The sequence below is a fragment of the Zootoca vivipara genome, chromosome 12, assembly GCF_965207765.1.
Source record: "Zootoca vivipara chromosome 12, rZooViv2.hap1.1, whole genome shotgun sequence".
NCBI lineage: Eukaryota > Metazoa > Chordata > Lepidosauria > Squamata > Lacertidae > Zootoca > Zootoca vivipara.
This window is the reverse complement of record NC_142595.1, coordinates 8,310,641-8,452,490: the sequence shown is the minus strand read 5'-3', so window position 1 is coordinate 8,452,490 and position 141,850 is coordinate 8,310,641. Positions and strand designations below refer to the sequence as shown.

Here is a 141,850-nt window from a genome sequence, read left to right as displayed (position 1 = left end):
CGTCTGGAACAGATTAATCCACTTTCCATTACTTTCAATGGGAAAGTTCGCTTCAGGTTAAGTACGCTTCAGGTTAAGTACAGACTTCCGGAACCAATTGTGTACTTAAACCGAGGTACCACTGTACCGGAACATGAATGAGTAAGAGGTTCAAGGTCTAGTTTATTCTTCATTTGGTCTAATGATTATATATCCTAGTCTTGGAATGTTTCCAACTTATCAACCTCCCCAAATTACCTAGTAGACCTTTCAGATGGGATCTTCCATCACGTATCAAAGAGGCAAATGACTGTTTGTATTGGTCCCATATTTACCTCACAGATCTGTCAACTTTGATAGTCAGGATCCTTCACGCCAGGTGTGGAGGGAGCATTTTTGCCTACCAATACAGACAGTGTGCACCAGCAGTGAAACAGATAGGGAACGTTTTTGAAATCTGGGTAAAATGTCATTCCATAAAGTGCAGCCTTAACTTTTTATAAGTTAGTAAGTTCATTAAAGGGAAGCTTTTAATGTTTAATAGATTATTGCATTTTAATGTTCTGTTGGAAGCCGCCCAGAGTGGCTGGGGAGGCCCAGCCAGATGGGCAGGGTATAAATAATAAAAATTATTGTTATTATTATTATTATTATTATTATTAATAATTTCTTTAAGAATCAGGAATGGGGTGTACAGATCATAGAACATATTTTTAAATTTCAGACTTTCAAGAAAAGGACCAGTTTTTCAAACGAACATTTTGCAAATTTGGACAAATCGGCAGTTAACAGAAACACTCAATGTTTGTTCCTACAGATGATCTATGTGGCCAGGAATGCCAAGGATGTAGCTGTCTCTTACTACCACTTCTACAAGATGGCAAAGATGCACCCGGAACCTGGCACCTGGGATGAGTTTCTCGGGAAATTTGTGGCGGGGGAAGGTAGAACTAGGAAAGAACATTTCATTTCTGAGCACAACCCGTGGACCTTCTCTTGGTCCTTAGTTAGACAACAGTTTTGTTCCTCTTAAGCAGTCATGGTGTCCCCCAAAGAATCCTGGGATTTGTAGTCTGGTAAGTTGTTGTGGCACTGTGGTCTAAACCACTGAGCCTAGGCTTGCCGATCAGAAGTTTGGCAGTTCGAATCCCCGCGACAGGGTGAGCTCCCGTTGTTCGGTCCCAGCTCCTGCCAACCTAGCAGTTCAAAAGCACATCAAAGTGCAAGTAGATAAACAGGTACCGCTACAGTGTGAAGGTAAATGGCATTTCCGTGTGCTTCTCTGGTTTCGCCAGAAGTGGCTTAGTCATGCTGGCCACATGACCCAGAAGCTGTCTGCGGACAAACGCCAGCTCTCTCAGCTAGTAAAGCAAGATGAGCGCCGCAACCAGGGTCGTCTCAAGCATGTCGGGCGCCCTGGCGCCATGGTGCGGAGATCGCTCCGGCGCCCCCGCCCCGCCCCGTTTCTTGCCGCGGTTGGTGGGCTTCTGCGTGGCTCTGCTGTGCGCGGCCCCCCTGCCGGCCCTGCCGCCCCGTGCCACCCAGCCTACCCCTAGAGCCGGCCCTGGCCGCAACCTCAGAGTTGTCCACAACTGGACCTAGCGGTCAGGGGTACCTTTACCTTTACCTTTAAGTTGCTGTTGAGGGCCAAATAGCAGGTTCCTGTGTTGAGGGCAGGTCTGTTCCCATCAGGTGTAAGACAGGGGTGGAGGTATAGTGATTCAGGATGAAAATCAGGAAGGCGGTGACAGACTTTGGACTCTCAGCCAAGTCTCCCGCAGAAAAATACGGGCTCAGAAGCAGCAGTGGCACCGGAAGTTCCACCGGAAGTTCTCCGGCGGCCATCTTAGGGGTGGCCATGCGGCCACCTCCAAGATGGCCACCACCATGTGGCCACCCCTAAGATGGCCGCCGGGCATGCATAGAAGCTATTTCCGGCGCCAGCGGTGGCCATTTTCTGGTGCCCATAGATGGGCAAACTGGCACCAGAAAAATGGCTGCCGGCAGGAGCGGGTTTAAGGGAGATTTACGGGAGAGGAGCTCAAACGGGAGACCGCCAGGAAATGGTAAGGAAAAACGGGGGTTTCCTGGGGAATACGGGGTACTTGGCAGCTATGGCTCTCAGAGTTCAGCCGCACCCTGTGACGATGCTCAAATTTGGTGCCTCCCCACTCCATTCTATAGCATTGCTGTGGTGCCCCCTTCAGCGCAGTGCCCAGTCGCGCTACCTGAAAGCCACCTCTGAGGAAGGGGTTTGTATCTCCTTGCCTACGGACACCTTTTCACTGTAATTTTCCTTCCTTTCACATGTGATATGAGAGAGATGCACATTTTAAAAGGAAGCATGTGCTTTGGTCCCCCCCCCCAAAATCTGTTAGGGTCTAATAGGGTCCCCCCTCCCCCTCCAACCAGGGAATAAAAATGTCAAAGGCTGCCATAAAGGAATGGGAGACTGTTGAACCCCTTAAAGTCTGAAGCATAGAGTTGCCCTTAATGTTTTTGATAAGCAGGACACAAAACAATAATGGTCTTTCAACGCAACTGCTGCTGATATGCAGGCAACGGAAGTCCAAAGATGAACTGCATATACTCTAACTACGAATGTGACTTTGCACATATTTGCCATTCAAAATACAGTGGTACCTCAGTTTTCGAACAGCTTAGTTCATGAACAGCTTGGAACCTGAACGCTGCAAAAACCAGAAGTAGGTGTTCCGGTTTTCAAACTTTTTTTTTCAGAAGCCAAGCGTGCTCCGCCCCCTGTGTTTCCTGTTGCGCTGCTAATTTGCACCCCCCCCCCATTGTAACTCAGCCTTCCGTTTCCAATTGCAGTGTTCCAAGGTGATATTTGGAGCTTATATTTGGTGCTTTTGTTTTTGCTATTTATTTTGCCGTTTTTTGTTTTGAGGCTTTTTCAATTAATTTGTTTTTGGGACCGTGTGGATCCCAGCTCAGCTACTGTTTGTTTGTTTGATTGTGTGACTGTGGAAATGGATAAAAGCCCCCCATCCAAACAATGACTATCATCAGTGCCATTAAGAAAAAAATAATTTTAATTTTTATCATCTACAATACTGTTTTATTTATTTTATAGCACAGTACATTGACTATTGCTTTGATTTTATGGCTCAATGGTCTTGTTAGATAGTAAAATTCATGTTAAATTGCTGTTTTAAGGGTTGTTTTTAAAAGTCTGGAATGGGTTAATCCATTTTGCATTACTTTCTATGGGAAAGTGCGCCTTGGTTTTGGAACGCTTTGGTTTTGGTACAGACTTCTGGAAGGGATGAGAAGTTTGAGAACCCAGGTACCACTGTATAGTACACTTGAGGTTTAGCAAACGTGATATATCTGCAATAGAAAGGTAACCTCTGTGGTATGTGCAAAGCTGGAAGTATTAAGAAAGAAAACAAATATTGTGCAGAACAACCCCCCCCCCCTGGATCTCATGTAGTCAGACCCCATGCAGAAGCAAGGTCCACTTGTTCAATTGGACTTACTTCTTAGTAGAATTATTTTTATATTTGACCATTGATATTTATTTCATATTGATATTCTGTCTGTATTCTTCTAATTTTTTTTGTAATCTGAGTTTTAAAAGAAGCATTTGCCCATCTCTCTCTCTCCCTTCCCTTGCAGTGGCTTTTGGATCCTGGTACGACCATGTAAAAGGATGGTGGGAGAAGAAGAAGACCCACCCTAATATTCTGTATCTCTTCTATGAAGACATGAAGGAGGTGTGTGAATCCTCGGGTGCTAGAGGCATGATGGTCCCAGACAGCCTGTTTATTGAGCATTCCTGCTGATTTATTTTTTGGGGGAGAGCAGACAACACATTTGGCTATTTAGTGAGCATCTTATTTGCTTCCTAGGAATTGAGATGATGTTGCATCCAAACAAGTGCTATCCCACATTCCCTAGTGCATTTTCCAGTCATTCTTGCTTATTACCAAAAGTCTGATCTTTTGGGTTTGTCGCGTAAGAACTCCCAATCAGACAATAATGTCAAAACCTGAATTTGCGGGTAAGTGAATGAATCCCACTCCAAAAGATTGACGGTCAGGGAGCACCCGCTGCCTCTCTTTTTGCAGGACCCCAAGCGTGAAGTACAGAAGGTGATTCGGTTTCTGGGAAAGGAGGTGTCGGAGGAAGTGGTGAATAAAATTCTTCACCATACGTCATTCAAGGAGATGCAGAAGAACCCCACTTCAAACTATACAACGATGCCAGGTGATCAAATGGACCACAGCGTGTCACCTTTCATGAGAAAAGGTCAGTCTCCTTTATATGCAACATGACCTTGCAACATTCAGCTTCCCACTAATCGTTAATTGGGACCAGAGGTTTTTTTAAAAAACAACAACAACAGAACAATAGTTTTAAAAATTGGTAATTTAAGATCCTTACACGTTTAAGATTATTTTAATATTATGCTGAGTTTCTTCACATCACATTTTCAAGATCTCAATAGATATGAAAGTTAAAATTCTTATTTATAAGATCTGTAAATACATTAATAAATGTAATAGTTTTTGTGCGTATTACAACACGTTTATTTTTATTTATTTTTATTAATTTCACAATTAAACATTATCATCACATAAGTATAAAAGAATAAACTGCACACAGACACACACACACACACACACACACACACACACACACACAAAATAGAAAATAGAACATTTTCACACAATATTAAATCCATATTTTAGGATTACTCAGATCCGTCAACTTCACTCCATTCCCTCCCTCTTTTATATTATTTTAATTTATACATGTCAATAATTTCCTTATCTTTAATTATCTCCAAATTTAAACATTCTCCTTAATGTTACAAGTGTTTTTTAAAAGCCTGCTACTGTATTAACTTCCTTGCAATGCTTCTGTACATATGCAATAAACATTTTCCATTCTTTTTATATTTGTTGTCTTTCTTCTTGATTTCTAAGTCTTCCAGTTAATTTTGCCATTTTGGCATATTCCATTAATTTGAGCTGCCAATCTTCTTTAGTGGGGACTCGTTCTGCTTTCCAGTGTTGGGCTAACAATATCCGTGCAGCCATTGTTGCATACATAAAGAGATTCTTGTATTCTTTCGGTATATCCATTCCTGTAATACCTATTAAAATGCATCTGGTTTTTTTTTTTTTACAAAGGTTATTTTTAACATTTTTTTCAATTCATTATAAATCATTTCCCAAAAACTTTTTATAACTTTGTATTGCCACCACATATGGTAAAACGTACCTTCTGCTTCTTTCATAGCTGCCAAGTTATCCCTTTTTTAAAGGGAAATTCCCTTATGCTGAATAGGCTTCCTCGTGAGAAAAGGGAAAACTTGGCAGCTATGGCTTCTTTACATTTCCAATGCTTATTTTGTTTTATACATTTTTGCTAATTTAACTGGTGTTAAATACCATCTATACATCATTTTCATATAATTCTCTTTAAGTGCAGTTCAGGCCATAAATTTTATATCATTTTCCCATAATCGTTCCCAATCCCCCAAAAGGGGACTCAGACACCTTTCCTTTTTGCGCTACTTTTCTAGACACAGGTCCACACTTCATGGTGTCTGAGTGCTTCCTTTCCTCCCCCCCCTCCTCCTTCGCCCCAGCGCTTTCCTAGTGAAAACCAGCTCTTTACTGCTGAATCAGAGAAAACTGCAATCCACAGAAGACCTGAATTGCCCTCAGCGTTAAAGAGCGGGTTTTCCTGGGGGAAGCGGCTGGGCAAAGAAAGAGAAGTGCTCGGACATGGAGCTTGAATGTGTGAGCCTGTGTTTGGAAAGTGGGGCCCAAGGTCAGTGTAGATTAGCCCAAAGCATTGTTAAGGCTTTTCAGGAATCCGGTGCTTTAAAATTAAACACTTCCTCTTTGCGGGTCTTACCAGTTCATTTTAAAAGCCAGCATGCCCCATGAAAGGGCTGTCTGTTGTTCCCCAATGCCAGTTTATGTTCCCTGCAGTGAGTGAAATCTTTAAGTATTGCTTTGCTCCCGGATTCCCTTCCCCCTTCAGTGAAATAACCGTGGCTCTTGAATGCTAGCTATTATTAGCTACTTCTACTGAAGAAAAGCAAATTGTCTCAAGTGCTGGGAAACGGAATTGTTTGACCCACCCTGTCAACAAATGCTTTGTGCCCATGTTATCTGGGTCAAAACCTACGCAAAACTTTGATTTCGATGGTCTGAAATGTACCTAGCTCTGGGCTAGAATGATTATAGCGCCGAAGGTTATCTGCAGAACAGAACATAGGCCTTATGATGGTCGCCTAGTGATTTGTGGTTTCCTTCTCCATAGGGATTGCAGGTGACTGGAAAAACCAATTCACCGTAGCTCAGAACGAGAAATTTGATGAGGATTATGCGGAGAAAATGAAGGGATCTGCCTTGCTTTTTCGAACGGAGATCTAAGGGACAAGCATTTTTCTCGGGGTGTGTGTGTGAAAGCCACTGGCTTCTCCTCTCTCAGCCCTGCTCTCCCACAATGATTAATTTGAGATTCGTTGCGCTTTACCACTACCCAGATAATGGCCCAGAAGGAGTCATTGCGTCTCAGCAGCTTAGCTGTTCTGAGGAGCCAATAGGTTTGCCTCATATATCTCATTTGGGCAGATTTGGGAAGAATCCTGCAGCTTGCGTCTCATCCCTCGGACTGCTCCTTTCTCAGAGCTAAACATTTGCCTAACCTTTGCAAAGTCCCTGCCTCTGTCGCTTCCTCCCCTGGACTTTGACTCTCTGGCACTTCTAACTTTTATGAAACTGCTTCAGAGAGAGTCCCGCAGGAGTGGATTTTATCTTGTTTTCAGTTCCCATGCTTAGTTTACTTTTGTTTCCAATAAAGTCCTCGCTCTTGCAGACCAGGTGCTTCTGTAATTACCATAGAAAGTATATTTGCTTATCTGAAGAAGTGTGCATGCACACGAAAGCTCATACCAATAGCAAACTTAGTTGGTCTCTAAGGGGCTACTGGAAGGATTTTGTTTTGTTTTGTTTCGACTGTTTGGCACATCACACTTGGCCAGCTATAACATTTCTTCAGCCCTGGTGGCCTTAGGCATTGTTCCGGCATCTCAAGCAGACAGACAGAATGGCTCCTTGCCTGAAGTGACTTCTCAATGTCATCGTTTAGGGCAGGGCTGTCCAACAGGTCGATTGCAATCTACTAGTCGTTCGTGGGGTATCCCGGGTCGATCCTGCTTGATCATTGGACCCTCAGCTCCCCCCCCAAAAAACAACTTTCTTTAGGGAGCTCAACAACTGTGGCTCCCTTAAAAAACTCAACAACTTTGGTCAACCCAATGGGTAGATCACTGCCAGTTTATTTACAGTATGAGTAGATCGCTGTCTCTTGGAAGTTGGACACTCCTGGTTTAGGGTATTTGGGCAGATCTGCTTTCAATAAATGGCTTTGTCCCCATCATGGTTGATGAACGTTGCTAGCTGACTAGACAAAAAGCCACCATGACTTGCTCTTTGGCCCCTAAAACAAAGGTTTTCTATAGCAGTTTGATGTCACCCCCAGAGGCACAATCCATTATCTCTCAAGACAGATGGATGCCAACAAACAATTGGGGAAGTGTGCACATCAAACTGCTGCCGGAAACCCTCATGACTGGGTGGGAGGGGAGAGGGGAAATAGAACAGAATGGCTGGAGCAGGAGAACAGAGATGAGCCACCTGCCCATAACCAACAACGGAGGAATTAAACAATTGAATGTAGCTGGGACAGGGCAGGAGGAGGAGGAGGAGGAGGAGGAGGAAGAAGAAGAAGAAGAAGAAGAAGAAGAAGAAGAAGAAGAAGAGTTTGGATTTGATATCCTGCTTTATCACTACCCAAAGGAGTCTCAAAGCGGCTAACATTCTCCTTTCCCTTCCTCTCCCACAACAAACACTCTGTGGTGAGTGAGGCCGAGAGACTTCAAAGACGTGTGACTAGCCCAAGGTCACCCAGCAGCTGCATGTGGTTAGCTGGGAAGCGAACCTGGTTCCCCAGATTACAAGTCCACCGCTTTTAACCACTACACCACACTGGCTCTCCACTGAAACTAAAATGGAGATGAAGAAACTCAGGCAGCCCAGTGAGCATGCTCAGAAGGCATGGCATACTGACCAATGGGAGGGTGAAAAACCAAAGGAAGGAGAGGTGGAATGGGGCGGCTTGAACCCTGAACAGGAGCATCCCAGCACATTTTGTCAGGTGGTCCCACTTGTCCATATGTGCTGGTACCAAGTTGTGTATTAGGCAGCCATCATGAACACCCACGCTGCACAGAATAATCCGGGGTCAGCAAACTTTTTCAGCGGGGGGCTGGCGCCCTATCCCTCAGACCTTGTGTGGGGCTGGACTATATTTTGAAGAAGAAAAAATGAACAAATTCCTATGCCCCACAAATAACCCAGAGATGCATTTTAAATAAAAGCACACATTCTACTTGTGTAAAAACACACTGATTCCCGGACTGTCTGTGGGCCGGATTGAGAAGGTGATTGGGCCGGATCTGGCCCCCGGGCCTTAGTTTGCCTACCCATGGAATAGATGTATCAGCAGACTCAGGGTAACCCTGAGATATGTGCACATTTTTTTAAAAAAAACGCCACAGAAAACCCCCCACAGAGAAACCCATAATTACCCCCATAACAGCCCGATGGCACATAAAGATGAGAGACTGAGAGGGCAAAAAATCCCTGACAACATGATGGGAGAATAGGATGTTGAGGGAGTTGAAAGGCTGAAAACCGACAAATGAGTGACTGGAACAGGAGGACAGGGAAACATAGCTATATTTAGGAAAAAATGGGTGGGTAATCTGTGGCCTTGGATTGTATGGGCCCTAAAAAGGTAAAGGGACCCCTGACCATTAGGTCCAGTCGTGACCGACTCTGGGGTTGCACGCTCATCTCGCATTATTGGCCGAGGGAGCCGGCGTATAGCTTCCAGGTCATGTGGCCAGCATGACAAAGCTGCTTCAGGCAAACCAGAGCAGCACATGGAAACGCTGTTTACCTTCCTGCTGTAGCGGTTCCTATTTATCTACTTGCACTTTGAGGTGCTTTCGAACTGCTAGGTTGGCAGGAGCTAGGACCGAGCAACGGGAGCTCACCCCGTCACAGGGATTCGAACCGCCGACCTTCTGATCAGCAAGCCCTAGGCTCAGTGGTTTAACCCACAGCGCCACCTGGGTCCTTGTTGTATGGGCCCTACACCCCCTGTAAAGAGCCAGTCTGGACTTCTGGCAAGAACAACCTGCAGGAAGAGGAGCATTGGCCAGATTTACTGCACGTATAAGCTAAAGAAGCTATAGCTTAGGGCCCCACTCTCTTGGGGGCCCCTGAAAAATTAAAGGGAAAAATACCTGGATGTACATTTCCAAAATATAAGATAAAAAACAAATAAAATAAAACCTACATGCAGCAACAGTGTTTTGTGTTGTGTAGGCTCCTATGGTGTAAGTAATGGACCCTGCCTGCTAGCCTGCTCCCTAAAATATCACTGGTTTGCTCATTTCTAGAGACTAGATTATGAGTCTTTGTAAATTGTGTTTCTAAAGGAACTTTCGTTATCACCAAATGCCACTGTTGTTTGCATTATTAAGTTTGTTAGGAATAAAAAATCATTTTAAGTTAGAGCTTCATAATTCTTTCACTCTTAATATACTTCTTCTTAATTGTATTTCACTATTAATACAGTGGTACCTCAGTTTACAAACACAATTGGTTCTGGAAGTCTGTACTTAACCTGAAGCGTACTTAACCTGAAGCGAACTTTCCCACTGAAAGTAATGGAAAGTGGATTAATCCGTTCCAGATGGTCCATGGAGTACTTAAACTGAAGTGTACTTAACCTGAAGCGAACTTTCCCACTGAAAGTAATGGAAAGTGGATTAATCTGTTCCAGATGGGTCCGCGGAGTACTCAACCTGAAGTGTACTTAACCTGAAGTATGAGTGTAATTGGTTCTGGAAGTCCGTACTCAACTTGAAGCGTACTTAACCTGAAGCGAACTTTCCCATTGAAAGTAATGGAAAGTGGATTAATACATTCCAGACAGGTCCGCGGAGTACTTAAACTGAAAATACTCAAACCGAGGCGTACTTAAACCGAGGTATGACTGTATGCTTCTTCTTAACTGTATTTCTGTTCAACAATTACTTTGATAAATTACATATTTTGTTTTGTGCAAATGGCTTTAGATACCTATTAGGTCCATAAATTACAAAATAGCATATATTCAACACAAAAAAACCAGTGGCAATTTGTTGTTGACAAAGGACAGCTGGACGTATAAAGGGTCCGATTACCTTCAGTAGCTCAGGGCCTCATCGAACCTAAATTCAGCCCTGAGGAGGAGGAACCTGCAATACCTCAATGGCATGGATTGTTAAGAGGCTGAAGCTCTCTTTGAGTGCTCATTTGAACATGTGAGGGTCAAACCTACGCACAGGGGCAAGGGGTGTCTACATAAGGCCTGTTCTCAAAATCCCAATGCGCTTGGGCTCTTCTCTTGGCCTTTCATGGGGCAGGGATCCCAATTGCCATAGCTGCCAAGTCTCCTGTTTTCCCCGGGAAACCCCCGTTTTTCCAGCTGTTCCTAGCTGAAAAAACGGATTTTTTTTTTGTTTTCCCCCGGTTTATTCTGGCGTGACGGCCATTTTGGAACTGGGCGGAGCATGCTCAGAAGCAACTTTTGATGCTGCTCTGTCTAGTTCCAAAATGGCTGCAGTGCGACTTCTGGTGCGACGGCCATTTTGGAACTGGGCAAAGCAGCATCAAGTCACTTCTGAGCATGCTCCACCCAGTTCCAAAATGGCGGCAGCGCTACTTTTGGTCTGCTATTTTCGGCCCGGTCCCTTATTTCTCTGACAGCAACTGGGCAGGTATGCCCAATTGCACAGACACTTCGAAGCGTGCAGCTGACCGAGCGTAGAAACCTCCTGCAGACCTTTGCTCTGAACCTATGATGGCCTGAGAGGAGCCCAAGCGTGCAGGGAACATTGAGGGGCAGAGCCTGCATCTGCACGCACCTGACCCACAAAACAATTGGAACCCTCACATGTTCACCTGAATGCCTGGTAAGCTTCATTTCACCCAGGTCAAAGACCCGGTTTGGCTCACTCATACACCCCATGCATTTGTGTGTCCACACATGAACATGCTGGGAGCCTCATTGGCACCCCTCTGGAGACTTCATCTGGGGCAAAAAACCCAGCTAGCCTCCCACCCCGTAGCTACGGCTCTAAGGGAAGGACAGAATGGTGTAACCAGAACATGCCGGCAGAGAAACGAAGTGTAGAAACCACTGTTGTCTGGGTTGGTTCCTCGTTCACAAGGAAAACCTATTTCTAAACATCCTCAGGAACAGAAGTGAGTGCTTCCCACAGAAATGAATGGATGAATTCAAATTGCTAATCTGGCAAGGATCGGGCCCTTGTATGTATGCCCTTACTCACCTGAAAAACAAACAAATCCGAAAGGTAGCAGCAGAGGGGAAAGTCCTTGGCCTCTCTAACTCTCTTATTATTTTAGCACGAGACATTAAAACATCAACAGAACAGAGCCGGTACAGTCATTGCCCACGTATTTCACATTGGAAGGGGCTGTGGCTGGAACCGAATTACTTACGACCGCCCTGCAATGTTGCACATAGTGAATTTTGCAGGCCAGGCTCCGGGTTGTTTATAACAGGGTGAGGGACCATGGCCTTGCCAGACATTATGGGATTCCCAGCTCCTATCATCCCTGAACACTGACTATGCTGGCTAGGACTGGTGAGTCCCACAGGCTCCCAGTCCCTGGTTTGCAACAAGCCTACGGTGTGGTACGATGGCTAGCAAAGCTGACTCTGGCTTCCTGTTGAGAATCGCCAGCAGGGACAGTTGGCAACCTTGCCCACACATCGTATTTTGTTCAGAAAATATAGGTCAGGGGGGAAAACATTGACTAGTGTCATAAGAGAAACCAATGATCGGAGAGGGGAATTGTTTCTCTTATGACACTAGGAAGAAGGAAGGATAGATCTCTTGAAAACCAAGAGCAAGCAATGGGAGGCTTTTGGGATTTCTTCTCCCTTCGGATGCGGCTTAACTTGGCTGTTTTCAGACTTCTCCTTCAAACTTTTTTTAATTTCAAACCCATTCAGCTGAGGACATTCTTTCTCCGCTGGCATCGAGCCCAGCTTCCATCCCCCAACCCCTCCCACATGTCACACACTCTGTTCAGGCAACTGAGACCTTTGGTTTCCTTGGCCCTGTTCCCGAGGGTTTATTTTCTTTTGTTTGTGAAGAAAGCTTCCCTGAACCCTTCCCTGTTTATATCCCCTGTGAAAAATCACACACCGCCTCCTGGATGACTCTCACCTCTCAAGCAGTACCATCTGTCTATGAGGAAAGGTAAGCCTCCGTTTCCCCCTTTTGTCCGTCTAAATAACGCCGCCGCTTTTTAGAATACAAGTGTCTGTTTTTCCTGCAAAAGTTGACCAGAGCTCCAGGTTTGGGAACTTGTTGAAACAAGGCGGAGTGGAGCAGAGCAGGAAGGGGGAAAGGCAACGCTTCAATTTGGAACTGTTGTTAAATGTTAAAAGTTCTGGAGTAAAGCTTGCCTTTGAAAGCTGCAAAAACAAAGAGGGACGAGGTGCCTGAACTTCTAATGTGAGGTGGAGATCTGTCGGCTACTCTTTAACAAGGAGTGACTTGAAATATTCAGGGGTGCAGTTTTTGCCGGCTGGTTCCTGCAGGATGGGGCTATGGCCTAGATATCCTCAACAGTTGTTCAGATCCTCCCGGCAGGGCCAGTCCCCGCCACGAGGCAAGGTGAGGTGACCGCCTCGGGCGGCAAGACCCACGGGGTAGCAGAACCAGCCTCCAAGGAATGTATCACCTGTTAGTGCCGCCAATCCATGTGCTCCTTGGAGGCTGGATCTGCTGCCTCTTTGGCACCCCGCTCTGGATGCTGCCTCTACAGCAGCCTCTTGGCAAATAGACTCTGACATGATTCGAAGCAGGCCCCTTTCTGCCTTGCGACAGCCTTTGAGTCCCATTTCAGCCACCTGCTATGGTTGATATGATTCCCCTCCTGCCAGGGAGGGACCCTGTTTTGTGGCTTGCCTCAGGTGTCAAAATGTCTTGGGCCAGCCCTGCCTTTTGGCGTGGTTGTGCAGAAGCTTTGGCAATGATCTACTGCTGCTCAAAGATAACGCCTGTGTGTGGAGGGGGAGGTGGGGCTGCTCTTGAGTCGGTTCTGATGAGATGGCTGCTATTTTTGTCGCTAAATCTTTGAAAAACTCACTTCTTCTTTTTGCCCGCTTCTCTCTCGAGTTGTCTCTTGCTTGAAGTTTATGCTCTCTGCCATGTGCATTCCAGCAAGGCTGACTTTTAGCTGGAACAGCGGTTGCTGTTCTGTGAAAATCTTATGATATCTGACTGATTTATAATGCTGTATGTGTTTAAATTAATATATAGTTTAACACGTGCCCTTAAAATATTTTAAATTTATTTATTTCATAAGGTTTATACACCTCTTGCTTGTAAAAAAAAAACCCCACACACCCTCAAAGCGGTTAACAAAAAGAGAAAACAGTAATGTTGAGGAAAATTTACAGCCCTACTTTAAAACATACAAAACATTAACCAAAACAGATTAAAATTACCTCAACTTTCTAAGCATCTGGGCAGGCTTGTCTAAACAAGGATGTTTTTTTAGTAGGTGCAAGAAGACTACAGTGAAGGCACCTGCTCGATCTCAATAGGCAGGGAGTTCCAAAGTTTATGTGCTGCCAAACTAAATGATCGGGTTCTTAAAAATGCAGAATGGATATTATCAGCGGCGTAGCGAGGCGCCGTGACACCCAGGGCAGCAAATTGCCATGCACCCGGGGGGGGGGGCGACGTCGCTATGTAACGACACATGCGTCGTTACGTGGTGGGGTCTTGCCGCCCCCTGCGCCTCCAAAGCCGCGCACCTCCAGCTACAAACTCCAGGTAAAAAGCCCGGTAAAAGCTCTTTTTTACCAGGAGGCTAGAGGCTCGGTTTGGGAGTCTCGAGGGTGGGGGCGCCAAGTGACACCCCCCTCAGAGTGGAACCCGGGGGCAGAGCATGGCCACAATTGGCCTAAGTGCTGGCAATGGGTCTGTTTGCCACTGGCCCCATCATCTGTCCCTCTCTGGCTGATCATTTGGGGACTTTGACCCCCCAAGATTCAGCCGTAGCTCCACTTCTCCCCCTCCTGTATTTTATTCGGCAAAGTGTCTTGCAGGTGGTCCTCTCGTCTTCTCTTATTTTGACTGCACTGCCTGGCGCCTCCCCAAAGATGGGCAGCCCAGATGCTTACCTGCGGCAGGACTGGCAGATAGTCCGTGGTATCCCCATGGTCTGCGCATTCTCCTTTGACTGGGACAGGATCAACCGTTTCCAGAGCAGGCCTGATGATATCGTGATATCCACCTACCCAAAATCTGGTGAGTGTTGTGTGGGGAAGAGGACCACATTGACAATCTGCTGCCTTTTGATGACCGCCCAAAATTCGCTGTCTGATGTGGCCCATCTTGGTGTGTCTAGCGGTGGCAGTCAGTTCCCAGAAGCCTGTTGGAACAAGGAAGTCTTCCCCTGCTGCCAGAAGGACAGCAATGAGGGAGCCAGTCTAGTCTCTTCAGGGAGGGAGTTCCAGAGTCTGGGAGCAGCCACCAGAAAGGCCCTGCCCTGCACCCCTCTTTCCTACACACTTACCCCACCTATTAACTTGCCCTGATTACTCTAATTTTATTACACGGACACACTATTATTTATAAACACCAGAACATCACAAAGCCCATGAGAGGAAGCCAAAACCTAGGGGCCAAGGGGTTTCAGCCCCTCCCCAATAAAATATCTGAGGGGGTCAACCTCTACCAAAGTCGATGGGCACTGCCATTCAAATGGTGTGTGTGCACTGCGTCATGTGACTGATTATGCAGGGTGGGGCTTACCTGGGTCCAACCCCAATATTTTATTCAACTTGGCACCCCTGCACCCATTCACTGCCATCATTGCCATTTTGACTTAGGAGGGCAGCTGTCTGAAGACCTTCTGAAATGTGTAGGGAGTACAGAAGGCTCGCCTGTAAGGGGGCTTCCATCTTGTACAAGAATGCACAAGAAGACGCCAAGCTGCCATTTTGTCCCCATGGCCCCGCCCCCATGTGTTTACACATTTAGGGAATGCCTGAAGAAGAGTGTGCCCTATAGAGCAGGCATAGGCGAACTCCGGCCCTCCAGATGTTAGGACTACAATTCCCATCTTCCCTGACCACTGGTCCTGTTAGCTAGGGATGATGGGAATTGTAGTCCCAAACATCTGGAGGGCTGGAGTTTGCCTATGCCTGCTAATAGAGAGTCTGTGGCTCAAGTCATGTATGGCTGAGTAAGCCCTACAAGAAAACAGCGAGACTTGCACCCTAGTAAGCACAATAGGGGTTGAGCTGCATGGCTGTAACCTATGTGTGTCAATAGATTTCAAGTATTAGGAGCTTTTCGAGGGTTCCTCAAAACACATCCTACAACCCACTGGCTGCATAGGACACCCCTATTGATCTTAAGGCATTGGCTGGAGGTGTATCAGCCCATTTGGACTTCTGAGAAAATTCCCTGCCTTAGTTTTCGTTTCTGTTTGTTTGTTTGTTTCCAGGCACTACATGGATGAGTGAAATTGTGGACATGATTAGGAACGACGGCGACCCCGACAAAAGCAAACGGGATGCAATTTTCAATAAAGTGCCTATGCTGGAATTTGCTGCCCCAGGAGAGATGCCTGCAGGTACACTTGCGTGCTAGTTCCCAAGAGAACTTGCATTTCAGAGATCCGAGGTGAACAGGTAAAAATTAAAGTGGGTGGAGGAATAAGCACTTTCCTCCGGATTTCTGCTTTCCTATCTTTTCTTGATCTCTGGCCAAGGATCAAAGCTCCTCTTCCCTGCCTCGAGGAAAGGGAACATAACAGAAGCCTGCATTTCTGGCAGGTGAGCAAGACTATTTTATATGTTTAGATAGCACGTAATTTTCAGAGGCTGGTTTTCCCTCTTCATAACATCCAGCGCCCAAACAGGGAGAAAAAAAAGAAGTGGGAGCAGGTGGAGGGAGGAAATTAGGATGGTTAGGCCACCATTGTCATGCATTTAAAGCAGTATTACACCACTTTAAGCAGTCATGGCTCCCCCCAAGAATTGTGGGAACTATAGTTTGTTATGGGTGCTGATAGCTCTTAGAAGGCCCGTTTTCTGCTCACAGAGCTACAATTCACAGAGTGGCTTAACAGCCTACACCTCTTCTTTGGGAATTGTAGCACTGTGAAGGTGAACGGGGGCTCCTAACAACTCTCAGCAGCACCCTTAACAAACTACATTTCCCAGGATTCCTTGGGGGAAGCCATGACTGTTTAGTGATATGATACTGGTTTAAATGCATAGTGCAAATGGAGCCTCGACTACTTCTGCCTGAAAATGAGCGAGATGACAGCTCACCTCACTTCAAGCAACAGCCTAGCACTGTGATCACTAGCAGTGGAGATCAGGAGAGAGGCATGGGCTGGATTGGACCCAAGTCAAAGAAGTCTTATCCTGGCTCTTGGACTATCCTTAAGTGGACCTGTAGGAAAAGCCTGTAGACCAGGCATAGGCAAACCTGGCCCTCCAGATGTTTTGGGACTACAACTCCCATCATCCCTAGCTAACAGGGCCAGTGGTCAGGGATGATGGGAATTGTAGTCTCAAAACATCTGGAGGGCCAAGTTTGCCTATGCCTGCTGTAGACCAGGGGTCAGGAAACTTTTCCAGCAGGGGGCCGGTCCACTGTCCCTTAGACCAGTGTTTCCCAACCAGTGTGCCTCCAGATGTTTTGGGACTACAACTCCCATCATCCCTAGCTAGCAAGACCAGTGGTCAGGAATGATGGGAGTTGTAGCCCCAAAACATCTGGAGGCACACTGGTTGGGAAACACTGCCTTAGACCTTCTGGGGGGGCAGACAGTGTAGACAGTGAAAGAAGAGATGGGGGAGACTCATATACCAGAAGCAGAGGAAAACGACCTCTGGGTATATCACGCAGTGATGAGGGCAGGCATGCACAATGACAAATTGTTGAGTAGCATCCCAGCCAAAAATAAATGACTCAGCAGTCTTAAATGCATACACTGAACCACCCCCAAAGGACCTGCCAACCCAAATCCAAAGCAGGTCTCAAAATCATGCTGTATGCCAGCATCTCTCTCGCTGAGGATGACTAGAAGCAGGAACCCTACCACAGTGAAAACTCAAAAGCCCAGTCTTCTAATATGGCTATTGGGAATATTTCCCATAGTGGGGAAGAATACTGTTATAAATTTGTGGGGTGCCTGGACCACTTCCTTTTAATTCTGGGGCGCCAGACATTGAATTTAGCATAGGTAAAGGTAAAGGGCCCCCTGACCATCAGGTCCAGTCGTGTCCGACTCTGGGGTTGCGGCGCTCATCTCGCTCTATAGGCCGAGGGAGCCGGCATTTGTCCGCAGACAGCTTCCGGGTCATGTGGCCAGCATGACAAAGCTGCTTCGGGCGAACCAGAGCAGCGCACGGAAACGGTGTTTACCTTCCCGCCGGAGCGGTCCCTTGCACTTTCAATCATGTGCTTTCAAACTGCTAGGTGGGTAGGAACTGGGACCGAGCAACGGGAGCTCACCCCGTTGCAGGGATTCGAACCGCCGACCTTCTGATCAGCAAGCCCTAGACTCTGTGGTTTAACCCACAGCGCCACCTGGGTCCCTTTAAATTTAGCATAAGCCTTGTTAAAAAACAAACAAACCCTGGCAGGCTTCCTGATGAAGTAATTGCCTATAAGAGATGGACCATTAAGAGAGCGCAAAGGAGAGGGTGATGGGCCATTAAGGAACGCAGAGGGTGTGCGTCGCACCCTGGGCTCTGGGTTTTTTGCAAGAGACAATGCAAAGTTGGGAGAGGGAGTTTCAGAATTGCAGTAGGCTGGAGTAAGCAAGAGGGAAAATAGTTGTGTTTGGGGAAGCAGTTTGCAAGCTGGAGAAAAGTGGGTCACAGTGCAATGGGGACCAACAGTTTGAATCCAACGTGGCAGCCATGGGAGAGACAGGATCTTCCCAGAGTCTAAAGCTGGAACCCCCCCCCCCCAAAATCCTAGGCTCAGGTTGTATATATCTTTAAAAAAACAATATATCATAAAGACACCACAGTCTCCGCTGTGCCTCATTCCAAGGAAACTGAACCCTGGTTAAGTGCCTGGAACCTCTGGAGTCTTGCACCGCTCAGAGATTGGGGCGGTGTCTCTCAGATCATTGAACAGGGGTGGGGAATCTGTGCCCCTCCAGATGAGATATTGCTGGACCACATCATGCCAGGCCGTTGTCCATGCTTTCTCAGGCTGATAAGCGTCGTAGTTCAGCAGCTGGATAGCTCCGTTGGTTATAGCGTGGTGCTGATAATGTAAAGGTTGCAGGTTCGATCCCTGTATGGGGCAGCTGAATATTCCTGCATCGGAAGGGGTTGGAGCAGATGATCCTGGGGGTCACCCACCCCACAATCCTATGGTTCTGTAATATCTGGGAGCATGGGGTGAAGGTTTCCTGCAACTACCATACTGAAAGCTTTTTCTAGGGATTCATCCATGGCCTGAGATGCTTTAGCCTACTGGTGCAATGAAGTTCCCTTGGCTGGCAGGTCACAGATCTCACCACAGTTCCCTCTTCTGCCCACAGCTAGGTAATGATGGCCGACAGGAACATAATAATAATAATAATAATAATAATAATAATAATAATAATAATATATTATTTATACCCCGCCCATCTGGCTGGGTTCCCCCAGCCACTCTGGGCGGCTTCCAACAAAACATTAAAATACAGAAATCCACCAAACATTAAAAGCTTCCCTAAACAGGGCTGCCTTAAGATGCCTTCTAAAGGTTGTTCTCTTTGACCTCTGGTGGGAGGGCATTCCACAGGGTGGGTGCCACTACCGAGAAGGCCCTCTGCCTGGTTCCCTGTAACTTGGCTTCTTGTAGCGAGGGAACCGCCAGAAGGCCCTTGGCGCTGGATCTCAGTGTCCGGGCTGAATGATGGGGGTGGGGATGCTCCTTCAGGTATACTGGACTGAGGCTGTTTAGGGCTTTAAAGGTCAGCACCAACACTTTGAATTGTGCTCGGAAACGTACTGGGAGCCAATGTAGACTGTCCTTCATGCCCCAGGTCAACTATTCAACCATATTACCTAGTAACACTCTTTTGTTCTCCAGGCACAGAACAATTAACTCAGATGCCATCTCCTCGCCTGGTGAAGACCCACCTCCCAATTGACCTCCTTCCCAAGTCCTTCTGGGAAAATGGCTGCAAGGTAATCCTATTGGGCACCAAGCCCACAAGGCAGCTCGTTTCAGAGTTTTGCAAAAAAAATCCACCGGTCTAGACGTACCTAGTGTGAAAAACTACCAGTACAATTTGGATTGTGTGTGTTTCCCCCCCTGCTTTCCTTCTCTGAAGATGATCTACGTGGCTCGCAACGCAAAGGATGTTGCTGTCTCCTATTACCACTTTGACTTGATGAACAAGCTGCACCCGGAGCCAGGTCCCTGGGACAACTACCTGGAGAAATTCATGGCTGGAAGAGGCAAGTCTGCCCATCCATTCGCGACTGTATGTAGCTAAACTTTTCGCTTTCCCAGGAAACATAAAGTATTGTTATGGGTTTGGGGTGGAGGGTCAGTTCAGCCTGTGATCCTGCATCCAGTGATATTTATAATCTAGTACAGGGGTGTCAAACTCAAATTCATCGGGGGCCGCATCAGCAGTTTGGTCACCCTCAAAGGGCCGGTTGCATCTGTAGGACTATGTGTCCACTCTTTATTATCATAAATTATTGTCACTGCATTCAATTATTACTGTTTTTTGTAATAATGTAAGTAATAACTAGCTCTGAAAGCAGAAACATAGTCAGAATAATGGCAAGTAGATATTCAAATGTACAATTATTGTACAATTTATTGAAAAATGATTTTTGGTAACAGACAGTATATTTTTTTTAACATACAAATATTGCCAAACGCTTGGAGCTGCTGTTCAGGAAGATGGATTTACAAGGGTCCCCCATCACCCCCCTGCGCCTCACAGGGTTCTCTGGGGAGAGGGGCTTGGGTGTGGGGCTGAGTGAGGAAGCCTTCAGCCCTTCCTCATTCCTGCTGGTTGGGGGGGGCAGAAGGGGGCTGGGTGGGGCTCCTGCTCTGGCGCTTCATGGAGCAGAGGGCAAATGTAAGAATTCTCTGCACTGCAAGCCTATGTATCTTTAATACCCAATGGAGCTTAGGTTTGTATAAATGGGTGTGGAAGTGCAGCCTTGGGTTGAGCCTCATAAGTCATACGATATGCAAACATTAATGTGAACACAAGGGACCATGGATCCAGTAATCAGCAAAGCACACAGGTATCTAGGACAAGTAAAAATGTTTTATATTCAACAAATTCTCAAACCGCTCTAATTTAGAATATTCTGTTGCAGCTAGCTGCAGCCTGCAAGTTAGTCTATTGGTCGATCCCTGCGAGGCTCTGCCCTTCTGGCCCCGCCCCCTCTCCCTGTGCGGAAGTAAAGCCGGAGTTTAACCCTTTCCGTAACGTTAGTGGCTGCTTCTGTTCGTTCCTCAGAAAACGGACCATATATCTCCCTAAAAAAAGCTCAACAACTCAAGCAGTCTCTCTGGAGTTGGCCACCCCTGATCTATATAAACTATCCAGGGAGGAATGGAGGGCTGCCCCCCTCCTGCAACCCCTCCCCTGCCAGATAATATGCCATTCTTCTCCGCTCCTTTGCTAGCCGCCCATCCCTTCCCCCTCCCCTTTTTCGCCAATCAATCGTTCTCCATTTAGGAAATTTACAGGAAACCCAAATTCGCTGTCCTTGTTGGGTGAAGCAGATTTTTAAAAGCATAACACACACACACACACACACACACACGAGAGTGACACCCTGTGTGTGATTAAATGTCTTGAAATCTGCTTCTGATTTCCTCGGGAATCAGGAGGAGTTGATTTTTTCCTTCTCCCCCCCCCACTTGGATTGAAACCTTTTTTAAAAAACTCCAATTTAAAGGCAGCCCGACCTCAGTTTCTCCACTGTTGCATTTCTCCCACCCCCTCCCTCCCCACACCCCTCGCTGCTCTTTTGATCCCTCCCAGTGAAGCAACCCTTCATTGGGTAGTTCAGAGCGAGCGAGCGAGAGGGAGAAGCAGCAGCAGCAGCCAGCCCTGCCTCTGTCGCTCATTCCGGCGCCTCTGGAAGCCGCGGCTGCAGCTCCAGCGCGCTTGTCTCCTCTAGCCAGAAAGGGAGAGGGGCTTTGGAGGACTTACGGAGCTTCCGGAGGAACGGCGACAAGGACAGCTTCGTCGGAGGACACGACGCGGCAGCGGAGCCCGTTGCCATCGCCGCCACCGCCCCGCCCCACATTCAACCACCGCGCCGAAAGCGAGCCCGAAGTTGCGAGAGGTGGGGTTGGGGAAGGGAGCGGCGGCGGGCCATCTCGCGAGAGTAAGAGGCGAGAACAGTTTCCCGAAAGGAGCCCCTGGGAGCTGTAGTCTCCAAGCGGAGCGCTCCCCGCGCGCCTCCAGATAGCGGCCTGTTTGTCGGCGCGGCGCTTCAGCAGCAAGGTCCCGCTGCTGGGTCCTGCTGGCTGGGGCGCTCGGCGGGCCACATGAGGAGGTCTGGCGGGCCGCATTTGGCCCGCGGGCCTTGGGTTTGACACCTGTGATCTAGTACTTTGGATGCCCAAAGTCCATTTTGGGGGCCTAATCCGACCCCTTGGCTGGTTTTATCTGGCCCCCGTGGCAGTTTATTTCTTGGGGTCAAAAAAACTCAAGAACTTTGGTCGGCCCTCACGCATGTTCACTTCATCAAATCTGGCCCTCTTTGAAAAAAGTTTGGGCACCCCTGATCTACTAGAAAGAGGGGAGGCAAACTAAGGCCCATGGGCCACAAGCAGCCCACGGGGGTCGTTTAACCGGCCCACGAGCTGCCCCTAAACTGAGCCGCCCACTCGTTGAGTCCCCGCACACTGTGCTAAACCGGTGCAGTGCAGTGCAGTGCAGTGCAGTGCAGGGACTTATAATAATAATTTATTATTTATACCCCGCCCATCTGGCCGGGTTTCCCCAGCCACTCTGGGCAGCTTCCAACAGAATATTAAAATACAACAATCTATTAAACATTAAAAGCTTCCCTAAACAGGGCTGCCTTCAGATGTCTTCTAAAAGTCTGGTAGTTGTTTTTCTCTTTGACATCTGGTGGGAGGGTGTTGCACAGGGCGGGTGCCACTACTTGTTTCCGTGGCGCCGAAAATTGCGTCCGCTTACATGCACATGCGATCCGGCCCACGGAGGGATCTCCGCTGGAGTGAACCTTGCCGATCCCTGTACTAGAAGATGCTGCTCAAACCAGTTTCTTTGTTAATAGCTAGCCAGTTAAGTGCTCTCATCAGCATCTCAAAGAATGACCTAAGTGGTGGTGCGCTCCAGGCATTTAAGCTATAAAGCCAGGAGAAAACTCTGTGTTGTCAGTGTTTTGAAAAAATATGGCAAAGCTTCTGACTTGCTTTGCCTGGCACAAAAGACTCCACGAAAAGAGTGTCCTTGCAGAGTATATTCTGCTTTTATTCTTAGAAGCCTTTAACTGCAGAACGACTAACTATACAGACATCAACACCACCAGCTTTCTCCAAGCAAGCAAGCAAGCAAGCAACCAACCAACCAACCAACCAACCAACTAACCAATCCCCAGCAAACACCACTAACATATATACAGGTACAATACAATTAGGTGAAAGGTTGCATGAGTCACCGTAGGCCCAGGCCGCTGACTCATGCTGACTCAGCTCCCCCAGCATTAAAGAAACAGCGGCCAATTTTTAGCCATGACATGGGTGTGCCAAAGCGCAAAAATATGTGGTTTATATTATACTTATCATCATACAGCTGTTAAGACTACAGGAATTAGATCCAGCACCAACAGATCTATGTTGATCCACCATCTTCATGCAGAAATGCACAGTGAACGTCAATGGAATTAGGTTCTGATCTCATAGCCATTTTAGCATTGGGCAGCCACAGTTTTCTTTAAGATTTCAGTAATGCTGCCATAAATGGAACTGGCCACACACATGATGATGGACTGAAATTAACCAGTCATACTTCACAGGCCCCTTTGAGAATCTGATGAAAACTATAGACCCCATCTCTTCAGAAAAAAATGCAATTATAAATACATACACACGAAGTTTTGCATGCACTTAATTTTATTGCACACATGGTCTTTCCTTTTGTGTCTGGTGCCCAGACCCACCCCCTGAAGCTCACAGGGTCCATGGGCCACATGTTAAGAACCCCTGGCCTAACTCACCCCTGGCCAATCTATTCTCATGCTGCTGTGCCAATAGCTGATCTGGAGTAATATCAGAGCCTGCACATTGCAAATAGCCAGTGCAAATAGAAGCAAGCAGTGTGCAAGTTTTATGAAACAAACGAATGAATGAATGAATAAGGCAGCAGTGGCTAGTCGAAAACTACTGCTACCGCAAGCTGAGATCATTGTGAGAATAAAAACAACATTTGGCATTTGTGCACCCCCTTTTGAGTGTTCAAAATGCCTTGTGTACGTTTTTTCCAGTGATCTTTACAACAACCCTGGGAGGTAGGCAAGCATCATTCCCTCTATTTTGCAGATGGGGAGTTGAGGCTGAGAAAAGTGTGGCTTGCTTAAAGCCCCCTAGCAAATATGTAACTGAGACAGGATTAGATCTGGGGACTTCTCAGTTTACAATTTAGCCAATGGGCCCTTGTATTCTATTACAAGATTCAACTTGTTAGGGTTTTTTTTTTAAAAAAAAATATATATATATATAAACCATCTATTATTTCCCCACTTCTCTGCTCTTTCTAAAAATTTAGTGGCTTTTGGATCCTGGTATGACCATGTGAAAAGCTGGTGGGATAAGAGGAACGGCCACCCCATCCTATACCTGTTTTATGAAGACATGAAAGAGGTAGGACCCAACAGGACACATCCCTGAGGTTATTTTATGTGACATATTAGAATAACCAAATCTTGCAGGGGATTATATGCAGTATAATTTAAGTTTTTCAAAATGTGGAAAATCTTAAGAATTGCCTTCCTGACTCGGGCCAAGGGTCCAGGAATAAGATAATGGGTGTCCTTCATTTTATCCTGTGTGGGGTTTTATATAGTTGCAGGTAGGTAGCCATGTTGGTCTGACGCAGTCAAAACAAAATAAAAAAATCCTTCCAGTAGCACCTTAGAGACCAACTAAGTTTGTCATAGGTATGAGCTTTGGTGTGCATGCACACTTCTTCAGATTTTATATATTCAGGTTTTTATATATTCGGGTTTTATATATTCAGCAAAGCTTGCTGAATTGGAAGCACAATTGCTTCATCAAATGCCCGAGAACCATCAAAATGCTGATCTATTTCAACACCGTTTTCCATAGGATCCAAAGCGTGAGATAAAGAAAGTGGCAAATTTCTTGGGGAAGAACCTGGCAGATTCTGTTGTGGATAAGATTGCCTACAACACATCCTTTGAACTGATGAAGAACAATCCTGCCACAAACTATAGGATGGCTCCAGCTGCCGTGATGGACCACAGCATCTCCCCATTTATGCGCAAAGGTAAAAGACTTGCCCCGTCCTCTCTGACCACCATTCCTGAATGATTTAGGATACTTAACAGATCAATAACGGACTAAGGTTTTTATTACTGTTATTGATTAATTAACCACCCCAATTCAACTGAACAATACATCTCAATAATACCAAAACCTCAATATTGGTACTTTTGCTAGAAGGAAAAGCCATAAATACATAAAAAGAGTTCTGCTGCATTAGGCCATTGGCCCAGCATCCTGTTCTTGCAGTGGCCAGCCAGGTGCCTGCAAGAAACCTGCAAGAAGGGCCTGAGGACAACAGCACTCCCCCCTTCTGAGATTTCCAGCAACATTGAGGTTGAATCCTGACAAGACAGAAGTACTGTTTGTGGGGGACATGAGGCGGGCAGGTGTGGAGGACTCCCTGGTCCTGAATGGGGTAACTGTGCCCCTGAAGGACCAGGTGCGCAGCCTGGGAGTCATTTTGGACTCACAGCTGTCCATGGAGGTGCAGGTCAATTCTGTGTCCAGGGCAGCTGTCTTATCAGCTCCATCTGGTACGCAGGCTGAGACCCTACCTGCCTGCAGACTGTCTCGCCAGAGTGGTGCATGCTCTAGTTATCTCTCGCCTGGACTACTGCAATGCGCTCTACGTGGGGCTACCTTTGAAGGTGACCCAGAAACTACAACTAATCCAGAATGTGGCAGCTAGAGTGGTGACTGGGAGTGGCTGCCGAGACCACATAACACCGGTCTTGAAAGATATACATTGGCTCCCAGTACGTTTCCAAGCACAGTTCAAAGTGTTGGTGCTGACCTTTAAAGCCCTAAACGGCCTTGGTCCAGTATACCTAAAGGAGCGTCTCCACCCCCATCGTTCTGCCCGGACACTGAGGTCCAGCTCCGAGGGCCTTCTGGTGGTTCCCTCATTGCGAGAAGCCAAGTTGCAGGGAACCAGGCAGAGGGCCTTCTCGGTGGTGGCGCCTGCCCTGTGGAACGCCCTCCCATCAGATGTCAAAAAGGAAAACAGCTACCAGATTTTTAGAAGACATCTGAAGGCAGCCCTGTTTAGGGAGGCTTTTAATGTTTAAGAAATTAGTGTATTTTAATGTTTCTGTTGTAAGCCGCCGAGAGTGGCTGGGGAAACCCAGCCAGATGGGCGGGGTATAAATAATAAATTATTATTATTACTATTATTATTATTATTATTATTATTATTATTATTATTATTATTATTATTATTGCTGCCTCTAACTGTGGAAGAAGGGCATAGCTACCGTAATATCCAATTTTAGCCCTCTGCTATATAGTTAGAAGAGACCATGTGGGGTAGTCCATGGGTAGGCAAACTAAGGCTTGGGGGCCAGATCCTGCCCAATCGCCTTCTAAATCAGGCCCGCGGACGGTCCGGGAATCAGCGTGTTTTTACATGAGTAGAATGTGTCCTTTTATTTAAAACGCATCTCTGGGTTATTTGTGGGGCATAGGAATTCATTCATTCCCCCCCCCAAATAGCCTGGCCCCCCACAAGGTCTGAGGGACAGTGGTCCGGCCCCCTGCTGAAAAAGTTTGCTGACCCCTGATTCTAGTCTAACCTCCTGCAATTCAGGAATCCTTTGGCCAACGTGGCGCTTGAACCCACAACCCTAAGATTAACAATCTCATGTTCTACCTGTTGAGCTATCCCAGCTAAAGTAAACAGGTGACCCATTACCTCCCAGCCGGACTAAAACTGGCGTTTACCAAATAAAACATACAGTATCTTTGCTGATTAAAACATTGGTTGATTAATCTACCACCGAGAGCGCTCAACTGTGCACCTTTTTAAAACGGCTCAATTTTCCAGAGATCTCGTGAGCATCTGATTCGTACAGTCATACCTCGGGTTAAGTATGCTTCAGGTTGACTACTCCACGGACCGTCTGGAATGGATTAATCCACTTTCCATTGCTTTCAATGGGAAGGTTCGCTTCAGGTTAAGTACGCTTCAGGTTAAGTACAGACTTCCGGAACCACTTGTGTTTGTAAACCGAGGTACCACTGTATTCTTCTTTCTTCTAGGGATCGCTGGAGACTGGAAGAATCACTTTACAGTGGCTCAGAATGAGGTATTTGATGAAGATTATAAGAAGAAAATGGCGGACACAACGCTGCGATTCCGAACGGAGATCTGAAGCGCCGTGTTCTGTGTTTCCATACAGAAATCACCTGTCATTCAGTAGACAAAGAGAAGAAGCAAGTCGCTGACCTGGATGGTTGTGGGATACATGTTTGAAAAATGTGTATGTAGTCTCTGGGGAAAGTATTCAGTGCTGAGGAGCCAGATCTCATGACTTGCACAAGCAATCTCTCTCTCTCTGTCTCATTCTCTCTCTCTCTCCCCCCCCTCTCTCACACACAGAGAGACTTTGATCATGTATCAATCAATAAACCTCTCCTATGCCTCATTTCTTTCTCTCCTCCACAATTCTGCTTCTAAGAGCAGCTTGGGACAACAATATTGAAGAGACAATTGGCAAGAAGGTAAATGGTGAAGCAGGCCCTTCCTCTCTCCCTGCTTTCAGCGACATGCTGCTTTTCATTTTTAAAATAGGGAAAGAATCATAGAATCATTGAATCGCAGAGTTGGAAGGGACCCTGAGAATCAACCCCCTGCAATGCAGGAATATGCAGTTGCCCCATAGGGCAGTGTTTCTCAACCTTTTTTGGGCCAAGGCACACTTGTTCCATGAAAAAAATCACAAGGCACACCACCATTAAAAAAGTTAAAAAATTTAACTCTGTGCCGCCCTATATTGACTATATAATTATGACTGTAAGAAACACTTGCCAATTGCTGTGTTGGTTGCAATCTCCTGTAATAAGGCTTCACAAGCCGCTGATTTCTCTGCCAGCACAATCCTTTGCTCAGCAAGTTTCAGGTTGAGCTCATCCAGCCAGCTTCTTAAAGTTTGTCTAAAACCACCCTCCCGTGGTGGTGGCTGTTGAGAGCTGCGCTCGCCCCGCGTCGTGACCCGGCTGGCTTCCTTTCCGGCGGGTCAGTGTCGTGTATTGGTGGCCGCCAGGCACGTGACAATGCAAATCGCCCTTCTCGTCGCCGCACGTCACGGCACACCAGCCAGCGTCTCGCGGCACACTAGTGTGCCGCGGAACAGTGGTTGAGAAATGCTGCCATAGGGGGATCGAACACCCAACCTTGGCATTATCAGCACCACGATCTAACCAACTGAGCTATGCCAGTACCTTCCAAACACCACCCCATCATGTATTATTCACAAAATGTGATTATTAAAAAGTTAAGGATAAAACAGATGTATCTGGCAGCTTTTAGGCATATTTGAGTATATTGTGCTGATCTGTGTGAATGTATTTTGTGTGAGTTTGAATTTTCTTGCTGCAGAATCTAGTATGTTTCCCTTCACAGAGTACAAGCATTTCTCAGTTATGAGTTAATTCTCTGGATTTCTACTAATTTATGCTGTAGTATAGTATTGTAACTCATCAATATTCAATGCCACACAAAGACACAGCCGTCGCCCTGCAAAACACTTAGAAAAGCAAGATACTTCTACGGAGAAAAATATGTTTTTTCCATAGTGAAGAGGAAATTATTTTCAAGATCTTACAGTTTAAAAGTCATTTCACAAGTCGGACTTTAGTTTCCTACAGTTTGGTGGTGTAAAGGTTGTATGATTCTGACTACGGGTGAAGACTGTATGATGTGAGCAGGCGCTTATGGGGGTGCAAAGAGGGTTAGAATCATAGAAGTATAGAGTTGGAAGGGACCCCTGAGGGCCATCCAGTCCAAACCCCTGCAATGCAGGTTGGGGTAGGACAAGGCACAATGATCACAAACCTTGACGGTGCATTCTGAGTATATGCAAATGACTACAGAACACACTATTTTAGCACTTTTGTAAACCATAGAATTGTAGAATTGGAAGGGACCCCGAGAGTCATCTAGTGTCAGGTGTCAAAGGATCCAACCCCCCACAGTAGGTTGCCAGGAATGGATAAGACAAGGAAAGCTCTTACCAATGCTGTTTATTCAATATTCACAGAGAGAGGCTTAGAAATGCAACCTCTTGGAGTAATGATGTTGCTCCAAGTGAAACCCCGCCCCCGCCATCTCTCCTTCTTCCTCTTGAGGCATCACTATGCATGCTGAAAAGGGCCGTTTGCCTTTGAGATCTCTGCTCTCCTACTTTCAATGCCTGCCAGGTTCAGGGAGAAGCAGGGTCTGAGAACGTCAGCTGTCTCTCCCCTGGTGCTTCTTCTTCCTCCTCCTCCTCCTCCCATTATTTTCCATTATTTCCCAGCTTTCCCCCTCATCTGCACCTGAACTGTAACCTCCCTCAAACCCAGCGGCGTTGCTAGCCTTCTGGCTGCCCGGTGCGGCAAACCGGGGGTGGGGTGTCCGTTGTGCGCATGCATCACACGTCATGTCGCACGGGTCATGACGTACGATGCACGTGTCACGACGCACGCATCACACTACGGAACAGGTTGCCGGGGGCGGTGCTCCAGCGCCTGGATCCGAGGATCCTGATGCTAGAGCGGTGCTGCTGACAACCCGCTCTGTAGCTCATTGACACCCCTCACCGCTCCGCCTGAGCAGGAAGAAGCACAAAGCGAGCTACGGAGCGGGTTGCTGGCGCAGGCGCTCTAGCATCGGGATCCTCGGATCCAGGCACTGGAGCACCGCCCGCCGGCAACCCGATCTTCACTGACGCCCCTCGCTGCTCTGCCTGAGTAGGAAGAAGCACAAAGTGCGCGGCAAGCCGATCCATAGCGCACTTTGTGCTTCTTCCTACTCAGGCGGAGGCGGAGTGGCAAGGGGCATCAGTGGCCGCCGCTGGTGCTGCTCTCTGGCCTGCCCCTTGCCTCCGCCCCACCAGGAAGAAGCGAGGGGCAAGGCCAGCAACATCGGGGCCTCTGCGATGGCGGTCGTGCCGCCATCACGGTAGCAGCAGCCATTGGTGGACGTGGCGAGGGGGCGCCGCGCTGCCCCCCACAGAGTGGCACCCGGGGTGCCCCGCCCCCCACCCCCTATTGCAATGCCCCTGCTCAAACCCCAGTTGTAATTCTGAACTCTCCTTCTTCTCTGGAAGGTTCAAGCTGGGGAGGCAGTCTCCACCATTCCTCCTCTGCCCAGTTCCAACACCCTGTAATGCAGGAATCTCAACTAGATCATACATGACTGATGGCCACCCAACCTCTGCTTCAAAACTTTCAAGACAGGAGAGGGAATCTGTTCCCCTGTCAAATGGCTCTTACCATCATAAAGTTCTTCCTGATGTTCCTTGTAACTTTCTTGTAACTCGACTCCATTGGTTTATGTCCTGTCTTCCAGGGCAGGGTCAAACAAGGTTGCTCCATCCACCATGTGATAGCCCTTTAGATATTTAAAGATGGCTATCATATCTCCTCTCAGTAGCCTCTTATCCAGGCTAAACATACCCAACTCCCTCAACCGTTCCTCATAAGGCTTGGTTTCCAGACCCTTGATTATTTGGGCTACCCTCCAGCTTGTCCATATCCTTAAACTGTGGCATCCAGAACTGGGCCCAGTATTCCAGGTGTGGTCTGACCAAGGTGGAATAGGGTGGGACTATTACTTCCCTTGATCTGGACACTATGCTGCTGTTGATGCAGCCTAGAACAGGCACATGCAATACATTTCCCCTCTCCACCTTGCTTAGGGAAATCTGTTCTCTGGCTCCTTTTCAAAAAAGTTGGCTATGTTATAAAAAAACCATACACACACAACCGTCTAGGTGCATACATTTGGTTCACACTGGCTCCTCCTGCAGAAACTGCTGGCAGTAATCAGAGCTCAATTGTGACAGAAAGAAAAGGCGCCAGGGTTCAAGACTGTTTGGAAACCGCTCTCTCAGGACCCAAACCATCTATTTATTCTCTCTCCCCCCCCCATTGGTGCAATGGCAGAGGCAGCAGGTGGGGGAACCAATGAGCACTGCATCTGCTACAGGGGCTATGCTCACCTGTCATTACCGTGTTTCTCCTAAAATAAGACACCGTCTTATATTTATTTTACTCAAGAAAACAAGCCTATGGCTTATTTTCGGGGTGTGTGTGTGTGTCTTTTTATATTATTATTACCGGTAAGTACCGTATGGTTCTGGGCGCCTGCCTCCTCCTGCCACGGCCAGCGTTGCTGCTGTTGTGTCCCGCTGGCTCGGAGCGCGTGGCACTGCCGGGCACTGACTCAGCAGGCCTCCTCCTCCTCCTGCCAGCTCCCGGAGGCTCGGGGTGCTCCACTGCTGGGCACTGACCCAGCAGGCGTCCTTCTCCTGCCGCGTAGAGCCCCAAGTTAGCGGGACCCATCTGAAGCACCGACAAAGCGCCCAGCAGCGCCATGCAGAGCGCCCCAAGCCGCAGCAACAGGAGGATTCAAAGTGCTACAGAGCACTGCTGGGTCCTGCTGGCTCGGGGCGCTCCGCACGGCGCTGCTGGGCACTTTGTCGGCGCTTCAGTGGGTTGCACTGCTGGGTCCCACTGGCTCGGGGCTCCACGCGGCGCACGCTGCGGCTCTTGCTGGGTCCCGCCGGGTCGGGGCGCGGTGCGCACTGCTGGCCGTTTTGGAGGGGCAGCAGCAGCCGGTTCCGGGCGCTGACAGGCATCTTCCTCTTCCATGGCACCAACCAGACCTGCTCCCACCACTACGGCTTATTTTTGGGGCATGTCTTATATTTTGTCAACGCATGAAAATCCTGCCATGGCTTATTTTATAGGTACGTCTTATTTTATGAGAAACACGGTAGTTCACATTATTATTGTATCATCCAGAATTCCAGACCTCCGCCTTGAAAACAGATGCTGGGGCTTGGAAATGGAGCATTACATATATATATATTTAAAAATTGAGCAAGAAACACTGCAGCTTGATGGGGAAGTCTGTCTGGTCCATAGGGCTGCTGCATTTTGCCCTCTCTGTTATTATATTTATATTTATACCCCACATTTTTCTCTGATGGAACTCAAGGAAACATACATTTAAAAAAATGAGAACTGCCAAAAAACATGGCAAAAGACCCAATAATGAAAAAACAACAAAACATGGTCAGGAGTAAAACTGTATGTTACAATCAGCCCACAACTTAACTGCATTTAACTTGTATGGATTCATCTTTATGCATTAGATGAGTGGATGAATAAAAGAGGTGGGCACCCGGGGGGGGGCACTTTGATAATCCCACCTGCCATTGCACCCCCATGTGTTTGACTAGACACGGTTTGGGGTCTAAGCACGTTCCCAAGAACCTAACCCCTGCATAAATTCCTCAACTTGTATGGTTTTAATAGATTTTACATAAAATTTAAAAAATCCTTCAGTAGCACCTTAAAGACCAACTAAGTTTTCATTTAAAGTTGGTCTTTAAGGTGCTACTGAGGGAATTTTTAAAATTTTGTTTCGACTCAGACCAACACGGCTACCTACCTGCAACTAGATTTTATATAAAAGGTAAAGGGACCCCTGACCATTAGGTCCAGTCGTGACCGACTCTGGGGTTGCACGCTCATCTCGCATTATTGGCCGAGGGAGCCGGCGTATAGCTTCCAGGTCATGTGGCCAGCATGACAAAGCTGCTTCTGGAGAACCAGAGCAGCACATGGAAACGCCGTTTACCTTCCCGCTGTAGCGGTTCCTATTTATCTACTTGCACTTTGACATGCTTTCGAACTGCTAGGTTGGCAGGAGCTGGGACCAAGCAACGGGAGCTCACCCCGTCACAGGGATTCGAACCGCCGACCTTCTGATCAGCAAGCCCTAGGCTCAGTGGTTTAACCATAGCGCCACCTGGGTCCTTAGATTTTATATAGTAAACCCTAATTTACTGTAGAAAATCTATTAAGGCAAAGGGACCACTGACCATTAGGTCCAGTCGTGACCGACTTTGGGGTTGCGGCGCTCATCTCGCATTATTGGCCGAGGGAGCCGGCGTATAGCTTCCAGGTCATGTGGCCAGCATGACAAAGCCACTTCTGGCAAACCAGAGCAGCACATGGAAACACCGTTTACCTTCCCGCTATAGCGGTTCCTATTTATCTACTTGCATTTTGACGTGCTTTCGAACTGCTAGGTTGGCAGGAGCTGGGACCGAGCAACGGGAGCTGAACCCTTATGCTCACAACGACCCTGTGAGGTGGGTTAGGAGGAGAGGCAGCCACTGGCCCACAAGTGAGCTTCATGGCCAAGTGGGAATTTGAACCTTGGTTTCTCCCAGGTTCTAGCAGGCTGACGCTCTAACCATGGTGCCAAGCCCAAGAATATAAGAAAAGCTTTGCTGGATGAGGCCAATGGCCCCATCTAGCCCAGCATCCTGTTCTCACAGTGGCCAACAACCAGATGACCCAAGGGGAAAACCCACCAACAGCATCTGAGCGCAAGATTTCCACTCTCTCCACGCCATGAATTTTCCTAGTCCTCCCTGGTGTGTTTGTGTGTCCGTAAGGCTGCCTTGCCAAAGCAACCGAAAGCGCAACCGTAGGTTAAATCCCATTAAAGTGAAACCTCGCTGGAGGTTTTTAAGCAGAGGTTGGATGGTCACCTGTCAGGGACGCTTAAGTGCAGATTTATTCCAGCCTGACTCGCGGGTCCCTCCCAACTCTGCAAATCTAGGATTCTAAAATTCAGGGACAGGGAGGCATATTTATTTGTTTGTTTCAACTTTTATACAGTACTGCCTTTTATCCGAAGGTGCCAGGATCTAGCCCTTCCCAGGTAAGGGGGCGTGGGTGGGGGAGGACTGCGGCCAGACACACGAACTTGAATCCAAGCCTGGGCTTGGCAGTTGAAATCCTTGCCAAACCGAATTTTGAAACACCAAATTTTGAACCACAATTGCTGGACGCGAGCGCTACTAAAGCGCACTTTCTTCGACGGAGCTGGATCCGCCAAGGGAAGCAGCAGCAGCCCCTTTTGCGGCGCTTAGTTGCGAGGAGGAGGACGGGGCGCAACAGCGGCGGCAGGGACGGAATCCTGCCCGCGTGACGTCAAAAAGCCTCCCGGTGACGTCACGCTCGCCGTCGCTCAGAGCCCGTCTCCTAGCTGGACCGGCGGGATGCTGGGCGCGCTCAGTGTCGGGCCCAAGGGGGAGCCGGCAGCAAGCATCGCCCGGCTGCTGCCGCGTTAACAACTACAGGCGGGGCTACTCTGGGTGTGCAAAACATGGGGAAGAAAAGAGGTGAGAGTCTTTCAATAGGGGTGTGTGTGTGTGTGTGTGTTAGGGTTAAAGCTGTCGGGGGTTATTGCCCTGTGAAGGATACCCGTGTAGAGCCTCTATATTCAGAGGAAGTCTACCTTCGCAGAAACCGAGCGAAATCCTGAGTATCTCTTCAGCAGCCTTTCTGAACTTTGGGTGGCCCCAGGTGGCTGGACTACAACTCCCATCATCCCTAGCCGGCTGAAGTAGGTTTTAAGGCGGCCAAGTGCACCATCTGTCCAATTTTAATTTTAATTTATTTGAATTAATTTGGGAGTCCATTTGAATCGATTGATTGCTCGTTTTTATGCATACGGTATTATTTATATGATGTTAGCCGTGCTGAGCCTGGCTCCGGCCGGGGAGGGCGGGGTACAAATAAAAATTTATTATTATTATTAAATTTATTTATTATTAAAATATTATTATTAAAATGCCTTGAGTGCTCCTGCTGCTCTTCTGCTCTCTCTTGTTATCTCCCATTCTTTGGTTTTTTTCTCCCTTCCAACAGTCAAATCAGCATCTCATGATCCCCGAGCACACATACTTCTCTTTGGGGTTTGGGATGGATCCCCCAAAAGGGATTCTTCCCCCCCCCTACTTCTGCAAAACTTGGGCTTCAACCCAGCCTGTTGCTGCTTGATTGTGTATGGTTGATGCTGTTTTACCTTCTGCAGTGGTACCTCGGTTTAAGAACAGCCCTGTTTACGAACAATTCGGTTTACGAGCTCCGCAAAACCAGAAATAGTGTCCTGGTTTGAGAACTTTACCTTGGTCTAAGAACAGAAGCCAAACGGTCGAAGGGCACTGGCAGTGGGAGGCCTCATTAGGGAAAGCACCAGGGCCGGCCCTACGGCCAGGCTGGGTGGTGCAGGGCACCATGGCGCCGGCCCGCCAGGGGGGCGCATCGCAGCTGTGCCCGCCTGGCCGTCGGCCGTTCTTCCGTGTAGCAGCGCTCTCGGCAGTAGCGCTGCGCCCGCCCGCCCGTTGCACAGCAGCACCCTCGGCAGCTGTGCCTGCCCGCCCTCCCGTCACGCTGGGAAACGGGGCGGGGGGGCCGCCGGAGGGATCCGTCGCACCACAGCGCCAGGGCACCAGAGGTGCTTAAGAGGGCCCTGGAAAGCACGCCTCGGTTTAAGAACAGTTTTGGTTTAAGAACGGACTTCCGGAACGGATTAAGTTTGTAAACCGAGGTACCCCTGTATATAGATTGGCACTCGGAGACCTGATCACTATAAAGGGAGTTTAGTGTGGTCCTGGATATGAAGACTCTAATAGGCATGATTGAGTCTTGCTCAATCCAGACCCTTACTACAGGGAAATTCAGGTTGTGAAACAAACTTGTTTGCCCACCTCTTACCCGCTCCAAAAAAACCCAAACACCACCCAGACTTTCCACAACAAGGAAAGTAAAGAATGATGATTGCTTGACATTATATTCTTCAACTGAGAAAAAATCTGATTGAACGCTCAATAATAATGACTGTCACATAATCTCATTGGAAATGTCTATAAGAATGATTGAATGCTTAGTAAACACGTCATCTCGAAGTGACCTGGAAGAAGAATTTCCTGGAAAATAAATGCTGAGCTTACAGTATGTTGGTACCCTGAATTATTTCCCCTTGGGCTACAATTAAGTAAAATCTGTTGTATTCTAGTAGGTAAAAAATATTGATTATTAGATCTCTATAACATTTCCCAAGAAGATTTGTTCTATGTTACACTTGAGGATTGCTTATAGACCCACAAGGAAAGGTCTATTTGAGGTTGTTATTTCTTCCCAAACATAGGAAAGCATTCACACTAATTCACTTTAATGTTCTCTTTTTTTTGTTAAAACAGATTTGATGACATTCTCTATCATTATTGTCTATATCCACGTGTTAGCGAAGAGTTAGTTTTATGTTTCATTTAATGAAAGGAACAACCAAAGGACAAATAAATCTGTTTCTTTTGACTCTATAAAAATTGTATTATGGCCACAGATACATAATTTTCAGAATCAGCTGCGAAGCTTGTGTTCCAAACTTTAAAAGATTCATAAGCAACTCTAAAACCCGTCACAAAACTTTTTTAACAATGAAAAGAAGGTATATTTACAGGGCTGTCTTATATTCTTGAGTCTCTTTTGTTGCACAGAATCTAAACACTTGTTTTTGGAATTTGAAGGTCTCTGTGTGGATTTTTAATACACCTGAACCAAAAACCATTCTGATACCATTTTATCCCCCTGCCCCAACCACTATTAGCCATTGAAAACATTCTGTGTACATGGGATACTTCTCATGTGTGTGTGTGTGTGCTTGCTCCCTGTCCCCGCACAACCTCTTGTTCATTGGTATTCACCTACCCTGTGTTCCTGAGCTAGGGTTGGGTTACAATCGGACTGAAGCACAACCAGCATTGCCATATACCCTTCCTTTTAAAACCTCTCTCTGCCTTCTGGACATCTTTATGCAGCGCACAGTTAAACTATGGAACTCACTTCCACAGGAGACAGTAGTGGGCACCAACTTGGACGGCTTTAAACATTAGGATTAGACAAATACGTGGAGGATAAGGCTATCAGTAGCTGCTAAAACTGATGACGATGATTAATAATAATAATAATAATTTATTATTTATTCCCTGCCCCTCAGGCTGGGCTTCCCCAGCCACTCTGGGTGGCTTCCAACAGAAAAATGAAATAAAACAATCTATTAAACATTAAAAGCCTCCCTAAACAGGGTTGCCTTCAGATGTCTTCTAAAAATCTGGTAGCTGTTTTTCTCTTTGACATCTGATGGGAGGGCGTTCCACAGGGTGGGCGTCACCACCGATAAGGCCCTCTGCCTGGTTCCCTGCAACTTGGCTTCTCGCAATGAGGGAACCGCCAGAAGGCCCTCGGTACTGGACCTGTGTCTGGGCAGAACGATGGGGGTGGAGATGCTCCTTCAGGTATACTGGACCGAGGCCGATCTACCTTCACTTTCAGAGGCTGAATACCAGTTTGGGGGAATGGTAGGAGGGGAGGGGACTTGTGCTCAGGGTCATGCTTGCATGCTTCTCTTAGGCATCTGACAACAGGATACAGGAGTAGATAGGCCACTGGCCTGATCCAGTAGGTTCTTTGTATGTTCTTATCTGGTTTTGAGATGGATTCCTGTGAGAAACACAGGCTAAAGCTTATTTTTACTTCTGTCTCTTTTTATAGGAGGTTGGAGAAAATTTTTCTGTTGTACTGGCCCACCGGAAACACAATCTTCAACATGGTGAGCTACACCTCCCTTTTCTTAGTGAACGCAAGGGAACCATGTACGCCCTTTGGACGTTTGGCCCAGGCATAAGATGTCCCATTGATACAGAACAGGAATTAAGTGAATGTACCAACCCAGTGGTTAAACCACTGAGCCTAGGGCTTGCTGATCAGAAGGTCGGCGGTTCGAATCCCTGTGACGGGGTGAGCTCCCGTTGCTTGGTCCCAGCTCCTGCCAACCTAGCAGTTTGAAAGCACGTCAAAATGCAATTAGATAAATAGGAACCGCTACAGCGGGAAGGTAAACAGCGTTTCCATGTGCTGCTCTGGTTTGCCAGAAGCGGCCTTGTCATGCTGGCCACATGACCTGGAAGCTATACGCCGGCTCCCTCGGCCAATAATGCGAGATGAGCGCGCAACCCCAGAGTCGGTCATGACTGGACCTAATGGTCAGGGGTCCCTTTACCAACCCATTATATGGGTTTCATCAAACTGCTTGCGGGTTAAAACTCATACCCACTGTAGGGTATGGAGAGCTTGTTGAAGAGCAAGCCACCCAGTTGCATATATTTTGCATAAACTCTTCACCCAAGGTGAGAACAATGGAGCTGAGCGATGCCTGCTTGAAGGAGGTGACTTCGTTGAGGCAAGCAAGTGTTGCTCTGCATTGTGACATCTGCTTGTGCAACCTAAAATGCAAATACTGCCCGGCAAAACTGAGCCCCCCTCCCCCCGGTGTGGTGCGTTGTGTGTCTGCAATATCAGACAAGAACACTAGCAATCAGATTGGGTTCCCTAGCACAAGTTGAAGTTACATTTGTAAGAGAGGGACATAGTGGGCTGGGAGTTATCAGGGCCATAGGGCAAGTTGGAGGAATTCTGGGTGGCCTGAATTTATGGATGAAATTGTCCTGACTTGGACATCATATAAAATACATATATAGGTCTGGCTATGGCTACGGTCCCCTCTTACCCGCCCCCCCCTTTAAGAAAATATTTTCACATCCATCAATACATATTAAGGATTTGGTTACTATCGCTGTCTGTCCGACAAGCCCTGAAATCATTTGTTGCCTTATGTCTTTCAGCCTTAATATCGCTTCGTCTGAGCAATTTAAGCCTCCCTCAGAGCTAGACCCCTCGGAAGCAGACCCCTCAGAGGTAGAGCCAGACCAGGACCCGGTAATTCATTCTATGGCTATATCTTCATTATATTGCCATCCCTAATTTAGATGGACTGATTGAGAAGATAAGGGAGCATCCAATTACATTTCACATCCAATTACATTTTACATCCAATTACATTTTGTAATTGGATGTAAAATGGATAAATTGTTTGGTTTTGGTCTTTGTTTCTTTCAATAATTTTTTTTTAATAAAAAAGAGAGAAGATCAGGGAGCAGGCAGTTCCACTGCCCAGGGGGCAGAGCCGAGGGGGCACAAAACTGTGACATAGCACCCTTGAAAGCATGTGCAGAATGAAAGGTGATGGGTGGGTCGCCTAATTTTGTCTTCACTCAGGGTGCTGTACTACCAAAGGCCACCACTGGAGTGAACAATGTAAGGGCTCTGCAATGTTATGAATATGTAGGCTTTTTTTTGCCCTCAGCAAAAATTGTTCACTGCTTAGGGAACATTTGTTTCAGGTGGTATACAGATATAGTCTTTCATACCAACGCAATTGAGGGAGGTGTGTTGATTTGTGGTGGCCAAACAGCAAGGCATCTTCTTGCACCTTTGAGATTTAAAAGATTTGTTGCACCCCGGTCACAAACCTTTTGGGCCCATTTTGAGAAGTTACAAAATGGCCGCCATGGCAGGGTGGGGTGGGGTTGCAACGTGGCTGGGGGAGGCATGGCATAACACAGAAGTAGACACTGCAGTCCTTAATGTCCACACCCCCCCCAGGCCAAATCGCAGAATAACATCCTTCTTATTGTGGCAAGTCAGGTATGTGCTGATGGTCTCAGTTGTGAAGGTCACACAGTATTGATTCCCCACCTACCCACAATGACACTGTAATTGCCTAATAACAACAGGGAGCTTTCCCCAGTACCTAGGAAAATTTCCAAGGTGGTCCCTTCCAGTACTACAATTCTATGATCCTATGCAGTCTGTGATTCTCTCCCTCTCCCTCTCTCCCTCCCCCCCCCATACACACCACATACCTCTCTCCCTCTTTCACAGACCACACACAAATGAGTACAGTGGTACCTCTACTTACGAATTTAATGCGTTCCGAACGCACATTCGTAAGTCGAAAAAATTTGTAAGTTGAATCCCATAGGAATGCATTGGGAGAAAAAAATCGTAAGTCGAAGCAACCCTAGCTAAAAATTCGTAAGTAGAAAAATCATATCTAAATGGCATCCAAGATGGCGGACGGAGCTACATTCGTAAGTAGAGTTATTCATAAGTAGAGGTACCACTGTATATGCAAACCTCATCCCCTGCTCTCTCAAATGCCCACTCCATCTCGTCCCTTACAAAACCACACAGATCACACATTAATATGTAGAGCCCCACCTCTCTCCGAGCCACCTCCTGCTTCAGTAGTGCAGAGCCCATGTCTTGGATTCTAGACCACAAAGGTTTATGCTGCAATAAATCCAGTAGGTTGACATTCAGTGCTAGTCCTACTCAGAGTAGACCCACTGAAGTTAATGAACATGTCTATCACAGGTTCATTACTTGTAATAGGTCTATCAGCCACTTTTTAAGATGCCCCAAGACTCTGTGTTGCAACTCACTGTCTATCTCTAATGCAGACTGAGGGCAGGTCTAGAATCACCAATGCATCAGTTTTATTTATTATTTTATTTATGATTTTCAGTTTTAGACATTTCAATAATTTTACAATCATTTTAACATTTCAAAACTTGACTTCCTTCCCCATCTTTCTGCGGTTCCTTAAAATCTTCTACATATCCAAATTAACTTAATCTGCTCATTTATTCATCTACTTTAAATATATACTGTATTATAAAATTGCAGGTTATTACAATAATCCTGCCAATGTTCTTATCTGTTTACAGTTTATTTGTAAATATCCAATAAATAATTTCCATTCTTTTATAAAAAGTTTGTTATCTTGATTTCTTATTTTTCCACTAAGTTTTGCCATTTCTGCATATCCCATAAGTTTTTGTATCCATTCTTCTTTCGTTGGGACTTTGTCTTCTTTCCATTTTGGGGCAAGGAACATTCTTGTAGTGGCATACATGAATAAATTTCTATATGGCTTGGATAGTTCTGTCCCTATAATTCCCAAAAGGAAGGCTTCTGGGTGGTGTTTTTTTTACAAACATTATTTTAAACATCTTTTTCAATTCATTGTATATCATTTACCAGTAAGCTTTAAACCTTACTACAAGACTACCACATATGATAAAAAGAACCTTCTTTCTCTTTACAATTCCAACACTTATTTGATTTAGATTTATACATTTTTGCCACTTTACTCTGTGTTAGGTACCATTGATATATCATATTCATAAAATTTTCTACCACTGCATCAGTTTTAGGCCAGGTTAATTGCCATGGCTTTCCGCAAGGCATACAGTGGGTTGTAGAGGATGAAGGCTGAAGCTAGAGAGGATCTCTCAGGGAGAGGGAATATCTCTAGTGTGTAAATGTTCAGAACTGACACGACTGCTTAGCTCTTTTTGGTTGCTAAATCACCAGTTCAGTTCAGTGTAAAAAGAATAGTAGCATTTATGTGTGGTATGGACAGGAGTGTTAGGATTCTTGCTCCGTGCTTGCTGTCATGGGATTGTTGTCTATCACATGACGGTGTATGTTTTCATTCCACAGTGTGGGAAGTGACGGAGACAGGATGTTTGGTATTACTGTGTTCCGTGATGTAGAACTATTGTCCCTTTTTTCTTTCTCTTTGCTGTCTGATGAGAAAGAGGAAGGAGCTAAGTCAGAATGCTCTGGGTGTATTATATGTAAATAAAAGTAGATTAGCCAAAATGCTGAGCTATGGAGTCTGGTACGCGAACTGCAAATACTCTGCAGGATCCCTAAGCGTGCTAATGCCTCTTGGCATCAGTCGCTGTGATGTTTGGGCTGGAGAATGCTTTTGAAGCTCCCGAATGATTGACCAGGAGGGAGAGAACATGCCTGTCTCTGCCAGGGTCCTACACATGAGTAGGACAATCCTAACAAGGAGAGGATATATTAATTGCAATTTATCCCTCCAGGCTCCCACATGTGTGGGTTCAACAGAGTTTCCAAGTCCTATCCTTGGCAGTAAACCTAAAAGCATAGGAATTAGGCTGTAAACCTTGTTCTGAGCAAGTCCAGCTATGAAATAAGCTGGCTTCCCTCCTCTTACTCTGCTTAATAAAGAATCAGGCAACAACTTTCCAGAGATGGGAAGAAGATAAAGTTCCTACCAGAGAAGAATGGCAGATGAAGTTGATGGACTATACTGAAATGGCTAAAATGACTGGAAGAATCAGAAATCAGGAAGACCAAAATTTTAATATGGAATGGGGAAAATTTATATTTTATCTTAAAGACCACTGTAAACAGTTAAAATTGTTAGTAGGATTGGAATATCACTTGTAGTTTAAGGGTGAATTCTGGACACAGTGGAGATGTAAAAGATTTGGATCTTCACAAAAGATGGAGGAGGAAATGATTAATAATAGGACCTACAAAGGGGAGGATGGAAGTCCAGGAGATTCCTTGGAATCTTGTTTTTATGATTCATGTTTGATATATCTGTAAAATTTTAACTTGGAAAACCAAATAAATTATTTTTTAAAAAAAATCAGGCAACAACTTGTAAAATAAGTGTGGAAGTAAGATTTACTTTATAAACATAGCAATGGCATCAGTAAAAACTATGCAGGCAAAATATTGCGGTATAACCAGCTTCAGGCATGTGCCTAAAACTGGAGCAAGCAAGCATCCAACACTGGTCAAAGGAAGAGTGAGAGGAACAGGAAGTACTATATGCTCCTTCCTCTCCAGGAGAGGAAGGGGAAATGGCATCACACAGAGCCCTCTCTACCAATTGTATTTCTATGGTCAATCTACCTATCAGCAATACAGCTCTGTGGACTTAGCCCCTTCTGACGCTAACTAGCAAGAATATGCATCTGTCAGGCTTGTCTGCCAATTTCTCAAATTATGTTCTCCCCCTCTCTCACCCATCCTAAGGGCTTTCAAGTAATGCATCTGGTTAAGAACCCAGACCTCTGCCTGCCTATCAGCAAAAAGGGTGTCTCTAACTTCATAAGTCAACTCTTATTTTGAATGTAAGGTGTCGGTGGTCATACACGCATGCTATTTCTTTCCCCAAACAGGAAGATGGCTTGTATGTTGAGAATGAGATACAAACTTCTAAATCGGATGTCCCAGAAGGAAACAGGTGGAGGTGGTCTCGATTACACAAAGAAGTAGAACAGCAAACCTCAATGACGGCTGTACTCATTCCAGAGATAGAGACGTCATCCGAGGCAGATGTTCAGGTCCAAACCTCATTTTCGAGCTTACCAAGAGGAAGGGAGGTCCAGGCGCAAACTTCGTTTCTCTCCCTGCGGTCTCCAACCCCAGTAGAAAATGATGCTCAAGTACAAACTTCATTTATGGAATTGCCAAGAGAGGCAGAAGCGCAGGTGCAAACATCATTGCTTTCGTTACCTGGAGAAAAGGAGATGCATGCCCAAACTTCATTTACCTCTTTGCCAGAAAGGAGATCTGTGGCATCTTTTGCAGGTTCTGTTATGTCCTCTTCCTCCTATCTAGAGTTATTAGAGAAGTTTCCCTCTCTGCCCATGTTATCTGAGGCTCAGGTGCAGACCTCGCATCTTGACATAAGAGTTCCTTCGGAGATAGACATCCAGCTGCAGACTTCGTTTTCGGACTACATGTCAGAGAGAGATTATGGCTCCTCCTCCGAGGCCCAGAGTAAGCTATCGCCCCAGTCGTCAGTGATAGACCAAAGCACGATGTATCCCATATATATTGATTCTGGGGTACAAACTTTACCTGTGGAAATACCGCCTGGCAACGACTGGCGTTCTGCACGATTAAAGGCTGCGGCCCAGGTGCAAACGTCATTTGCTTCGATGACCAAAAAACCACCAATGCTCGAGTTCGAAAAAGAAGAGGTGGAATCCCTTTTTTCCATAGAAGAGGCACCTCTGCCTTCTAGACTGACTGAAAGATCTATGCAAACATCTGACACATTGCTTCAGCAGTGGAAGAGATTGCATTCAGCACGGTCACAAACTGATGCACAGGTGCAAACACCCAGCATTGAACTGCTAAAGAAGCTTTCTTTGCTATCCCGGATTCAGAGCATGGAAGCAGCTTCCCGTGCCGAGTTAGTAAAGAAAGCTTCCTCCCTGTCGGTGGGTGATGCAAACCTAATGCAAACCTCAAGTCCTGAATTACTGAGGAAGGCTTCTTCTTGGTCAAACTCTGGGGTCCAAGATGAGCTGCTGAAGAAGCGTCCGGCTTCGGCACAAGTGCTTAGAACCTCAGATTATGAACTGGCAAGGTTGCTTTCTCCCAAGTCAACCAAGGAGGCCCAGATACAAACATCTGAGCTAGAACTCATTAATAAACTTTTGTCAGAATCCCATGAGAGGTCAACAGACACTCTCTTCCGGAAGTCCTCTTCTGCATCAGATATCAAACCCCAGGAGAGGACCTCAGACGCTGATTTTCCAAAGGCCCTTTCTGCATCATTTGCAAAAACCCCAGAGAAGATAGTGGACAGTGATTTCCAAAGCTACACTTCCATGTCACATGCTGAACCCCAGAAGAAGATATCAGACACTGACATTCAAAAGTACTCTTCTTTGTCATTGATTGAGGGTGGGCATGATAATCAGGAAGCTTTAACAGAAGGGAAGGAGTACCTTATTACCCCACAGGTGATGGAAGCTCAGATCCGCAAATGGTATCATGAACTCCCAGAAGTCCAGACATCAGCCTCTCAAAAGGAGCCTATTTGGATGCCAACAGTTGAGAGTGAGGTACAAACATCGCATGTTGAAATACCATACGGAAACAAGTGGCGCGAATCACGCTTGCAAACCGAAGCTCAGGTGCAGACTTCAGGGCTTAAAGTGCCCGTGCAAAAAGCAGAATCTTGTCCCCAACTGCAGAAGGCCGACCAGACACAAACATCCTTGCTTGAAATATGGCGAGCAAGAGAGTTAGCTGAAGCCCAGAACCAGACTTGCAGCTTCGATGAAGCCGAAACAGAGGAGTTCCCTCCTGGATTACTAGTTGATAGCCAAGCACAAACGTCAGATTTTGACTTTTGGAAAGCAAAGGAACGAATGGAAATGCAAACGCAGACCTCAGTAGACAAATTTCAACAGCAAGGAGTCAAGTCTTCTCCCAATGAGCAGGTTGACAGGTTGGTGCAGACATCTTTTATTGATCTGGGGAAGGCAAAAGACTACATGCAGCAGAAGGCAACTGAGACGGACTTCACAGAGCCTGAAGGAACGTATTTTTCCCCATTACAAAGTGTCTTTGAAGTGGAGACTGATACTCGGGCAAAACGCTCCTTCTCTGATTTCCTAGAGGCACAAAAAGAGCCTCCTCTGGCGCAACAATCCAATGCTGAGGCGCAAACCTCAAATGTTGAAATACCTGCGGGGAGCTCATGGAGCTCATCACACTTGCATTCCGATGTTCAACAGCAAACTTCACTGGAATTTGATGAGGAAGAATTAGACACTCTTCCCCAATCACAAAAGGACATCCAGTCACAAACCTCCCTTCTTGACATATGGAAGGCAAAACAGCTCCATGATGCCCAGATCCAAACTTCTTGGATGGATTACCCAACAGATGTGGAAGATCCTTTTCTCTCACCTGAGTCTGAAAGCCCATCTGAGTTCTTCATGCCTGAGGAAGAACAGTCTCCTCCACCAGCCCTAATGGAGGCTCAGATGCAAACCTCCCTACTTGACATATGGAAGGCAAAAGAACTCCATAATGCCCAGAAGCAAACTTCTTGGATAGATGTGACAGAACCCATGGAAGAACCTTTTCTCCCACCACAGTCTGAAAGCCCAGTTGAGCCACCTATGCTTGAGATGAAAGAGGCTTCTCCACCAGACAGAATGGACACCCAACTGCAAACCTCCTTCTCTGACATATGGCGGAAAACAGAAAGAGCTGATGCTGAGATGCAAAGTTCCCTGCCAGATTTGTCACAAGTCACAAAAGTGGTGCCCCTCCTACCACAGTCTGAAAGCTCAATTGATCCACCTGGGGTTGAGATAAAAGAGGCTTCTCCTCTAGGCAGAATGGACAACCAGGTGCAAACCTCCTTCTCTGACATATGGCGGAAAAAAGAACGAGCGGATGCTAAGATGCAAAGTTCCCTGCCAGATTTGTCACAAGACACCAAGGTGGTGCCCCTCCTACCAGAGTTTGAAAGCCCAATTGATCCACCTGGGGTTGAGATAATAGAAGCTCCTCCTCCAGGCAGAAGTGATAACCAGGTGCAAACTTCCTTCTCTGACATATGGCGGAAAAAAGAACGAGCGGATGCTAAGATGCAAAGTTCCCTGCCAGATTTGTCACAAGTCACCAAGGTGGTGCCCCTCCTTCCACAGCCTGAAAGCCCTATTGAGCCACCTGGGGTTGAGATAATAGAAGCTCCTCCTCCAGGCAGAATGGACAACCAGGTGCAAACCTCCTTCTCTGACATATGGCGGAAAAAAGAACGAGCGGATGTTAAGATGCAAAGTTCCCTGCCAGATTTGTCACAAGTCACCAAGGTGGTGCCCCTCCTACCACAGCCTGAAAGCCCAATTGAGCCATCTGGGGTTGAGATAATAGAAGCTCCTCCTCCAGGCAGAATGGACAACCAGGTGCAAACCTCCTTCTCTGACATATGGCGGAAAAAAGAACGAGCGGATGTTAAGATGCAAAGTTCCCTGCCAGATTTGTCACAAGTCACCAAGGTGGTGCCCCTCCTACCACAGCCTGAAAGCCCAGTTGAGCCATCTGGGGTTGAGATAAAAGAGGCTTCACCAGGCAGAATTGACAACCAGGTGCAAACCTCCTTCTCTGACATATGGCAGAAAAAAGAACGAGCGGATGCTAAGATGCAAAGTTCCCTGCCAGATTTGCCAGAAATCACCAAGGTGGTGCCCCTCCTACCACAGCCTGAAAGCCCAATTGAGCCACTTGTGGATGAGATAAAAGAGGCTTCGCCAGGCAGAATTGATAACCAGGTGCAAACCTCCTTCTCTGACATATGGCAGAGAAAAGAACGAGCGGATGCTGAGATGCAAAGTTCCTTGGGAGATTTGCCACAGGTCACCAAGGTAGTGCCTCTGCTACCACAGTCTGAAAGCCCAATTGAGCCACCTGGTGTTGAGATAAAAGAGGCTCCTTTGGCAGCCAGAATGGACAACCAGGTGCAAACCTCCTTCTCCGACATATGGCGGAAAAAAGAGCGCGCTGACGCTGAGATGCAAAGTTCCCTGGCAGATTTGCCACAAGCTGAAAGCCCAAGACAATCACCCATGCCTGACTCAGTAGATGCAGCTCCTGAATTTCCTCCCCCAATTGAACCTAAGGAGGCAACTTACTTACCTGAAATTCCAGAGACAATGAAGCCAGTGGATGTTCCAAAGTCACTTCCCCCATCACCAAGTGACAGCAAGGACCAGATCTCCCAGCGTGATATGCAGACGCCAGAAGAATTACCCGTAGCACAGGAGCAGTCTTCCAGGACCAGTTTGGCAAGTGCCAAAGTTGTAACTCCTGTCTCATCGCACACGTCTTTGGGCCCTGATCAATCACTCACTGCTGTCTCTCCCGCCCTCTCTCGCACTGCTGTGTCTCCCACCATCTCTCGCACTGCTGTCTCTCCCGCCCTCTCTCGCACTGCTGTCTCTCCCGCCCTCTCTCGCACTGCTGTCTCTCCCTCCCTCTCTCGCACTGCTGTCTCTCCCTCCCTCTCTCGCACTGCTGTCTCTCCTGCCCTCTCTCGCACTGCTGTCTCTCCTGCCCTCTCTCGCACTGCTGTCTCTCCTGCCCTCTCTCGCCCTGTCTCTCCCGCCCTCTCTCACACTGTCTCTCCTGCCCTCTCCCGCACTGGTGTCTCTCCTGCCCCCTCTCGCACTGCTGCCTCTGCAGCTTCCTCCCACCCTGTTGTTTCTCCTATCCTGCCATACTCTCCTGCCTCTTCTGCTGCATCAGAAATTACCAGCCCAGTCCGACCACCCTCACCTGTATCGCTGTATGCAGAGGAGCACGCTGACCTCGCAGAGCAGAAAAGAGCTTCGATGGAAAAAACATTGCTGGAATTATGGACCACACGAGAGGAAGCAGAGGTTCAAAAGCAAACTGACCAACTTCAGCTTCACCTCGAGGATTTGCCTTTATTCCCAAAGCTGGAAGACAGCCAGGTGGAGATTGCAGGTGCGATGAAACCTGAAGGGAAAAAACAAAAAGTTTCTAAGGCGCCCAAAAAGTCGAAAGCTCCTGCATTTGCTGAAGCCCAGGTCCAGACCTCGTTTGTCGAAATACCCCAGGGGAAGAAATGGCGTGCATCTCGCATATTTGCGGAGGCCCAAGTTCAGACTTCTTTTCAAGACCTCCATGTGAAAGAAAAGGCCCCGATTTTGCGTGAACATGTGGCAGCCAAAAGGTAGGAAACGAATACTGCTCTGCTGTAGCTTTACTGTGCTGTGATGGTTTTCATTCCCGTTCTGCGTTCTACCTCTGCTTCGGAGGTTGACAGCTAAAGCACATGAGTAGAAACCCTAGCAGAAGCACCTGCTCCTGGGCTGCACGATTCGAAGCAGAAGGTGGGCGTGTTAATTGCTCCCTGTACATACAAAGCCTGGAGCATTGGGGAGAGGTTTTAAAGCAAGCCTCAGTGGCGTAGCCAGAGGGGCCGTGGCCCCGGGCACAAAATTATGAGGGGGTGAGGGGGTGCAACCAGGCGTCCCCCCGTAGGCTCCAGCTTCCGTGGGGATCCCTGTCCCAGCAAAAGTGGCATAGCAACCTAGCTCCACAGTGGGCAAGTACAGAGAGAGGGGGGTGGACAAGGCATAGCTCCTCTCCGTGGGCATTGGAGGGATTTGCCCGCCAGCGCATGGTTGCCTTCTTGCCTTATTAATTGCTGAGTGGGACTTGTGCACACAGGCAGGTCTGTCCCATATCACCGCCTAACGCAAAACAGGAACCTGCTGTAATGTGCACATGCTGTGTGCCACTGCCCCCTCCTCCTCCCCCCCTTTCCACTTTTTGGGGTCTCACACCAGCGGCTTCCAGGATCCGGCGAGATCTTGCAAGATACCTGCAAGATTGTGCAAGGCCTCTGTGTAATTTTTTCACGGCTCTCGGGATCCCGCTGGAAGCATCGCCTTGCTCCTCTGGCCGTGGGGGCAATAGAGCACACCGCCAAGAAATGTCACGTAACAAGTCAAAGCTGTCTTCAAAAACTTAAGAGTTCTGCTTTGAAATAGCAAAGTTTTTGCATCTCTGCTGGCCCTAGCAGGTCTGACCTGAATTTTTTTTTAATAATATAAAAAATGAATTAATGGTGGATGAAAACTGGGAGTTGTATAAGTCAAGCAGAAAGTTGTACAGATGCCCCACCAAAAATATGTGCCTAGGATACTGCAAATATGCTTATAGCTGGTGTGGAAGTGCCCCCCTAGATAGGTTGTCCTGTGAATAAACAGAAAGCAATGAAATCTAAACAGGAAATTTAAAGGCAAGGAGACATGGGAAAGCCCAGGAGGACTTAGTAGGAATACAGTGAGTTGACAATGACACTGTCTGGATTCCCCATAAAAACTGAGTGTTTTATTATGTTCATTCCAGACTAAACTGCTAGTGTGGAAGCTTCCCTTGTAAGGCAATTGGATGGATCCAGATTAAGTGAGTTGCATTTAGTTCCCACTGAAATCAACAGGTTCTTCACTTCAGTTGGTGCAAAATTCAGCAGCTAGGTTGCTCACCAGGACAAGATGGTTTGATCATATTACACAGAGCCTGGTCTGACCGCTCTGGCTGCCAATTAGTTTCCAGGCCCAATTCAAAGTGCTGGTTCTGACCTATAAACCCTTAAATGGTTTGGGACCGCAGTATCTCAAGGACCGCCTTTCCCTGTAGGAACCAACCTGAACCCTGCAATAATAATCCAAGGCCTTTCTTTGTGAGCCTCCTACATGAGAGGTCCGGAGAGTGGCAACATGAGAACGGGCCTTTTCTGCAGTGGCTCCCCATTTGTGGAATGCTTTCCCCAGGGAAGCTTGCCTGTTGCCTTCATTACATATCTTTAGGTCCCAAGCAAAAGCCATCCCCCTTCTCCCAGGCCCTTTGGCTTATTAAACAATCTTACAGCCTTTTAAACTGTGTGCAGGTGGAGTAGGGGGTTGTTACTGTTTTGTTTGTTAGTATGTAATGCAGTTTTGTGTCTTTATATTGTAAACTGCCCTGTGGTCCTCGGATGACGGTATAGAAATGTAATAAATAAATAAATAAAATTATTTCATTGGGACCAAAGTGTAGCTTCATGTGGATCCATCCCATTAGGTCCCCGCCCCCACAGCCACCAGAGAATTGAAGGTGAGAATTGAAAGAGAGATCACCCTTTATGCTGTGCTCATGTATTCCATTCTTGTCTCTGAGAAATGAGCCTGGATCGCTCAGTTGGTTAGAACATGGTGCTGATAATGCCAAGGTTGCAGGTTCAGTCCCCGTATGGGACAGCTGCATCTTCCAGATGAGTCTCTTTCAACTCTACAGTTCTATTATTCTTCCCCTGACTATTTTAATACTCCATCATGACATGCTAGTGCTAAACAGGTTTGGAGGGTCTTCATATTATTCCAAAAACAAGCAAAACCTGTTTTGACCAGAAAGCAACAGTGGGCTGAACGAATCGTGACTGTTCCCCATGCAAAGGGGTGGTCCTCAAAATGGTTACCTGCATCTGAAAACCCTTCCTAATGTTCCCTTTCCTTGTGTTTCAGGGTACCAAAGGGGCCGAAGCGGGCAGCGCCAGTGTCCGTGCACTTACACGTAAAGATGTCTCCAAAGCGTCAAACTAGCAATGAAAAGAAATAGTGAATTCTTGAATTTAAAGAAATAAAAGATTGCAAAATACCAGAAACATAACCATCGACTATTTCTGTAGGTGGGTGAGCAAATGCAGAAGCAGGCAAAGGGGCTGGAGGGGAATGAACAAGGACCGGTGTAGCGAAGCCGTCATTAGGGGAAAATGCAGGAACAACTGGTGCACATTTTGGTTGCAGACAGGCTGTGGGGTGACACACAATCCGTGTGTGTGTGTGTGTGTGTGTGTGTGTGTGTGTGTGTGTGTTTGTTTTGGCTGTAATACAACTGCACACAGTCAACACCACTGTAATCCCACTTCAAATATTTTAGTCATGGATTCAACGGCATGGGGACGGCCCAGTTAGTGACAGCAGATGTGGACTCTCAGATGTGGTTTGGACCAGTGTTTCCCAACCTTGGGTCTCCAGCTGTTTTCAGACTACAATTCCCATCATCTCTGACCACTAGCCTTGCTAGCTAGGGATGATGGGAGTTGTAGTCCAAAAACAGCTCGAGGCCCAAGGTTGGGAAACACTGGTTTAGACCACAACACCACCCATGTCCCTACACATAGTAAGGGACTATAGTAAGGTGGGACCTATCCAGAATTTGTAAATAAATGTTGTTGTTGTTGTTTAGTCGTTTAGTCGTGTCCGACTCTTCGTGACCCCATGGACCATAGCACACCAGGCACTCCTGTCTTGCACTGCCTCCCGCAGTTTGGTCAAACTCATATTCGTAGCTTCGAGAACACTGTCCAACCATCTCGTCCTTCTCCTAGTGCCCTCAATCTTTCCCAACACCAGGGTCTTTTCCACTACTGGGAAAACCATAGCTTTAACTATACGGACCTTTGTAGGCAAGGTGATGTCTCTGCTTTTTAAGATGTTGTCTAGGTTTGTCATTGCTTTTCTCCCAAGAAGCAGGCGTCTTTTAATTTCGTGACTGCTGTCACCATCTGCAGTGATCAAGGAGCCCAAGAAAGTAAAATCTCTCACTGCCTCCATTTCTTCCCCTTCTATTTGCCAGGAGGTGATGGGACCAGTGGCCATGATTTTGGTAAATAAATAGTACTGAGCCAATGCATACAGACAATGCCTGTTTGAGAAAATATGTGCAGGAAAGTGAGGATTTGTTTGACCGAAGGAGGCGATGTTGGGCCTCTCTGAACAGCATATAATGCCACAATGGGAAACACATTTTACAATCCCACAACAGGAAAGACCACATAGGGAACACAGGGTAAAAGGTAAAGGTAAAGGACCCCTGGATGGTTAAGTGCAGTCAAAGAAGACTATGGGGTTGTGGCGCTCATCTCGCTTTCAGGCTGAGGGAGCCGGCGTTTGTCCGCAGACAGCTTTCCAGGTCATGTGGCCAGCAGGACTAAACCGCTTCCGGCACAACGGGACACTGTGACAGAAGCACGGAAACTGCCATCCCACCATAGTGGTACTTATTTATCTACTTGCCCTGGTGTGCTTTCAAACTGCTAGGTTGGCAGAAGCTGGGGCAGAGCAACGGGAGCTCACCCTGTCACGGGGATTCAAACCGCCGACCTTTCAATTGGCAAGCCCAAGAGGCTCAGTGTTTTAGACCACAATGCCAGCCGCTGTATGACCTACTAACTCTAGTGTATTATTTGGCATGAGATGTACTGGGGTGAATTGGGTCATGGTATCTCTCACAGTATGTCATAATTGTACGGTAAGCACTTGGGTCAAAATCATATCTGAACATCCAACATACCTGATAGATCCCCTGGGAGAACTGGACTATGAAATAAGACGATCTAAAGCTGCAATCCTAAGCCCACTCGCCTGGGAGTAAGACCCATTGAATTCTGAGTAGGCATGGTTTGGATTACAGAAAAAGTATCACAGTGGAGAGATGCATGGATGGCTACATGAATGCTCTGAACATAGTAGGGCAAGACATCTAGAGTGGAAAGCAGTAAAGAAGGCTCTGCGAGAATAGCTGTCCAAAATCTACAACTACTGGTATCAGAGAGCTGGTCAAAATGGTTGCTAATGACAGCCAGAGGGATGCTATTGGTAATAATAGAAGGGACCAGGCAGATGTTGCCGTCTAAATCAGCCATTAAATTGATGAACAAGAACAAAACTAGGAAGTCTGTCAACTGCAGAGCGCTAGGGGTACTGCTCTGATCTTTTCCTTTTGAAATTTGTTATTTTCAGAAAGAATTAACTCAGTATAATAAAACAACGGAGGAAAACAATGAAGAGGTAAAAGCTGATTGTGGAGAATTCTTTGATGGTGCTAATGGATTTTATGCGGTGGCTCCCCGCTTGTGGAAGACTCACTTAGCACCTTTGTTACATTATCTTCAGGTGCCAGGAGAAAATATTCCTCTTCTCCCAAGCCTTTGGCTGATTAAACAATATATGGGCTTTTAAACTGTGTGGGTGGGCGGCTGTGACGAAAGTCCTATACTTTCCGTCTTTATATTGTACAACCTACTTCTCAGATTGTGCAAGGCTTTAATGGGGATGTCCTGAGGTAAAGTTCACCTCCCACTATCCTAGTTATTCTCCTTATAAACCCCCTCACAACGCCTGGAGTTTAAAGGTAAAATGAAAGTGCTTTTCCAGCCCAAAACGTGGCACGGTTTCTTTTAAGCTCTGAGGGGAAATATGAGACTATTCTTAATGTACACAACAGTAAGGGGTTCTCCTCAGTCGAGCTTTCCCCCCACTCGAAGCTTTCCTCCCACCTGAGGAAACTTTGTGTCACCCTCGAACCAGTCTCCCTCTTCCTCCTCAACTCGGTGCACTCAAGGGACAACAACCTATCCTTTCTGCCTTAGATAAGGGGTTTTGTCCTTTTAATGAGTATCCCCACCAGATGAGCAATAGATACCTCTGCTGGAAAGATCACACAGACGATGGTACGGATGGAACTTTAATTTAACATTTAATGTCTTATGAACTTAACGGTTGCATTCAAGGTTCATTTGTACAAGCATGTGGTTTCAATGGAACTGTTCTTGTTAAACATATAACTTCAAACCTCACCAGGTGTCTAAAATCTTGGCCTAATCTGGCAGCTGCCTATCCAATATTATCTATGAATCTTATAGATGGGCCTTTTCCAGAGCCCGATTTGATGCGATGCCTTCAGCTGTCTTACACGGCAAATTCTTGCGTATACCGATCAAAGAGCGCCTCTGTCCATGCATGTCCAACAAGGTGGAATCTATTATTCACATTCTTCTATTCTGTGAATTCTATAATGAAGGACGATCACGACTCATTTTACCCCTATTATCAAAATTCACACCCTTGCAATATTATCTGGAAATTTTCCCCCGAAACGTTACGCAAATTCCTTCTGGAAGACTCTTTGAGCTCAGTATCCTACGCTGTGGCCAAATTCTGCACCTTAGCTATTAAAAAACGTGAATCTCTTTTATTGAATAACATATTATAACAATTTGTCCTGCCCTCCGATGATGATATTGCGGCTACAGTTCTTAGTTAAATTTCTTATTCTTTTATGGTGTTTTATTCCGCTGGACCTGTATTTTAAGTATTGTATATTGACTGTTAAAACCCCATATCAGTTGCTTTTATTGTTCATGTAGAGAATTATGCAGAATTTCTGGTTTAATATACTGGCTGTTTGCCGTAATAAACATTGACTTGACTTGACTTGACTTGAAACCTCACCAATTCCTCACCTAACCCTACTCTATAAACCTATTCTACCATCACCCAAGCTCACACTCTCCTGCTTCATCTCCCTCTCTCTCCCAACTGTCAACTGTCACTAACTGCCGTTTTCTCCTCATAGAATGTTCGTAACCCCGCCCCCACAAGCATATGATGTAACTCAGGGTAGGAGATGCATTAACCCTTATACATCCAGGCTGTGACCAAATATATCATCCGGGGGTTATTTCGTTACAGCGGCCTTTTGTTTTTGTTTGTTATTATTGTTTGTATTATTGTGTTTTTATATTGTAAACCACCCTGTGATCTTCAGATGAAGGGTAGTATAGAAATTTATTATTAGTAGTAGTAATAGTAATAGTAATAATAATCATGTACCTAGGAAAAGCTTTGAAAGGTGCAAATAAATCCACAGAGAAGCTAAAAGGTAGTTCTGCTTCCTAATTTGTAGTGGAAAATAAAATAAAAATATAGCTACCTGTCCAGTAACAAAAATATTTTTACAATATTCTTTGAAAGAATATTGTAAAAATATTAAAACACCAGTAGAGTAAACTTAAAAAATACAACATGGGAAATATATAGCCGTGGTCAATTGTGTATTTTATGATTAGGATTATGAGTATGACAGGCAAGAAACGGTAAAACGAAAGAAGAAAAAATGATGGAAAATAATAAAACCAAGTGAGAAGAAAGTGGAAGTCAAGTTCGGAAGAACAGGAGCAGATGTTAAGTTATATAAGTAGACAAGAAAAGTAACTAAGAGAAACACACATTGTATAATTTGTTAAATAATTTTTATTTTGGAAGTAATTTTATTCATGATACACATTGAATAATTTGTAAAACGTCATATTTGTAGATACAATTTTGTTTAGGATTTATTCTTTGTATATATTACATTCTATATGTATGATATTGGAAAATAAATAAAAATGATTTTTTTAAAAAAGCACCATTCCCAAAACAGAAATCTATCAGAGATCACTTCCAGATGACTTATTTTGCAAGAGCTCCAGATCAGCTTGAATTGTGCAACTTGAATTTGCTGGGATGTGAATGAATTCCACCCAAAAACAGTGACCGTTTGGAAGTGCCCAGTTTCAGAGATTAGTACATCTCGCTTGTTTGCAGTATCCACACAAATACATTGGCATCAAAATGCCAACCCCCTCCCCACCTTATTTAACCCAAATTTACTCTTTCTGGGGGAAATGTAAGTCCACTCACCTTCCACGGTGGGCGGTGTTGCGGCCAGGCCTTGGACCATGTCAAGTGATCCGGCAAATGGAAGGCTGGATTGCATGGCTGCCAGCGAATTGGCCAATGCCAGCAAAGTTTGGGTGGGAGTTCCCCTGGCGGCAGGCCCAACCGAGAAAACACCTCTTGCCAATGTCCAATTAAGCCCCCGTCTGGAAGTGTCCTCAATCACGGTATAAAAAGACACAGCCAGCATACAGCTGATTCCGCAGGGGCAAAGTTGTTCATTAAGCAGAAACCTGCCAATCTTATCAGGTCTTCAATTTAACAGAGCAAAGGTCCAAACATTAACAAGTATAGCTGCTTTCCTGTAAAAGGTAAAGGTACCCTTGACCATTAGGTCCAGTCACGGACGACTCTGGGGTTGCGCACTCATCTCGCTCTATAGGCCGAGGGAGCCGGCGTTTGTCCACAGACAGCTTCCGGGTCATGTGGCCAGCATGACTAAGCCGCTTCTGGCAAACCAGAGCAGCGCACGGAAACACCATTTACCCTCCCGCCAGAGCAGTACCTATTTATCTACTTGCACTTTGACGTGCTTTCGAACTGCAAGGTGGGCAGGAACTGGGACCGAACAACGGGGGCTCACCCCGTCACGGGGATTCGAAGCGCCGACCTTCTGATCGGCAAGCCCTAGGCTCTGTGGCTTACACCACAGCGCCACCTGCGTCCCTTTCCTGCATTTGCCCATAAAAAAATTTCTCCAAGTATGATTTGCTTTTTATTTATTGTTTAGAGATAGTGGGCACTAATGCAGGGCTGGAGGTGAACAGGAAAAGGTGTGTGCCCCTCCCCCAATCTGGTTAAATATTTGTTTCATCAACAGGCAGTCATCACATAGTGGGGAAAAGTTTAAGCAGTCATTGTACGAGCTGCTGTTTCAAAGACAAGCATAGGTTTCTTCCTTCGTTTCTCAGCAGACATTTTATTTAAACAAGCTGGCCCTGACCAGTGCATTTCCATTGGCCGGGGGGGGGACCCATCCCATTTTGCCACCTGAGGCAAAAAAGGAATTGCTTCCTCCTGCCCCTGCTTCTGCACTCCTTCAAGTGCTGCTGCACAGCTGCTCTCTCAGAGGGGGTCAAGCTGATTGGCAATGTGGCTCTCACCAAACTCAGTTGGAGCTGAGGGCTTCTGCCCTGAGGGTTGGGTAAGCGGCAATGCCATGTGCTGGAACACGTCCCTCTCACTGGTGGCGGAAGTGGTGGGGGAGTCGAGTGATGCCTGACACAATTTAATCCTTCTCTTCTTTTTGTTTGCCTGTGATGCTTCCGTAGTGTGAATAGAGGAGCCTATTCCTAAAGGATGCAGGTGAGAATGGCCAATTGCTTCCATGTCTCTTCAAGGCAAAACCAGCATATGCAGGGATAGAAAAGGAGGCGTTAGCTTTGATAGGTGACAAACATTCTTGTGTTTATCAGTAAAGATTGACATGTCTGCTTTCAAGTAGAGTTCACACATTTGCAGAGACAGCAACCTTTTTCAATTGCTGAACCACAGCACAAAACAAAACAGGTGATATACTGGCAATGTATTTCGGTAGACAGCTACATGCACTATTTTCTGTTCTAGCATGGTAAGGTCTATCAGAAGGCAGAAGGACTTGGTGGGGACTAGGGCTCCCTTTGTTTAGGTGAATGGATTCCATCCAAAGTACTCCAGAAATTAGGGTCAGTTTCATATTTTGTGGAAGGCAAGAATGGATTGGGTTCTACCCTTAAGGCACTCAGAGATTACTCTGAACTATATTGCCAGCACAGCCACCTCATGGCAAAGTTGGAATTCGCTTTGAGTGAAGTGGACCAGAATCTGAAATTGCACGAACATTGGTCTATCACAGGGGTGTCCAAACTTTTTCCAAAGAGGGCCAGATTTGATGAAGTGAACATGCATGAGGGCTGACCGAGGGGCCGACCAAAGTTGTTGACCCTTTTTTAGGATTGAAGTTGTTGAACTTTTTTTTACGATTTTATCCCAGAGTTGTTGAGCTTATTTTAGGATTAAACTTGTTGGCCTTGTTTTTTAGGATTGAAGTTGTTCAGCTTTTTTTGGGGGGGGGGATTTTACCCCAGGAAATAAACTGCCACAGGGGCTGGATTAAACCGACCAGCAGGCCGGATTAGACCCCCGAAACGGACTTTGGACATGCCTGGTTTATTAGAAGCAGAGAGGGGCCTCTGGACTTGAATTGTTCGTGATGAGTTAATAAATTGTTGGGAAGGAATGTGGTAGAGTGTATGTAATAGTAGCGAGAGAATGAAAAGTTATTAATTGTAGGAGGGACCTTGTAGATGCAGCATGGTGATAAGAACCCCTGGTTCTTTCTTGCGTTATTGGTAGGCTGGCTGGATATAGTTAAAGGCTCTGGGCCTCACTTGTACTGTACCTTGGTCAAAATTAAACAGCCGAGTTCCCTTAGTGAGTAGCAGTGTTTGTTCTCAGTAATAACCAAGGACACGGCTGTTTCTCTACTACCAGTGACAGGAAGTGGAGGTCTCCGCGAATCCAGGTAAGTCAGGAGACTATGAATATATTTTGTCTGGGAAAACAACGTGAATTTTTGTCCAGGATGACAGTGAAGAGAACAATATGGCCCAAGGCTTGGTCAGAAGGTACGTGATGTCACAGCCTTCTGGTTGCTAAGGAGGTCTTGATCTGGTCAGTTCCGGGATGGAATTTGGCTGTGAACTCTGTGTACCCTGTCCTGAGTTCCATGAAAAAAAGAAAGTTGAGATATAAATGAAATGAATACCAAATTTAGCAAAAGAGGAACCACAAATATACCCCCAAATACAGACAACACACCTCCCCTTATGACTCCATATTGAAGAAGAACAAACACTGTGTGCAAATGTCAGATATATTTTCCCATTTCTGATTTTCTCATTGAGGAACTGCTGATAAGCTTCCATAAAAATTGGGTTTCCCACTTGGAAGCCCAGCTGCGTATGTGAACCATTTCATCCAGTATTTTGATATTGCATAAATGAAAATAGCCCCCCCCCCTCAAACTTTGGTGCTTAATCATTTAGACCAAGGGTACCTCTTCTTAAGTAGCCAACACTTGCCCTCTCAGTGCCACTGAATTACAGTTTCCATCATTCTTGATCACTGCCCCTGCTGGCTGGAGTGGACGGGAGTTTGAGTGCAGCAACATCCCAAGGGCTACTTCTGATTTAGAGGACAGGGGGAATATCCTGCAGCCCAAGGCACCATGTTACGAAACATTACCAAAGTCCACCCCTGCTCCTAACATAGCTGCCAAGTTTTCCCTTTTCTCGCGAGGAAGCCTATTCAGCATAAGGGAATTTCCCTTAAAAAAAGGGAGAACTTGGCAGCTATGGCTCCTAACCTTTTCTAGCAGAGAAGAAATTGGTTGTTTTTAAATAAGAAGGTGTCCTAGTCCAGAATTTACGAATGGATAAGCAACCTTGTACGTACCAAGAAATGAATGCTAAGCATATGCACTCATATAGTAACCTTAGGTCACTAATGTGATTGACAGATTACTCACAGATAACGAAAGCAATGTTGCCATGCGCCTAACTTCTTCAATAATAAATATACCAGTTCACCACATATTAACATAATGAGAAGGTTTGGGTGGGGTTGTAAGAAGAGCTAATCTTGATTGGATCCGAAATGGTATGGGCAGGTTATGATTTTTGTCGTAAATAGTGATGGAGGAATTGCTGTGCCATTTGTCTTTTCATTTCAGAAATATTCAGTGACAGCATTCTGCTTGCTTGGAGAGTTAAACAAAAAACCTGACTCAACACACTTGGTAAAAAGTCTTCTGTGAAAGGAAAAGGACGGGAGGTTTCTCACAGAAACGAAACGCTGAATAATTTTCCTCTGTTGTGGAGTGAGAGAAGAAGAAATATGGCTGCCTCAGAAAAGCGCCTTGCATCCTCTGCCTCAGCAACAGTGGTTGCGATTCAGCTGCTAATACTTCAGGTTGCCTTAATAGGAAACATTTCCTGCGGGAATGTGCTTATTTGGCCAGCGGAAGCCAGTCATTGGCTAAATGTTAAGGTCATCATTCGAGAACTTCTACGCAGAGGTCACAACGTCAGCATCCTAGTTTCAACGGCACCACTCTTAATCAAACCCAGTGATGATATATCAGCAGCTAAGTTTGAGGTATTTCCAGTGCCCCATGGAAGGGATGAGGCCCAATACATTTTCGCGAACGTCATAGGGGCATGGCTGAACAACAAGCCAACCACCCTGACCTTCCACAGGTTTTACAAAGAGATGGGGGGAAAGGTGAAGAAATTGCTTGACCTTCAGAAGGACACATGCGAAGGGGTTCTGGCCAATAAGGAACTCATGGCCCGCCTGGCAAAGAGCAAATATGATGTCCTTCTTTCAGACCCTGTGGTGTTCTGTGGCGACCTGATTGCCTTGAAATTGGACATCCCATTTATGTACACCTTGAGGTACATGCCAGCTTCAACCATAGAAAGACACTGTGGGAAGATACCTGCCCCTCCTTCGTATGTTCCAGCTGTTTTGTCTGAGCTCACAGACAGAATGTCATTTGGAGAAAGGGTGAAAAATGAAATATCTTACCATCTGCAAGATCATGTTTTCCAGACTTGGTTTGGAGAGTGGGACTCTTATTACAGTCAGGTTTTAGGTAAGCCTGTTTTTGTTTCTTCTTCCCAAAGCATTGTTATTATTTTGTAGAGTAGATGCTCTAAAGAGGCCAGGGATTCCAGCTTTAGTCCTTGGCATCGCCAGTTAGAAAGGACCTCCTAGAAGCAGGATTGGAAAGGCCACATCCTGAGGCTGTGTAGAGCAGTGTTTCTCAACCAGTGTGCCTCCAGATGTTTTGGGACTACAACTCCCATCATTCCTGACCACTGGTCTTGCTAGCTAGGGATGATGGGAGTTGTAGTCCCAAAACATCTGGAGGCACACTGGTTGAGAAACACTGGTGTAGAGCCACGGTCAGCTGGAAATAGATACTACCAAGCCTGACCACCTGTAAGGGAAGGGTCAGATCTCACCTGCCTTGCTCCCTTCTTGCTCCACCAAATTGCTCTCCCTTCTGGGCAATTCTCCTAAACCTAAACATTAGGAAGAACTTCCTGACAGTAAGAGCTGTTCGGCAGTGGAATTTGCTACCAAGGAGTGGAGTGGAGTCTCCTTCTTTGGAGGTCTTTAAGCAGAGGCTGGACAGGCATATGTCAGGAATGTTTTGATGGTGTTTCCTGCTTGGCAGGGGGTTGGACTGGATGGCCCTTGTGGTCTCTTCCAACTCTATGATTCTATGATCTTGAAGAATTGCTCTCTTTTTTAACCCCTTTTATTAAGGATTTTCTATAAGCAATTAACTGGAAAATAACCAATACAAAAGAAATTACAAGACATTAAGTGAAGCAGGCATGAGAATGCATACATCACTGAGGAGATGTAAAAATGTATTATAATAGAGGAAATTGCTTGCAAAAGAACCAACAACACGCAATAGGGCAGCTGCCACACAAAAATATGTGTGTTAGAATAAAATATGCACTGAAATGCTGATAATTTCTTTGCAATAACTTTTTAAAATAAATCGCAAATTGAGAAATTCAGTCTAATGGAGCGTTTCTGCCTAAAAACTTCCATACACCCCAGCCAGCTCCTGAAGGACATCAGATTGGGGAGACCGTGGCTGGTACTGATACACCTTCAGCTGCCAATTCTGACTTCAGAGCAAAGGGTTATTCTAAATACTATAGAAGAGAAAATATGGATTTGGCACTGGAAGAATATCTATGAAGGAGCCATAGCCAGTTCTGGCTTCCTAACAAATGTGTAGCATAACATGTATTTCTGCAGACTCAGTCCCCAGTTGCTGTTCATTTTTCTTTGCTTCTTTTCTCAGGTGTACAGTATATGGTTAAAGCGTAATGTGGAATCCAGCTTCCTGTATTTCGGCAAACAAGGTTGTTAAAGTCCTCATATCTGTAAAGAAAATACAAGCTGCATTTAACCTCATTCCCTTTCCCTCGTTCAACAGGGAGACCCACAACATTATGTGAAGTGATGGGGAAAGCAGAGATCTGGTTGGTCCGCACCTACTGGGACTTTGAATTCCCGCGGCCTTTCCTACCCAATTTTGAATTTGTGGGGGGTCTGCACTGCCAGCCAGCCAAGCCTTTGCCAGAGGTAATTCCCTCCTTTGCCCTTCACCTGTGCATGATAACTACCTGTATGCCTGGTTCTTCTTCAAAGCACCTCTGGGAAAGGGGAGGGCATGTGGTGGCGCGATAAAGAAGTCGCAAGGACAACTTGGGAACATTTAATTATACGTGGAGGAGGTATGAATTGATTTCCTAATCTTGCTCTAAATAAAGAGCGACCCTGACTCTAAGATGATTGACAGCTTTGTTGCATTCAAATCTGAAGACGCAGGCAGTTTTATCAAGTGGTGAAGTCTGGTACGACATACTGACAGGGCCGTCTTAACCATATCTGGTGCCAAGATCCCTCCGGCGCCCCCCATGAGTGAGACGGGCAGGAGTGGCGCGCAGAGAGCTGAGAGGCACGGAGGAGGCAGCCCCAGGCTCGCGCTCCCTGCACGCCTCTGGAGAGCGGCCTGAAGCCACTCAAAAACTGAGAGGTGCGGAGGAGGCAGCCCCAGGCTCCTGCTCCCCGCGCAAAGCTCCGGAGGTGCGTGGGGAGCCCGAGCCTGGGGCTGCCGCACTGCTCCTCTCAGCTGTTCAGGCGGCCCCAGGCCATCACTCCCCACACGCCTCCGGAGAGCTGCCTGAAGCCGCTCAACAGCAGAGGCGTGCGGAGGCAGACACCAGCATTCGGCGCCCCTCCCGCGCCGCTGATGGCCAGGCGCCCTGGCGCCTTGTGCCACCCAGCCCGGGCCTAGGGACAGCCCTGGATATTGAGTGGCAGAATGGGGGAGGGCTAAACCGAGGGAGGTTTGCCTGGCACGTTCATTATACACGTTTAGGTGCCAGGCAAAAAATTTCCTCTTCAATCAGGCCTTGGATTGATTTGTTGGTATATTAAATCGCGCTGGGCTTCTTGAACTAACTTGGAAAATGCCAGGCAGCTGCGTTCTCCCCCACAAGCGACCCTTGGGATGATTCATCACTCTTCTGAATTCATTGCTGAATTGCAACTCATTAGCAAGCTTAAAACCATGGAGCCACCTGGAATGAACAAAGACATAGGATTCTTATCTCATTATACATGATCAAGCTTTCCTTAGCACCTCAGCCCTTGCTCCCCCCCCCCGCAAGACCAATTGCAGTCATTAAGTCGTTAACAGTCATCAACAGGTTTACCACCTATCAGCGCATCACCCATTCCCATCACCCCACACCCCACCCTCTGAATATACATAAGGGTCTGGTTATCTGATAAAGTGTGCATGCACACGAAAGCTCATACCAAAATAAAAACTTAGTTGGTCTTTAAGGTGCTACTGAAGGAATTTTTTTATTTTATAATGGAACAGTATAACTGAACTTCCGTTCTCATGACTCCAACAGTATGGAATGCCAACACAGACATGTGATGAAAACAATCACACATCCAACAAAGGAGGAATGAAATCCCGACATGATTAACATCCAATACCCTTTAAAATGTGCTTGTGGGAGCAGGATGGTTATTGGTTTGTGGAGCTTTTTTGTTCTTGTTTCTATTATGTATTTTGTGTTTCTTTTTATGATGCGAGCCAACCTGAGATCTACGGATGAAGGGCGGCAATCAAATTTAATTAATGGGGGTGGGGAGTATTCTTGTCTGGGTTTCAATTCAGAAACACCATTTCAGATTTCTCTAGAAGGGACATACATTCCTGAGACATTTCCCGGGGCACAGCTTTACTTTTTCTGTTAGCACAGAGAAACCAGACTGGTTGAGCCCACATCCTGCGTCCCTGTAACTCCTCGGTCCTATAGGGCAGTGGTTGCCACTGGAACCTCCTTCTAAGATGCCTGAAACACAGTTTGGAAACTGGACCTTAAAGACCACCTTCTCACTCAAGAGTCCAGCACAACTTTAATCTTAACATTTCTAACTCATGCATCAGGATCAAATGGCAAAGACATGGAGGAAAGGCAGTTTGTTGGTTTATAAAGAATGCTTTTAATCTTTTGACAGGAAATGGAAGAATTTGTCCAAAGTTCAGGGGACCATGGCATTGTGGTGTTTTCTCTGGGGTCTCTTGTTCCAAACTTAACAGACGAAAAGAGTAACATGGTTGCCTCGGCACTCAGCCAACTTCCACAGAAGGTCAGTGTTCATGTCATTTGGTTAAAAAATAATAATTCACTTGTATAGTGGACTTGTGAAGATGCTCCCCTGATTTCCTTACACTGGCTGTGAAATTGCATGCTTTTACAACAGACATTTTAAAGACTTGCTTTTCTTGAAATCTACTCCTACTTAAATAAATTAGAGCAGGCTTAGACGATGAGGCTAAAGGTAAAGGTAAAGGGACCCCTGACCATTAGGTCCAGTCGTGACCGACTCTGGGGTTGCACGCTCATCTCGCATTATAGGCCGAGGGAGCCGGCGTATAGCTTCCAGGTCATGTGGCCAGCATGACAAAGCCGCTTCTGGCAAACCAGAGCAGCACATGGAAACGCCGTTTACCTTCCCTCTGTAGCGGTTCCTATTTATCTACTTGCATTTTGACGTGCTTTCGAACTGCTAGGTTGGCAGGAGCTGGGACCAAGCAACGGGAGCTCACCCCGTCACAGGGATTCGAACCGCCGACCTTCTGATCAGCAAGCCCTAGGCTCAGTGGTTTAGCCCACAGCGCCACCTGGGTCCCTACTTAAATAAATTAGAGCAGGCTTAGACGATGAGGCTACCCCTAGCCTAATGCTTGTTATGAGATGTATAATAATGCAAAATAATTCAGAGAGGAGAAGATAGGCGCCCTAAGGTCTGCTTTGATGAGCAGATGGAATTAGCTCTGGATAACTTTTAGTTTGAATCTTTTTTCAGATTTACTCCTACATTATGCATTCTCAGTGCTGGGGGAATATGGAGTCAGAACAGTCCAACATAGCCTGAAGTCAACATACTTGATTGTTTAAATGTAGCTTATATATTTTCTTAATATATAAATAACGTATTGTTCGGTTGTCTACTAGGCTACTATATATCAGGGACATAGATGTGGTACAGAAATATGGTGCATTATTACTGTACTGTCACTAAAGATGATGATCCATATTAGAAAGCAGAAGGACAGCTCAAGTTATTGGAGAAGCCTACAGATCCAGACCCAGGTGGCGCTGTGGGTTAAACCACAGAGTCTAGGGCTTGCTGATCAGAAGGTCGGCGGTTCGAATCCCTGCAACAGGGTGAGCTCCCGTTGCTCAGTCCCAGCTCCTGCCCACCTAGCAGTTCGAAAGCACATCAAAGTGCAAGTAGATATATAGGGACCGCTCCGGCGGGAAGGAAAACGGTGTTTCCGTGCGCTGCTCTGGTTCGCCAGAAGCAGCTTTGTCATGCTGGCCACATGACCCGGAAGCTGTCTGCGGACAAACGCCGGCTCCCTCGGCCTATAGCGCGAGATGAGCGCCGCAACCCCAGAGTCGGACACGACTGGACCTGATGGTCAGGGGGCCCTTTACCTTTACAGATCAACATGGTGCTGATTGAAAGCCAAGCAAGATGAGTAGAAAGCCTGGAGGGTCACCCCAGTTTTCCTTGCAACTTGAGCTACAGAGAACAGCCTTTCCATTTCCCCTCCAAATCCAGGTTCTTTGGCGCCACAAAGGGAAAAGGCCAGAAACCTTAGGAGGAAACACCAGGATTTATGACTGGATACCACAAAATGATCTTCTTGGTGAGAGAGACCTCATGCTTGTTGCAGTTGTGGCTTCATTGCAGTGTCCTGCCAATCCCAAGGAAATATGTCAAAGCTCTTGGGAAACACTTGGATGGGGAGAATCCCAACTGAAGACTTGGGTTAAAAAAGGGGGGGCAAGGATGCAATTTCTAGGCTTTTGCACATTCCCTTCCCACTTACTGCTTGCTGGTGTGACCCCCACTCCTTGTCTGGTGCAAGCAATGGGCACAAGCTCATTGACTGAGCTTCCCTCATCCAAGAGTAGAATCAGACCATTGTCCACAAAGGGGCGTGCATCCTACCCTCGGCCTCCACACAAGGTGAGATGCAGGCTGTCTCTGCTATTTGCCTCTGGTTGTCCTATTTCTTCTGCCATTCCCAGTTGGATCAAGTTATTACCCCTCATCCAGCAGCTGTTTCTCACACCTGTTTCTCACAGGTGTAACTTCTTGGGATCCTTGGGGAAAGGGGGGAAAGAGGCAGGGGAAATACCTGGGTCCATCTCAAGGAAAACCAAGCCCTCAGACAGTGCTATTTTTCAAATCTTGGCCCAAACCTGAGCAAACTAGCTGAGCTCAAATATTTGGTACTTTGTGTTTTCAACTATTCAGGAGATCTGGAACTACAAATTCTCTCGGTTTTACGAAGCTGTTATGTGCTTGGACAGAGTCAGTTTTGAGTTCTAGCAACTTTAATAACCTGCCTTTATCATCCCATAGTCAGCAGATTCTCATCTTCCTCCTCCAGGGCACCCCAAGACCAAAGCCTTCATAGCACACGGTGGGATCAATGGGATGTATGAAGCCATTTACCATGGCATTCCCATAGTGGGGATTCCTTTGTTTTCTGACCAGTCCGACAATATTGTACACATGAAGGCAAAGGGGATGGCTGTGGAGCTGGACCTTCAAACAATGAGAAGTGAAGATTTGTTGGACGCCGTGAAGGCTGTGATTCACAACGCCACGTGAGTGGGCAACCCTCCCCCTTAAAATGCCAAGCAATTTTTAAAAGAAAACCCCTCTCCCAAATCTCAAAGCCCCTTTGCCCTAAGCCCCTTTGGATTTTGAGTGGAAAACAGGTAACCTTTAACACTGCAGCACCATTTTGAGAGAGGTAACCATGTGACTCTGTTGCAGCAAATGGCTAACAAATGATGTCATACTAGATTTGTTCATTGTTACCCCGCCCATCTGACAGAGTTACCCCAGCCCTCTAGGCGGTTTCCAACATATATAAAAACATAACAAAACATTAAACATTGAAAAAACTTCCTTAAACAGGGCTGCCTTCAGATGTCTTAAAGGTTACCGTAGTTACCGTACATATCTCCTTGGCTCGGGGGTCACATAACTCCATACCCTCCAACATTTCACCAATGAAAATAGGGATGTCCTAAGGAAAAGTGGGACATTCCAGGATCAAATCAGAAACCGGGATGGCTTCTGTAAATCTGGCGCTGTCTCAGGAAAATAGGGACACTTGGAGGGCCTGCCTTCACTGTCGGATGAAGAACTCAAATGTGCAAAGGCTTTAATGCTCAAATCAGATTTGTACATTAGGTCAGTGTTTCCCAACCTTGTACCTCCAGATGTTTTGAGACTACAATTCCCATCATCCCTAGCTAGCAAGACCAGTGGTCAGGAATGATGGGAATTGTAGTCCGAAAACAGCTGGAGGCACAAGGTTGGGAAACACTGCATTAGGTAATCTACAGATTACAAGGTACATCAGAGGACGGATACATGGATAAACACAAGTTAAGACATTGGCCCAAGAAGCAACATACCTCCTGCACCTTCCTTTTGAAGAGGGGGAGGCAAGTGGCTGGAGTCTCAAGACTTGGAAAGCAAAAAGGCACTCTGTTGAATGGGCTGTTTTTGTACTGGTGCCAGCATCTCTGTGTCCATAAAAATGGAGGCAAAGTCAGAGCTGGCTCAGCATCATCTTTGCTTTCAGCTGCCTCTCCAGGTGAGGGAGGCCGTTCACCGATAGGAAGAGATGCTGGAGGCTGCTCCACAGTGGGAGGTGTTGGGCTAGGGGTGTCCAATACCATAGAGGTGGGGGCTCCTCTGCAAACCCACTCAGCCTCTCTTTGCAAACCAGATCTAACCACAGACCACTGAACCCAGGATCAGACATTTCCCCCCCCCCTTTGTTGTTCATTTCTATTTTTTATAATTAATCTTCATTGCATTTTTAATATTTACAAAAAAAGAAAATAAATTAATCCTTACACCCACATATACCGAAAAAGATACATAAAAGAAAATATGAAAATAAAAAATAAAAATATATTTGTCAAATACACAAAATTACTTAAGGAGTACAAACCATAGTTTGAATATTTTATATCCAAAATTCCTAGAAAGACATTACCTTCATATTCCATCTTTTATTTTATTTTATTTTATTTTATTTTATTTTATTTACTGTCACATTCTTTCTTTTCCACTAAACTGGTTTGAGTCCCTTATATGTTAATTGACTTCCCTCTATCTCTTTCCGGTTTCCATATTTCTCTTACATTTAAGTAATCCGTATTCCATTATTAAAAAAGAAAATCCCCCTATATCTGTGAAGTTAGTCTAGGCACAGCCAAGTGTTGTTATTGGAACCATATTTTGTCAGATAATTTTTTAAGCAATCCCATTCAGGATCAGGGGTGTCAATTCCACCTTTCCTGTCTCATGAGGACTCTACTGGGGTTCTTCAATTCTCTTAAGTTTCTTTCCTTCTTTCTTGGGCTCCGAGCTCCACACCCATGGCACCACAAACGGGACTTGTAACACCTGCTAAACTGCAAAGGAAACGTGAGTTTGGGCCCTATTCCAATTTGTTCTTCCTTTTCTCTCTTTCCCCCTCCCCTTCTTTATCCAATCCTCCAGATATAAGGAAAATGCAATGAGACTGTCGCAGATCTACCACGACCAACCGATAAAGCCACTGGACCGGGCTGTCTTTTGGATTGAGTTTGTCATGCGCCACAAAGGTGCCAAGCACTTGAGAGTAGCTGCGCATCACTTGACCTGGTACCAATATCACTCCCTGGATGTCTTCGTCTTCTTGATCAGTTGCATGGCAGTCTTCACATTTATTGCTGTTAAATGCTGTTTATTTTGTTGTCGGAAATGTGGCGGGATCCTTAGGAAAACAAAAACAGAGTAGCTTCTCCTGGCACTCAGCCATCATTGTTTCACTTGCATTATTTGGTACGCTCAGACTTGGTGTGCTTAAGCCCCTTCATGAAATCAACTTCCAAAACCTGTAATCATTTGCAACAACTTTAAATTGAATTAAATGTACAATGAACCAACCTTAACCACACTCCAGTCAGCAGCTAAGAGAGAGGTGTAGATTTCAATGATACTTCATTGTAGGGTTGCTTTCCCTTCTTTAAATGAGATTATTCTGTAGTCTCCAAGGTTGGCTTTGTAGGTCAGTACCTGCTTATTTGGAAATGGTGCCCCCTCTCTATACATCTCTTTAAATTGTGTATCATTGCCAGTGCTTGGTAGCCGCCGTTGGCAGAGGCGCGGCGCAGCTGTGCAAGAGGCAGTGGCAGGACAAGCGGCAAGAACGGAGCCCTTTCGGGCCACTGCTACCGCCCCCGCTCGCAACAGCAGGCTTGGTAGCCGCCGTTGGCAGAGGTGCAGCGCAGTGCCTCTGCCCATCGCGGCTACCAAGCCTGCCCTGCTTACTTTACAGCAAGCTGGGAGGAGGGACGGACACGAGTCCCTTCCGCCCCTTCTCCCAGCTTCCTTCCTTCCTTCCTTCCTTCCTTCCTTCCTTCCTTCCTTCCTTCCTTCCTTCCTTCCTTCCTTCCTTCCTCTCTCTCTCTCTCTCCCCTTCCCTCCCTCCCTCTTCCTCTCTCTCTCTCTCTTCCTCTCTCTCTCTCTCTCCCTCCCCTTCCTTCCTTCTCTCTCTCCCTTTCCTTCCGTCCCTCCTTCCTTCCCTCTCTCTTCCTCTCTCTTCCTCTCTCTTCCTCTCTCTCTCTCTCCCCCCTTCCTGCCTTCTCTCTCTCCCTTTCCTTCCCTCCTTCCTTCCTTCCCTCTCTCTTCCTCTCTCTTCCTCTCTCTCACACACCCCTTCCTGCCTTCTCTCTCTCTCTCTTTCCCTCTCTCACCCCTTCCTTCCTTCCTTCCTTCCTTCCTTCCTTCCTTCCTTCCTTCCTTCCTTCCTTCCTTCCTTCCTTCCTTCCTTCTCTCTCTCTTCCCTCCCTCCCCCTTCCTTTCCTCTCTCTTCCTCTCTCTCACCCCTCCCTCCCTCCCTCCCTCCCTCTCTCTCTCTCACCTCTTCCTGCCTTCTCTCTCTCTCTCCCTCCCTCCCTCCCTCCCTCCCTCCCTCCCTCCCTCCTTCCCTCCTTCCTTCCTTCCTTCCTTCCTTCCTTCCTTCCTTCCTTCCTTCCTTCCTTCCTTCCTTCCTTCCTTCCTTCCCTCCCTCCCTCCTTCCTTCCTTCCTTCCTTCCTTCCTTCCTTCCTTCCTTCCTTCCTTCCTTCCTTCCTTCTCTCTCTCTTCCCTCCCTCCCCCTTCCTTTCCTCTCTCTTCCTCTCTCTCACCCCTCTCTCCCTCCCTCCCTCCCTCTCTCTCTCTCACCTCTTCCTGCCTTCTCTCTCTCTCTCTCTCTCTCTCTCTCTCTCTCCCTCCCTCCCTCCCTCCCTCCCTCCCTCCTTCCTTCCTCCCTCCCTCCCTCCCTCCCTCCCTTCCTTCTTCTGAGTCATTGAAGGCTCGCTAGAAAAGAATTTTTTTCTTGTTTTCCTCCTCTAAAAACTAGGTGCGTCTTATGGTCAGGTGCTTCTTATGGAGAGAAAAATACGGTGCTCCTCCCTTCCACTACTGCAGCAAAGACAATACAGTCATACCTCGGTTTAAGTACGCTTCGGTTTGAGTACTTTCAGTTTAAGTACTCTGCGGACCCATCTGGAACAGATTAATCCACTTTCCATTACTTTCAATGGGAAAGTTTGCTTCAGGTTAAGTATGCTTCAGGTTAAGTACAGACTTCCGGAACCAATTGTGTACTTAAACCGAGGTACCACTGTACAAGGATCGTGAACTTAGGACTGCATCTCTGTGGTAGAGCAATCTCCCAGGTTAAATCTGGTAGACCTGTGAGAGAACCCGGTCTCAAAGCCAGACCAGAACCCCACACAGGCAATACCGAGCTAAATGGGCCAGCTGTCTTCTTCCATATAAGACAGAATTTGACATTCTTTTAATGGTCCTTTTGTGACTATCCCCATGAGATACAGTGTCAAAATACTGCTCTGCATTCCATGTTTGGTACAAGCCAATAAGGAATCAGGGCAGGGGATTTTCAGTGGTGGCCCCATGCTTTGGAATTCTTTGTCTCAGGAGAACTTCACAGGTCTATCTTCCTTGCTTGCAGAAGCACAGAGATTCAGGCATGCAGTAAAACAGCAATATCCATCTCATTCAGTCTCTCCTCCACTCCCCACCCCCATGAATACACTAGCCAGTGCTGGTTTTACATATAAGCTAAACAAGCTATAGCTTAGAGCCCCACTCCCCCCCCATTTCACTATTAATATACTTCTTCTTAATTGTATTTCAGTTCAACAATTACTTTGATAAAATATATATTTTGTTATGTGCAAATGGACCTATTAGGTCCATAAATTACCATATAGCATATATTCAACACAAAAAATGGTGACAATTTCTTGTTGACAAAGGACAGCTGGACATATAAAGGGCCCCATTACCTTCAGGAGCTTAGGGCCTCACATAGCTACCAAGTACCCCGTTTTCCCCGGGAAACCCCCCGTTTTTACTTACCTTTTCCCGGTGGTTCCCCGTATCACTTCGTCTCCCGTTTTTTTCCGTTATTTTCTCCTGCCAGCGGCCATTTTTTCCCTTTCTGATTTGCCCTTCTATGGGCACAAAAAAGGCCGCCGCCAGCTTCAAAAGTCGCATCTACGCATGACCGGAAGTCACGTCGACGCAACTTCCGGTGTCACACGGCTGCCAGTCCCGGATTCTGCAGTCCGGGACTTGGAAGGTAAGGGGCCTCATCAAACCTAAATCTGGCACTGGCAGTAGCCTTAAAAGGCACACTGGGATTATTCTCTCTTTTGGATAAGATTAGGTGGATGTTGGACACATAAAAGGGAAAATTGTTTGTTGTGCTACATGAGCTGAGGCACTCGGTAGTGGGCAAACATGGAACATTCACACAGCAACACACACACCAAGCCGATACACACCCCTCATGGTATCTTTCCTCTGAAATCAAATTTGACTGGTCTGGTATTTGTTGAACCCAGGGCCAACTCAAGACCTTTCGGCACCTGAGGCAAACCACAAAATGGTGAAGCCCCAAATAAGAGATAACTCATATGTACCATATTCTGTAATGTTTGTTGTTCAGTTTGTGTGTGCGCACACATGTTAGGAAGCCTGATTTGTCTGAGGGTCAAACAATTGTCTTGTTTGTTGCTACCACTTGGTAATTCAATGTACACTGTGCAAGTGTGTTAATAGTCCACACACATACCTTCAAGTTCCAAAAACAAATATTTTATTCTCACGGCAAGGCGAGTGAAATCAAAAGATACAAGACAGCACATGAACAAATATAGATAGGGCTGCTGTATTTCAAAAAGTTGTTGAGTTTTTCAGCTATTTTGGAGAAGATTCAACACTTCTGACATGGGTTTTCCTTAATAAAGTTGCTTTTAATGCCTTATAGCTTAGAAAACAGACTTTGCAACAGATTCTGCTGCATAAGATGTCGGTGCACGAAGCCACATTTTGGGGTTCCTTTTTCATTAGCAGATTCACCCAGAAAGTGTTCCAGAATCTTCTTTCTCAGTTCAGCTCTTCTCTTGGTGAACTACCATGTGGGAATAAAACCCTTTACCTACTTTGGCTCTTCTCAAAGTATTTGTTGTCAAGTTAACACTACAGCTTATATAACTACTGGTCTAATAAAGTAAAACAAAACTATACAAATAGGACCAGTCTATCTCACTCTGCTCTTCAACCATGTGGACTGCATGCCACACGCCTCTCCTCCAGAGCCTGCCTTATAAAGAAGCTAAGGGCAAACTTTTTGCTATGGGCAAAACTTTTTCAAGGATCATTTCAAGTCTATGTTTAGACCAGGGGTCGGCAACCTAAGGCCCATGGACCGGAAGCGGCCCACAGAGGTTGTTTGACCAGCCCATGAGCTGCCCCTGAACTGAGCTGCCTGCTCCCGCACTGTGCTAAACCGGCGCAGCCAGCGCGGGGACTTGCTTCCGCGGTGCCGAAAATCGCACCTGCGCAAGCGCAGACGCCAAAAATCGTGTCTACACACGTGCGACGCCAAAAATCGTGGGTGCGCGCACAAGATCCAACCCACAGAGGGATCTCCGCAGGACCGATCCGGCCCAGGCAAGATAAACCTTACTGACCCCTGGTTTAGACTATACTAACATAGGATAGTTACAGTATGTGTCTGAACCCACATGTGTGCCATGCACACACCAATGAGAGGTTTGGGATCTTTTGCTAGAATGATAATGTGTTCTTCGTTCATGAATATGTGTTTACTTCTATTCCTGCCTAAATAAAACTCCTGACATTTTATTCGGGGCTGGCGATCCTGAAGACCTCTTAAATGCTGGACCCAGTAATTTGAGAGGCAAACAAATTGCATTAAGATTCATGAGAGATACATCGACCCAAAAAGTTTAGTTTATTGCATGAAATGAAAAGGAGAGAGACAGAATGCATACATGCTGTTTCAGATAGTAAAAGGTAAAAGTAAAGGGCCCCCTGACCATCAGGTCCAGTCGTGTCCGACTCTGGGGTTGCGGCGCTCATCTCGCTCTATAGGCCGAGGGAGCCGTCGTTTGTCCGCAGACAGCTTCTGGGTCATGTGGCCAGTATGACAAATCTGCTTCTGGCGAACCAGAGCAGCGCACAGAAACGCCGTTTACCTTCCTGCCGGAGCGGTCCCTATTTATCTACTTGCACTTTGATGTGCTTTCGAACTGCTAGGTGGGCAGGAGCTGGGACTGAGCAACGGGAGCTCACCCCGTCGCAGGGATTCGAACCGCCGACCTTCTGATTAGCAAGCCCTAGACTCTGTGGTTTATCCCACAGCGCCACCTGGGTCCCTTTCATGAGAGATACATCGACCCAAAAAGTTTAGTTTATTGCATGAAATGAAAAGGAGAGACAGAATACATACATGCTGTTTCAGATAGTAGAATTACAATTTAAGCAGAAAGCAAATCCTGCAGTGCCCACACATACCTTGATCCAAGGAGAGAAAGATTCCCTCATTATCTTCAAATACCTCTAGAATATGACAATTTCACCAGTGGGACCCACACTAAGGTAATAAATGGATGAAGAAGGTGGGGGGAGGGAGAAAGAATATATCTATCCTTAAGCAAAGTGGCTGTGTGCTGATTCCTTGGAAGCGCAGATCTCTTCTCAGTTGGAGTACGAAGAACACAACAGACTTTTTAAAATCTAGGGTTGTTGTTTTTTTTACATCTTTTTGGTCAAAGCATGCCAATGGAGAAGGGACAGAGACCTTGAGATGAGCAGTTAGATGATGATGATGATGATGATGATGATGATGATGATTATTATATTAAAGATTTTCTTGATTTGCAAAAATATGTGCAATGTCTCTCGTAACATTTTTACAAATCAGTTTCATTTGTTGAGACATTGGGGGGGAAGGGGAAAAGAGGTAGATGGGGAAAGATGGGTGGGGGTGGGGTCGGGTGACGATGTTCCTATTTTACTTACGGTAATATATGTGGGGTTTTTTTTTTATCATGAGCAGTTAGTTTTATTGTGCTTTGGAATTTATCTCAGAATTTCCTTCCTGCTTCTCACCTCACCCATCTTGCTAATTAAGTGTTTGAATGAAAGCCACCCTGGTGGCCTCTGGCTGAACTGGCTATCCTTTGCCAGCTCTCTGCAGACAATAGACTGAACTTGACAGTTAAATTTCCTTGTATTGGCTGATGAGGCTGGTTTCAGGCTTGTACCAAGGTCAAGCAAGGTTCACGATGGAGAATCTCATGTCATATTGAAGTTATGTCAATCTTTTTACAGGGCGGCATGTTGGAGGCGGCGCTGCCGGCGAGGCTCTGGAGGGCGGCACTCCGGCAGGGAAGAGGCTCCAGCCGTGGCGCGGCATGGCGGGTGGATGAGAGCGCCGCGTCCAACCTCCGCCTCTTCTTTGGCGCCCTCCAGAACGTGACGCCTCTGACGACCGCTTCGCCGGCCCTGCTTCTAGGGGGGGCAGCTGCCCCCTCCTGCCCCCCTGTCTACGCCCATGGTGCAGACCCCTCACAAATTCAAAATTTGGTAGGAAAGGCAGCGGGAATTCAAAGTCCCAGTAGGTGCGGATCAACCAGATCTCTGCTTTCCCCCATCACTTCACAATGAGTTGTGGGTCTCCCTGTTGAACGAGGAAGAAGAAATGGAGTTAATTCACAGATATAAGGGATTTGGCAAATTTGTTTCTAGAAATATTGAAAGCTAGTTTGCACATTGCATTTCAAATGAACACCTAGAAGGGGGAGGGGGGCAAGATTTGAACAATAGTTGGGGACAAAGCTGTGCTTGGAAAAAAAATACATTTATCATGCACACTTATTGATTAGGAAGCCAAGATGGGCGGTGGCTCCTTGATGGATATTCTTTCAGAGGAAAACCCAGGTTTGATATTTTTTTGAAAGAACCCTTCACTCTGAAGTCAGCATTGGCAGCTGAATGTGAATCAGAACTAGTAAGACCAGCCTTCCCCAGCCTGATGCTTCCAGTTGCTAGATGTAGCTAATGGACGTTGTAGCCCAAAAGATCTGGAGCACAAAAGTGGGCAGGGCAGCAACTTAGGGTGGAGACCTTGTATTCATGCTCCTTCTTCGTCCCCACCTTCAGCACACACACACATTCAGACAAATGTCTGAAAAAGGCTATTAAGATCCCAGGGACGGTGGAGTGAAAGCTTCTGACAGGATATATAGGTCTCAGGACCTTCCAGCATAAGTATACTTTGTATGCAACACGAAGGCAAACACCATTTGCAGAAGCTTTGTCCATCTTCCTGGTGTCTCTTTCTCTTTCTACGTTACTGATCCGCAAGTGTGAGATGCACATACATGTATTCTGTACAAATTATTTGGTTGGTTGAACTGCATCACAAAATTCAGGAAGCTGCAAGCTTGTGTCTCTGTGTGTGCGTTATTTAAGGAAATAACTTAATGAAATAATGATTTAAGGAAATAATAAGGGCTTTTTCAGTGACTCCAATCTGGTGGAATGCTCTGTCCCACGAGACTAAGGCCCTGCAGGACTTGATCTCCTTCTGCAGGGCCTGTACAACAGAGCTATTCTGCCTGGCCTTCAATTTGAATTAGCTTGATCTTCTATTCCCTTTTCCCTTTTCTCTTCTATGAAGAAACCCTTTCTGGGACCCCACATTTAAATTCTTCCCAGGTCACCTTGCTGGCCCTAGTAGGACCAACTTGGCCAGTTAGCCCTGGTGATCATTTTGATGTCTACTGACTGGTTTCCCCGCCCCCAATGACCCATGATTTTTTGAATTTTATTGATATTGATGCTGCATTTTATGTTGTATTTTATGCTGTTTTTAAGTCACATTTTAATGAGTGTTTATTAGCCGCCCTGAGACCAGTTTTTAAACCGGGAAGGGCGGGTATATATTTATTATTATTAAATGCAATTTAGGAAGGTTCACATAATATTGCAAACCAAACAAAGTTTCTTCCCAAACCCCCAGAAGTAGAAAACATCAGTAAATAAAGCCACACAAAAGAATGCTGGTGGAACAATAGCTACAATATCAAATTTGCTTTCTCCATGCTTGAACAATGGTGGGAAAGAACAACAAATTCCCGAAGAATGGCCATGCTTCAATTCCAAATTCATTTGAGAAATTATTCTACTTCAAGTTGAATACAGCGGGCAAAGCAGGTGAGATCTTCACCTCCCTTTATTACAGGTAGTCAAGCTTGGTAGTATCTATTTCCAGCTGACCGTGGCTCTACACAGCCTGAGGATGAGGCCTTTCCAATCCTGCTACCTGGAGGTCCTTTCTAACTGGCCATGCCAAGGACTAAAGCTGGAATCTTTGGCCTCTTTAGAGCACCTACTCTACCAAATAATAACAATACTTTGGGAAGAAGAAACAAAAACAGGCTTACCTAAAACCTGACTGTAATAAGAGTCCCACTCTTCCCACCAGGTCTGGTAAATATAATCTTGCACGAGGTAAGATATTATATTCTTCACCCTTTCTCCAAAAGACATTCTGTCCGTGAGCCCAGACATGATAGCGGGAACATACGAAGGGGGAGCAGGTATTTTGCCACAGTGTCTCTCCACCGTTGAGGCTGGCGTGATCCTCACGGTGAACAGAAATGGGATGTTCAACTTCAGAGCAATCAGGTCGCCACAGGGCGCGACCAGGTCCGCAAACAGAACATCATGCTGCTTGGTAGAAGCTGTGGAAGGTCAGGATGGTTGGCTTGTTGTTCAACCCCAACATTGTGAGCTCCTGCATAGAGGAGTCCATGGCACTCTTTCCATAGGACACTTGGTACACCTCAGACCTGGCAGCCGCTATATCATCACTGGGTTTTATTAAAAAGGTTGTTGACGGAGTTAGGATGTTGACGTTGTGACCTCTACACAGCAGTTCCTGAATAACGACCTTGATATTTAGCCAGTGGCTGGCATCTTCTGGACAGATAAGCACATTCCCACAGAAAATGTTTCCCACTAAGACAAGCTGAAGTGTTAACAAATGAATTGCAACCCCTCTTGCTGAGGTGGGGGCCATGATGTGCTTTTCTGGGACAACCGATTTCTTCTGTCCCTCCTCAAGAGAGTTGATAATCAGTATATCATTTTGTGTGGAGACCTCACGTCATTAGCTTTCCTTTCCCAGAAGACTCTTTAACCAAATGTGTTGAGTCAAGTTTTTTTAAAACTCTGTCGTTGGAGATTTCTGGAATGAAAAAAAGAATGGCACAACATGACTTGCCCCCAAGTAAGAGACTTCTGGGAAAAGATTTATAATGAATTGAAAAAGTGTTGAAAAACACTTTTGTTAAGAAACCAGAAGCCTTCTTACTTGGGATAGTTAGAGAGGAAATACCCAAGGAAGATGTTACATTTTTTCTGTATGCCACAGCAGCCGCAAGAATATTATTAGCTAAGAATTGGAAGAATGAAGAATTACCAACGATAGATGAATGGCAGAAGAAGATGATAGAATTTATGGAACTGGCAGAGCTAACCGGGAGACTCCGAGACCAGAGGGAAGAAGCGGTGGAAGAAGATTGGAAAAAATTTAAAGTGTATTTAAGAAATAAGCATATTATTGGAAAGAATGAACAGAAGTTTAGGAGGTACAGGGAGGTTGTAGAAATAAAAAAATGTTTAGATAAATATTGATATTGAGGTGTAGTTATAAATAAGCAGTAAGTGTGAGATTTTGTGTTATGATATAAGATAAGATTAGAAAAATAATAGTTATATGGTAAACAAGGTATAAGAATAAGATTTAGAACTTACTAAAGAGGATTTAGATGTAACGCAGTTATAAGGGACATGAGGAAGTCACCGATATTAGAAAAGATATAAGTTGAAGTTTTGGAATTTTTGTCTTTTTGTTTGTTTGTTTTTGGTATTTTTTGTATTTTGTATTTTTTGTATTTTTTATGTTTTTGCTTTTGTGTCTTTGTTTGTTACAAAATAATAAATATATTTGAGGGGAAAAACAAAAAACAAAAACAAATGGCACAACATTCCTCCATCGCTATTTCAACTAAATGATCTTTTTACACAACCATCATCAATGCAAATGTACCTCCCACCCCAAAACAACAACTTATTAGCCTATAGTTTTATACAGCTATAGGATATATACATCTTCTTCTGGATTATACCCTCCAGGCCAAGGGGGTATAGGATATCGTAGCTGTTCCAGTGGTGTAGCTGCCCTGCCATGAAGTATTGGATTACTCCGCTACTTTCACAGGTACAATTTAACCATATTCTTGCCCACCTTGGAGAATCCTGCCCCTGATTTCATTCATGCCGTTCAAACATGCAAACATCATGTGAAGCAATCTTCCTGGGATTGTGCGGCTGTAGGATGCAGGTGGGAGATTGGATGCCAATGCTCTCCTTGTGAACAAAAAACTAGCATATCAGGGCAGAGGTCTAGGTGCAAGCACCTTCTCTAACAAGCAGATTTCCATCTGCAGTGAGTACATGAACATGCTATCTTCTGTTTTTCAGTCTGAAATGGAACGGTCTCAGGGGTGTGGGTACGCAGTATACCGTGACCATTCAGGAAGGGAGGAAAGAATATTGGGAAGTTGGATGCAACAGAAGCGCAAACTTAAAAAGTTTTAGGGATGTTATGTAATATAACCCTTAACTTCACAACACTCTGTGACAGTGGCTAACTCCAAAGTAAGTGTCCCAGGACTGCAGCCTTAGCTGCCTTTGGGGCCAGTTCCTTTGCAGGGCTGGGCAGTTGTAATTACTGGTTCTCGTTCATTAGTTTATTTTGCGGTAAAATAGAGCATTAAAAGGAACAAGAATAAAGCAGAAAGAGGAAACCAGAAATGTAAAGATTCAACATCCAGCCCTCAGCCCCTAAAAGCTCCCAAATTTTGGCCCCATGGAAGGTGTTGTAATCACGAAGGAACTGGCCAGGCGCAGGCTAGCTTAGGCTTCTGTGACAGACAGCAGAGTCAGACCAGAATCTGGTGATGCAGTCCCTCAGAATTCCACCAGAGGGCTGGAGCCTCTCTCTGATTGGCTACCAAGGCAGCTAGTCAGAGGGGGGTGGAGCCAGCACTTTGGGCGGGAGAATAAAAGGAGCTGTTTCTGAGGGAGAAAGTTAGATAGAGGTAGTGAAGGGAAAGACCTGGAGCGAGGTAGTTTGAGAGACAGGGCTTGAGTTGAGATGGTAGATAGGGATTAGCATAGGGTTCGCCTGAGGGAGAATTGGTTCTGATTTGAGTTGAACATCTGCTCTGAGGAGAATATCTGTAGCTGGAAGAAGGAGCCTCACAGCTTAGATAGGGAGACTGAGTTGAGGGTCTGGGGAATGTATACAGACTGGAGTCAACTGTGTGGGAATGTTCAGGGAGGCAGGAGAGGATATATTGTTTAATTATATCCTTCCCAACTTGTGTTAACAAGTTCTATAATTTAGCAGAGTAACATTCCCCTTTTTAAACTTGCACAGCGGATGCGTTTGCTCAGGCTCGCTAAAGCCTCTAAAATAAGTTTCCTTGGTAAATAATAATAATGATGATGATGATGATGATAATAATAATTTAGAAAACACCTAAAGGCAGCCCTGTTTAGGGAAGTTTTTAATCTGTGATATTTTAATGTAATTTGGTATTTGTTGGAAGCCGCCCAGAGTGGCGGGGGAAACCCAGCCAGATGGGTGGGGTATAAATAAAATAATAATAATAATAATAATAATAATAATAATAATAATTATTATTATTATTATTTCCCATTTATTCCCTCCTAAAAAGAATAGACACGACAGTTGTATAAAAAGTATAAAATAGTTTACTCACACATTCCGTTCACAGATGGATCTCAGAAGGCAGACTTAAGTTACAAAATATATACACCTGGAATCTATCCCAAAAGGAGATAGTTCCTTTGTCCTCCCTTGGCGGGAAGCCAAGAGAACATCTCAGGCTAAGGAGATGTTGCTTCTTCGAGGAATGGAGTCAGAGAGAGATGTGGTGGCCAGTCCTGTGCTTTTGTTTACCTGCACAGGTGAGGTCACGCCCACCTCTGGTCACATGTAGAGGAAGTTTGTTCCAGTCCAGGGGAAAACAGGAAGTTTACCTACTGGCTGGACAAACATCCCTCATCATGTCTAAACATGTCCGCTCTAGGAATGTTGTATTTGACTGCTCTGTGTTTCACACCCCAAAAACTGGAGGGCTGAGTCTGTGCCAGGAGAGGGAGAAGCTGTGAGGATACAGCTCACTTGAGACTCGTTCCAGATCTTCTAGATCTTCTAGATCAGGCATAGGCAAACTCCGGCCTTCCAGATGTTTGGGACTACAATTCCCATCACCCCTGACCACTGGTCCTGTTAGCTAGGGATGATGGGAATTGTAGTCCCAAACATCTGGAGGGCCGGAGTTTGCCTATGCCTGTTCCAGATAAAGAAGACTCCCAAACCAGTAACAAGGAATGAGGCGACCCCCTGGGTCTGTTAACAATCCCACACCTGAGGTAATCACTAGTACTGTATGTTGGAATACCTCAGGAGTGTGATTGTTAACTGATAAAAAATGCCCCTCACTCATGAACCAAAGTATTAAGCTGTGAAGGAAGCTGTGCTGTGTCAAAAGTATTTAACTGTAACCCAGGCATCCCCAAACTGCGGCCCTCCAGATTTTTTGGCCTACAACTCCCATGATCCCTAGCTAACAGGACCAGTGATCAGGCATGATGGGAATTGTAGTCCAAAACATCTGGAGGACCGAAGTTTGGGGATGCCTGCTGTAACACCTGTCATAACTAAGTAAAGGAATGAGAGTGAAGTAGCAGAAACTGAATTATAGTCATTTTACCGCCTATTCTAGAAACCCGAACATCTGCCTGAAGTGTAACAACAGATTTTTAGCAACTGAAAACTGTTTAATCCTGCAACAGCTTTACATTGTATTTTTTATATTCTGTTGGGAGCTGCCCAGACTTTGTTTCACCAACCTCTTTTTGCAAATAAAACTTTCCTTGTTTGATCGACTCCTGCCGGAGACCCCCTGAATCGAAGTTTCCCTCACACAAGACCCCCCCCCCCACAAGATAGCTTGTGGTAAATGGTAGAAATTCGCTTGATTGGCCTGCCGTGCGGTGGGTTCGCTATATTTAATTGGGGGCAGTTAGCTGGGTGAATCTGCTATGGCTTCATCACGGTGGCTGCTTCGTGTACCTTGGGCGGCATGATTCCCCTTATCTTGGCCAACACTTCGCTTTCCCTTCCCAGACAAAATCTATTCAGGGTCTCCTGACTTACCTGGATATGCTGAGACGCTCACTCCCTGCTGTGGTAGGAAAAGAACAAAGGTGTCCTTCGGCTCAGACCCAGATAACAGAGCTTGACTATCTTAGTATAAAACGCAATGGGCTTGAACTACAGTTCACCACATGCAGTTCCAGAAGGGTGGGTATTGATCCCTCCTCCAATTATTAATTTTTCAGTCTCCCATTACTGTTGCATGCATTTTGACCACATTCATTCACTTCTCTGCTGAGCAAGCACCAAGCACTTTGCTGGTATGACCTAGTTTGGGGACGAGAACCAGGCAGTGCACTTTAGACAACAGCTTTGTTGTGCATGCCAAATCGATCAGATTTGCAACATGCAACTTGGATTTCCCCTTTGCATGGGGAAATGCAGGGGCGCCAGGATAAGCAACCAGAGTCCAAATTGCTCGAGTCCAAAGATCCAGCTTGATGGCTATATCTCAGACCTCACCCAGCTCCTGTAAATACAATAACTCTCACACAAGCACACATGCACACAAAAATTTAACTGTTCTGTTCTGGATGAGTTTTTGGCTTGGCATCAAGGTGACTGATACTGAATTTTCAAGGAAATTTAACTAAATAAATGGGAGGATAGAACAGTAGAGGTATGATACAAGTATTTTAAAGGGTTATATATAAAAAGATTATAAGCATAAAATGTCTCTAATAATCATTAACTTACTAGGGCGCCAAATACACAAGTTGTTTCTAGAGCTTCTGCCAACACACTAAAAAACCATGTTTAAAGATACAAGATGCATTTTAGCAGTGACAGAGTCCCCACCCAAACTGCGAAAAAAGACAAACGATTTTTTTGTAACGGAAAGAAAGAACATGAAAAAGGGAAGAGAAAATAATAATTAACAGAGAAAGAGATGGAAGGACAGACGGACGGACGGACAGAAGGAATGCAGACCCTCCAAGTGTCTTGGTTTTACCATCTAATTCAAGCCTACATTTTTGCTACTGTTCCAGATGTGGAATATATTTTTGACTATCCACTTGTTGTTGTTTAGTCGTTTAGTCGTGTCCGACTCTTCGTGACCCCATGGACCAGAGCACGCCAGACACTCCTGTCTTCCACTGCCTCCCGCAGTTTGGTCAAACTCATGTTCGTAGCTTCGAGAACACTGTCCAACCATCTCGTCCTCTGTCATCCCCTTCTCCTAGTGCCCTCAATCTTTCCCAACATCAGAGTCCTTTCCAGGGAGTCTTCTCTTCTCATGAGGTGGCCAAAGTATTGGAGCCTCAGCTTCAGGATCTGTCCTTCCAGTGAGCACTCAGGGCTGATTTCTTTAAGAATTAATAGGTTCGGTCTTCTTGCAGTCCATGGGACTGATATAACCCACTATGTGGTGTTATATCTTTGTGTTCCTCGATAAAGTAAAAAATATACCCTTCCCCTTGCTTGGCAACCTACCAGCCAATAGAAAAGAGACGAAAAGGAAAGAAAAAACAATTTATTAGGTGTTATGCTTTCTGTAGATATGTGTGGACAAGTTCTGCCTTGCCTAATTCACTCAAAGGAAGGAAAACAGGTGAGCTACTACTCCTGGTTGCCGGCTTCTACTCCTGCTCCAGTTACTGAAAACCTCTATTTTTCCTCAAACTGAAAACCTCTGGATTGTGCACTTGGACTCCACATCAATCAATCAATTTACCGTATTTTTGCTCCATAAGACTCACCTAGTTTTTAGAACAGGAAAACAAGAAAAAAAATATTCTGAGCCCGGGGCAAGCGGCTCTCGGGACTCCCACCTGTCCCTCCTCCCGGCTTGCTGAAAAGCAAGTGGAGCGAGATGCACTTACATGCTCTGCACGGCTCCCGCTTTGCTTGTAAGCAGCTCTCGCGCTCTCTTTTTGCTTTACAGCGAGTCGGGAGAAGGGACCCCTCCTCCCGGCTCGCTGTGAAGGAAGCAGAGTGAGAGCTGGGAGCCAAGGCTCCGGCGGCAGAGGCATCCCTCCGCTTGTGACTGCAGCGGCAGCCAAGGGATCCCGCTGCCGTCTAGTGCCTTTGCTCCATATAAGATGCACAGGCATTTGCCCTTCCTTTTTAGGAGGGAAACGGTGCGTCTTATGGAGCGAAAAATACGGTAATTCAATCTACAGTCCTAAATTGCTCATGGTAGCATAACTCATTCTGCACGAGTTTAACCCTTTCTCCTCAAGCCTGTCAGGCAGCACATGTGCCTTCATTCTCACCCACTTCCCAAGGATACTGCCCCAAATGTTGCCTCCTCCAACATAAGACTATTCTCTCTCTTTATCCAGTTTATTCCTTCTAGCAATGAGCAGCTTTCCCCACCCCTTTCCCTTTGCTGTGCTCTTTTCTCTCTTTTTAAAAATAATAATTTTTATTTGATTTTTTAACATATAACAGCAAAACATACATCACCCACACACCAACCCCAATACCTAAAATAAAAAAAACAAGAAACACAAATAAAAACATTAAACATAATAATAATAAAAACAGAAACATACATATATATTTCAAAAACCATTCATCTTTTCTGACATTGTAAGTTGACCTCCTCAGCCCCCCTTACTGTGGTTATACCCTCTTTGGCAATTTCATACTCTTCATCTTAACATTATTTCTTTCTATCCTAAACATGTTTATACCTTTTAAATTTTACACCAAAATTCTATAATTATCCTTTTCATTATAGATTACATATTTATCACCTATGACAACATCATACTCCTCTTTCCTTACATATTATATTTCTGCCTTAAACATACTTCTTCATTTAATTCATATTATAAAATTCTTAATCTACTTTTACACTATACTAAACTAAAAATTCTCTTCCTTATACCGACACCTCTCTTCTAAGAATTCCCCATCTCAATCACAACCATATTTCTATTGTTAACCCTACTAATCACAAGTCCCCTTTTACGGCCGACAAGTCTATATAAACAGTCCTATTTCGATCCGGATTACCCTATTACATAGCATAGCCAATTATATACTATTTACCCCACCCCCTTCCTCACCTTTCTCTCTACCCTCATTCCTTTAACCTTCCCCTGCTGCCCTGCGTCTTTCTTCAATCCTGTAATTCTAAGCACCCCTTTTCTGTTTTCTGTGGTCATCTTGACTCCTTGGTCCGATGTCTTCATCTGTCGAGAGGAGATATTTTTCAATTCATACTGGTTTTTCTCCACTAGTTTTTCGTGCACAGATGGACTCTCACTCCTTCTGTACATCTCAATTTCTTCTAAATGGTCTGGGGTGCTTGCTGTGCTCTTTTCTCAAGAAGCTCTCTCTGGCATATCCAAAATCTCACGTTGCTTCAACACAGCGACTCAGTAAACTCTCCCCCCCCTCCAAGTCCCGTCCATCCACCAGGCTCCCCATTCAACCCATTAACTCTACTGAGGTGCCAGTTCCCGAATGTGCTGAGGGGGTCTCAGCATTAAAGGAGCTGAAACATTGGTGCCAGGGTACATGTGAGAACTTTAGGCTGGGCACTTGGTAAATCTGGGTTGGATTTAAACAGACCGAGAGGAATCAAGTGGGATCTGGGGGTTTTCCAGTTTGAACTTGGGCAATTAAATCAGTAATTTCATCAGCAGTTACTGGTTACCACTCTGGGGCGTTAATAGATCAGTTGAGTGTTAATAAGGGGAAAACATAGAATCATAGAGTTGGAAGAGACCACAAGGGCCATCCAGTCCAACCCCCTGCCAAGCAGGAAACACCATCAAAGCATTCTTGACATATGCCTGTCAAGCCTCTGCTTAAAGACCTCCAAAGAAGGAGACTCCACCACACTCCTTGGTAGCAAATTCCACTGCCAAACAGCTCTTACTGTCAGGAAGTTTTTCCTAATGTTTAGGTGGAATCTTCTTTCTTGTAGTTTGAATCCATTGCTCCGTGTCCGCTTCTCTGGAGCAGCAGAAAACAACCTTTCACAATCCTCTATATGACATCCTTTTATATATTTGAACATGGCTATCATATCACCCCTTAACCTTCTCTTCTCCAGGCTAAACATACCCAGCTCCCTAAGCCGTTCCTCATAAGGCATCGTTTCCAGGCCTTCGACCATTTTGGTTGCCCTCCTCTGGAGACGTTTCAGCTTGTCCGTATCCTTCTTGAACTGTGGTGCCCAGAACTGGACACAGTACTCCAGGTGAGGTCCGACCAGAGCAGAATACAGTGGTACTGTTACTTCCCTTGATCTTGATGCTATTCTCCTATTGATGCAGCCCAGAATTGCATTGGCTTTTTTAGCTGCTGCATCACACTGCTGACTCATGTCATGGCTGGCACCACTCAGGGAATTTACCCCTAAGATTCCTATTCATAGCAGGGGGTGGTGATCTCAGTTCTGGTTGGGGTGAAAAGACGTAAGGCTCGCATTCCCAAGCACTGCTTTCACAGAAACAAAGAAAAACAAACCCAAGTTACCACCAGCCAGTAATTTTTTATAAGAAATTTCACTAATGGCTAGTTTGGCTCCCCTTAATTGTAGATTTGTTTTTGAAACATGGTGCATCACATTGTCAAATCTCATTGGGCTTTTTACCAACTGCAGGCCGCTGGATCCATCCCCAAGAAAATCTACAGACAGAGAATCTCACCTAAGAGATCTACAGCAAACCTTTTTAGAACTAAAATATCCACCTGATGAAGTTAAACAACAGATCAAGAGCCAGACTGATACCTAGAGAGAACCTGCTGCAAGACAGACCCCAAAAAGAAAATAACAGAACATCACTAGTTATCACATACAGCTCCCAAGTTAAAACAGTACAACGCATCATCAGAGATCTACAACCTCTCCTGGACAATGACAGCTCTCTTTCTCAAGCTCTGGGAGGAAGACCTTTCATTGCCTACAGACAGCCACCCAATCTTAAACAACTCCTCACCCACAATAATACAACCACCAGACTTAACATGGACACTGGCACCAGAGCCTGCAATAAACCCAGATGCCAACTTTGCTGCCACATCCACCCGGACAACACCATTACTGGCCCCAACAACATCCAACATACCATCTCAGGACTATTTAATTGCTCATCTTCTAACATTGTGTATGCCATCAAATGACAACAGTGCCCTTCAGCTCTCTATATTGGACAAACAGGCCAAACCCTATGCCAAAGGATAAATGGACATAAATCTGACATCAGGAATCACAAGACAGAGAAACCAGTAGGAGAACACTTTAATCTCCCAGGACATTCTATACAAGATCTCAAAACAGCTGTTTTATTACAGAAAAATTTCAGAAACAGACTGGAAAGAGAAGTTGCTGAATTGCAACTCATTAGCAAGCTTAGAACCATGGAGCCACCTGGAATGAACAGAGACATAGGATTCTTATCTCATTATACATGATCAAGCTTTCCTTAGCACCTCGGCCATTGCTTTTCCCCCACAAGACCAATTGCAGCCATTAACAGTCATTAACATTCATCTGCAGGTTTACCACTCCTATCAGCCCATCACCCATTCCCATCACCCCACCCCCCACCCTCTGAATATACATAAGGGTCTGGTTACTTCTGTTTCAGTGTATCTGATGAAGTGTGCATGCACATGAAAGCTCATACCAAAATAAAAACTTAGTTGGTCTTTAAGGTGCTACTGAAGGAATTTTTTATCAAGAAAATCCTGTTGCAAGAAAGTTGGAACAGGTGGTATGGGTAGTTGTTCAGGTTTTTGCCATCCATGCACTTCAGATTGCCAAGAAGATGCTTTCGGTCATTACAGCTGCCACACAATTCCCCAAATGAACCCATCCAAATGCTCTGCTCAAGAGCATCTCACACACTGTGTTGTGGTGAAGATATGTTTGATCAGGACTTATTAACTGAGACAGCTCCTGACTATTAAACCAGTTTGTATTCGGTGCAGATACATCTTTTTATCATTCAGGGCACTGCAGGAGTTAACTTTGGACCTTCCTATGTGAAAAGTTTTGACTACATCTGCTTTCAGTTCTGAGCATCAAAGACCTGTCGGATTAACCTTTGTTTATCTGGTAAGGTTTATTTGAAATCAAATAGCGTTGCTACCACCCTCTCCAGGGTGAAGCAGGTAATCTTGGCCATTGTATCAGTTCCTACATTATTCCCCTGAACATGCCAGGCGAATGCCCTGTCTGATTCTCACATTTCTCTCTTTCCATTTAATACCTCTATTCAAAACAAATCTTATTTAAGCTTCTTTTCCTTTACTCCATGCAGAAGACTGCTGAATCTGGAAAGGAGAAGACCCGGTAGGTGTCAAAGGGGCAACATTGATCTGGTTTATCATTATTATCATCATGGTGATAATTTATTACTTAGGCACTCATAATATTTTTAAAATAATAATAATAATAATAATAATAATAATAATAATAATAATGAAACACCAGGCATTTAAATCTTCCCATGAGGTCCTAACAGATGCTGTAAGACATGCTTGCTTTATTTCCTGTCATATTGATAAAAGGTAAAGGGACCCCTGACCATTAGGTCCAGTCGTGACCGACTCTGGGGTTGCGCGCTCATCTCGCATTATTGGCCGAGGGAGCCGGCGTATAGCTTCCAGGTCATGTGGCCAGCATGACAAAGCCGCTTCTGGCAAACCAGAGCAGCACACGGAAACGCCGTTTACCTTCCCGCTGTAGCGGTTCCTATTTATCTACTTGCATTTTGACGTGCTTTCGAACTGCTAGGTTGGCAGGAGCTGGGACCAAGCAACAGGAGCTCACTCCGTCACAGGGATTCAAACCGCTGACCTTCTGATCAGCAAGCCCTAGGCTCAGTGGTTTAACCCACAGGGTTATCGTCTTCTTAGCAGAATAATGCCTACAAACTCAATCCAGCATTTCTCATGCACATGCTTACGTTCACCTGGCAACATACATTGGTATCCTGGCTACATAAAAACAGCTCCTGAAACTGGAACAGTCGCGACAGCCCACACTCCTCCGCATCTGTGAGTTTGGGAGGGGAAGAGATAACTATGGATGGCCCAGCCGATCGAGGCAAACCGCTGACGGTGATCTGAGAGTTGCTACCAGGGCAGAAGGTTGTGACTCACTTCTTGACGGGGCACATGGCTAGAAGGATTTCCAGCTCAGCTGCAATGGTTTCCGATTAGCATCAGAGTCCATTTCAAAGTGCTGGGAATGAACATCAAAACCATACATGAAAGCCTGAAGCCTTGGGGAGCCTCTCTTCCCATCTGTGCTTCCCCCTTCCCTGAGATCCACAGGGGAAAGCTTTCTTGTATGTCCCATGATGCTGAAGATGTGAGGATGCTGTTACTGTGGTAACACCTGTGTGGTTGCATTAGTTTGTTCATATTATAAAGCAAAATCGCCACTGCTCTTCATCTCCTTCCTTAGATTTTTATCTGGTTACATTTTTGTTTCAACTGCCAATTTGTGTTTGTTTTATGGTTTTTAGGTTGTTTAGTGGTGGATTTAACAGCTGTTTGCTGGGGGTCCGAAATCACTCTCCTCCTTCACTAAAAATTGCCAAAAATTAAATGTTGGTGGTTTTTGGGCCACCTCTCTCTCTCTCTCTCTCTCTCTCTCTCTCTCTCTCTCTCTCTCTCTCTCTCTCTCTCTGGGAGAAATATGCATTGGATTAATAATTTGAGTGAATATCTTTTGATGGCAAGATTGATAGCAGCAGTAAGAAACCAGTCCAAGCAAAAATTAAGAAGTGAGTGGAAAAGCTATGATGACTACATGAAAAAGCATTGTTCGAAAGAGGACATGCTAACATGCGTTGAATAGGAGATATGAAGAGAAATATAAAATAAACAGAGTTTGAGTTAGTTTTATTAGTATTACTGTAGAGTCTTGTAGAAAATAAATGCACGAGTGAATACCAGAGTGGAAATGGAAGTCGGGAAAGTGGGGGGGGGGAAGCAGAGGGGGGGGAAAGGGGGGGAAGAGGGGGAGGAAATGATGTTCTGTTTTTGAATATTTATTTATATGTTTTGTTTTGTTTTTGGATATTCTCATAATCTCTATTAAGTTCTGTAATTTTCCTTTATTGGTGTGTTTTTTTGTTATAATTTTGTAATGTTTTTAAAGATTTGAAATAAAGATCTTTTTAATTTAAAAAAAGAAGAGAAGGAGCAGCTTCTACAGGTAATTTTTTATTTAAAAAAATGCATTGGTTTTAGTTGTGTAGAACAGTTGAAAATGTGACATGCCTTTTTTCATTTTAGCTTCTTCTTCGACAACAGCAGCATTCCTGTTAGAGACTTTCTAAACATTAAACACCTTTGGTCAAAAGTGAAGGAGAGTAGGAGACAGAAGTTTTTCCCAGAGAAGTGAAATGCTGAATAATGCTCCTCTGTTGGGGAATTATTGAAGAAGAAAAAAACATGGCTATGCAAAAAAACCACATCATGACCTCCATCTCAGCAAGAGCAGTTGTAATCCATCTGGTAATACTTCAGGTCACCCTAGTAGGAAACATCTTCTGTGGGAATGTGCTTATTTGGCCAACAGAAGCCAGCCATTGGCTCAACGTTAAGGTCATCATTCAAGAACTGCTGCACAGGGGTCACAATGTCAGCATCCTAGTTTCAACAGGTTCCATCTCCATCAAACCCAGTGATGATGTATCGGCTGCCACATTTGAGGTGTACCCTGTGCCATTCGTGAAGAGCGACTTCGAAGCCTTTATCAGGGACATCATAACGCTGTGGTTCAACCATATGCCCACCACTCTGACCTTCCACAGGTTCTACCAAGAGCTGGGGAAACTGATGGAGAAAGCAGTCATGCTCAACAGGCAAATGTGCGAAGGGGTGCTGGCCAATCAGGAACTCATGGCCCGGCTGGCAAAGAACCAATACGATGTACTCCTTGTGGACCCTGTGACAATCTGCGGTGACCTGATTGCTGTGAAATTGGATGTCCCATTTGTGTACACCCTGCGCTTCACTCCAGCCTCGACGGTGGAGAGACACTGTGGGAAAATACCCTCCCCTCCTTCGTATGCTCCTGCTACTCTGTCTGAGCTCACAGACAGAATGTCATTTGGGGAAAGGGTGAAGAATATAATATCTTACCACCTGCAGGATTATGTTTTCCAGACCTACTGGGGAGAATGGGACTCCTATTACAGTCAGGTTTTAGGTAAGTCTGTTTTTCTTTCTTCTCCTCCTCGAAGTACTATTATTTGGTAGAGTAGCCGCTCCAAAAATGCAGAGGGTTCTTGGACCAGTCCTTGGCATAGCCAATAAAAAGGGGGACCCAGGTTGCAGGACTGGAAAGGCCTCATCCTGAGGCTTCGTGGAGCCACTATCAGTTGGGGGTAGACACAACCAAGCCAACTGTAATGGAAGGAGTAGCAGATCTCGCCTAAACACCTAACACTTTGCTCTTTGATTGCTTCACTGAGTTGCTCTGCCTTCTGTTCTACTTCTGTTCCTCCTTAATACCTTAGGAGGGATTCCAGATGTTGCAGCATTGTAGTCAAAGGGATCTCTCCCAGCCAGCCTTCAGAGAGTCTACCCAAGCCTTCGATCTTTCTCTTTCCTCTTCTTCCCAGCACACCTCACTAAAGCCACTCTTTTCCTGTCAGCTCACACCCTGGCAACCTTCCAAATCCCTAATCTCTATACAGTATAGATATTTTCAAATTCTGCAGCAAACTGCAGTCTTTACTCCACCTAGGTAAAGGTAAAGGGACCCCTGACCATTAGGTCCAGTCGTGACCGACTCTGGGGTTGTGCGCTCATTTCGCATTATTGGCCGAGGGAGCCGGTGTATAGCTTCCAGGTCATGTGGCCAGCATGACAAAGCCGCTTCTGGCAAACCAGAGCAGCACATGGAAACGCCGTTTACCTTCCCGCTATAGCGGTTCCTATTTATCTACTTGCATTTTGATGTGCTTTTGAACTGCTAGGTTGGTAGGAGCTGGGACCAAGCAACGGGAGCTCACCCCGTCACAGGGATTCGAACCGCCGACCTTCTGATCAGCAAGCCCACCTACCTGATCATAAACCCCCTTGAGTCCAGTAGAGTTTACTTCTGAGCAGACATGTTTAAGATTGTGCTGTTGCTGTGCTTTCAAGGGGTTCAAAGAGCCCAAGGTGTGAGGAGTAGCTCTAGCGTGCAGAGCGGGGTGGATCTCTGGAGTCCAAAGCTTGCTGGATTGCAAGTCGCACCAGCCCTTACCTAGCCAGCATGCCCAATGGTCAGTGATAATAGGAGTTGCAAGTCAGCAACTTCTGGAGGACAACACTTCCCTCACCCCAACCCTAGAAGCTGCAGATTCCTCATAGCTCTGCAGGAGTTTCCCTACTTCCCAAGTCCTGCCTGATATCTTATGTGGTGCCAGGAGTTGTTGCTAGCAGCTGATCAAGAAGATGTGCAGATTATTAAAACTAGAAATCACACACACATGTTTCAGGGCCTTTTCTCCTTTGTCATAAAGGTTAGGAAAGTTAGGACACTAAACATAGTCATGACGGCATACTCACATGATGATTCCTCAGAGTCACTTTTTGGCCTTTTGAGGGACACCCCATAGGCCAGTTTAAGAGAATATAACCTTAACTCAGCCCCCTTTTTTGTATTTTGTGGGGTGGGGGTTTGTGGATTTTTATTTCCACCTCCCCAGCAATGCACATGTTCTGGTTCTCATGCAAAACCAGCAGACTCGAGTGGCATTTCTTTCCTTGCCAAGGCTACTCCGTTTGCTTCATGTGTGAATGAGGTCAACACTTTATCCATTCAGCATCTGTCGGGGAAATTCTTTTCTTAGATATCAACACTTTGGCTTCATTTCTTCTTTGCAAATCTGCAACAAAAGAGGGAGGACTCAATGAAAATGTCCCAAACTGTATGTTCTACTATGTTCTGAACACGCTTCATATGGCAGACTTACCTAACAGCTTTTTAAAAAAGGGAATAAAAGACAATATGAGCCATCTCAATATCTCAGCAGGTGCAAATATTTCTTTGTGCCTGGAGATTTGCTTGCAGCACAACCTCCTTGACCCCCATGCTTTCTTGTAATTAGATTATTCTTACATATATCCAAAGCTCAGGTTCCGTAAGCAAAATACACACACAGGAATCTGACACTGCAGTTCACACGCAGGTTCTTTGTTTCGAATGGTTTGGTGTTTACTTGATCTGCTTTGCATTGGGGACAACAGTTTATATAACCCTTCCTGATGGCTTGTGAGCAGGCCTCCAAAAAGTTGGATGTGTGTATCTTGGGTTCCATCCTGCACTTTGCAGGGTTTCTTCAACACCCATTGGATCCTGTGCAAATCTGAGGATTGTTATCTTATTAGCAGAATTAATTCCTGCTGCAGTTGGCATAATGTGTTGTATGGCCCCTTGACCCCACCTCCCTGAGCTTCTTATCACTACTCTGCTGCAGTCAGCTATTTATTTTCCAGTTCCAACCACACAGTGATGGAATGAAAAAAGCATAGATGCCAAGTCTCCCGTATTCCCCGGGAAACCCCCCCCCCCGTTTTTCCAGCTGTCCCCAGCCGAGAAAACGGATTTTTATTTGCTTTTTCCCGGTTTATTCTGGCGCGACGGCCATTTTGGAACTGGGCGGAGCATGCTCAGAAGCGACTTTTGATGCTGCTTTGCCCAGTTCCAAAATGGCCGCAGTGCGACTTCTGGTGCGGCAGCCATTTTGGAACAGGGCAGAGCAGCATCAAAAGTAGCTTCTGAGCATGCTCCGCCCAGTTCCAAAATGGCGGCAGCGCTACTTCCGGTCTGCTACTTCCGGTCCAGTCCCTTATTTCTCAGGCCGGAATTTGGCAGCTATGGAAAAAAGAGATGATACAATTAGCCCGCTGCCGTTATCCGTGGTGCAGCGGGGGCCTGACCCAAGTCACAGAGCTGTCTCCCATGAGCAGCGGATGTTGAAGGAGCATGGACATGCCAGGGCCCCTCCTAGGCTGACCCTGGTTGCTCAGAGGTGGATTTGGGGCTTGGTGCGGAGCCTCAGGAGCGCTGCAGGGGGCGCTGCAACTATGATGTAAAATGGAAGTTGAGAGGCAGGAGTGCTGAATGTTGGCATCGCACAGGGAACCAGGGTCGGAGGAAGGGGGGCGGTGGGGGAGGACTACCCCGGTTATCTTCGCTGAGGGGGGTGATATTTGGCGCGCCGCCCACCCGCGACTCCCAAGCCTACCCTGAACTGTCGGGGGGAGCTTTGCCGCTTTGCCAGTGGCATTCCCCCCCTTTCCCCTTCATTTTGACAGCTAGGGGGGAGGCTCGGGAGTTGCGGGCAGGGGGCGTGCCGAATGTCTGCCATTGGCGTCTCAGTCCGCCCCCATGGGTGGCTCGTTCCGCCCCTGGCTGCAGGGCGCACACGCTCCTCCGTACACCCGAGTGGCTTTCCCACGCCTGGGAGGGCACCCTCCACGCCCCGCCCCCCTCAGGAGCATGCCCGCCCTTGGCAGCATGGGCATGTGCTCTGCCACTGGGTTGCTGAACCATCCTTCCTTCCTCCTTATTTCTTTGTTTGAGAAAATTCAAATCCGGCAGATTCTCATTCAAATTCTAACTTGTGGCATGAAAAGTTTTGGGATTCCAGCAGGTTACAGGGTATGTACTGATTGGGAACGAAGCAGCGTGGCCATCCCAAAACCTTTGCAGGCACAAGCACTATTGGAGGCGGAATTGTGTATGGCCACTCGGATAGCATCACCAGCACAAACAATCATGAATAAAATAAATAGGATGATAATAAAATGGATGTCGGGGGGGAGGGGGCTACAGCCTCACTTCCTTCTCCTCAGGCTGCTGCTGATTTCTAATTCCCATGTTCTTATTCAAAACAGAAGCCCGAAGAAGGACTTACACACCTCTGTCCTGTGCTGGATTTACATATAAGCTAAACACGCTATAGCTTAGGGCCCCACTCTCTTGGGGGCCCCCAATAAAATTTAAAGGGAAAACCCTGGATGTACATTTCCAAAATATAAGATAAAAAACAAATGAAATAAAATAAATCCTACATACAGCAGCAGTGTTTGTGTTGTGTAGGCTCCTATGATGTAAGTCATGGGCCCTGCCTGCTAGCCTGCTCCCTAAAATATCACTGGTTTGCTCATTTCTGTATATAGGGTACCTACATTCTGCATGGACTGGTTGCAGGGCAATATGTGCAAATGGCTTTCGATACCTATTAGGTTCATAATTTGCCATGTAGCATACATTCAACACAAAAAAACAGAGGCAATTTGTTGTTGACAAACGACAGCTGGACACATAACGGGCCCCATCACCTTCAGTAGCTTAGGGGCTCATCAAACCTAAATCCGGTCCTGCGTCTCTCCCCCCAGAATAAACTTTGAGCCACCTCAGATCTTACGTCCCTGCTGCCAGGATCCTGCTCTTACAAAATGCTCAAGATTTGTATCTGGTCCAGATTTCCTATCTGCATGGGTTGTTCCCAATAGTTCCACCCTGCAGGAAATAATTGTGATTCAGAAGTGTGGCGCTTTGCATCCCATATGAGCCAAGGTGGGTGAAATGACTTTTGGGGTAGAGGGATGTGGAAACCTTAATTTCTTACCCAGGATACATTCGGCACACCTGTGTTGAATAAGGGGGTGGGATTCAGGAACCACCATCAACCTCCCCCTACCTCCTCCAGGTCTCACTGAAAAGCTACCAACTTATCAGAAGGTTCAGCAGCAGTCAAAGTGATTCTGAACGGAGGGAGGAAGCTTCCCTTTCTCCCCTTGTATCCAACTACTTCCATGGGACTGAAAACTGCAAAGGGAAGGGGGTCTCCTCGTGTCTGGTATTACCTGGAAGTGGTCTCTCCCTTTGGTCAATCAGGGGCCATTGCACAGAGGTGACTTGTGGGTGTGAACCACACTCCAAAAGCAACTGTTACAACAGGAATGGGGAACATCAGGCCAGAGATCCAATATGGCAGGCATGTCCAACAGGTAGATTGTGATCTACCAGTAGATCACTGGATGTCTGTGGTAGATCACTGCTAGATCACTGGCACCCCTAAAAAAAGCTCACCCAAAATTTTCCTCCTCCCTAAAAAAAAGCTGAACTATGACCTGAAGCACTAAACAAAAATGGGCCTCCCTCCCTCCTAAAAGAAGCTCAACAATTTGACCTAAACCCCCCAAAACAGGGCTTCCCTTAAAAAAAACTCAACAGCTTTGACCTGAATCCCCCAAAAGGGGGTAGATCACTCCCAGTTTTTAACTCTATGAGTAGATCAGAGTCTCTTGGGAGGTGCCCACCCCTGCAATATGGCATACCATATTTTATTGAAGTTTATTTATTTATGGCACACTACAGGCAACACCTCTTCCTGAGTTACACTCCTCACCTGCCCTGCCTTGCACTCTTCTTGCTTGCTTTTGCCTGGATGGAATGTGCCCTTGAACTGATCCTCCTTGCTACTTGTCAGGGAGGAGGCCAGCAGGGATGTGGAACTGAGTATGGAAATTAGCCTAGTGTACAAAGCTTAAATTCACATCTGCTGCTCTACACATGAATGGCATGTGTCTCCCCCCCCCCCCCCGGCTCCCCAAGGTTGTGCAGAAGGGAATGTTGCCCTCAGAATGCAAAGGTTCCCCCAGTTACTGGCAAACAATTTCATTTCTTTCTACGTCAAAATGTTATTTGTTTCTGTGTCAACATGTTTTCTGTCCTATGGGGAGGGGAGGGGAGCGGAATGCTGTTGTTGACTCAACGAGAGTTGCTCCTACTAAGACAAATAAAGCTGGACATTGCACAGAGCAACTGTTTTGTATGTGGACAGAATTATGCAGCACTGACCATATAGCTGTATTTCTTTTGTAGTCTCGGCAAAACTTAGGCAGTGTGGAGAACAGTATTTATACAAGAGCATGAGCCAGTCACAGTTTCTCCACTCCCCTTTTGTCATTTTTAAAATTGTGATTTTCATACAATTTAACAAGTTCAATTCGGTTTCCATGCAATATTCCCTTAGCATTTTGACTTCCCATCCTTACTTCCATGATGTTTCCATTCAAATCCTTTTATCTACTGCCTTAAATATAATACTTACAGTATTTATATAACATAAACCCAACATTACATTCCTTTATAATTCTCAGCCCTGGCTGCACTTTCATTTGACTATAATATTTTCCTCAGATAATCTGAAAAGGGTCTCCACTCTTTCACAAACATTTCGTCTTTTGGGTCTCTTATTTTTGCCATCAAATTTGTCATCTCCATATATATAATCCAATAGTTTTAAAGCCCACTCCTTCTTTTTCTTTCCATTTCTGCGCATACAATATTCTGGCTGCAGAGGTAGTATACATAAACAATCTAACCAACTTTTTGGAGACCTTTGCCCCTATCATTTCCCAAAGAAGTGACTCTGGCTTTTGGATGGTGACTCTTTTAAATATCTTTTTCAATTCATTGTGTATCATTTCCCAAAAGCCTGTTGCTTTTTTACAAGTCCACCACGTGTGGAAAAAACAACACCCTTTGGACTGTTTGCATTTCCAACATTAATTTGATACAGTCTTGTACATCTCAGCCAATTTATTAGGTGTTAAATACCATCTGGGACCCAGGTGGCGCTGTGGGTTAAACCACAGAGTCTAGAGCTTGCTGATCAGAAGGTCGGCAGTTCGAATCCCTGCAACGGGGTGAGCTCCCGTTGCTCGGTCCCAGCTCCTGCCAACCTAGCAGTTCGAAAGCACATCAAAGTGCAAGTAGATAAATAGGGACCACTCCGGCAGGAAGGTAAACGGCGTTTCCGTGTGCTGCTCTGGTTCGCCAGAAGCAGCTTTGTCATGCTGGCCACATGACCCGGAAGCTGTCTGCGGACAAACGCCGGCTCCCTCGGCCTATAGAGCGAGATGAGCGCCGCAACTGGACCTGATGGTCAGGGGACCCTTTACATTTACCTTTACCATCTGTATAAAGGTAAAGGGACCCTTGACCATTAGGTCCAGTCATGACCGACTCTGGGGTTGCGCGCTCATCTCGCATTATTGGCCGAGGGAGCCGGCATATAGCTTCCAGGTCATGTGGCCAGCATGACAAAGCCGCTTCTGGCAAACCAGAGCAGCACATTGAAAGGCGGTTTACCTTCCCGCTATAGCGGTTCCTATTTATTTATTTATTTATTTATTTATTTATTTATTTATTTGCATTTTGATGTGCTTTCGAACTGCTAGGTTGGCAGTTCGTATATCATCTGTATATCATTTCCCATCTGTATATCATTTCCAAATAGTTTTCCTTTAATGTGTAACAGGCAGTAGATTTCAAATCTGCTTTCCACAACTTTTCCCTTGTCCTAAATATTGGCAGTTTCTCCGCTCCTGAGTTACAGGCAAACAATTTCATATGCTTCGAGCTCTAGGTGTGAATATTATGGGCCATATGGAGAGTTTAGCTGAAGGCATTGGGTGACTCATTCAGAGTTATTCCTGGAGAAATAAACAAACTAGTCCACTGAGCAGAGAACCTGTTTTGTTACTTGCTGTAGGAGGAGTTTGGATTTGAAAAGAACTATGCTATGTTATCCACAGCAGGATTTTCCTGCGGCAGAGAACCTTCTTTTCCTGGATAGTCTCTGTGCCAAAGAGCGGCAAAGTTTAAGCAGGGGGGGAGAGCTGTGAAAATCAGGAGTGCTCTGAACAAGTTTAGCCTGTCACAGTAACCTTTGATCGCCCTGAATCAAGTGGAAGAAAGCCAGGACGCAATGGCTGCAAAATGGCTGCCGGTGTTTTCCATGATTTGGGTGTTCTTTTGGGGCTCAGCCTCCAGTGGGAATGTCCTCATCTGGCCAGCCGACGACAGCCACTGGATCAATTTGAAGTTCATCATGAATGAGCTCACAGCCAGAGGCCACCGAGTGACTGTGGTCCTGCCTTCGTTCTTCCGGATAATTGACCCCAGTGAACCTTCCCCTTTCCAGATAGAAGTGATATCTGCTCCGTTCTCAAAGGCAGAGATGGAAGATCTGCTGCAGGACTACATACATCTGTGCACTTATGGGATTCGAGAACTTTCCTCCTGGGAGTTTTTCAGCAAGCTGGATGCCTTAGTAACAAATGTGATGGATCGATACAAAACGGTCTGTCATATAGCTGTGACAAATGAGAAACTGCTGGAGAAGATGGAGTCAGCTGGTTTCGATGTTCTGCTTTCAGATCCACTCATTCCTTGTGCGGAGCTGTTGGCTCAGAAGCTCCAGATTCCATTTATATACACCTATCGATTCTCTTTTGGATACACAGTGGAGCGTCTGTGTGGATGTATGCCAGCTCCTCCATCCTATGTGCCTGCTAGCACAGGGGAACTAACAGACAGGATGTCCTTCGTGGAGCGGGTCCGAAACCTGCTCTTTTACCTCTTCCAAGATTTCTTATTCCAGCACATTCAATATAAAGGCTGGGATAAGTTCTATAGTGATGTTCTAGGTAAGAGCTCACTCCTAGTTCTGGTCATTGTATTTTTGACATCAACATCAAAACGTTTTGTTTCACATACACATTTCTGTGCTGTGATTTTCCTCTTTTTTGCCTGGTCCATCACCCAGTCCAGCTCCAGTATTGAGGTGGGAGATGGCATGGGCAGCAGAATTTAGGCAACTGAGCATGGGCTATGAAGCTAGTGCAAGGGAAACACCTGTTTCAGCTCCCCTTACCTGTACGTCTCTTTCTGATGCTAAGATTGAACTCTGCATCCCCACTTTGTAGAAGAACAGTGCAGAAATGTGAGTAAGGTTTTGCTTTTGTTTTTAATTTGTGGATATATCACACTAAAATGCAAGCAAAGATGCACATTGTTACCATTTCACATGACGTCTGCTTGTATTTCATGTATCCGTCGCCCACATTTTAGGTTACAATTTAAAAACAAGTATTTTATGCCTTGTTTGAGCCAAAAGCTACATGACGGAATTCTGAGAGGTGTGATACAATATCTGACTCTAGCTGTTCTGTTCCATTCTGTGCTGCGGTTTGTGAAAGCGTGAATTGGTTTCGTCCACATGGACCAATTGAGACTGTCAGGCATCCCTACCTTCTCCTGTCACCCTCCTACAGCGATCCTCCCTAGCTGCTAGCTGAAGCCGCAAAGCGCTCTGACGGGGCGAGGAGGCATTGTAGACTGGTGAAGTCAGGACCATTTTCAGTGGTCTGATGAGGCACAGGAGGTGGAGCGTAAAAGAATGCAGGAGGTGCTGGTGTGGACAGGAGGGGGAAAGACACTCCACCTGAGTTGGAAGGTGCTAGGCTCAGGACAAGGTAGAGAGAGGGGTGCCCTTATGTGCCAGCCAGGATTTTCCTATACTTGGCAGCCCAGCAATGAGCGACCTCCCATCGCCTGAGGACCTGCTCATCTTTACAGGCTCAAGGGGGCAGCCTGCCACCGCTGCATCCTTCTCTGGCAGAGGCATCACCCCAAGTGAGGGAGGGAGAGCAGGAGCGAATCCTTACCCTTGACATTTCTTCACCCAAGGCTACCCCTTACCCTATTGATGTAACTAACTGGAGACAATACAAAACCTGCCTTGTGAAACCCACACAATCTTGTTCCTTGCACAGTATCCCTTAGCAGTTGACACTGTTTCATTTAACTACTAGCACCCCACATGCATCCTCACCTGCTGCATGAAACTGCAGGAGAATGCCATCTTGGTCAAGAGCCATCTCTGTCTTGGCATGCATCTCCCCACCTGGGTATGCGAGAAACACTCTCCATGTGTCTAATTGTAGGCTTTAGAGCAGAGGTCGACAACCTAAGGCCCATGGGCCGGAAGCGGTCCATGAGGGTCGTTTAACCGGCTCATGAGCGGCCCACTCAGCGAGTCCCCACGCCACGCTGCACTAAACTGGCACAGCACGACGTGGGGACTCTCTTCTGTGGCTCCGGAAATTGCTTCTGCGCATGCCCAGATGCTGGAAATTGCATCTCCGCATGTCCACAGCACCAGAAATCGCTTCTGCACATGCCCAGAGGCCGACAATTGCTTCCACGCAGGAACAATCTTCGGCATCTGGCGGTCTGGGCATGCGCAGAAGTGATTTCCAAAGTGGCGCTGCGCCGGCCCGGCCCATGGAGGATCTCCGTGGGAGTGATCTGGCCCATGCCCGGTAAGCCTTGCCAAATCCCTGTTTTAGAGGTCATCAGAGCCACTGGGAATGGCCCTAGCACCTCAGCAACAAAGGATATTGGGTTGCCAGAGATTTTTAGAACTAGCCCTACTCAGAGTAGACCTATTGAGCTTAATGGACATGATAGACTACCTTAGATTCTTTAATATCAGTGAGTCTACTCTGGGCAGGACTTTGTTAAATATCAACCATTTTCTTTTAAAATGGCAGGTGCCTTTGCACTCGAGGCTGATGTTTACGGTAGGAGAGAACTTTGGTCTTTCCAATTTCAGTGGCGCCCTCTGAGAGGCCAAAATCCATCACAACCCCCCCCACCTCCAGCCTTCCATTCTGCATGTGCATTACGCCATAGCTGCAAAGCCCTGCGATGCCCCCCTTGGCATGGGGCCCAGGGTGGGGAAACTGGCCATGCTGCCCTCAATCTGCCACTGTTCACAGTTGACCAGAAGAAACTATGTTCCCACAAGCAAAAAACGTTTCTCCAATCCTGTGCTCATAAGGAAACCCATTTCACTTGCTTCAAGTTTTGTGTGAGAATATTATGAACCACATGGGGAGGTTAAAGGTAAAGGTAAAGGGACCCCTGACCATTAGGTCCAGTCATGACCGACTCTGGGGTTGCGCGCTCATCTCGCATTATTGGCCGAGGGAGCCGGCGTACAGCTTCCAGGTCATGTGGCCAGCATGACAAAGCCACTTCTGGCGAACCAGAGCAGCACACGGAAATGCCGTTTACCTTCCCGCTGTAGTGGTTCCTATTTATCTACTTGCATTTTGATGTGCTTTCGAACTGCTAGGTTGGCAGGAGCTGGGACCGAGCAACAGGAACAGGAGCTCACCCCGTCACAGGGATTCAAACCGCTGACCTTCTGAGCAGCAAGCCCTAGTCTCAGTGGTTTAACCCACAGCGCCACCTGGGTCCGCACACATGGGGAGGTTACCTGAGAGTAATTCCTAGTAAGACAGACAAAAGTGTACATTGAGCAGAGAGGCTGTTTCGCAACTTGCTGTAGGCGGAGTAACAATCATGAACCCACCTTTCGACAGAATCATGCTATGTCATCCGTAACAGGGTTTTGCTGTAGCAGAAAACCATCTTTGCTTTGACGAACTCTGTGCCAAAGTATGCCAAAGGTGAAACAGGGTGGAGCGCTTGTAGCACAGGTTACAGGAGTGCCCTGCATTAGCCCAGCCTGTCAAAACCACCTTGGATCTCTCTGAATCAAGCCAGGACGCAATGGCTGCAAAATGGCTGCCGGTGTTTTCCATGGTCTGGGTGTTCTTTTGGGGCTCAGCCTCCAGTGGGAACGTCCTCGTCTGGCCAGCAGATGACAGCCACTGGATCAATATGAAATCCATCACGAATGAGCTCACCGCCAGAGGCCACCGAGTGACTGTGCTCCTGCCTTCGTTCTTCCGGACAATTGACCCCAGTGAACCTTCCCCTTTCCAGATAGAAGTGATCTCTACTCCGTTCTCAAAGGCAGAAATGGAAGACCTGCTGCAGAACATGCTATATCTGATGACGTATGATATTCATGAACTGTCTTACTGGGAGTTTTTCAACAAGTTGTCAGACATCATAACTACGACGATGTATCGGCAGAAAACGTTCTGTCAGATGGCTGTGACGAATGAGAAGCTGCTGGAGAAGATGGAATCAGCCGGTTTCGATGTTCTCCTTTCAGACCCACTATTTCCTTGTGCGGAGCTGTTGGCTCAGAAGCTCCAGATTCCATTTATATACACCTATCGATTCTCAGCGGGAAACACAGTGGAGCGTCTTTGTGGGGGAATGCCAGCTCCCCCATCCTATGTTCCTGCAAGCATGAATGCACTAACAGACAGGATGTGCTTCAAGGAGCGGCTCCAAAACATGCTCTTCTACCTCTCACAAGATGTCTTTTTCCATCATGTTGTCTATAAAGACTGGCATAAGTTCTATAGCGATGTTCTAGGTAAGGTCCTGCTCTGAGTTTCGGTTGCTGTACTTTTGACATCTGCACCAGTAAGTTCTGATGCATGGATACATGTCTGTTATATTGCTTCGCTCTCTGTTTTGCCTGGTCCTTCCACCCAGTCTAGCTCCAGTACATACCTGCCAAGTTCCTGCCGGAAAAATAAGGGATCGGACCGGAAGTAGCAGACCGGAAGTAGCGCTGCCACCATTTTGGAACTGGGCGGAACATGCTCAGAAGCGACTTTTGATGCTGCTCTGCCCAGTTCGAAAATGGCCGCCGCACCAGAAGTCACGCTGCAGCCATTTTGGAACTGGGCACAGCAGCATCAAAAGTCGCTTCTGAGCATGCTCCGTCCAGTTCCAAAATGGCCATCACGCCAGAATAAACCGGGGGAAAACAAAAAAAATCAGTTTTTTCGGCTGGGAACAGCTGGAAAAACGGGGGTTTCCCGGGGAATACGGGAGACTTGGCAGCTATGCTCCAGTACTAGAGTGGAAGGGGGAGATGGAATGGGGATTCAGGCAACCAAGCAGGGATAGTGATGGTGTTAGGCTTGCCTTCCTGGGCAGAGTATTCCACAAACAGAGCATTCCACCACCGAGAAGGCTTGTTCTCATGTCCCACTCTCTGCATCTCCCTTTACAGGTCAAAACCAACACATTGAATTGGGCCCAGAAACGAATTGGTACCCAGTCCAGCCCTGGTGTTATGTGTTCAGATAATCTTGCCCCTGACCACAGAATTTTGCACTGGCTGCAGTTTTCAAACCATCTTCAAAGGAGCCCCACATATCATGCATTGCAGCCATCTAACCTAAAATTAGACTCCTGGTGGTATAACCAGTGCTAGTCCTACTCAGACTGAAATTAACAGACCTAAGCTAGCCATGTCCATTCATTACATTCTGAGAAGGACCAGCATCAGATACAACCCCACCTCTCCACTGAACAAAACAACAGTGCAGAAAGGCAACTAGAGAAAATGGTAAAGCGCATCAATATTTAACATTAAAGTGCAATTTTAATGGTATAGCCATTTTTTTAACGTAATTTCTGGTCAAATGCTGCCCAAATTTTACAAATTCTTGCCCACATTTTACACATCTTAAATGCATATTTTATGTATGGTTTGAGCCAATAAGTGCATGGCAAAATTCAGAGAAGGGTGGTACCAGACTGCTCTGTTCCATTCTGTACAGTGGCTTGTGGGACTGGAAGTTGGTTTGGGGTGGAATGGAAGTGTAGGGTGAGGAGGCATTATCAAGCGGTGAAGTCAGGACCTTTTTAGTGGTCTGATGTGGCAGAGAAGGTGGAGAGAGGCTCAGTGTGGAAGAACCAGATGGGATGCAGCCCCATAGTGTTCAAATTTTGACACAACGCCACATGCAAATGTGAGAGTGACCCCATACCATTTGCAAAGACAGATGTCACACCTGTGCCAGTTAAAAAAACAAACACAAACCCCGTATTTCAAAACACACCACTCAGACGAAAATGCATGCTGGGAAAAAGAACCAGGTTGCAAACCAGCACCCTCTAGCGGTGGTTACACTGGTACTGCAACTATAAAACCTTCCCTCTCAACAGCACCTCAGCTCCTATTTACATACTAGGCTGAAGCCTTTAAAGACTAGGCCAAATGGAGGTACTGAGTTGCCTGGGTGGGGGTGGGGGGGAGGAGGGGACAGGATAGGTCAGGACACGGTGGAACCAATCACAGGGATGAGCCGGGGTGGGGGGAGGAGGGGGCGGGATACGTCATGGATCGGCACAGGGTTGGGGGAATCACATGGATAAGCCACAGCAATGCGTGGCCGAGCCAGCTATTGGAATGATATATTTAGCTGTGTCTTATTGTATTGGTTCTGTTTTAAGTATTGTTCCCCACTATGAGACTGCCTGCAGCAGTGCAGCAATGAAAAGCGGGTGAGAAATATTTTAAACGGATGAACAAATCCCACAATGCCATGCAGGGATCTTTTGCCCAACAAAGAGCTCAAACCCACGGCCCTGAGATGAAGAATCTCATGCTCTACCAGCTGAGCTATCACAATTAACTCAATCAATTATGAGGTTTCCATTCTATTTCCTGCCTTTTGTGAATGGGAGCCTAGTTTCAGAAATGAGTTGTATATTACATGAAGAATCTAGTAGAGGGAGTGACTTGACGTTATCTTTTTGAATAGCCTTTACAGTCGAACCTCGGAAGCTGAATGCCTTTAAGCTCTAACGTTTTGGCTCCTGAAAGATCGCAAATCAGAAGTGATTGTTCCAATTTTCGGACATTTTTTGGAAGCCGAATGTCCAGCCTGGCTTCCATGGCTTCTGATTGGCTGCAGGAAGCCACGCCTTGGTTCTGGAACCATTTCAGGAGTCAAACGGACTCCCGGAATGGATTAAATTCGAGAACCAAGGTACAACTGCATTGAAGCAGTCCATTCCGGGATTTGTTACATGCCATTGATACACACCGCATAAAGGATCTTTGCTCTGCTTAGGGCTGGGCAAATAAACTCATGATTTAATTGTGCAATCGTCAGCTGGGGTCATTGTCACTCTGCTGGGGAAATGTTTCTGTTTGCGGCTATGCAGGGACAGAAGCTTCTCATCCTCTTCTGGCTACAAGTGTGCTGTTGGGGCGCCAGTTCTGGTGGGAAAGTGCTTGTCTGGCCCACAGATGGCAGCCACTGGATTAACATAAAGATAATGCTCAATGAGCTGACCTCGAGGGGCCACTCAGTGACCGTGTTGATACCCTCAGCCACTTTCTTGATCGATCTGAAAGAGGCCTTGTCTTCCTCTTACCGCATTGAGGTCCTGCCTGTGACCTTCACCAAAGAGGAGGTGTTGGCTGAAATGGAGAAATTCCTGAATGTAGCGACGTACGAGTTGCCCACACTCTCCTTTTGGAAAGCTATGCAGAAGATGAGCGAATTAGTTGCTTCCTTCGAAGAAATGTCTAAACAGGTCTGCGACAGCATTTTCCACAATGAGACGCTGGTAGCGAGGCTGAGGAAGGAGGACTTTAACGTCCTCATCTCAGACCCGCTGACACCTTGCGGTGACCTGGTGGCCGAGTTGCTGGGAATCCCCTTTCTGTACACTTTCCGGTTCTCAGAGGGCAACAGCATGGAGAGGCTCTGTGGACAACTACCAGCTCCTCCTTCCTATGTTGCTGCCAGCACTGGAGGGATGAGTGACAGGATGTGCTTTGTGGAGAGGATGAAAAATTTCCTCTTCTATGCTTACAATGATGGATTTTTCCTGTATTGCTTGGCAAGTGGGTGGGATCGATATTACAGCGAGATTTTAGGTAAGTGTAGGCCAGTGATGGTGAACCTATGACACACATGTCAGACGTGACACACTGCTGGCATGCGCCCCATCGGCCCATTCGCGCTGTTGTTGTCATCCCCCCCCATTTGTTCTCCCGCTCCTCCTACTACAGCTTGTCTCCGCTGTTGCTGGTAGCCAGAGATTGGTTTTTTAACCCTTTCTGTGCTGTTTTTTCTGGCGCTTTGGCAGACTATGATTGGGTGTAACAGCATTCATTTTTTAACCCGTTCTGTGCTGGGTTTTTTGACGCTTTGGCAGACTATGTCAGTCCTGCGTGTTAGTTCCAGCGAAGGTATTATTCGTCATTTATTTCTGTTCTCTCCCCCCCCAAAAGCAAAGCAACTTTTGATCACACACCCCAAAAAACCTCCAAAACTTTGGTTAGCAGCTCCCCCCCCCAAAGCTCAACAACTCTGGGCACTTTGTGATAAATAAGGGGTTTTTTTTGGTTTATTAAAACACAGTTTGGTTTGGTTTGGTTAAATAATGAGTTTTTGGTTTATTAAACACAGTTATATATTAAAATTATACATTTTTGTTATTTAAACTATAAATGTCGTGAAATTATGGTGTTTTTTTCTCGAAGTGACACACCACCCGAGTTATGCTCGGTTTTTTGGCAAATATTGACACACCAAGCTCAAAAGGTTGCCCATCACTGGTGTAGGCAAACTTTAGGGCTTTTGTTCTTCAGAGGTGCCAGAGTTTTATTTATCCAAAGTTACGGGCAGATGCTCTGGGGCAGGCTGTGGCTCAGTGGTAGAACATGGGGTTTGCATACAGAAAGTCCTCAGCATCTCCAGGTAGGTGTGTGAGAGACCCCTGGACAGCCCTTGCCAGTCAGTGCAGACAGAATTCAGCTAGATGGACCCTATCTTCTGATGCTTCCACCCCCAAAAGTTGAAAATGGTATCATATTTGGCCAGCAGGGTGCTGCTGTTGTTTACTGTTGATTTGTGGGGCTTTGAAGCACAAGGAAAAAAGATTGCAAAACCTGTTTGACCACAGATGATAGCTGGACAGAGAAATATGCATGGCATCAGCAACAATGGCTCATACCATTTTACTTGATTTGTTTTGCCCAACAAGCCAAGAGTCATAAAACCAGTAACAAGCAGCAGTTCGAGGCTGACTTGTGATCCCAGTAACACTGAGCCACTATCCCCTTCTGGGTTTGTTTACCTGCTGGCAGCAGCAGGGGAGCAGCCAAGTGGCAGCAAGGTCTCCTGGTTCTGGTTTCCTGTTCATGTGATAATGTGGATGCTGTGGCTGGTGTCATGGACTGGCTGGAAGCAGAGGAGGGGTGGGAGGCACCAGCTGGGGAACCCCCAAAGGAAGAAGGTTCAGAGCCCAGGGATTGATGGTGGGAAGACAGTGAGCGGTTAGAGGGAGAAGAGGGAGCAGACTGGGAGGAGGAGGTGTTGGAAGCTGAAGAGGCAACAGGGTTTAGTGAGCAGGAAGAGGCTGTGGCAGAGTGCAGTTCAGACTCTGAGGCAGAAGTGGAGGCTAGAGAAGGGGAAGACCATGAAGCAGAGGTGAGGCCGGCTGCTGAAGAAACTAAAGGGTCTCCCCTTCCTGCTGTGACCAGCTTCCCCCACCCCCGCACCCCGGTCTCCCTGAACAAGAAGTATGAAGAGGGCGGGGCAAAGATAGGCATGCCGGTGGATTCTCAGATTGGTTGGAAAGTACCCAGGGGAGGAGACGACTTTGGGAGCTGTTGGGGAAGGTGGGGACACACAGAAGAGAACTGCTTCATAGGGGCAAGATCTACCGGGAAGAGTTGCTGTGCTCAGTTGGCCTGGCCTCCTAAGCCGACCACGTTTCCTTGAATAGAGAGTTAACTTTATGGACGCCGTGTGATTTATTGCCGACCGGCTCCTGAAACCTGCCAACCAAGATGCTGGACTCTTGAGGGATGCATTTTAAAAAGGGTAACCAAAGAGATGTGAAGGCTAACTCAGCCCTCCTCAATGAACAACCAATTGTTTGGAGGCAGTATATATATCCCTGAGCACCAGGTGCTGGGAAAGAAGAGAGGGAAGCAGAGAGACATTGCCTTCATGTCCAGCTTGGAAACTTGCTAGAAGCAGATCTGCCTAGCCACTGCTGCAAACACCAGGCTGGGTTAAATGGACTTGGGTCTGATCCTGCATTGCTCCTCTTTTGCTTTCATCGTAAGCACAGGAGGGCACTGGGAATGTATTTGGTAGTGGAAGAATGGGAGAAATATGACAGAATTGGGGCAGTGGAAGACAACAACTATACAGGTGAAACTCGGAAAATTGGAGTATCGTCGAAAAGTGCATTTATTTCAGTAATGCAACTTATTATTATTTATTTTTCTTTTAATTTTTACAAATGCTTTCTTTTGGAAATTCCACAGTAATAAAACAAATAGTTACAATAATACAAAAATAAACATTGCTCTTACATTTCATTAATTACATTCCATTTATAATTGACCCGCCTAATGACAAATAATTACAATTACAACGTATAAAGGCTTGACATATCTTGCTTTGCATGTCATACATCTATCTCATATATTGGTTTCACCTTTTAAGTTGTGTAATAAATGCACTTTTCAATGATATTCTAATTTTCTGAGTTTTACCTGTATGGGAATGGCCTGTGAGCAGGAAGTGGTTCTTCCTCAAAAATAAACGGAGTGTTTCCTTTTCAATATTAAGTGTTTCTTTTTCCTCTTTTCTTAAAATAAATAAATATTCAAGGTGGTTCATTTCAAACTCTTTCCTACTGGGTCATTGAGAATTTGCCCATAAGGTCTCAAAAGCCCTGAGAAATGAAGCTTCAGCCAGCCTCCCTCAGCCTGCTTCCCTCCAGAGGTTTTGGACTACAATTCCCATCAGCCCCAGTCAGTGCAGACACTGTAGTCCAAAATTTCAGGAAGGAGCCAGATTGGGGGAAGCTGATCTAAGCAGATTGGAAGCAACAGGGATGTTCCTTCAGCTACCAACCCTGACTTTGGAGCAGTGGGTTCTTTCAGCTATTATGCAACAGTAAGCTTGGGTGTGCACGTTTATTTTCTTCTTTTCTTCAGGTGCACCATGCACAGCTGAACCACAGTATTTCTGGAAGCAAGTTTGCCAAAGCAGTTGAATCTGGGAAGAAAAGTGGAGCTGAATTTAACCCCATTCCTTTTCCTCGTTCAACAGGGAGACCCACAACATTATGTGAAGTGATGGGGAAAGCGGAGATCTGGTTGATTCGCACCTACTGGGACTTTGAATTCCCGCGGCCTTTCCTACCCAATTTTGAGTTTGTGGGGGGTCTGCACTGCCAGCCAGCCAAGCCTTTGCCAGAGGTAATTCCCTCCTTTGTCCGACAACTGGTCATGGTAATTGTGCCCGGTTCTCCTTCAAAACACCACCAGGAAAGGGGAGGACGTGTGGTGGCGAGGACAAGTTTCTTCTGTTGTTGTTTAGTCGTGTCCGACTCTTCGTGACCCCATGGACCAGAGCACGCCAGGCACTCCTGTCTTCCACTACCTCCCGCAGTCTGGTCAGACTCATGTTGGTAGCTTCGAGAACACTGTCCAACCATCTCGTCCTCTGTCGTCCCCTTCTCCTTGTGCCCTCAATCTTTCCCAACATCAGGGTATTTTCCAGGGAGTCTTCTCTTCTCATGAGGTGGCCAAAGTATTGGAGCCTCAGCTTCAGGATCTGTCCTTCCAGTGAGCGCTCAGGGCTGATTTCTTTAAGAATTAATAGGTTTGATCTTCTTGCAGTCCATGGGACTCTCAAGAATCTCTTCCAGCACCATAAGTTACAAGTTAGGGGTGCTTAATTACATATATGTGGAGGAGGCATGGCTTTCTTTCATGGGCTTGCTCTGAATATCAACTCCAAATCTGAGGTAGTGGTTTCATAGCATCCCTATCTGAAGGTTTAAAGGTAAAGGTAAAGGAACCCCTGACCATTAGGTCCAGTCGTGACCGACTCTGAGGTTGAGCGCTCATCTCGCATTATTGGCCGAGGGAGCCGGCGTATAGCTTCCAGGTCATGTGGCCAGCATGACAAAGCCGCTTCTGGCAAACCAGAGCAGCACATGGAAACGCCGTTTACCTTCCCGCTGTAGCGGTTCCTATTTATCTACTTGCATTTTGACGTGCTTTCGAACTGCTAGGTTGGCAGGAGCTGGGACCAAGCAACGGGAGCTCACCCCGTCACAGGGATTCGAACCGCCGACCTTCTGATCAGCAAGCCCTAGGCTCAGTGGTTTAACCACAGCGCCACCTGGGTCCCTCAAGTTACAAGTTAGGGATGCTTAATTACGTATATGTGGAGGAGGCATGGCTTTCTTTCATGGGCTTGCTCTGAATATCAACTCCAAATCTCAGGCAGGTGGTGGTTTCATAGCATCCCTATCTGAAGGTTTATCAAGGGGCAAATTCAGGGGTGACATTCAGAGTGGAAGCCTGGAAGGTGGACAGATCTGACACAGAGGACACACTCTTGTGTTCATCCCAGTGGAGCTTGTGCAGAGACATGTTTATGTGGGGTGTGTGATTATGGTCTGGGTTGCAATCCATTTCAGATTTCTCTAGAAGCGGCAAAGAGATTGCAGTTGGGGGCTGCAGGTGATTAACCCGCCAGCATCACGTTCGCTTCTGAAAGTGGAGCGGGCAAATAGGTCAGTCCCACTCAAGCCCCGGACAAGCGCAAGGTGGGGTGCAGCAAAAGGCTGGGAATAGGGCTCAGGAGCCACTAGAGTGCTAGGAGGGCCCTCAAGTCAGCAGCTAAAGGGCCACTCTTACCACACAGGCCCAAGAAAGAGGCTTGAGACCAGGAGACAGGAATGGCCATTGTAGCAGCTCCAGGAAAGACCTTAGTTACCCTTTAGGACTTTAGAACTGATAAAAGTTAGACTAGGCCAGGTATTATATTGATCTTGTTGTCATTATTATATTCATGGTCCTTAGCAGCCAACCAGTTTACTGGGATTTAATTCCCTCCCCAATCTCTCTCTCTCTCTCTCTCTCTCTCTCTCTCTCTCTCTCTCTCTCTCTCTCTCTTTTATACACACACACACACACACACACACACACACACACGATGTGGATTAGATTCAGCTTGCCAAATAAGGCAAGTTGACAAAGGCAAAGTAAAACTATATATGAACTGCAATTCATAAAGCTATAAAATATGCTCCCAAGATTTAATACTTCGATTGACAACCGTAACAGGAAGGAGAAGCCGTTTTTGTCCTTATTATCATAAATGCCATAGGCTTAGCTTAATGAACGCCCTGTAAGACGAAATTTTCGCTTAAAGAAAGGATTTTTCTAGCGGAGGTTGCCTCGCTAGACAAATTCGTTTTACGAAAAATTCGTCTAGGGAATCGCAGTTTCCCATAGGAATGCATTGAAATTCAATTAATGCGTTCCTATGGGCAATTTTTTTAAAAAAAAATAATTCAATGCATTCCTATGGGATTCGCTAGACAAATTTTCCATTATAAGAATAGACCCGTGGAACGAATTAAATTCGTCTAGCGAGGCACCACTGTAGTACAAAAACACTTCATTAACTGATATTTAGTAGTAGTAGTAGTAGTAGTAGTACAGTGGAACCTTGGTTTATGAATTTTCGGTTTACGAACGCCGCGGACCCATCTGGAACAGATTAATCCACTTTCCATTACTTTCAATGGGAAAGTTCGCTTCAGTTTATGAACAGACTTCCGGAGCCAATTGTGTGTTCATAAACCGAGGTACCACTGTAGTAGTATATCTCTCAAGGTAATTCTCAAAAACTGGAAGATGAATTTCATGTATTGCTGGGGGACACTGCCACCTTATGATAAAGGATGGAATTCCACTGAAGTTAAACAAAAATTGCTTCACATTGTTTTGTAGCTTAAACTCATAATCTTCTTTGGCTTTGGTCAAACACAGAACTTATCAAACAGTTAAAACAGGGGTGGGAGGTCCGAGCAGGAACTGCAGATTGTGTTGGGCGACAACTCTTCTTATTCCTGCCCATTGACCACAGTGTTGAGACTGAGGGGAGCTAGAGAATCCAGCAATCCCTGGAGGACCACACATTAAATTCCTCACAACTGTTGTCTTCTGCGTTTTAGTTATGCTTTTCTCTCTCTTTCTCTCAGAAGTTGGGAGCCTGTGGCCTTCCAGACATTGGTGTGCTCCAAAGGTGAGACACTCTGCTTTACTTACAGCAGAAGAGGTCTCCCATTTCCCAGGCGGCATGGCCAATGTTAAGGATGCTACTACAGCATAAAACAAGAAAAATGGATCACCACAGCTAGTCATGTCTGCATTTCAAGCAGCAGAGGAATGTTACTTTTAATTGCTTTTGCCTTTTAACAGGAAATGGAAAAATTTGTCCAGAGTTCAGGAGAACATGGCATTGTGGTCTTTTCCCTGGGCTCAATGATTAAAAACTTAACAGAGGAAAAGGGGAACATGATCGCATTGGCCCTCAGCCAGCTTCCACAGAAGGTATGTTTTCTTGGATGCCTGCTTCGTGCTGTTTGGTTTTTTGTTTGTTTGTTTTTGTTTAAGTTGTATGCTGGGCTTTGGAAAAGTGAACACAATGCTTCAGTTGGGAAGAAAGCGGGAGAGGCTAGGGTGTTCCTAATACTGATAAAAACAGGGGTCAGCAAACTTTTCCAGCAAGGGGCCGGTCCACCGTCCCTCAGACCATGTGGTGGGCTGGACTATATTTTGAAAAAAATAATGAACGAATTCCTATGCCCCACAAATAACGCAGAGATGCATTTTAAATAAAAGCACACATTCTACTCATGTAAAAACACCAGGCAGACCCCACAAATAACCCAGAGATGCATTTTAAATAAAAGGACACATTCTACTCATGTAAAAACACACTGATTCCCAGAGGGTCTGCGGGCCGGATTTAGAAGGCGACTGCGCCGGATTCAGCCCCCAGGCCTTAGGTTGCCTTCCCATGGATAAAAACATGCTTGCATATTGGGTGTGTGGGAAATGGCTGTCTCTGTAGAATTCAGCGGCCAGGTTGTTCACCATGGCAAGATGGCTTGAGCATAGAACACCAGTCCTGGTCCAACTGCATGGGCTGCCAGTTAGCTTCCAGGCCCAATTAAAAGTGTTGGGTTTTGACCTATAAAGCCTTAAACACATCAAGACCACAATACTGAAAGAAGCACCTCTCTCCATATGAACCAACCAATGAGATCATCATCTGAGGCCATTCTCCATGTGCTCCCTCCAGGAGAAGTTTGGAAAGTGGCAACGTGAGGTCTCTTCTGTGGCGGCAGCTCCCCTTTAACCATCTCTGGACTTTTAGAAATGGGTGGGGTGATTTTAATGCTCTAGTTTTCTATGTTGGGCTTTGCTTCGTTTGTAGGTTGCTCTGAGTTGCCTTGGGCAAGATAAAATGACTAACCAATTTAATAAATAGTAATAAGTTGTCGTTATGGTCCCCTTATGTGATTTCAGTTTATGGTGATGTCTGAGAGGATATTGAATGCAATTGCTATCTATGCTGCTATCAAATGTGGAATTTAAACCTTATTTTTTGCATTTGACTTTGGTTTGTGATATTTTGAGGATGCTATACTTCTCTGAAATATGAAGCGCTCTCTCTCTCTCTCTCTCTCTCTCTCTCTCTCTCTCTCTCTCTCTCTCTCTCTCTCTCTGTGTGTGTGTGTGTGTGTGTGTGTGTGTGAAGTTATTTGTACACACACACATACACTTCCCTTTAACATAGTGGGCGAGAGACAAAAGTTACTTTGCAAATGATGTACTAATTCTTCTGGGAAATGATACAAGGGAGTAAATGTCCATTGAATACCAATATGTATGGGACATAAAATAACATAGGAGAAAGTTTAGCTACATAATATATAAGACATAATATAAATAAGTATACTACAATACTCACATTTTAATTAAACATCATTATGTCTAGGACGGGGTACAATCTCCACTAGGGCTCCACATATTAAGAGATCAATTAAGAGATCAACAGAATAGAACTTAAGTCTTGTTGGCCATCTAAAATAGGCACATATTTGAGATTTTAAAAAGAGAAAACTGGTTCTGTTTTTTTGTGTAAAGACAAAAACACCCACAACTGCTGAAGCGCTGGTATTTATAGAGAGCATTTAAGCATATACTTAACCAATGTGCTTAAAAAATGTTTGGCTTTAGCTGTATTCATGCTCAGTGTTTTAACTTTTATTCTTTTTCCTTTCCTTTGTGTTGATAAAAGGCCAATATAACCTGTGGGCCAGCATCAAGCTCAATTATCTTTGCAATTATTCTTTCATTTCTCTCCCCCACCCCCCACCCCAAATCCCAGGTTCTCTGGCGCTACAAAGGAAAAAGGCCGGACACATTAGGAGCCAACACCAGACTTTATGACTGGATCCCACAAAACGACCTTCTTGGTGAGAGAACTTATGCTGGCTTCATTGCTCCATTCTGACAAGGGCTAAGAAACACATCCTCTGCATTTCCATGTTGGAAACGACATATGCAAAGCACTGTGGAACCCACAAAATGTATTTGAAAACCTGAGTTTCCAACTATTCATAATTTGGGTGAAAATAGCTTTAGAAAAAGCTATTTTGTGCTTGAGCGTTGAAAATCCTTGGTTCTAGAAACACATTTTGTGTGTGTGTGAATGGCAATATTAAAGGATTGCAGGTCAACTGGACTAAGCTTGAATGCTGTAACCAATAATCAACTGCAATAATCTGCTTTTATCAGATGGAGTCCAGATCTTACAGCGTTGTCATCTTTGGATAGCTCTGATGGTTAGAACGTGGAGCTGGTTAACAGCAAAGTTGCAGGATTGATCCCTGTATGGGACAGCTGCACAGGTCAAGACACTCATAACTTACATTAACTATATTGCTCTGCTTTCCTTTGAACCACATCAGTAAGGCTGAGAAGGGGGTCTAAGCAGCCCAGGACCTCCATACACACTGCTCAGGCTTGCACCCCAGAGAAGTCACTTCAGTGCTGTTAACACAGACATTGGGAGGCAGCAGTTACAAGTTACTGGTCTCTACTGCCACAGTAGGCACTGTGATTTTCCAGCGCTTTGACTTCACTCCCAGATACACTCCATTGTTTCTTGAGACAGACAGATGCCAACAAGTTAATATAATTATTCTGGTCTCATGTTATCAGCAGCTGGAGTTGTGATAGTTTGGAGGTCTCAGCAGGTATCAACTGACTGCTAAAAAGGTAAAGGTACCCCTGACCGTAAGGTCCAGTCACGGACGACTCTGAGGTTGCGAGCTCATCTCGCTCTATAGGCCGAGGGAGCTGGTGTTTGTCCAGGTCATGTGGCCAGCATGACTAAGCCACTTCTGGTGAACCAGAGCAGCGCACGGAAACACCGTTTACCTTCCAGCCAGAAGGTATTTATCTACTTGCACTTGACATGCTTTTGAACTGCTAGGTTGACAGGAGCTGAGACTGAGCAACGGGAGCTCACCCCGTCGCAGGGATTTGAACCGCCGACCTTCTGATCGGCAAGCCCTAGGCTCTGTGGTTTAACCCACAGCGCCACCCGCATCCCCAACTGACTACTAGTGGTTTATATCTTTTTATTACCATGATCGCCCATATTTTTCTCAACAACTGACTACTAGTTGAGAAAAATATGGGCGATCATGGTGATCCAAAGATATAAACCAGTATAGTCATACCTTGGAAGTCGAACAGAATCCGTTCTGGAAGTCTGTTCGACTTCCAAAACGTTCTCAAACCAAAGCACGGCTTGGGGGAAAGCCGCGCTTTGGTTTGAGCACACAGTGGGGAAGGTCCTGCAGCCACGGGAAACCCCATCAGACGTTCGGCTTCCAGAAATAGTTCGCAAACCAGACTAGAACAGTCACTCCAGGGTTTGCGGCGTTCGGGAGCCAAAACATTTGAGAACTAAGCTGTTCGAAAACCAAGGTACGACTTTATAGGATAGGGAAATTTAATCAAGATATTTCAGTGATATTGGGCATTTTGGGGTCTTGGAACTAGTGGAAAAATAGCATGTCACACACAAAGTATGCAGTGCCATAAAAAAATTTTTTTTAGTAAGTAGATGGGAAAATTTATGAATGATTCCTTATCACATTTTACCCATCTTCCCATTCCAGGACACCCGAAGACGAAAGCCTTTATAACACACGGTGGAACCAATGGGATTTATGAAGCTATATACCATGGTGTTCCCATGGTTGGGATCCCCATGTTTGCTGACCAACCCGATAACGTTGTGCACATGAAGGCAAAGGGGATGGCTGTACAGCTGGACATTCATACAATGAAGACGGAAGACTTAGTGGATGCCGTGAACACTGTCATTCACAACGCCACGTGAGTGAGACATAGATCGCCTTCTCTATACCATGCCTAGAACAAGATAGGTACTTCAGCAATAGGTTTCAGAAGAGAAAAATGTAGCCGAGACATCATTAGTGCATATTATTAATATTCTATAGCCAAACCTATTCCCACCTGACCCCATTTCTGCTGTGGTCTTCTTCTTGCCACAATTCCAAGTGTTTGCTTCTACCACCTTGGACACATTTTCTCTTGCCAAAACCACATTTGAATCTAGCACCTTCTGACTTTTGTCCTACTACAGAACTCAAAGGCTTTTGCCCCCCAAACACCTCTTGCCCTTAATCTGAGGTGCAGACGACCCCGAAAGGCAAGTAGTGTATCTTGTTTTCTTCTATTCAGCCCCCGTATATGGTTATGGAGCCAAAAGTAACACTGCGGCAGTAGTTAATCTCTTCAGTCTGTGTTTAGGGAAGCTTTTAATGTTTGATTTCTCTATTTTAATGTTTTGTTGGAAGCCGCCCAGAGTGGCTGGGGGAACCCGGCCAGATGGGCGGGGTATAAATAATAAATTATTATTATTATTTTTCACGTGCCAGTCAACCACTCATTCAGATTTTTGCAACAAATGACACTACCAGTCTACAAAATGCACATGGCATGTTTCTGGAACATTCACAAGGCCACTTGCCTAAGAAAACCAGAAGATGTTATAGGCAAATCAGAACGTTTTCCCTTAATTTCCTTGTGCTACTTGCCATAATACATTAGTTAGACTTGTTTTTAAATCCTGGGAGCAATTAAAGACTGCAGTCCTTTTGAGTTCTGGCTCTATACTAATTTGTTCTTATTTCTCTATCTTCTCTCTACCCAATCCTCTAGATATAAGGAAAATGCAATGAGACTGTCACGGATACACCACGACCAACCGATAAAGCCACTGGACCGGGCTGTCTTTTGGATTGAGTTTGTCATGCGCCACAAAGGTGCCAAGCACTTGAGAGCAGCTGCCCATCACTTGACCTGGTACCAATATCACTCCCTGGATGTCATTGCCTTCTTGATCAGTTGCATGGCAGTTTTCATATTCATTGCTGTTAAATGCTGCTCATATTTTTGTCGGAAATGTGGCAGGATTATTAGGAAAACAAAAACAGAGTAGCTTTCTCCTGGGACTCGGTCATCATTCTGTGGCTTGCATTATTCAGTATACACATGCTTATACCCCCCCCCCCTTTATGAAAACTGCATTTAAAACTTCTAAATTTTTTGCCACACCTTTCAACTCAAATGGATGTACAAGCAAGCCGATCTTAACTGTGCTCCATTCAGCACCTGAGTGAGTATTGTATGTATCAATGATGGTTCGCACTTCGAGATCGCTCGTTTTTGTTTTGAACTGAGATTATTCTGTAAACTCCACAACTGGCAATGTAGCACAGAACCTTTTTTATTTGGAGGCAGTGACACTCTCTAGGAATCTCTCAAAATATACATATTAAGTGTTGCTAAAGTGGGAAATTACATAAACAACGTGGTCCTTTTCAAGACTGAGAACGATGTTTATTTCTGAAAGCCAGCAGTTAAGGCTTCCTGTGGACATCTGTCACTTGCTGCTGGAGTACAGCACATGCACAATCGATACGATCTGACACTAGCCATGCCTGAATCTGCTTGGAATCAATGGAATTAAAATGCAAAATTTAAAGTCCCACATGCTGGATAATCCACACCAAAGCCATTCCAATGACGACACAGTGATCCAGGGAAAAAATGTGTAATTCCACATCTGCTGAAATTATTAATATTGCAATTCTTAAGAATTATGATTCCCCCCCCCCATTGTGACAGAGCTGCATGCATACCTCAATTCAGGAATGGAATAAATGATATTGGTGTAGAATTCAGTTTCCTCAGTATCACAGGGATTGTGTGTGTGTGTGTGAACTTTAAAGCAACTTTCGCTTTTATGTCAGCAACAGTATGCTTGGGAATGTCTAGTACAACCTCAGAAGATTTGCAATGCTTGCAGTTCAGGTTTGGGTGCCCGACTACCCCGCCTGACCCTCACCATGACTAGCAAAATAGGAACGAGGCTGCCAAAGGGGGGATGTACATATAATTCAGCTTTTCATGGCACAGAATTCCATCACACCACCTTTGTCACTACCACTATATCATCCTAGCTTTTGTTTTGCATAAACAGGAGAGCTCTCTGTCCCAGCCACCATCTCACTGTGATGCTGCCACTCTGCCCAAACTTAAACCCAAACCCTGCTCTGATCACAGTGGACTTCTTATTCCTCAGGAGGTTGTTTACCTCTGAAACCATGCCCCTGTCCAGCTTTTGCATTATGAACACACTAGTCTCATTCAGCCCGTTAAGAAAACGGGCGCTAGAGGTGCGACGGGGACACGGCCTTCCCTCCCTTTCTGCGCTCGGTGGCGGGGCGCGCCAGAAACGCAATTAAACAAAGTGCTCTCCCATCGTGTCCCGCGGCCGAGCGCAGAGAGGGAGGGAAGGCCGCAGCCCCGCCGCTCCTCCCACAGGCCAGGTAGGGTTGTCAGGAGGAGGCGGTGGCAGACCAAGATGGCGGCATCTTGGTCTGCCGCCGCAGGGGAACAGGAGGCAGAGGGTTGAGGGGGGCAGAGAGCGCGCACGGTTGTACGTCCCGCCTCTTCGTCCAGTCCCTGTGTCCGTGGGGCACATGCGCATTAGCGCAGACACAGGGACTGGACGCAGAGACACAGGGACTTTATTATATAGGATTTCTTAGTGACGCATAACACCTCGCTCACCCCCCCCCCAAAAAATCTCTTCTTCCACAATGAATTTTATCCATTTTCCTAGTCAATGGGTCTCAAGCTTTCTACTTTCCAGGAACTCTTCTGTCACCGATTTGTCCATCACAGAAACATAGTATATTGAAGATGCTCAGGGAGTGCAAATTCAGTCCATGTGAGGCACTGTGTCAGGTCAGGGGAGGGAGAGATGGGGCTTTTTGCCACACCAGTAATAGGTAAGGGATCTATTGAGCCAGAAGTGACCTTTTTAGATTGAGGCTTTTTTGCTCCCCCGCCCTTCAAAAACAAAACAAAACAACAACTCATCAGAAGCACGCACATCCATGAAAGTTGACTGTTACCAATTTATTATATAAAAAAATGGTAGCAATGTAGAATACAGCAAGATTTTGTGCTCTCTCTCTCACACACACACACATGGTGGACATTCCAAACAATATGGACATTTTTGGGGGGGAGGGGGTGTAATATGGAGGTGGGAGAGGCGAACAAACAATAGCATTAACCAAAATGCCAGCAGAACACAGGAAAGCTGTTTAAAAGGTTAAAAATTAGATATCAATATTGTCATCTTAATATTGCTTTCATTATTGAACAAGCTTGACTCTTACAGAGGTGGTTTTTTTATTTTAAAAAAGGAACAACCAGAAAAACCAAGACGTGGCTGTTTCAACACGGACATACAGCCAAACCATCACACCCAGTATTTGCATACTTGATAGCAGCATTTCCCCCCCACAGAATCATGTAAAAAAACTACATGGAAGGAAACAAAAGCAAAAATATTATGGCAGTTGTCAACTGGTATTCAAACAAACAGATGATTAAATTACAGTTAAGATAAACACATAGGGATCGTTAATCTACCTTCTTTAAACTTTTTCAAAACCGCTCAAATGAAAGTCACCAACTCAAGGGTCAAGTTTGCACGTTTTTTGTTTAGCCGATGGGCATTTTCCAGTTCACAGCTTACTGCATGCTTAGAACAAAGAGGGTCAATTATAAATCCTTCTACACAATAAAGTAGGTAGACAGAGGAAAATAGAAGTTTACTACCTGTAAACACACAAATATACAAGCCTTTGCTTTAAGTGACTGCAGTTCCGCAATGCATTATCTTCTGTATCTTCCTCTTTCTCCTCTGTCTCTGTCCCGATCGCATATCCTCTCCCTCTCCCTCTCCCTGCCCCGATCCCGATCTCTGTCCCTTCTGGTATCCCGGGGTCGATCCCGCTCACGATCCCGCTCTCGTTCTCGGGGTCTGCTTCTTCGGCCGCTGACAACTGCTTGTGTCCGGCGTAGAAAGTCATCTACCCTCATGTCATAATCATGCTATAGGAGACAGAAATGCATTTATAGATCACCTAATTTTAAAAAGCTGCAAAGCACAGGGAAGGCTGCTGGTCACGATAGCTTCATGCTGCCTCCAGATCGGGGGTGGCATGCCTCTTGAATGCCAGTCACTAGGTAATGCTGCAGGAGAGGTTATTGCCCTCAAATGCCGCTTAAGGGCTTCTCATGGGCATCTGGCTGGCCACTGTGATAAGCAGGATGCTGGCCTAGACAGACCTTTGGACTGACCCACCAGGCCCCGGAGGCCTCAACCCACCAACATTCATTATGCTAATCTTTAAAATAAGGATCAAAACAAATCCCGAATGAAAAACAGGCTTTGCGTTCAAATGCAGTGGTACTTCGGTTCTCAAATGTAATCCGTTATGGAAGACCGTTCGAGTTCCGAAACGTTTGTCAACGGAGACGTTTGAGAACCGAGGTACCGCTGTATCATGCACCTGGAGCGTAGTTTTCTGAAACCGAAAACTCAAACCACATACAATACTTCTTGCAAATCTTCCAAGTCTTCAACAACTGAGACTCTCAAGGTTCAAACTAACTTGGGAGCATATGCAAAAATATGCAAAGGGGTCAGTAATGGGCATGTGCAAAAGCAACAACTTTGCAAAACAACAACATAGGCTTTGCTCTCCAGTCTCTTGTGCTCGTGTGCCTGCATTCTAATATTTATTTTGGCACAAGTGGCAGCTTTAAAACCTGCTCTTTGAAGGCTGGGACAGAACACGCACCGAATGTTTCGATGAACGTAGAGGCCTGACACTGAAGACTGTATAAAGGTCTCTCGACAGCGTTAAGATCTGCCCATGATACTTAACTGGCATGGTTCAGCCCTTCTGGGCATACTTACCACCCGCTTATCCCTGTATCGTGCATCGTGTGGAATGGGATGGTGCCCTGAGTAAGGAGGGTGAGCTTGTGGTGGAGGAGCATGGTGCTGGTAATAAGGATGGTGGGGAGGTTGTTCCATACCCGGGTAAGGAGGCTAAAAAGAAAATGGTGTTATTCGCTCAAATTTCTCCTCCTTAGAACACAATCGGCATCAATGAACACTCAAATGCAACTGTAATAAGAAAGTGCTTCCATGATTCAGTGGCACTTTCGAGTGTGCAGTGTTAAATACAGTGATTAAAAACTAGCCCAAACTGTACACTTAACCCCACATTTCCACAACCAGACACAGGAGGCTGCAGCGACTGAACAGTGTCGTTTGTATAGGTAGAAACATACTACGTGCATGATTCTCCATGTGGAAGGGGCGCCCGTACCTTGTGCAGAATTAAACTGGCAGTGGGGATATTCACCATGCCACTGTGGGCCATGTTCTGCAAGGTAAAATAAAAAGGCTTCCAGAATGTTAGGGAGGATGAATGGGGTGAGGATTATCGCAATTCCCAAAACATGCTCTCAATGTTACAGTCAAAATCAATATGCATACATTTGCTTTGAACTGATTGCAGAAGCAGGTGGGAGGCCGGAGCCAAAAAAGATATTGTAGTTTCACACAAGTGTCTTGATACCAAACCCACCCAGAACATAGAAATTCAATGTCATTACATAGATCAGTAGTTTACAAACTCCCCTGCCATTGACCACTTGAAAACCGCTGAGGGTTTTGGTGACCAATTAACTCTCTTTCTGCCTGCTGTTGCCACTGTAACCCTGTGCTAGACGTTGTATGGTTGTGCTGTCTTCCATCTCCAACCACAAATCCAGACACACTGCAACAGTTTGGGAACTTCTGAGATTGAATGGTTCATTTACCTGGATACTATCTAAGTGTACTTTACAAGCGGGGCCTGCTGTGGTATATCTTCCTTCCTTAAAAAAATCTTGCCTGTCCTGGGTTCCACGCACCCCAGTCTGCATTCTAAGTGCAGCTTCCCCTGAATCTGAGGTGCAGATTCAGTTGTCCTTTTGAGGAGGTCAGCTACTGGGTACCCCAAGTCCTCTTTTAGCCTCCTCCTTTGGTTTGTCCTCCCCACTCCCCCAAATTGTACTTCAATAGGATCAGGCTTGTAGATCTCCCTCTTTTTTCCTGTGGCCTTGTTTCGCTACAACTCTGGTAGTCCCCTGACACCATTCTGCTCTTTTCCACCAGTGCTTCTTTTACACGTAAGCAAATCTTTGATGCATGGATTTAAGAGCACGACTCTACGCTTGTATCCTGGCTTGCAGGGTTTACTATTAGAGTTTACAGTTAGACACCATGAGAACAGAATGCTGGACTAGATGGGGTTTGGTCTGATTCAGCAGGAATCGCTTGTCATTTTTAGATCCCTAAGGAAGTTCATAAAAAATAAATAAATCATCATCATTACTCTAAGGAATGCATTCAATCAAATGCATGGTCAAAAGTAAAGTGCGTTTAAAAATACAAACCATTCCTTGCCAGGGTGGTGGCGGGCCCATGCTGTGGAATTCTCTCACATAATCATTGTAGGACTGGAAAATAAACACATACAGGGAATGTCATAAACCCAGGCAGCATGAAAGCACCTACAACTACAGCACATGAAAAGGCATACACTTACCCCATTTAAAAAGACATCTCTCCGGACTCCTGAAAATCGTCTGTTGGGAATGAGATTTGTGAATTTAAACACAGTGCTAAGGTACCACAACATAAAATAAACAAATACTAAAGCACCTCTTACCTGTCTGCATCTTGGTATCTGGGATCCTTTATATAGCCTGTTTAAAATCAAGCAGCATTATATATCATATTTACCGCTATAGCAATATATAAACAGAAATTAGCATCTTTCCCACAAGCATGCACCTGCCTTGGCAAAGAGAACAAGGAAAGGTAATTCTGCTGTTCCCAATGGTGGCTTCAACAATTTGTGTAAGTAGCTTTAAAATGTATCGAGTTTTTCTTTATAGCAGAATAGAGCAGACTCCAGTAATTATATAGCTATTGGATAAAGAATGTTAAATCTGGTCATTTTAGCTTGATGCCAAGATTTAATCTACACAATAACAAAAGTACAATGTCTATTTTGAGGATATTAAAACATACCTACATATTCACTCATATAATAGAAGTAACGACATTTATAACGTTTTTGTCTCTGCTCTAAGCTAGGTCTCCCTACCATGTTCCAAGAAGGGCACCATGATCCCACACATTCCGTTAAGCCTTCCTATTCAAAATGAGCTTTAACTAGAGCCCTGAAGGCCCTTATGCATCCTCAAAGCTTTATTTCAACCTTCACATTCCACACAAATTCAAGATTGTTAATACACAAATCTGTACGTTTGTGCAAAAGTATTTGCATAACGAGATATTAACCTTGTCTTTGGTGAAACTCAGGGGGATAATCAATCCTTGGTTTCTTTCTGCTGTTATGAATATCATAATCCTCTGGTCGACGCCTACATAAATTAGACAATAATTAAACAATTGTTTGGAGCAACCTTAAAGTAAATACCTTCAGTAACCCAGGAGGACTTTCTGGGAGGTTTTTGAAGTCCCAGGCAGCTGTGTGAACCCTACCAAATTCAACACTCCATCCTTTTGTTGATGTAAATATGCTTAACTGGCATTTAATGGTTGCAAAGAACCTGAACTCCTTGAGCCAGCCGTACCTCTTAATTCCAACGTATTTCTTCAGAAGTTTCACTGAGCTCTTTAGGGCTTACACCTCATTACGCACAGAACTGTAGCCATAAACCTAATTTAACCCTACTTGTAACTTGTGCAATTGCTATATTGATGCTCGCCCTACAAGCACAGAGCCACACAATTTGGATGCATCCTACAGACATGTTCCAAACCTCTAAATCAGGCATCCCCAAACTTTGGCCCTCCAGATGTTTTGGACTACAATTCTCATCATCCCTGACCACTGGTCCTGTTAGCTAGGGATCATGGGAGTTGTAGGCCAAAACATCTGGAGGGCCGCAGTTTGGGGATGGCTGCTCTAAATACTCTGCCTCACTTGGACTGATATCATTCGGACCCATCTCTCTTCCCTCCCCCCCCCCCCCGCTTTACATACAAAGATTACTAGCCAGGGAGGATCTATACAATATGGCCTATTCCTATGTTCTTGAGATTAGAGCTAAGAGAATTTTCAAAATTCATATTACTAGCTGAAATGGTTGTGCTTTCCGAAGAAGGTATTTTCCAGCTGCCAGCCTGGGTTACTCCTTTTCTCACCACCAGCAAGGTCACCGAATGCCCCCCACCCCTTCAAATACACCATCAAAAGGTGAAACAATTATACAGGCAATTACTCCTCCCTCCTCCCCAGCTACCATTAAAGTATATTGCATTACCATTTTAAAAGCAAGTATCACAATATTTCTGAGCAAACAAAGCAACTGTATGTACAGCAGAAATAGATTTAGAAAATAAGAGCTGGTGTAAAGAATAAACATACCGCTTTCTTGTAGTTTGAGTGTGCACTTACGACCGGTATAATATATGATAGTAACAGTTCATATAGTAGTCCAACTACTGACTTTAAGCTGAAAGCCACATACATAAATGGAGGCCCTGGCAGGCTTGAGAAGGTGTGGTGGTGTTATAATGTATAGTTTGCAGTCCATTGCAAAACCTTCACTCGTAAATACTTTATTGCACTGGAAACCTCTTAGGCTTAACTTCAAAAGCCATCGCTGCTCAGTCCTCTTATGCCCAAAGAAAGGGGGATGCTGCCAGGATTCCTCCTACCTACAGGTTACGGTGTCCTTTTTTTTTTTTTAAAGAGCAAGGATATGGGGACTCGCTGGATATCTGTTACCTACCACAGGATGTTTCCACAAACAGGAAACTGTAACCAAAAACGGTTTCAGCCCAAACTACACAGTCTTTAGCGGAAAGGCTTTAGATTTATCAGAAAGCAAAGTGGCTACACAGGGGGTCAGGGAAACGTGATGGATAGAAGGGCTTATATCAGTCCTTTGCAAAGACTTCTCCAATTCTGTAACAAGATATACCCCTTTTCTGGGGAATGTTGGCAAGTTCATAGAGCAGTGATCAATAATCGTGGCGATCCTCTAAAACCACTTTTAAGTCCACAGGTGCTGCCAACATCTGGAAAGGTTGTGTATACAGACACAGCAACAGCCATTCTTTTTGGTTTGTTGCCGGGTCTCCAAGGCCACTTCCTCCCCCTTTGGAGAGAACCTACGGCTTCCAGAAGCTCAGCAAGATGTGAGAGAATATTTGGTAATGGGCTTAACCACAGCACGGTGATACAATTTGAGACAGTCCCAAACACGCTCTTCTTGAACAGCAAAATAATATAAATATTCTATCCTCAAAATGAGGCGGTCATCTTCTGCAAAATTATAAGTGATCCTGATAAAAGTCCCATATTTTGACAAGGCTTATCCAGAGATATACCTGAAAGAAAAGGCTTTTACAAGATATTAACACATTTTTGAACACACAGACTTGCTCTTCCTCCACCTAGCCTGCTCAAGATAAATCCGCTCACCTACACGAACAGATTATCTGCATTATCTGACCAAAGATCTAGTCTAAGCTAGGTTTACAAGAACGTGTTTTCTGCATAGGCAAAAGGTCCCCGTTTTCCTCTTGAAAGTGACAAACTGGGGGAGGGGGGACAGTGTGAAATCCTCAATGAAGCCACAAACCCGTCCATGCAGCTTGATGTGAGGATTTTCTCTCTTCTTGATTGCAGGGAAAGCTTTTTGATGAATCACATTCCTCCATCACGTAATTCTGACACATGTGCCTATTATCAGTCCAAAGAACGTTTCTAACCTTCCCACATCTCGGAGTGGCTCTCGGCGGGATGGCCGTCCTCTTGACCGGGGCTGAGAATGCATTCTTCTCTTGTGTCGCATTTTATGAATGACTTGATACAAGTCAATACTTTCATCAGGAGGGAATAGGAGACAAAGCTGGGTTCCGCATTCAAGCTCAATTTCCTGGAACAGTTAAATGCTTGTTTTACAAGATGAACTCTCAATGAATCCAAATTTTCCAAAGACAGCTTCTGCAGCCAACCAGATGGACACAACGAAGTATAACGCTTAATGGCACATGTTTTTGCTGATTTCTACGAGAAAGTTATACTAGAAACAGCTATAAATACCAGTAGATGGATTTCTAGAAAAATGTTACAGCGTAGGTAAGAAAGATTTGTATCACATACCTTGTACAACCAACATGGGTAGCCCAGAATCATGGATCAAAACCTCACCGGCACAAATAGATTAGGTAAATATGTTTTTATGGAATTTTAGGACATATGTTGCCTATGAAGCAACAAAGAGTGCCTATCTTTATTTTGTTAGCTATCAAAAATTATATTTGCAGCATGCCAAACAGTGTTACAGCTATCTTTTTAAAAAGCACACTGAGATTGCAAAATACCCATGCAAGGTGAAGGAAGTCATAAGTTTATGTGGGCCGTTCCCCCCCCCCCCAAATACCTTACCTCCCAGTTAGTACAGAAGAACAAGCCCATATTTCTCCCTCACAATGAACCCATTTCACTAGAGACTTTAGAATGTTGGGAGTCACAATTCATCTAGATTCAAGGCTGCTTTGGGCAGAAAGCAGCCTAACAGAAGCTTTAATAAAGAATGGATTACACTTCAAGATTCTTCAAAAGAAGATCTTTTGTTGTGACTTTTTTCTAAGAGGTTACTATTTATCATTGGCCTAGGATCTCTTTGTGCTTGGATTAATGGTGGCTGTCTTTCAAATGTGGACAACTATCAAATAAAATAAAGTAAGAACAAATGCATTCCAAAATTTAAACTACTGGCCTTAAGATACTGAAGAGGAATAATTAACACAAATGACAAACCTGTCCATCACGTCCAATCTTTACTGGCTTATGCTCATTCCAAGGATTGGTCAGGTGAGCAGATTTCGTGAATGGCAACTCACGCCTAAATGTATAAGTGACATGTAATACATTTTGTGTATTTGGCATTTAAATTAAATCTCATACAAGGATGCTTTTACGGGCTATAATTTGAACATCAAAAAAGAAAGAAAAGAAAACCAGGAAGATAAGCATTCTGAACTGGCGGATATAAATATTATCAAAGTGCAGCTTGGAAGACCAATTGAGTTAGGTTTGTAATGCTCACCTTAGTATGAAGCAAGCATGACAATCCTACAAGTTCTCTATGGCCAGAAGGAAACTTAAGCCATGCCTTTGCATCCCACCCACCCACCCACCCTGTTTTGACATTCTGGCAGCATTCTTAACACCTAACATGCTGCTATTACTTTCTAGGAAGTAAACAAACTATTAAAAAATGTAGACTTCCAGCACTACTGGAAAAAATGTGGACTTCCAGTACAGTAGTAATCCTGGGAAAATGTCCAAAAGGATTAAGTTATCCTCACAGATTGGGAAACTCTCTCTCTCTCTTGATTTAAAATTATGACTTGGGGAAACTCACCTATCACTATTCTGAACATTTCAGGTAAGTGATGACAAAAAACCAAGCTTGACATTCATAACTCAATATAGAATATGTGTTTCATGAGAAGTTTGATTATTTTCAATGACAAGAGAAAACCAATGCAAAAACATTGAAAAAGCTAGACTTCAATGACAGGGTTGGGGGTGTGAAGAATGCATCTTTTGCAGCTCAATCTCTGGCTTCCCAGCTTCATAGACTACTAGTCTGAAAGTCAGTATCTCGAAAGTCAATTTCTGACGACCTCCTACTGCAGCAGAAAGAGATTCCCTATTCCCATCCTATATTTCAATGTCTCAGAGTCCATGCACTATTTTAGAGGCAGCTATCACGAGCCTTACATAATCAGTTGGGGGAGCACAGAATGCCAAAAATGGCAGGTCTGTGCATGTGTGTTCTCTCTTTCTTTCTCTCGCTCTCTCACACAAACACTTGCAAGACCATAGGACTGGATTTAAGGCATTAATTTGCCACCTATGAAGATGATGGTTGGTAACAAAATCTCTGAAGCATGGCAAAAATAAAAGACAAAAGATATATACCCTATTCATGGTAGAGCAAAAATAATCCTTCCACTAAGATCAAAGTCATTTAGAGTTGGAAGGGACTGTGAGGATAATCTAGTCCAATGCTCTGCAATGCAGGAATCTTTTGCTGAACATGGGGATCAAACCCACGACCCTGAGATGAAGTCTCATGCTCTACCAACTGAGCTATCTGTGAACTATCTCCAGACAATGCAAATGGGTGGTAACCTATTGCTCCAGCAAATGAATCATGTCTATTTTGAGGATACACTTTGTGAGCCAACTCAGAATATCTAAAAGAAAACATTCCCAACCAGAATTTTCACATTTTAACCCTTTTACCTGCATATCCAATCTATCTTAAATACACCTCCCAGCATTTTTGCACTCATTCCTGCAGGTAGCACCCAGTGTATGGGAGATCCCCCATGGTGGGATTCAGAAGCCAGCCTTGCAAATCCTGCAAGAATCAGAACACTGCAATGAGACGACATAACCCAAACAACTTTGGGTTAATGTTGAGTGCAGGCATTCCCTCTGATTTACCTTGGAATTTCCCACTCTCTCTCACAGAAAATATCAAGATAACACTCCTTGCTTGTCTGAAGGCAGCATTGAGCTTCTTCTCATTGACTGGGAGGGTTGACCAGACACCCTGCAGAGATATGAACAGACACGTAATTTATAAAACCAAAAACTGTTCAATGGATGCAGCAGGGACACCCTGCATTTAGCTCAGTGCTAGAACACATGCTTGACATGCACCAGGTCCCAAGTTCAATCCTTGTTATCTCCAGTTAAAAGATGTGACAGCTGAGAAAGATCTCTAACTCAGGTATTATAGAGGTACTACCACTACAGGACAAGCGAGTATGACTGATACATCAAAAGCTTGGGGAGGACAAGGGAAATCATAATCCATTAAGTTCAAAGCATTATGGAAAGCATTAAACAGTAAAAACAAAGCATTAAACCAGAATTTGTTGTTCCCCTTTCTTTCTGCAAGGCTCTCAGCAGATTCAAAGTAACAGAGATACAGCTGGTGAGATGCTAACTAATTCTATTTCTTTGTGACAGGGTTGAGGTAAGAGACCCAATTAAAGGCTTGATAATTAAAAGAACAATTTCCCCTCTTCCGTATTCTGCAATCAGAGCCTTATCTTCATAATGAAAGTAGTCTGTAAGTGCAATGCGGCATACCTTAGCTTTGGCAAGTGAGACGTTTTCATGGTTGTTACTTTTGATAAGAAAAAATCTTGCATCTTGGAGAATGTATTTAAGTTTGCTAGTTTGGTCTGGGGGTGGAAACAAAGCAAAATGTAATATTATTGGCATTTCCCTCTGCACCTCTTAAGTAAAAACACAACACATATTTATAGTCCCTTTTATATTGTGGTACAACTATTCTTCACTTCAGAGGGGCTTAAACTGGTCTCCTGCACAAATTCCATTTTAATATATTGAAGCTATGTGACCAAATTTTGAGGAATTGTGCTGCAAGTCAGTAGCTGAATGCCACATATTTCAGACTTGAAATCTGTGTCATACCATGCAATGCTAAGCGTAGAAAGCAAAATAAGCTATTTCAAGTAAAAAGCCAATGCAACATCAGTAATGTTCCGATATGTTCGCTTCCTTGTTATTGGAGTAAAATACATTCTTGAATGAAGAACCTATGAAAATTTATCCTTCAAACAGCACCATTTCATTACTTCTTTGCTTGCCAATTCAGCAACAATATTTGCCATTATGAAGATGCATGCAAGAAGTAATTTGAGAGGTGATACAATTTGCTCTCTTGAGTTAGTTTCACTATACATCGGAACATTACCACATTTGATGTATGTTAACAAAGACTGACACAACAGCTTGCAATGGGAGCATGCATTAAAAAATTCGAATTTAAATTATACCTTTTTGGACAGCACGAACGGAAGATGATAATTTCTCATGCTTCTTTTCTGAACCTGTGTTTAGCCAAAGTACATTTGTTCAGATTGAGCCTTAATAGAGATACGATATAAATTCTACAGCCTTTTCACATACTATTTTCATTCATGACAAATTATTCCTCCTGACGCGCACCCACACACACACAAAGAATGCTGCTCAATGTGCACGAGGGTTTGTTTTGGATTTTTGGGTTGTTTCATTTTGTTTGTTTGTTTTTGGTGGACCAGTTTTCTCTTCAGAAAACTAGTCAATGAATCATCATCTTCCAAGTTTTAAAAAGTGAAAATTCCACTTAAGCAACAAAATAGCATTAACATAACAAGAAAACCTACTTCCCCAAATTATTCACACAGAACATGCCAAAATACCAATTTTCACTATTTAGCTACATGCCCAATAGGTTTCTATGGCCCACTATTTATTTTGGAAAATGCAGTTCAAGGGTTTTGCTACAGATCATTTCAGTAAGATAAGCAATAACATAATACCTGCATATGACTCTGATGCAGAGCTTCCACTTCTATCAAAAACAATCGGAGAGATGCCTCTAGCTCTTTTTCTCGCCTTCTTTTTCTCATCTAAGACCATCAAACAAGCAACAGCAGTACTTTTAAGGCCGACACCAAAAACTTTATCAGGAATGATTGCAAGAAGGTTAACACAGTTTACATTAGCTAAATGCATATTTGGCTCTCAACATTCAGAACTATCATCTCATTAGCCCTTCATTCTTTAGTCAGGATCCAAAGATCCATGGAATTGTATTGCAGAGCTCAAAGGAGCTTTAAAACTTTTTTTATTCCACATTATATGGAAAAATGCCTTTGAAACACACAGAAATTTCAAAAGCAGTTTCTGATACGGTATGGTGTGCGCACGTGTGTGAGGTCTACACAAAGTCAAGAAATCAACTGGTATAGATCAAGCCTCTTGTTGGAGCTCCAGCATGCCCCTGGACCACAACGTTTGTGCACATTATTAGAAATACAGCAAACACATCCCCCTAAAGCCTGATTTATACATTGCCAGGTATGTATGCTTGCCTCTTCTGCACACCATGGATTACAACCTACTTCTGGTTAAGACTCACTTAAGGAGTCTGTGCCAGACTCCCAATGAGGTGCAATGCTGATTGGGGTGTTTGCCATGTTATTCAAATGATCTAGCCATGTGGCACGACAACCCCATCACATTGACAACACGACTCCAAAGCTTCTGAAATGGAACTGTCCCTGTCACGAGACTTGGGACAGGAGGGACACCAAAATAAAAAACGAGGAAGGCGGAGTAGGGAGGGACACCACTTAAATAAAATGTGAACGATAATAAATTAATAGAACGTTAAGTATTTGGCTAGATGTTTGAAATTCAGCTAAACCTCAGCTGCTTTGCTCTGATTTGTTTCTTTCCAGGGGGGGGGGGGTTAAACCAGAATTTGCCAACTAGCTTTATATACTGCTGGAAACACTAATGTTTCTTCAGTTATAATCTGCTCCTCTTTTTTTTTAAAAAAAGTTTTTTAAAGTAAATTCTTTCACCACAGAAATACACCCAGACCAGCCTTTCTCAACTTTGGGTTCCTGGATGTTGTTAATAATAATAATAATAATAATAATAATAATAATAATAATAATAATAATTTATTTATACCCTGCCCATCTGGCTGGGTTTCCCCAGCCACTCTGGGCGGCTTCCAACAGAAAAATAAAATACAATCTATTAAACATTAAAAGCCTCCCTAAACAGGGCTGCCTTCAGAAATCTTCTAAAAATCTGGTACCATAGTTGTTTTTCTCTTTGACATCTGATGGGAGGGCGTTCCACAGGGCGGGCGCCACTACCGAAAAGGCCCTCTGCCTGGTTCCCTGCAACTTGGCTTCTCACAACGAGGGACCCGCCAGAAGGCCCACGGTGCTGGACCTCAGTGTCCGGGCAGAATGATGGGGGTCGCTCCTTCAGGACCGAGGCCGTTTAGGGCTTTAAAGGTCAACACCAACACTTTGAATTGTGCTCGGAAACGTACTGGGAGCCAATGTAGGTCTTTCAAGACCGGTGTTATGTGGTCTCGCCGGCCGCTCCCAGTCACCAGTCTAGATTCTAAACCATTCTGGATTAGTTGTAGTTTCCGGGTCACCTTCAAAGGTAGCCCCACGTAGAGCGCACTGCAGTAGTCCAAGCGAGAGATAACTAGAGCATGCACCACTCTGGCGAGACAGTCCACGGGCAGGTAGGGACTCAGCCTGCGTACCAGATGGAGCTGATAAGACAGCTGCCCTGGACACAGAATTGACCTGCACCTCCATGGACAGCTGTGAGTCCAAAATGACTCCCAGGCTGCGCACCTGGTCCTTCAGGGGCACAGTTACCCCATTCAGGACCAGGGAGTCCTCCACACCTGCCCGCCTCCTGTCCCTCACAAACAGTACTTCTGTCTTGTCAGGATTCAACCTCAATGTTGTTGGATTACCACACCCATCATCCCTTGCTGGCTATGGATGAGGAGAGTCGTAGTCCAACAACATCTAGGGAACAAAGATTGAGAAAGGCTAACCTAGACCGGTATTACATGTTGAAACCTAAGTAGAACCTGTGTGTCACACTGGCTTGAAGATCTTTCTTCATCCCCCTGAAAGAGGCCCCTAAAAGAATGTAACGTAAAGTACACTGCCAGAATACTCATCTTATGTTTCCACTTACATTCCTCACAGCCTCTGGCCAAGAGACCAGCACTATGAAGGAAGCTGCTTAGTGAGACACTAATGAGCCACAGAGCATAGGAAGAGCCCTGCAGGATTAGACCAAGGACCCATCTAGTCCAGCACTGTTCTCAGTGGCCAACCAGATGCCCCTTGGAAAGCCCTTCGGACAAAAATGAACACTTTGTTGCTGTGCTATCTGTACTGGTGGTGCTCTTCCGACACCAGGAAATCACACCAGAGCAAATGATCTGTGGTACGATTTAAGAAATAAGAAAGTGAATATGACAAGACCCAGAGCAGAAAGAAATGATACCAGCTACCTGATATATCCGAGCCCGAACCAGATCTGACGGACCCATCAGTAAAGGATGCAGATTCAGATTCAGAATCGCTAGCTTCGCTTCGTGTGTCATAATCATTTCCCTCCTTCTGATCCCTTTCATCTTGATCATAATCCTCTTCGTCATCATCTCCCTCTTCTTCCACTTCTTCCTCTTCCTCCCCGTCATCATCTTCCTCCTCTTCTTCTTCTTCCTCCATCCCCTCCTCCTCCTCTTCCTCCTCCTCATTCTCTGTGTTTCCCGGGTCAGAGGATCCGCTACTGCCTGTTTCATGATCCGACCCGTACTCTTCGGAGTTCCCCTCTTCTTTTGAGGAGTGACTGGACCTGCTTGGCTGTCTGTCCACCTCGTGCCTTAGCCTCTGTTTAAATGAGAATAAAACAAACGCCTTACATGTCAGGATGCACAGAGAGCTCGGAGCAAGCACCATAAAGAAGTGGTGCATTTAATGACTGCAAAAGCCGCTGCTTACCCCAGAGGTATCTGGAGTGGAAGACTTTGCCCTTCTGTCAGCATCTCTTTTCCTCATGCATGCCTTCTCAGCGTGCCCTTTGTAGGTGTCTCTTGAGCTGCTGCTTGTCATACGCATCTTTCTGTCACCTTCTGGACGCTTGCTCCTATCCGACCTTTGATACTCCTCAGTCTTATATTCCAATACTGGCTTTCCTTTTGTGCTCACTATTCGCTTGTTATTGCTAACGGATGAGCTTGGAGGTTTGGGTAACAACTGCCTTGAGGAATGCACAGAAGGCTTCTGCTTTTTGCTCTCAGCTGACTCCATCCTGTCACTTTTCCTTTTGGATCCTGAAATGTTTTTTTTTTAAGAAAAGCACCAACAAATTTTGAAATCAGCATTTCAGTTACTTGATAGCTTTAGCAGCATTTTGTTTATGTTATCTTTAGCATGAGACAAAGCACATAAAGCTATTAGGTTTAAAACAGGGGTGTTGTGTTAACTAAACTGCCTCCTTGGAAATCCTAGTATCTCTCACTATTTAAAGATGAGAAAACTGATGACCAATGGCTGGAATGACTTAAAAGACCAAAACACAACTTAGGAGAGCCCTTCCAAACCCTAGTGTAGTATCATTATGAGTGTTACTGGACTCATAGCTCCCTATGTATTTCTATAGCCAAAGAGCCAAGATTACATGCTTGAGGAAGGAAGACTATTTCAACTTGTTAATATTTTATAAGCAAGGACAGTACTTGCTTTTTAGGAAACTGTACTGTTTTGTATGGCATGCCACATTCCACAAAGGATCTTAAAGCCTTTAAAAACATTCCGATATGAAGGCTACAACCAAGGTATCAGCACAGAAAGATCTTTGCACATATGTGACATGTCAATATTTTACTTTAATAGCTCACATTGTCTTTGAAAAAAATCAAATGTGGCAGGGAGATAAGGATATTTCAAAAGGAATTTGTAAATGCAGAGCAAATAACTATTAGGAAAAAGAGGGGCTGCCCAGTGGGCATGCACAAGTATCTGTGCAGCCTGGCAGCAGCCCTCAACCTTATTGGCTGATCTTGCTGTCCACCTTTTCAAAAGGGCACCCAACTAGTAAAGTAGCATACCCTTTTTCTCACTTTTATCTTGCTCACTGTCAGGGTTATACAGTTCATCATCATGATCAGGTGCATCAGTCAATATATCATCCAGAACATTCAGTTCGCCATCTGTAAACAAAACACATGGTTAAGAAATGGCATTCAGAAGAGCTGCACTGTTTGCTTTAATGGTATTAGAATAATGGAATTAGAACCACAAAATTCTAGAGTTGGAAGGGACTACAAGGATCATCTAGTCTAACCCACTGCAATGCTCTTACCAAATGAGCTGTTAAAATGGTTTAGTGATACTAAAATCCAATACCCACCCATTTTCTTTCAGCACTCACATCTGCCCACCCATTTCAAGCTTTTCTAGAATTAAGAGTGAAAACTGAATAGCAAGGCAGTTTTTCACAAAACTAATTTGGATAACTGCCAATCAAAACTGTTTAAATTGGAGGGAAGCAAGACATGGATGAACTCCCTACTACAGGTATAACCAAATTCACTAACAAACCTCTCATCTATCTTTCAGTTGCTTTAATCTCTAAACTACGTAAGGGATAATTGACCTGGTAAATCTCATAAGCTTGCTTTAGACCAGGGGTCGGCAACCTAAGGCCCATGGGCCACTAGCGGACCAGGGGGGTTGTTTCACTGGCCCGAGCCGCGCTGCCCGCTTGGCGAGTCCCTGCACCTGCGCTAAACCGGCATAGCGCGACATGGGGACTCGCTTCCGCAACGCTGGAAATTGCGTCTGCACAGACACCGGAAATCCGGTCCACGAAAGGATCTCCGCTGGAGTGAACCAGCCCAGGCGAGGTAAACCTTGCCGACCCCTGCTTTAGACCTTAATTAGATTAATATGTTAACTGCAACTTTTATTCATCCCAGTCAGTTGAGATTTATTCCTGACCACAGACTGGGCCATAATTAGACAAACATGGACTATCAAAGAAGGCATTGATAGAGGCTAAGGATGAGTTTGCATTGATTTTACTCTCATGACATTTCATAAGTAAGGAACAGCCTCCTCAAAAAAAAAAAAAAGATGCTTCACAGGTTTGCGGAGCCAATCATCTTAGAGCTGTATATTAAAGAGCTAGATTTTATATCACTAGTCATTCACTAGTAGAAAAAGTAATAATATTTTGGGAAAATCTTATAGGGATGCCCCATACTTCTTGTAGTATTGCAGCCAAGTGTAATTAAAGGCTTCTAAAGGTATGGACTAGGATCATAGCTGTCAACTTTCCCCCTTTTTTAAGGGAAATTCCCTTATTCCGAATAGGATTCCTCACGAGAAAAGGGAAAAGTTGACAGCTATGACTAGGATCCCAACAACTGGTGCACAGAGATTTTTTTTACTTTTCCATTTTTATAATTATAATCATATTAATTATTTTATTTATACACCACCCATCTGGCTGGGTTTCCCCAGCCACTCTGGGCGGCTTGCAGCATATCTAAAAATAAAATAAAAAACATAATCAGACCTCTTCTGTCATATCAAACTTCCTTCAATGTTGAAAGTGGTTTGGCATGCAACAGGAGGGACTGCAATTCCTGAAATTTCCATTTCAGGCAATCATTTTACTTCTATCTCCTTGAGAAGTTTTGATTGGTTTTAACAAATCATGTGTAGACTAGTACAAAACCATTACTAACTACAGACAAACATTATCAAATTTAATTATCTATAATCAAATTCAAGGAGCTTTCAAAAGATTCAACTTCAGTTAATGTGGTGTACAAAACTCCATTAAAAATGGAGCTGCCTTGGAAAATCAGTTACATTTCTCTTTTTTTATTTGGTCTGGCTTCTCTGGACTCTGGTTTTCAAGAGCTTCTCAATTATTTCTCAATGATACAGGTATACAGACTAAAACCTAATCCAGAGAATATTCAACTAATGGCAACTGTTGGGGTGGGGTATGGCTGGGAACTCAATCCAATGGTCTCTTGAAACTCAGATCTATTTGGGGGGGGGGAGTATTTTCAAATAATTTCAAATAATTCATTGCCTTGAGGCATTCCTCAACAATCTTAAATTTGGACCTAACTTAACACCACTCCTATTTTAATGTACTTCACAGGAATTTGTTTTTGATGGTGACTTTGGAAAGTTCAGCTAGTGCCAGAGTCCTGTAGCCCTCTGGATATGAGACATCAGGAGCAAATTGCACTTGTCTTCCATTATCTGCACTTGCCCTATCTTGACTTCTGCGCAAAACACCCCTTTAAGTGTTTGAGTCCTGAATGACCAGAGCTCCATTTATCTCCTGCCACCGCTGTGTTTCATTAACAATGCATGCCATCTACACATTTGACATAGGACTGCAAGGAAGCACAGTCTCTTATTGGAAGACTGCCCAAGTCCAAGAATCTTTTGGAGGTGACTTTGTTAATTAAACCACCAAATATCTTGCAGTAGTTTGCAGTAGTTTTGCAGCTCTAGTTTTTGTGTTTGTAAACTTTCTTCTTCTTCTTCTTCTTAAAATACCCTAATGCTTTTAGGGTGACAGGGCATCCTAAACAATTTTTCTGAGCACCGGTTCTGTTCTAAAAAATCTGTAGCAGTTTATCTTAAACAAGCAACTGTTATCTACTAGAGCAATTGCCAATCAAATTAATTACTGCATACAATACCCTAACCTATATTTTGGAAAAGACCCTAAGTAGGATGGCTTATGACCTTTCCTTGTCATGCTTACAGGAGTCTCTTAGATACAACTGTAAAGACATAAAAACAGAGCTATGGAGATGGGGTAGACCTCAAATACCTGAAGGCCAACTTAATTTTTTGGAGGAATGTCCATGATATTTACTACTCCTCTAAATACATAGTGCCCTAGTATGTAGCTGGTAGATACTATCCCTCAGTTTGCTTCATACTCATCAATATATTTCTACATAAACCAGGCCATGCAAGATAAAATTCCCTTCAGCACACACAATGCAGAACTGCTGCAGTCACTGCTCTGCAGTCATATTGCTCCTATTAGTTGCAAAAAGCAAGTTTTTCATATAAGCTGTCCCTCTTGTTTCAACAAGATTTCTAAAGCTAATCTATTTAGGAAACAAGTATGTACATCAACAATACATAAATATGCCAGTGGTCAAGCTGCATATTAAACATGGTCATGAGAATGTAATAACAGGCTGGATCAGGTAAATGTCCCACCTAGCCCAGCATAGCTCAGTCAGTAGAGCAAGAGATTCTCAGGGTTGTGGGTTGAAGCCACGCATTGGGCAACAGATTCCTGCATTGCAGTGGGTTGGACTAAATGACCCTTGTGGTCCCTTCCAACTCTATGATTCTATGAAAATCTCATTATCACAGTGTTTAAAGAAACGACCATACAAAGCCCATAAGCAGAACTCGAGCACAACAGCACTCTCACTTGTTATTCCCAGGAACTGGCATTCAGAGGCACAAAACCTCCAAAAATGGATGTAGAACATAGCCTTATCCTCTATTAATTTGTCTAATCCTCTTTTAAAACCACCCAAGTATTAGTTCAGCCTTCTTCTAAGGTAAGCCTGCTTCACCATATTATTGTCTACCCTGTCTTCTATATTTGTAAGCAGCTCAATGGTACCTAGATTTACTAAGAAGTCCTGTCAGACTTTACATCATTTAAATCAAATCTTGTATGTTTCAAATTGCAGCCTTCACCTCTAACCTCAGATACCTTCTTGCTCGTCACATCTCGTTGACTATTTTATCTTATTCTGTAATGCAGTATGAATAAATGCTGAATAGCACAGTAACATAAACCTAATCTCTTACACAGGCAAACAAAAAGCTTCAAGCACTGCAGAGGTGTACTTCATCCCATGACCTGAGAATAACACAGATCAGCTGTTTTATTGTTTTGCTTTTACACCAACTAGAAGGGAAACACACAAATCTAGGCAGCATCAGCTGAATGAGTGGAGGGGGTCACTAGTATAATATCCCTGCCTAAGAGCTGTGTGTATATATATATATATATATATGAAAAAAACAGAAAGCTAGTTTAACATAGCAGCCATAGAAGATTATATGTCCATAGAAGTATAGATTTGGAAGAGACCATAAGGGCCATCCAGTCCAACCCCCTGCCAAGCAGGAAACACTATCAAAGCATTCTTGGCATATGGCCGTCAAGCCTCTGCTTAAAGACCTCCAAAGAAGGAGACTCCACCACACTCCTTGGCAGCAAATTCCACTGCTGAAGTTCTTCCTAATGTTTAGGTGGAATCTTCTTTCTTGTAGTTTGAATCCATTGCCAAGTGTGTGAACTTTATAATATAGCAAATATACTCTTGGCTCAAACATAAGGACAACAAAGAACCTACTGACTGGTCTTAGGTACACTACTATCCTCTCATCCTCAGAATCTCATCTGCATTAGGAAAATGGAAGTGGTCCATATTACAGGGCAGTTATAAGTCTTACTGAGATGTTATTTGAACACAGCAGCATTTTAACTTTAATGTCCAGGATCACTAGCTAATATTCACAGAATGTGAGCAATCAGCCAAAACTCACTAGGAGCCTGTTTTAAAAAAAGGTTGATTTTTTTTAAAAAAAGATCATTATTTTAAAGCACAAACAGCCTGCGGACATTTTTTTACCTGAAACCAATGGCTAGACTGCACCATTGTTTAGGATGTTTCGCTACAAGGGTTTGTTGCTGTTATCGACATCAATTCTGGGGTATTTTATTTTTAGATATTAATATGATTTACGCAGAATCATATGCTTTATCTATTTTAACCAATTTTAAAAGGAAAGCTTAAAATGTTTCCTACTTGAGACCAATGGCTGGACTGCACCAATGGGCTGGGGCATTTTTGTTGCTGTAACCATCCAACTGCTTGATCTCAACCCCAAATGCACCCTCCTCCATTGTCTTCTGTGACAGACAGATGCCAACAACGACTGATATAACTTCCCCCCCTATCTTTCTTTCTTTTTTAGATCTTGTTACGAATGTGGCAACTGTTCCAATCCAGTTGTGTGCGCAAAACTTTTCATCTTGTAAGCTGCCTCCAGACTATAGAAAGGCTGTGTGTGTGTGTGTGTTATTGGGTTGTTTTCATTTTTATTATATATAACATGGTTTTATATTTTGAATTTGTTCTGTAAACCGGTACATAAATCCAGTAAATAAATAAAACAAAATACCGCCATAATGACGGTGGTGAGCAACATTTCATTTTGACCCCCTTAAAGCGCCAGCCCCCACCCTATGCCCCCCCCCGCTTTCCCAAGCTTGACAACGAATAACATTGCCTTTCCATCCAGATAAACGCCAGCCCCTAACCTATGCCCCCCCCTTTCCCCAACGTAACCCCCGACGGCTGAAAAGAAATATTTCAAGACCTATTAAATGGCCATCTCTTACCTTATTCACCCCCCACGCCACTTTCCCAAATGTGACCCCCCCCCAGGCTGATGGCGAGTAACATTTCATTTCAATGCAATTAAACCGCCGCCCCTGCCCACTTTTCTCGGGGGGGTGGGAGAGAGGCATTAGTAAGTCTTCCAAAGGCCCCTCGCCCTCCTTCGTTAAGCCCCTCAGGTCTTTTCCCCTCCCCACATCCCCTACGCCTTCGCCGCCCCCTCCCGTCGCAGGCCCGCTCTCCCCCCCCCCCAGCCCCGGTTGCCATGGCAGCGAGCGGCCTAGGGAGCGAGGGGAAGGGAAACACCCGGCGGTACCTTTCTCCTCCCGGCCCTCAGCCGCCATCGTCCCCCCCCGGCGGAGGAAGAAGGAGAAGAACCGGCGGCGGCGGCGGCCTTATCTGGAGATGAAGGAGTGGCGGCGGCGGCGGCGGCGGGAGACGAGGAGGGAGCGGTGCAGCCGAAGGAAGCGAAGAAGGCAACGGGGAGGGGGATGGAGCCCCTTCAGGAGCAGCTCCCGGACGCCGAGCAAAATGGAGGATCTTCCCCCCTCGCGGCCCCGCCTCCTCCTCCTCCTCCCCCCGAAAGCCCCGCCTTCTTCCCGGCTTTACTTCCTACGCGACAATTCCCACAAGGCCCTACGAGCCCCTTCGGCGCGTGGCGTCACAGGGCGCGGCGCCGTTACCTCACGGCGTATGCTCTCTCGTGCGCGTACGCGCTCGCGGTGGGGGGGGTGGGGGGTGGGAACGGAATGAAAAGATCACCAAAGAGATAGAATGTAGAGACGAGAGGTTACAAAGGGTTCGAGGCGAGATTCGAAGTCGCGTTCCGCCGCTTCCTCCTCCTAGCCCTCACTTCCCCCAGGGCGTCACGGGGCGCGGCGCCGTTACCTCATGGCGTACAAAACAAAAAACAAAAACCGCAGAGCTAGAAAGGCTAGTGTGTGTCTACGACTAGAGAAGAGGCAAAAGATAGATAGATACATGGATATCACCGTAGAGCTATAAAGTGTGGAGCGTGTATATAGAAGAAGAAGAAGAAGAAGAAGAAGAAGAAGAAGAAGAAGAAGAAGAAGAAGAAGAAGAAGAAGAAGAAGAAGAAGAAGAAGAAGAAGAAGAAGAAGAAGAAGAAGAAGAAGAGGAGGAGGAGGAGGAGGAGGAGGAGGAGGAGGAGGAGGAGGAGGAGGAGGAGGAGGAGGAGGAGGAGGAGGAGGAGGAGGAGGAGGAGGAGGAGGAGGAGGAGAAGAAGAAGAAGAAGAAGAAGAAGAAGGAAGAAGAAGAAGAAGAAGAAGAAGAAGAAGAAGAAGAAGAAGAAGAAGAAGAAGAAGAAGAAGAAGAAGAAGAAGAAGAAGAAGAAGAAGAAGAAGAAGTCTTTGATTAATTTGATATAGAGCGATGGATAGCCTGGGAGCCAACTCCCCCAATAAAATATTTGAGGGGGGCCGCATTCACATGGTGTGTGCACGCCGTGTCAGGTGGTTGATTGTGTGGGGCGGGGCTTACCTGAGTCCCCACCCCACCCCAATATTTTAATTCACGTTGGCACCCCTGAGAGATAGCTAGAACGTTAGAGTGTGTATGCGACCCATCCGACTGGGTTGCCCCAACCACTCTGAGCGGCTTCCAACAAATATAAAAAACACAATAAAGCATTAAACCTCCCGAAGGTTCCCTATACAAGGGTGCCTTTAGATGTCTTCTTCTATGTGTGTGTGTGTGTGTGTGTGTGTGTGTGTGTGTGTATGGTTTTTCAGATTAAAAATTTAAATATCCAACATACAACATGCAAACAAGATTCCGAAGAATCTCCTGGACTAAATCCAAGTTGTGCTCTGTTTAGGGAACCGTGGTGCCACGTTGCCCTTTTATCATAGTGCTGCTGTCCTGATGAAATTTGTTGTTGTTTAGTCGTTTAGTCGTGTCTGACTCTTTGTGACCCCATGGACCAGAGCACGCCAGGCACTCCTGTCTTCCACTGCCTCCCGCAGTTTGGGCAAACTCATGTTCGTAGCTTCGAGAACACTGTCCAAC

The 141,850-nt window shown here is 45.3% G+C and overlaps 6 protein-coding genes and 1 pseudogene across 21 annotated transcripts in view; 5 read left to right on the top strand and 2 right to left on the bottom strand.

Annotated features, from left to right (window-relative positions):
- The window catches only part of LOC118094577 (sulfotransferase 1 family member D1-like), a 21,930-nt gene extending 15,089 nt beyond the window's left edge, over positions 1 to 6,841 (top strand). Inside the window, exons 5-8 of the mRNA XM_035135104.3 lie at positions 797 to 923; positions 3,619 to 3,716; positions 4,071 to 4,251; positions 6,283 to 6,841. Coding sequence (XP_034990995.1) covers positions 797 to 923; positions 3,619 to 3,716; positions 4,071 to 4,251; positions 6,283 to 6,395 — 519 coding nt within the window. The 3' untranslated portion in view covers positions 6,396 to 6,841. The remainder of the gene's footprint in view (positions 1 to 796; positions 924 to 3,618; positions 3,717 to 4,070; positions 4,252 to 6,282) is intronic.
- A 4,818-nt stretch (positions 6,842 to 11,659) lies between these two features.
- LOC118094576 (sulfotransferase 1B1-like) lies at positions 11,660 to 27,961 on the top strand. Of its 5 annotated transcripts, none has more exons than XM_060282250.2 (8): positions 11,660 to 12,370; positions 14,233 to 14,434; positions 15,639 to 15,767; positions 19,244 to 19,341; positions 19,488 to 19,614; positions 23,934 to 24,028; positions 24,494 to 24,674; positions 26,711 to 27,961. In XM_060282250.2, the coding sequence occupies exons 2-8, from the start codon at positions 14,287 to 14,289 to the stop codon at positions 26,821 to 26,823; spliced, it is 891 nt and encodes a 296-aa protein (XP_060138233.1). In that variant the 5' UTR covers positions 11,660 to 12,370; positions 14,233 to 14,286; the 3' UTR covers positions 26,824 to 27,961. The 5 variants fall into 5 exon arrangements, with proteins under 5 accessions (XP_060138233.1, XP_060138234.1, XP_088512479.1 ...); XM_060282251.2 differs by having other exon boundaries at positions 12,188 to 12,370; positions 14,287 to 14,434; XM_035135103.3 differs by having other exon boundaries at positions 12,205 to 12,370; positions 14,223 to 14,434.
- Positions 27,962 to 33,030: 5,069 nt separating this feature from the next.
- On the top strand, positions 33,031 to 50,239 carry LOC118094552 (uncharacterized). The gene is made up of 5 exons (XM_088654985.1): positions 33,031 to 33,858; positions 37,073 to 37,130; positions 38,203 to 38,296; positions 42,433 to 47,762; positions 50,101 to 50,239. The coding sequence occupies exons 1-5, from the start codon at positions 33,843 to 33,845 to the stop codon at positions 50,192 to 50,194; spliced, it is 5,592 nt and encodes a 1,863-aa protein (XP_088511111.1). The 5' UTR covers positions 33,031 to 33,842; the 3' UTR covers positions 50,195 to 50,239.
- Positions 50,240 to 58,916: 8,677 nt separating this feature from the next.
- Positions 58,917 to 68,415, top strand: LOC118094611 (UDP-glucuronosyltransferase 2A1-like). The gene is made up of 6 exons (XM_035135153.3): positions 58,917 to 59,776; positions 61,148 to 61,296; positions 63,256 to 63,387; positions 64,870 to 64,957; positions 65,708 to 65,927; positions 67,849 to 68,415. The coding sequence occupies exons 1-6, from the start codon at positions 59,017 to 59,019 to the stop codon at positions 68,126 to 68,128; spliced, it is 1,629 nt and encodes a 542-aa protein (XP_034991044.2). The 5' UTR covers positions 58,917 to 59,016; the 3' UTR covers positions 68,129 to 68,415.
- Positions 68,416 to 72,651: 4,236 nt separating this feature from the next.
- Positions 72,652 to 76,937, bottom strand: LOC118095186 (UDP-glucuronosyltransferase 2A2-like; annotated as a pseudogene). The gene is made up of 2 exons (XR_004693806.3): positions 76,162 to 76,937; positions 72,652 to 74,393 (listed from the first exon to the last, which is right to left on the bottom strand). The product of XR_004693806.3 is annotated as a UDP-glucuronosyltransferase 2A2-like (transcript).
- Positions 76,938 to 89,408: 12,471 nt separating this feature from the next.
- Positions 89,409 to 117,674, top strand: LOC118095005 (UDP-glucuronosyltransferase 2A2). Of its 4 annotated transcripts, none has more exons than XM_035135845.3 (6): positions 89,409 to 90,168; positions 108,630 to 108,778; positions 111,803 to 111,934; positions 113,781 to 113,868; positions 115,585 to 115,804; positions 116,654 to 117,674. In XM_035135845.3, exons 1-6 carry the CDS (start codon positions 89,409 to 89,411, stop codon positions 116,931 to 116,933), a joined length of 1,629 nt encoding a protein of 542 aa, XP_034991736.3. In that variant the 3' UTR covers positions 116,934 to 117,674. The 4 variants fall into 4 exon arrangements, with proteins under 4 accessions (XP_034991736.3, XP_034991737.3, XP_034991738.1 ...); XM_035135846.3 differs by lacking the exon at positions 89,409 to 90,168 and adding an exon at positions 97,508 to 98,459; XM_035135847.3 differs by lacking the exon at positions 89,409 to 90,168 and adding an exon at positions 101,350 to 102,115.
- Positions 117,675 to 118,900: 1,226 nt separating this feature from the next.
- Positions 118,901 to 140,393, bottom strand: YTHDC1 (YTH N6-methyladenosine RNA binding protein C1). 8 transcript variants are annotated; one of them, XM_035135399.3, is made up of 17 exons: positions 140,139 to 140,393; positions 134,453 to 134,554; positions 133,344 to 133,675; positions 132,848 to 133,232; positions 130,320 to 130,409; positions 129,792 to 129,845; positions 129,079 to 129,173; positions 128,425 to 128,533; positions 128,221 to 128,338; positions 126,724 to 126,808; positions 125,670 to 125,836; positions 123,225 to 123,307; positions 122,587 to 122,623; positions 122,464 to 122,503; positions 122,312 to 122,374; positions 120,780 to 120,914; positions 118,901 to 119,908 (listed from the first exon to the last, which is right to left on the bottom strand). In XM_035135399.3, the coding sequence occupies exons 1-17, from the start codon at positions 140,164 to 140,166 to the stop codon at positions 119,690 to 119,692; spliced, it is 2,142 nt and encodes a 713-aa protein (XP_034991290.1). In that variant the 5' UTR covers positions 140,167 to 140,393; the 3' UTR covers positions 118,901 to 119,689. The 8 variants fall into 8 exon arrangements, with proteins under 8 accessions (XP_034991290.1, XP_034991291.1, XP_034991292.1 ...); XM_035135400.3 differs by having other exon boundaries at positions 132,851 to 133,232; XM_035135401.3 differs by having other exon boundaries at positions 134,465 to 134,554.
- Between the last annotated feature and the right edge of the window lie 1,457 nt (positions 140,394 to 141,850).

Bases quoted from the DNA above. Each gene is read 5' to 3' on its own strand.
- YTHDC1 (XM_035135399.3), bottom strand. From the start codon at position 140,166: ATGGCGGCTGAGGGCCGGGAGGAGAAAG. The intron at 123,308-125,669 runs GTTAGAAACGTT...TAATTTATGTAG, and splicing joins CCACTCCGAGATGTGGGAAG to GCGTCGACCAGAGGATTATG. The intron at 119,909-120,779 runs GTAAGTATGCCC...TGTCTCCTATAG, and splicing joins GATACAGGGATAAGCGGGTG to CATGATTATGACATGAGGGT.
- LOC118094576 (XM_035135103.3), top strand. From the start codon at position 12,327: ATGACTCTCACCTCTCAAGCAGTACCATCTGTCTATGAGGAAAG. The intron at 15,768-19,243 runs GTACACTTGCGT...TTTGTTCTCCAG, and splicing joins CCCAGGAGAGATGCCTGCAG to GCACAGAACAATTAACTCAG. The intron at 24,675-26,710 runs GTAAAAGACTTG...TCTTTCTTCTAG, and splicing joins CTCCCCATTTATGCGCAAAG to GGATCGCTGGAGACTGGAAG.
- LOC118094552 (XM_088654985.1), top strand. The intron at 37,131-38,202 runs GTGAGCTACACC...TATGTCTTTCAG, and splicing joins GAAACACAATCTTCAACATG to CCTTAATATCGCTTCGTCTG. The intron at 38,297-42,432 runs GTAATTCATTCT...TTCCCCAAACAG, and splicing joins TAGAGCCAGACCAGGACCCG to GAAGATGGCTTGTATGTTGA.
- LOC118095005 (XM_035135845.3), top strand. From the start codon at position 89,409: ATGGCTATGCAAAAAAACCACATCATGACCTCCATCTCAGCAAGAGCA. The intron at 108,779-111,802 runs GTAATTCCCTCC...GCCTTTTAACAG, and splicing joins CAGCCAAGCCTTTGCCAGAG to GAAATGGAAAAATTTGTCCA. The intron at 115,805-116,653 runs GTGAGTGAGACA...CCAATCCTCTAG, and splicing joins ACTGTCATTCACAACGCCAC to ATATAAGGAAAATGCAATGA.
- LOC118094611 (XM_035135153.3), top strand. From the start codon at position 59,017: ATGGCTGCCTCAGAAAAGCGCCTTGCATCCTCTGCCTCAGCAACAGTG. The intron at 64,958-65,707 runs GTGAGAGAGACC...TTCCTCCTCCAG, and splicing joins ACCACAAAATGATCTTCTTG to GGCACCCCAAGACCAAAGCC. The intron at 65,928-67,848 runs GTGAGTGGGCAA...CCAATCCTCCAG, and splicing joins GCTGTGATTCACAACGCCAC to ATATAAGGAAAATGCAATGA.